We start from the raw sequence: 144,179 nt of genomic DNA on the forward strand, positions 1-144,179 counted from the left end.
TGTCATGCTCTGATATATTTGTCAAATATTAACAAAAAGGGCTTTTTCTTGGGTTTCCTATAGTAAATTCAAATATAGTCTTCATAAATCCATGTCAGAGCAGGGTCTTATGAAACCATAATTATATCAAGCATGCAAAATCGCAGATATAAAATAAAATGTGTGATTATCAAAAATGCCAGTAATGCTGCAAGCGAAACGCTTAATGTTTGTTGTTTATTTTGTTAGTGCATTTAACAGTAATTTAACATTAATTATTCAGGAAGCAAAACTCATTTGGACAACTTCACGCAAATTGAAAAAAAAAGATTTTAAATAAAAAAGGTGTAAGTGATTTACAGAATAAATGGTTGTAGGTAATGCTTACCCTACAAAGGAGTCTTTGTATCCAATCAAAAGGAATCTACTCCAATGAATTGAAAAGATGCGTGTCTAGCGCGATCAGATTATTCTCTTCTGGTATTCAGTAAAAATCACCAACTGACTTTTATCTCAATATTTCTTGTATTTTTAAAGTAATTATAGACAACAAAAGTTGATGCGGAGTTAAATATGAAACCAATATGACACAATCATCTGTTTTCATAGACTTTTGTTTTTATGAAATTTGAACATCGGTTATGATTTTTTTTCTGTTAGACCATAGCATTCAGGAAATCAAATTAATAATTTAATAATCGTACGAAATAGAATACAGGTTTGACTATTAACATTATAACTGCATAGACATACAGATATATAGAAACAAATACATTTTCTGTTTGAAACTAATAACAAGAGAAAAAAAATGTAGCTCCCCGAAAAGTTATATACAGTCAGTAGATAATTCTATTATTGATTTAATGTATATGTTATATTAAAAAAAATGTCTATGTATCATAAGCACCAAAAGGTAATTTGATAAAAAATGCATGTCATTATGTTTATACACATCGTTATAACGAGAATGTGAATGTGAATATGTCAAAGAAACAAGAAGTTGTATGCATACGTGTATTTCAAGTGATATATTTTCTAAGATGCAATTCAAATATACAATATCTATAAATATTATTTTAAAAAGAAATAAAATACTTGTTCCCACATTGTTAATTTGACCTCAGTCTTAAGAACTTCCTGTTTCAGATCAAACCAAAATAACAATATATTCATGCATATACAAGCCACTTTCTTGTTAGTTTGACTAATCACTGTTTTTTTTTCGGTAAGATATATTACATCCAATGTTTATTATCGTAATTAACGTAGAAAGTAATAGCAGTAATAAGATTGCATCACACAATCCAAAAAGAGATAGTCGAAAACCATAATTCCGTTCTGTCATGTTTTGGTCTCTCTACTAAAGACGATAAATGTGACCTTCCGTACAAAATTGGATTCTAAAACACTATAAGAATTTATTTAAACAACGATTCAAAGCTGGACCTGCAAAATGTACTACCAAACCTCTTTCTAAACTATTAACTCCCATACTTAGAGCTGTCAAATAGAGTATTCAGCTTTATCACGGCACTTGTTACTCCGTAGTGGTATCGTTTAAATTTGTATCCTGAAAAAAAAAATCAAAAGATCTGGAAACCTTTTATGTAGTGAATGCAAGATTATTATCGGAATATAATAGCATCAAGACCTATGATGTTTCAACCCTTTATACTGGTATTCCCCATACTGAGTTGAATTTAAGACAAAAAACATTAAAGAACGTTATTATTAATAAAAAAACCGGAACACCTAAATACAAATACGTAGTACTTGGTAGAGAGTTTCCATGGTAAAAAAAAGAAATTTTCCGAAGATGATGTTGTCAAAGAGTAATCAAGGGAACCAATATTCGATTTGAAATCAAAGGAATTTAATCCAGAGACAACCACTAGACCGGAAAAAACAGACACACATAAAAAAGAACAGAAATTAACCAAAATAATACGTGCAAAGAAACTAAACGAAATGAGCAACTTGGACCATGGACCGGGTGTGCCGATATGATAAACGTCCTTATACTGGAATGTTTTGTCGACAACCTTATTGTCCAGTGTGGTTGACGCGTTTTTCAAAAACAATTTGAGCTCCCCTACTCGCTGACCTATTATTACATTCTAATTAGACCGACTTATTAGCTAATCTGATCCAAAAGAAGGACCATCGTTTACGTAGATTATGCGATCTCAGTTTCCGCTATATAGATAATGTATTGTCTCTTAACAATCTTAGTTTTAGAGATTTTATACATCTCATTATTCCAAATAAACTTTCTGGTAATTTTGACATTTGAGAATAATAAAATTTATTTCCTGTGATGTTGAAATAAATATTTTGTTACCTTTGAGAAATCGTTAAACTAGTGACTCTTTGGAGGAGTGTGATGAACATCTTTAACCCAGGATTGCATTACCGTGCCATAGGTTCCTTTCCTCTGATGTCTAACCCGAACATTTTAAGAGCAACTCGACTCGACTGGTGTTTCTAGGAAAGCAAAGGACACTTACCCTATCGTTGCACCTGGTCCATGCTCCCAGATTTTAATGAATCTCATTTACTTTTGTTTCTTTGTACGTGTTTCTTTGGTTATTTCATATTCCTTGATGTGTGTGTACATTTCCCTGTCAAGTGTTTATCACTCGATTGCATTCTTTTTATTTCCGCTTTAATCATAGTTCACTTGATTACTCTTGCTACCAATAGCCATTATATCAATGGTTTTCCTCCTTTGCTTACTGGCCTGATCCGTCACTCGTAAGTGGTGTGGCTTATCGATTGCAGATCTGGTTCAAACAAAAGAACAAAATGTTACAATGATCTTCAACATGAATTTGCGATAATTCACGATGTTCTTTCATTTTATGGTCTACTGGTCCTTATTTGTTTGCTTCAAATGCTACTTGAAATTAATGTTTCTTCCGATACTAAAAGGTCTGCTTTATATCTTGATTTTCATTAGATATCGACGAATGAGGAAAACTCATTACATAACTATTAATAACACAATGACTTGTCTATACCAAAATATTATACGTTTTGATGGATCCTTTCGAAGCCATTTAGATTTTGTTACCTCAAGACTCAAGATTTGATATTAAAGGAGAAGACTATGCTATTGTGCAAGTCATAAATATCGAAACTAATATTTTAAATGTTCATGAAAATTAAATTGAAACGAAATAATTTCGTAACAAATTAACCGCGATTTATAAGGGAATTTGAATTTCCCGTGCCTATTGGCGCCACCATAATCGGTTGAACTGTGACGTCACGAAGTCGGTTTGTAAAGTGAACGTAAATTTATAAGTAATTGATTACGATGTCCGAAGAAATCGCAAATCTGGGACTTTTCACCTATAATTTAAACCCAAAATAAACAGAAGAAGAGATTGAGGCACAAACATGTAAGCAAATGTCTGGCAACATTGACGAACAACGGGATTTTCAGCCAGAAGACTAGTATGTCAGAGGAAAATCTAATGGCTACTTGTAATGAATGTTTGCGTTGCCGGTCAAAAAACGTTTTTAATATTTCTCTTTTATCATTCGTGCAATCGTAAGCTTGACAAGACAACACGTTTTGGTGATTATATAAACAGGATCGTAGAAATATTTACGGAATATTCTATGTTTACATATTATTTACAGTACTTGTATCAGTACCAAACAGACTTAGTGACGTCACGAGCCAATCGGAAGATATCGGTAAAAATCAATAAAGTATACTAATGTTCTTCCTTAGGAGGGTTCTGCAAGATGGCTATCTGTATATATTTCAAAGATTTCGAACTTTGATTAGCCTTTAGCATTTTACAAAAGCGCATTTTGCATTAAAGGTTTTTTATTTTTGTTAACGTGGATATGATTTATCATAATAGCATGACTTAATGCAAAGGTGGTCTTTCCCTTTAACTTAGTAACTTGATTTGTGTTTTAATAATAAAATTATGGTTCGTTCACCCTACTGGTTCGCCTGGTCCATACTTTCACTTTTAAGTGAAATACCGTACGCTTATTCATCCCTTAGTTTCTGTGTTTATTCTTTTAGTTTTTTTGTGCACCTCACAGTGCTTTTCCCGAAATATAAACATCCCGTTTCTTGTTCTGATCATCTCCTTATTTTTACTTATAAGGATTCTCTTTAACGCAAATTAAATGTTTTCCTCTCTGTCTAGAATTATAATACCAAGTACGGTTTCTTAATGCAGAATGAACTGGCCTTCTTCAGTATTATTTGATTTTGTTCAGGTCTTTTTCGGGTTCAACCTACCACAATCCCGACTCAAAAGAAACCTGAACAAGTTACTAAGATTTTCATGGGAATATGTTTCGTTATGGTGGTTATATTGGTTACAGTGCTGATTTCTGCATAAATTTTAGTTTAGAAACAATCCACTGGATCTCTGATCTAATCTTAAACTTTGACAAACCGGGAACCTTTTGAACATTGATGTCCACAGATCGGTTGTCTGGTTTACCAAATATAAATGCCACATATATCGAAATTAAAACATTGCTTGATAGTCTTCTTTAAGTAATTTTGATAAAATGCCACACCATAACCAACAGCAACATTAAATCTAAACAGCCGAACTGAGTTTTGTCAGCAATTTACTTATATGCACATGTACTTTCAGGTACAATTTGCACATATCACAAAAAAAATGCCTTCCCTTGGTGTTAAAAAACCAGATATGCAAGTATGAGATATTTGACTATAAAGATATTAAAGTGTGAAATTAAAAATTGAAGAAAAAAACATTCCATTATTCGGACAACTGACTTTTCTTTAACATTGTACTTTAATGGTACGAACAAAACTTTGAGCACTAAAAGTATTGATGACTTAAGTTACGAACTTAGTTTTTATATAATCTTTATATAACTAATGGGTCTATGTCGGTAAAACTCAACAAAGATCAAACAAACAAAGTTGTGTACATCGTTTGGGAATTAACATAAAAAAATTCAGCAGTTTAATCTACAAGATCATGAAAACTTCTCTATGAAAGTTCGCATTCTTGAAAAAAATATAGCATTTAACAAACAGTTCCATGCTACGTAAAAGCTTTTGTAGAGAAAGAGAGGAATACTGGATACGCAAACTAAGTACTGCAATACCTTATGAATGAGCAAACACCATCAACCTATAGGCAATTTGTCAAGTCAATATAACAATAAAGTAAATGTGATAGATTTATTCGGAAATAATCCAAGACAAATAAGGAAGCAAGGGCACTGCCACTATACATCACCTGAAATGCATGATGTCTCCATAGATTATTTTCTTCCTTTCTTACAAAAAAACTGTTAAAGTTCATTACATCAAAGCTTAATCTACCCTATGCCTCCCACTCTTCTGCTTCCTATTTCGATAATTTTGGTTTTAAGTACTTCTAACATAAAATGTATTTTGGATTAAGATCTTCCTATATATTTGATTCTAATTCTGGTGATGAGAAATACGTGTACAGTTTATCGAACTTTGCAACATATATAATTGGTATTATTTGTATTTTATCCCAGTCTCTTTGAATGATTTTGTGTTGAAGGTCAAGATGAAGAAAAACGTTCATTTCTTCCACTACATTGTACCTTCATCAACAAAGATATTATACAATCAATCAGTTACCTCCATCATAATAACGTCACAAACAAAATATCGCCTTATTTCAAAGACAAATCCAATACCGATTACATGTATATAATATTATCATACTTCCAATATAATATCCAAAATTTTCACATACAACAGGATTTTGCACGACCTCAAGATTAAGGATATCAAGGGTAAACCACATGACTGTTCTTGCAAGAACTTTTCAATCAAATATGGTAACTCCGGTCACGTCATTACAGATTTGAAAATAATAGAAAACCACTTTCCCCGTAAAAAAGTCCTTGTCAATGTTCTAAGTACCATGTTTATAGATGTTGTGTTTGCAAGCAAAACACAAAAGTCGCCAAAACCGGCAAATGGTCGAATTTAGTCGAATTCTGAAATGGCCATTGAATTTAAAATGCAATGTTTACTCTAGAAATCAATTTTCATTGAAATCCAACAGTGTTGACATTTCGCCTATTTTGGCGGCCATTCTGAAAACAATTGGCGGTTTTTAGACAGAATCTGAAGCCGTCATTGAATTAAGAATGTCATGTTTACCCTAGATATAAATTTTCATTGAAATCGAACAATGTTGAAATTTTGCCGATTTTTGCCGATGATGTCAGCAAGTCTAGAACAGCGTTCTGACTTATTTTTATACATCTAATGAGTTCCACTAATTTTATAGAATTATAGAATTTTTTCTATTTTTCCGGGTGTTGTTTTGGCGGCCATTTTGAAATCGGCAGCCATTGTGAAATTTCGGAAGTGGCTTGCACACCTCCTGAGCATGCTTGATTTTTGAGCCAAGTTTGGTATGAATCGAATAGACGGTCTCGGAGTAATCGTCCCGAAATTTTTACGTTCAAAAGAAGTATAATAATAATAATAATAAGAAGAAGAAGAAGAAGAAGAAACGGAGCAAAAACAATAAGTCACAAAACTTCGTTTGGGCGACTTAATTTATAACAAAGACATACTTCATTTCAAAAATGAATGAATGATTTCAAAAATCCATTTATTCTTTAGGAACTGTTTACAAAAATATAGAAAAGCAAACGAAATTAAATATGTTTTCAAGATTGATTTTATAAAATCGTGATACAAAACTTTGATGTTTTCTTCTAAAAAACGAGTATTAATCTTATATATTTATAATTTTTCGTTACATAAATTATAAAGTTTCGTTACATATATTATAAAGTTTCGTTACATATATTATATTTCCCGTTCTGTATTACAATAGCATATTCTTTCTAATTTGAATATTTGAACATTTCTTTTGCTGTATTACATACTTTTGAATCGTACATTTCATTTCTCCTAATGACATGTTTATCATACCTTGAAAATTATGATTTTTTCTTTTTTGATTTTTAAAAAAAAGTACACGATTTTCCTTTTTATAATACAATTATTTATGTAAATTTGTCCGCGTGTACTTATTCTCATAATGCATAATTTTTGCCATAGCAAGTTACGTAAAACCTGGATAAGTGAATAGATAGTTGTCGAATATTATGGATTTATTTATACTCTTTATACTTTTACATTTATAAATGTAAAGCTAAAGTATAATACGCCAAACGCAGCTTTTTCATTTTTTAACTTTGTGAAAAAGTCAGAAAAAATAGTCCCATTAGTCCATAAGGCTCAAATGGTTATATTTTGGTAAGGAATATATATTTTGAAGTCCATTTTCATTCATGGTGTAGAATAAAGAAGAAAAAAAAACTTTTTTTGTTAAGACGTCGTTGTGCTGTTAGACAAGATGTAGATGTCATTGTTATTCTAAAAAAATCGGGGTTATGCCCGGCAAGTTAATATATTAGTCTACGGGACTTATCTCCAGATGGACATACAAAATGGACAAAAGATGATAATAGTTATCGGCGGAGGGAGGGTGTGTTAACAAAATTAAAACTGTACATTTTATTAGCCCCACACTTGGTATATAGCACAGTACATTATTTTATTTCAAAAAAGAATTTAATTAAAAAGACCATGGAGTTGATGTTAACACGATTTAAATGTAGCGATGAACATATCGATTTTTGTTCTCTCCACAATTTTAGAAAACAATAAAAAAAGCCTCCATAACTGCTAACATAATGTTAGATCTAAATAGAGATCACAACTCAAACGTGAGGAATTAACGTTTCTAAGTAAATCATTGTAGGCAATACCATTTCAAAACAGATAAAAGAATGTAACAGATGATCATTATTTCTCTACGCTATATAAATTTGTATCCAAAATCGTTTTGAAACTAGTGCTAGTTAATAATTTTAGGTACTAATCTTGATTGAAACATGCATTTATTGATACATTTATTGTTTGTCATATTCCCTAATGTGAGAGAAACAACAATTACCGTTGAATTACTCCGAGGTAAAGCGATGGACAGAAGAATTATTTTCATAAACCAGTTGCCAAGTGTTTATCAATGCGTTCAAATGTGTTTAAATGTGGATATATGCAAATGTTTGGCGTTTAATACACAGAGTCGTATCTGCAACTTGTCTGATAGGACATTCCTTATTAGTGAACTGATAAGTGAGGAATTTTCAATTTTTGCCCAGAAACAATCTATTACATCGGTAAGTTGTTTAAATATTTGCCTTCGTCACATCATTAGAAGAGTAATAGCGTCCTGCATCAGAAAAAAATACAGATATAATGGTATTGTTTATGGTAATTTTGCTCATCAAATAACTTTGTTTTTGGTAATTTTGTTTAAAAAACTGGTATTTAGAAATATTGCATAAATATTAACATTTTTTTTCTGAAGAAAGTTTTCGCGAAAAAATGACTAAAAATAGAATCAATGCACACCCAAATAAGTAGATGTTTAACGTGACTTGTAAAATTAATTCGGTATGCTTAGTATTGTAAATAATAAGTAGACCCATTGGACCTATGCATAATATCTGCTTAACTGCGTTATTAACGTTTGCACAAACTGTATACCAGTTTGTATTTCTTTGTACATGTTTTGTCTTCGACATGTATGCAGGACCAGAAAACCGTGTGAAAGTGCATTTTATGCTATTAACCCGTTTCCGTTAATAAGGTCTAGTGTCAACAAATCTCATTTGATATTCATGGAAAGGGACATATCTGAAAAAAAAAAAACATATATTAATGATAGTTTTTAACATGAAATTGTGCTGTAGTAATTTAATTAACTGCATGAAATAAGAAATAAAAACACACTAAATCCCAATAGAATAAGCATTCAAAATTGAATAAAATTATAAAATTAAATTGAAATAGTTCTCTTGTTTTGAAGCCTTGATGCAATCAGACTTGGAAATATCTCACGCCTCAAGTCCCATACAAAAGAAACTCCTATATATTTTAAGAATAAAAATATGACTTTTAACTTCTAATTCTTACATTTCTAACACTACAATTACATCTAAAATATTCGATCCTTTTAACACGTATGGCATATTGTCAGCACTGAAGAATAAAAATCAAAACCTTCTGATTGCACTTATTTTTTTTCATCTATAAAAATCTTTGACGGTAACATTAATGGTGACCGATTATTTGAATATTATTGAAATATTCGTTATATATAGCTAAAGGACCTAAATTCCGTGAATAAAATCAACTAGTTGTAATTTCAAATTTTGTCGGAATTTTTGATGCACGCAATATATTTCTTTGCTAAGAAATTGGTTTATTGTCTCTCGCTTTGATTGATTTTCTAGAAATTACCATAAATACGTCGGTCTACTTGAACCATCTTTGGCCGTCACCAAGGCTGACCTGACTGACAATTGTATAGTGTGTGTACCCAGTTATGATCAGAGATCTCCAATTACCATGATATGATACAATATAGCATAACATTTGAAATTCTATTAAAAGTTTTTTAAATGGACCAAAAATAATTTTTGTGGGGATGTGACCACTTTGACCCCCGATGACTCGAAAACCTTAAATAATATCTGAAATCTGATTGAAAAACGCAAGCATGAATTTCTATAAGGAATCCAATATAAAATATTTTCAAATCGGACCAAAACAAAAAAGTCGATTTTTTTTACTCAAAAACCGTAAGGGATATTTGACATCTGATTGAAAAACACGAATTTTCATAAGAAATTATAATGATAATGATAATAATTAGAAAAAAAACATACAAGAAAAAAACACACACAAAAAAAAACAGAAACAAAAACAAGCCAAGAACGCACACACACACACACACACACACACACACACACACACACACACACACACAATAAAAACAACAAAACAAAACAAAGCAAACAAACACAATTGGACAAAATTAAAACATTTTGGGGAGCGGGAAAATTTTGTACCCATTTGACTCCAAAATTGTTAAAGATAACCATACTCTGTAAAGGTTTTTAAAACAGATTTTCAAAAGAAACAAATGAACTATTCCTATAAATTCAAATAATAACACACGTTTTCACATTTTGAATCTTTTAACCCCTTACTTTCAAATGAGGAAGTGTGAAAATCTCCAAAAACTGTAGGATCTTCCGCAATGTCCTAAGTAACGTGTTAAATTTTCAAAAAGTTCTGATAGTTTTTATTCATATTATTGTAAATAAACTATTGAAAGTTAACGGGCAACAAGGACAACGACGACGACAACAGGGTAATACCAATATACGATTGTTTTGCCACATATTAAATGGAATCAATGAAATCTGAATTTGAAAAAGTAGATATGCATTTGCATTTGTCAAGTTCACATTGATAGGTGAAGCAATATCATTAAAATTGCTACTGTTTCCGGGACTACTTGGATATGTAAATATGGCGTATAGTCTAAAGTGGACATTCAAATTTCAACCGTCGCCACCATGACCTGAATGACTGACTCTCCTATACAAACTGTATTATTATTTTTTGAAATATGATCAGCAAACGTGAACTGCAATAGATGGGTTATATTAAACGATGGACTTAAGTAGAAAAAACATTTATAGTTTTCCTTTCCTCTTTCTTCCGCTGGCTTAACTTTTTATGAGCAATTCGGTTGGTGTTTCTAGAAAAGCAGAGGATCTATTTTAGCCATGCATACCTTACTATTTCAAGCTACGAATATGTGTTTAAAGTTTCTTTTTTAACAATTCTTTCCGCTACAATGAGCTGCAAACAAAATTTGAGTGAACGAACAGAATCAAGAGATAAAATAATTGTTTGTTAGAAAATCTGTTTCAGCCATGCATATTTGACTATCTCAAGCTACGAATATAAGTTTTAGGTTTTTTTATTACAATTTTTTCCGTCAGAATGTTGGTTCTCTTGACTACTAATTCACACAACACAACAATCAGTCACATACACAATATGTTATAAAAATGAAGCGACAAAGTGCATATTTTGTAATAAATTACATTATTCATTGCCAAGGTCTTAAGCACTGAATTACTGGATAGTTTGGGGATATACTGTGTATATAAGAATTATTTGGCGAAATTCGAAAAAAAAAACAAAACCAAAAACAAAAGAAAAAAAAACCTACACTGTCCATACGTGTTGCACAGTCAAATAAATGGTATAATTTACAATTTCATTTAGTGAATTTATTAATACTATCATCTGTCTTCTACATTAGTCTAGTTTTGTATTTTTCTTTTAACTTGAATATAACCGATTTTAAACTTACTGTCGGTTATATAGTTACTTAAGAAAGGATGATATCTTTGATGTATATAAACTTTTTTTTGTTTCCTGAAACCATAAACTAAGATTGATAGCATATGCTTGCATATTGGGGCATGTTTGATTTGTTTTTGTTTTTTACATCTTACATATTTCGAATGAATGCACCAATAAACTATGGCCAAATCCTGTTTTTTTTTAAAGAAAATACAAACGCAGTACATAACATCAAGTCTTAAAAATCAGAATCGGAAGAATTCATCCTTTTACAATCACTGATCAATGCACCAGGCCAAAGTGCCACAAAACTTGAAAAAAATAAAGTCTGAGAAAATTCGTAACTGTTTATGACGTGCTTACAATTTAATTTTGGAAGTATATCTCTTTTTGTAGTTGTATCTAATGCATCTGATGACGGGTCACTTCACAAAATGTTCGTACAGCATTTTAGTGGTATTTTGATAGAGATGGCAATTGTTAGTCTCGAGAAATATATCTGCCCTCCGTTGAAAGTCATGTAAGCAGAAATCAATGATTAACTTTTAAGAGACAGCCTAACAACGATGTGCATTGTGTGGTAATTCAAAAGAAAACTCATAAAACAAAGCTATGTTGTTCTGAACTGTAAATAAAGATTTACTTGTTTCATTAAGGATTTTAGAGTAATTTAAGAAGCAAGGGTATGTAGAATTGTGTATCATAATGTAAAACAATATGCTTTTTTATTACAGGATGTTCCACTTTTCAATAATGAAAATTCATGTTCAGGTTATCAATACTATTTAGCTAGTCGCAGTGGTGGAAAATGTATACCATGTAAGTATGATGCAAACATTCATACAGTTGTGTATGAAAATTGATAGAAAAAAATAAACAAATGCAATTGACGATATCAATTTGTTCAATGTAAATGATATATAAATAATTCCAATCATAAATATTGCAAATGAGGTATTAAAAGAATGCATTATTTGTAGATAACAACCTTTACACCATTTACTTATAAATATACAAAATGATAGAAGAAAAGGAAACAAGAAAAAGAACGAATTATACAGTTTTCAAAAGAAATCCATGCCATGTTGAATAAAATGTAAAAAGAAAAAACTTCTTCAGACACCCTTCAATTGAAATCATGCACGTATTATAATTATTTTACAATAGATTTCCAATGTGTTGACGGAACCACATACTGGAATTGCACACGTCTTGCAGCTGAAGGTGCTTGCGAGGAAAGTTTTATTGGGAAACAAGTAAATAGTAACTGGACATTTACCAGGGGCAATTGGAACTGGCTGACAATAAACTGCAAGCGAAGTTGTAAGCTTTGTCCCGATGTGTTTTAACAGAACCTGAATTTGTTTTATCAATTGATTTTTTTATATTCCATCAAAATAAACCTTATAAATCTCAAGTTATGTAATGCAAAACTTCTTTCATCAAGAGATACTTTTGCCGGAATATATCAAAAGTAGTTTATAGTAATTTACAAAACATATTCAATCATGTTTCACTTTTGAAATGTTTAAAGTCAATAGTTGTAAAAAGGTCTGATACTTTAAATATTAAATTTCAACATTTTATCTGTAATCACAAAAGTTTTCGGAGAAAAGATGCTGAAAAGATATGTTTAACTTTTTATTTATTTCAAGTTTTTTAATGTGGACAATGATTCCTAACGCCAGTTATATAGAATATCTGTATTTTTTGTGAAGTTCTCTTTTTAATTTATATTCAATTTAATATCAAAATTGCAGCTTTCTATGTCATATTTAAAAAAAACAAAAAACAAAAAAAAAAAAAAAAAACAGTGTACTAAAATATTGCTTGTCATTCAAGTGTTCATTGCTTTAGTTTAATTCCATCTAACTAGATGGACGTCATACTATTTGTACGTGAATAAATAAAATTAAATTAATTCTTAATAGAGTCATTAGAATCTGTAGACATGACAAACACAATGTGAAAACACTTTTAGGATTTTTTGAGAAAAAAAACAATGTATTAAAATATTGATGATGTTTTTCATGTATTAATTGCTTTTAATTATTTTAATCAGCGATACATTTGACCTTATGAAAGTCACACTATTCATATGAAAACAAAACAAAACAAAACAAAAACAAAAACAAAAACAAAACAAACAAACACACAAAATAAATGAAGTTAAGAGCAATGCTTTGTTTTGGTTGATCGCAAATTTTTTTAAAGATAAATTAACAAAATCCATACACTGGACCAAAACATGAAAACAGCTTGTATTACGCCTTAAATCAGATTACTTGTTTTACATTGAGTAATTAATGGAGTAAACATTTTTAAAATAACAAAAAGCAAAGAAATTAGCACATATTGCAACAGACTACACTATTCAATATGGCAGGAATTCAGAGAAATTTGTTGTTTACAAAGAAAAAGGTGATCAAGGCACAAAGCGGGTGAGTCCAATTGTACAAAATTCCATAGTGAAGATTTGGTGAAGATTTGGTAATGACTCTTTAAAAGCAGTCGCAAATGTAATGATAATTGTTCAAAATATGGGACAAGATTATGTTTTTTTTCAGTAGCATAAATGGACGTCGTTAACCTAGGAAACAGAAATGAAAACACAAATCAATAAACAAGATGTGACATAATTATGCAAAAGACATTTTTTCCTTTTTTTTAATTTTTCACAAATTTTATCCCGAAAATTATTTTATCGCCCCTAACCTGAAATCCTGGACCTGCATCTAAATACCCAATGATATATATATTTATATTTCACTTGTAATTGGTCCAAGGACAGCCAATACAGCAACCTTCTGACTAATATCCTGGAAATAATATAGAATAAAATCAGATGCATGCATCTTTTAAAATAAAAAGTAAAATCTAAAAAAAAATATAACAAAATCCATATCTTACGATTCAGTTTCATTTAAGATTTAGAAAGAAATTCAGATTTTGCTTATCCACAGGTATTATTTTTCACAAAAAAAAAAAAAAAAAAAAATGAAGCCGTAACGAAAAAAAAATGATGCAACATATGTCTTTTTTTTCATGAAACCGCAAACATGTATTTTAAAGCAGTTTCTCATAACCGATACTTTAGAAAATGACAAGAATTTAACTTGATTTTGATTCTTTGTATAAAATTTCTTGTTACCACGACAGGAATATCTATATCTAAGTTTCAAGCATTTGGATATTTTATAATTTGAAATTATAATTGTATTAGAAAAAATTACATTATATTATAGTTATTATATATATCGATGCGATTGAATCGCAGTCAACTACGAAAATATTTGCATGACATTCTAAATACATAATAAAATATAACAACTGACATTGTGGTAAGAGAGATAATTACAATATTAACAATAGAAACTAATAAAAACCACTGAAACACAATAGTTCACAAAACGTCATAAATAGTTACACAAAATCGTTATGTCCAGGATATAAATACATTTACTAATTTGGGCGTTGGATGCCATGATAATAACAGGCAACAGTTCCACTCTCCAGATTTGGCGGACAAAGTCTTGACTTTAAAGCAAAGGTCTTTAAAAAACTAAACAATACACAGAGAAATCAAATAATAAATGAACAACTTAAGCAAAGAAGATATGTGTGAAAAATGTGCACAATTCGTTCCCCGTCTATATGTGGATGGAAAAACAAGAGGGAAGTTTTGTATTATATAGGGGTTATGGGTTAAGTAGGGCATTAAATCTTCAGTGCAATTCACAGACAGACAGTAGACATCAAACTCTAAAACAAATTGAAAGTAACACAATAAACAAGTTGAATTTCATAGCGTCAATCCGGATAAACAGCCCTAATTTATCAACATTTTCTTTTTCAAGGAAAGATAATATATAGGTATATCAATTAATACTTGTATATTCTATTGTTTTGGAAAACATTTAATATATATATAACATCATCCTATTTTCCGGTTCCTTTAACAAATGAAATTTTTTCAGCGTGTTTTAATCGAATTATGAATTATACATAATCACAGAAATAAATGTTATATAACCAATTTAACAGATGAAAAGAAATATTCTTCAACTCCAATTATCACAACTTTTCATCATCCTTTAAAACTTTCCTTTTTAACTTTTTTTTTATATTTTTTACAACCTTTGTTTGTAAATTTTAAAAAAAATAAACCTTTGAAAAACTGTATTAATGGCGGAAGCAAGTAATTCATTTATTATTGTTAAAGTTTTTTCTGTTTCAGAATATAGTATGCCGTCTTGTTTCGCAAAAATATATAATCAAGGTCTAAAAATTATCTGGTATTGAAGGAGAAGATCAATATTTTGATATGAATATTTAATTAGATCTCCATAAAACGCATACATTTTACTGCTTTATTAATATCAAATGTAGAAAGTAAAGTGACTTAGTATTTTTATTGACTAACAAATTGATACTTAGATTTAATGAAAGCCATCAACTCAATAAATAAGTCGGCCAATATGACAAATACCTGCCAATATCCTTATTGGCAAAGTTCTATTCTGTTTGGTCAACTGTGTGTATGTTACGATAAATTGTGAGACTTTCCGAATTAACGTTTTCGTCGTCGACGAAGAATAAATGAGTTATTTCTGGAAAAACTTGTACAACACACCAAATATTTGAATATTTGATTGTTATTTTTGATTTTTTAAGTTAATTTTTGGTTGGACAATATGCCACAATACATCTAGCATTTTGAAACTGTTGAATTGTATGTGAAATACTTAATTTGATGCTTGAAACAAAACATAATACATGTATTTAAAGTGAACCTTACAGTTTTATATTTATAGAAGATAGATTTTCCTAGTTTGTCTGGAAGACGACCTCGATTGAATATGCTTCAAAACATAGGTCACCATATATATCAAAACGATAAGTGTTTCGATCGCACAAATTACCGGTAAATACATTCCAAAAAGATTTTACACGAAATAAAAAAAAATTAAAAATACCACAAAAGGAAAACCATAAAAAAAAGAAAAAAAAAAAAAAAAAAAAAAAAAAAAACCAAAAAACAAAAAAAATAAAAAAAAAATGAAAAAAAAAAAAAACAAAACAAAAACAACTCACGACAAAACATATGTATGAAAAAGAAAAAAAAACAACACAAAACAAGAAACAAGTAGTTATATTTACGTTTGTCCAAATTCTTAAATCAAAACCAAGTGTCTGGTTTCTTAAATTAATTCTTACATTGAGATTTACCTCAAATGCTCCCCAAAATCAGATTGCTTGAAATGGAGACTTGACGATATTTTAAAGGATTGTTTTTTGTTCAGAAGCAAAAAAAAAAAAAAAAAAACCAAACAAACAAACAAACAAACAAACAAAAAACTTGATTATTACTTGCATTTTAACTTATTTAATATTTTGCACGTAATTACAATATCAAATTAGACGTCAACCAATACTGTTTGTGTTCATGAAAACAATATAGTTAACCTTACACACAACATTCTATCAAATTGTATTAAAATATGATATTAAAGTGGAATTATCAAAAGAATGTTATCCAGGGACAAAGACCAGACATGGAAAACAGACATACACAACAAAGAACATAAAGTAACTAAAATCATACATATAAGTAACAAAAGCAAATGATCAACTCGGACTCCACTAAAAACCGGGAGCATGGACCAGGTGCATCGGTAGGGTTAGCGTCCACTACTTTCCTAGAAACACCCACCTCATAAAAAGTCAAGTCCGGGGTAGACGAAAGAGGAAAGGAAAATTATGACACGTTGAATAAATCAGTTTTCATGGCGCAGATGGATACACCGTGGCGATCCAAGAGTTCATGAAGACGACATGAACTTCTGTAGTGATGACTTAAATCTTGTAGTAATATAAACCTGTTCCAGAAGTCTATTTGTTAGAATTCTGACATAACATATAAGCTCTGATGTGAACACTCCATACGCAGGTGCTGAAGGGATGGTGCCATAGATGAAAGGAAAGTTTTGACAATTCTGAATGAAAAGTCAGCACGTTTGTCGTAAAGTTTGGTCAATAGTTTTCTTTACCATCGATTTTTAAGTGTAGTTCAAGATACGAGGCTGACCTCACTGTGTCTGCAGTATCCTTTATCTCAAGTTCTTTGGGGTAGATGCGATGTATCAAATCAGGGAAATTAGGATTATTTAAAGATAATACGTCATCTATATAACGGAAACTGAGATTAAAGGACCTAGCTAAACGATATTCTTTCTTTCGGAAAGTACAATTATAATAAATCAGTATTAACCTTTTAAAGGGACAGTTAGTACTGTATTTATCTCATTTATCAAATGTTAAATTTGTATATATTAGTTACCAACATGAAGCTTACATAGACGGAAACATACTCAATGGAGTTTATTTGCTGAGTGGTATGGATAGTTGAATGAAAGTTAAAAGAGGAATTCTGCAAGGCAACATAGAAACAAGATAATAATGAGTGCAGGATTAGAAACAATAGCTTTTGCAACCATTCAACTAAATTTTCTTCTAGATCATCTGTTTTAAATAGGGTCAAATATTCAGGGTAAGTGAACGTGTGTTCAAATGTTCCTTAAGGCCGAAGAAAATTTGATGCCTTGGAAACATACATTCAGCAACAAATACTTAACATTGCAAGGAACAGATGAAAAGAGTAATTCAAATATAAAAAAAACCCACGTATTTTAAACAATTTCGTCCAAAACAATCTACCCTGTCGTTATCGTTATTTACATTCTCAATTTAAAGATTCTTTAGAACCATTGACTGTTTCAAATGCTATAAACCATAACAAGAGTTCTGCACTAAAGGATATAATGTCATATGATATAAAGCAATGGCGAATATAAATTGTCATAACCGAATTGTCAAATTGATAAACTCTAGGCATTATTCAAAAAGTGTAGTCAAAACAGAAAGTTCGTATTACAATTAGCAAAAAATGAAAAGTTCTTGAGATGGTTGATGTTTGGCTTCTTCGTATTTAATTGAAATTAATCTGTCTGATATCTAGTAGACACTAACAATAAAACGTCTAATACAATGTTACATTAAGTTTAATTCGTATGTTAGAATAAACTATTATTAATTTTGTTGGACACCAACACAGATGTGTGTTGGTGGCTTAATAACCACAGGGTAGTGATATGCGTCTAGTGCAGTAGTGATCGAACGTCTCTAGATCGCTACTGACACTGACTACGTGTAGACGAAAAGGGGAGCAGCGTAAGCAGAAGCCTTCCTCTGCCAGTACATAGCCTCTACACTACCAAGACTCCTTCAATTTGCCTCCCCGAGGTAACACACGGTAACTTGGGTCTAGTCCTCAAGGCTAACATGAAGGGGATCTCGGAGTAACAAGGACCCTAGAGGTGTAGAGTGCAGGCCCACCGGCGCGTGGAACACGCCCTGGCTCTCACCAACCTTGCCCCACCTATGGGTTAAATAGATCGCTGCCTTGTGATGGACTGTTGAGTCAAAGGCTACGGGAGACAACCCAGACAGAAAACGATGGTCAGACTGGGATCAAACCTTTGAAAGGGAACCTGTCTAGGAGAGGAAACTCTGATGTAAAAACCCGGCTAGAAAGGAGTCGTCACCCATGGTAGGGAACCTATCTAGGAGAGCTAACTCTGATACAAAAGCATGTGAGGGACTTGCTGACCACCACATTAAAATAAAGCTGAAGCTAGAGGGCCAACCCCCCACTAGTGGATACAAATGGTTACAGAAACGATTACAGTAAAAGTCATTCCTCGGACTCGTCAACGACTAGAGAAAGAGGACCAAACCAAACATCGAGGACAGCAAATGACGCGAAAACTGATGAAGTTGTTCTCACCAAAACAACCAACAACCATAGGCACTTGGAATGTTAGAACAATGTATCAAAGTGACAAAAGCTTGCAAATTGCGAACGAAATGGATAGATACAATATCGAAATTCTAGGACTCAGCGAAGTAAGATGGAATACAGCTGGAATGACAACACTATCTTCAAGTCATACGGTCATATTCTCAGGAAATCCAAATGAAGACGACATACATGACAAAGGCGTGGGATTCATGCTTACAAAGAAAGCCAAGAAATTGCTTTTGGAGTGGAATCCAATATCTGCAAGAGTGATATCAGCTAGATTTGACACTCGATTCCAGAAAACAACATTTATACAGGTGTATGCACCAACAAACACCGCAGACGAAGATGATAAAAATGATTTCTACAACTTATTACAATCAGTTGTTGATGCCGTTCCAAAAAGAGACATCCTTATCATCTTAGGAGATCTGAATGCCAAAGTAGGTGATGACAGAGGAGGTAGAGAAAGGGAGATAGGACCACATGGAATAGGGCAAATGAATGAGAACGGAGAGATGTTTGCTGACTTTTGCGCTATTAACAGTCTAGTAATTGGCGGTACTTGGTTTCCACATAAATCTTGTCATAAAACCACCTGGATTTCACCATCTGGAGACACTGAAAACCAAATAGACCACATAACAATAAGCCGTCGATGGAGATCTTCATTACAAGATGTACGAACAAAACGTGGAGCAGACGCAGCATCAGATCACCACCTTGTAATTGGAAAAATTAAACTCAAGCTTTTAACAACAAAGAAAAGAGAGACTACAAAAAGGAAGTTTAATGTTGAGAAGTTTAAAGATCGGAAAGTGAAAGAAAACTACCAAATTACACTCAGGAACAGATTTAGTACTTTATTAGATCTTGACAACGAAGAAATGAACAATGATATTGATGACATCTGGAACTCAACAAAGACAGCCATTCTGGAAGCATGCGAAGAAACAGTTGGTTTCATTCAAGTGAAAAGAAAGAAATGGATGTCAGATCAAACATGGGATACAATATCTGAAAGAAGGGAAATAAAAGAAAAGTTGATGAGTGCCAAAACCAAACAGCAAAAGAAACACCTGCAAGACCTTTACAGCGCAAAAGACAGAGAAGTGAAGAAAAGCTGTAAAAGAGATAAAAGAAACCATGCTGAAAAGTTAGCAGTAGAAGCTGAAAACGCCTGCTTAAAAGGAGACATCAAAACATTGTATAACATCACAAGACAACTCAGTGGAAAGATCTCTCAAAATGAAAATTTACCAGTCAAAGATAAAAACAACAATACCCTCACAAAGCTAGAAGATCAGCTTGACAGATGGAAAGAACACTTTAGTGAGGTATTGAACAGACCACCACCAACAAATCCACAATACTTGAAGAAGGTCCAACACTTAACATAGAGACTGACAAAATTACCGAAAATGAAGTAAGAAAAGCCCTAAAACATCTTAAGAATGGGAAAGAAGCGGGAATCGATGGCATACCACCAGAAGCCCTCAAGTTCATGAATGACACTACCATTCAATATCTTCTTGGGCTATTAAACCAGATATGGGAAAAAGAAAAAATTCCAAAAGACTGGCAAAAGGGACCCTTGGTAAAACTACCTAAAAAGGGGGACAAATCCAATTGCAACAACTGGAGAGGAATAACTCTTTTGTCCATTCCTAGTAAAATCCTATGCAGTATAATCTTACAAAGAATGAAAGAAGAGATTGATAGCAAGCTGAGAGATGAACAAGCTGGATTTAGACAAGAACGATTATTTCGTCGACCAGATTGCAACACTCAGAATAATTATTGAGCAAACGATCGAATGGCAGTCATCCCTATATCTAAACTTTATTGACTTCCAGAAAGCATTTGACAGCATAGATCATCAGGTCTTGTGGAACATTCTAGGACACTATGGGATTCCTCCAAAGATTATTTCCATGATTAAGTTACTGTATGAAGAATTCTCTTGTCAGGTCATACATGCTGGTACATTGACGGATCCTTTCCCTGTAACAACTGGCGTAAGGCAAGGATGCATTCTCTCTCCCCTTCTCTTTCTCATAGTCATCGACTGGATAGCAACAACAGCTTACAACGACCCTCATGGTATACAATGGACACTAACATCTCGTCTAGAAGACCTCGAATTTGCAGACGACATATGCACACTATCGCATCGTCTTCAAGATTCCCAACACCAGGTCAACCATCTCGAAGAAACAGCTAAAAGAACAGGATTGTATATCAACACAGCCAAAACCAAAGCCATGAGAATCCAACAAAACCAGATGGATCCAATATTGGTAAATAACCAACAGATAGAGAATGTAGATAAATTTACGTACCTTGGAAGTGTCATGAGTACAACTGGAGGCACTGACGAAGATGTACAAGCCAGAAAGATGAAAGCATTACAGGCTTTTTCCATTCTAAAGCCAGTATGGAAAAGTAGAACACTGAGAACGACTACTAAGATCAAAATTTTCAACAGCAATGTTAAGTCTGTCCTGTTATATGGTTGCAAGACCTGGAGAGAAACAGAAAACACCATGAAATCTATACAAGTCTTTGTTAACAAGTGCCTAAAAAATATACTGAATATCAGATGGCCAGAAAAAATAACAAACAAGAAACTCTGGCAAAGAACAAAACAACAACCAATAGAAAACACCATTCGAACCCGAAAATGGAAATGGATTGGTCATACTTTAAGGAAGAACAATAAAAACACTACAAAGCAAGCTTTAGATTGGAATCCCCAAGGGCAAAGAAAAAGAGGAAGACCAAAGAACACCTGGAGGAGGGGTTTGAACTCTGAACTGAAGAGAGTAAGACTAACGTGGAAGAATTGTAACACCATCGCCCAAAACCGAAGCGAATGGAGAGAAACTGTAGTCGTCCTATGTCCACCCATGGACGAAATGGAATAAATCAAATAAATCAATCAACACAGATGTACAGTCAAACACTCCAAATGTCGCAGGAGCTCCCAAAATCAGTTTTTACGGATCTGTGAATTTTTTTCGAAGTTTTATTCAATTTTTCAAAAAAAAAATTTAACGGCGGCCACCTTGAAATGGCGATATTTTTTTATAGATGTAATATAGTCAACCGATAGCCCTTGTGATGACCTATGTTAAAATATCAAGTCTCTCAATTCATTCCCTATCATGAAAAAAAAATATCTTAGTATTGAATTGTATAAGTTTAAGTATAAGTTGTTTCCCTTCAAATAGCACTGATGCACGGCTCCTGTAGATGGTGCGGCATAGTATAAAATAATCCTTTCTTGTGGGTCCTGCCTTTCCAACTGCGTGTGCGTGTAACAACAAACAAAATACTTACACAGAACCCCTTCACCATCATGTCCGTTGACCAGACCACTAAACATATTGGATATCCCAACACCCACCAGAAGAATCCGACAGCTCCTGGTCCGAATCAGGTGACCCGTTAGATTCCCCCCTTTTAAATCGAATTCCCTGCATTTGACCAGGATTCTAAGGAAATTAACTTTTTACACCGTGTTGATCTAGAGAAACAAGCTCCACTACAAAATCCTTGTTCCCTAGATAATGAGGGTGCAAATGTCAGCTCAAGTTAATAACAGACTTTTTAAAAACCAGAAAGACAAGCCATGAATGTCCTTAAATCGGCCAACATCAAGAATGGAGACAAAATATGGTATTTGAGCCTCGTAAGTAATGACCCTTTTTGGACGTTTAAGAGTGCACTTCAGCTATAATGATTTTCATGAGAAGAATGCTCAAAAAGTTTCGAACCAGGGCAGAAGAATTGATTGCTCAAATATAAGAGGTTAACAGTTTTGTTTGGTAGATGTATGACCAACAACATCGCTCGAGAAAAGGAAGGGACCCGAATTCCTCCTGGGGCACAATTAATCAGGAGTTCTGGCTCCTCCTTGTTTGACAAACACACTTTCAATTATAATTCACAATCATACAAAAGTCGTCATTATTCAAACCAAATGTTGGGCGTGAGCAACACCCAAACACAAAATCCATATACAAACAAATGAACGAAAAGAGGTTCGATTATTTCTTTACAATGCCCCAGGAACAAAGTCAACAAAGTAATGTATGTAGATTTTACATTGAAGGCATTAATTGCCACTTTTATCCTTGTTGCAGCTACATGCATCAATGCAGATCTGGTGGTGGATAACACCATAGAGTGCATTGTAGGTAGAGCCAACAAGACCGCTAGTCGCTACTAGGTAGGTTTTACTCCAATTAAACATTCAACTCTTAAAGAATTCTTATCTTCGTACCCCGACACTGCCATGAGATCCTTTTTACATAATGGATACCCTCCGTTTTTGTTACCTAAATATTCTGGTCCTGACCAATCTAGGCTCTCAAAATATCTTCGCAATGTCCAGGACAACCAATAAATTCTTACGAACAAACTTAATAAAAACATTATTGCTAGTTGAGTGGTTGGGCCTTACATTACCTTCACTTTCCTACTCTACACGTGCTGCCCCTAAGACTTGTAACTAAAAAGGACTGTGGTTTTAGAATAATTCATCATTTATCTTTTATCATTTATCAATGACGTCTTCGACAAAACATTTTGCACTGTTCAGTACTGTGTCATCTATTGGGTCACGGTACAAAACTTAACTCTAATTATATTAAACCACTTTTAGGCTTCTTACTATTGAACCTTGCAAATTTTCTATCTAAGGCAAGACATTCCAGGGTAAGTAGTTTCTCGATGAAATGTTATCTTTCATGGCCTCCATTATTTGTTCTTTATTTGACAAATTTTCAACACTTTTGAACTGGATAGCACAACAGAGAACGCTAATGCATTTTTTCTTCAATATTTAGATGACTTTCTCTTTATAGAGTTTCAAGATGGCAGAAATCAGGTAATACATTTTTTGTACCCTTTCATGTTTTTCATCGAGTATTTAAGCAACTGGACGTTCCCCTATGAGAAGAACAAAAACATACATACCTACTTCCAAGTTTTCATGCATGGGCATTGAATATGACACACAAAAAATGATTATAATATTGCTTGATAACAAATTTAAGACCTTAAACTTAAGGCTACAATACTCACGCATAGAAAACAAGGAACTGTAGTTGAAATGCAAATCTTATTTGGCCTGAAGAATTTTGCTCCTGGAAGGACTTTTTGTCGTTGGTTGATAAATGCTACAATAAGGGTAAAGAAGCCACACTACAAAATTCGTGTCTCCAAATCCATGAAGTATCATCTAGAAATTTGGCTACCCTTCTTGCTTTCCTACAACAATGTCATCTCTGCCCCCCCTCCCCCCCAAAAAACAAAACAAAACAAAACAAAACAAAACAAAGAACTTTTGAGTAATTGATAACGTCCTTGAGCTTTATACAGACAATTCCAATGGTAAGGGGGCTTTCGGTGTCTGTTTGTGAGACAAGTATGCCAAAGGCCTCTTGCCACATTATGTGGTGAAATCCGGTATTACAAGGATCTTACTTTTAATGCACTTTTCCAAGTCGTTGCGGCTTTGTTGAATTGGAACTCATATTCATGTGACTGTGCTTCTCTCTTTAATTACAGTCCTTCTGGTCATGTCATCACTGGTGATTTGTATATTATTAAGAAGTAACTCTTTATTAAGTAGTTTCTCGTTGTTCAAAATTCAGAAACCCTCAGCGCCTCAATTTGAAACTTAATTTCAAAACCATATTTAATTTTGTGGAAATTATTCCAGATCATGTATAACAAGAGAAAAGGACCAAGAACCATAAATCGAGTCTTTGTCAGATTGGATACGTACTATCCGATCGTTGGTTAGGAATTGTCTTAACAATCTCGAGAAATGTGTCAATAAAAGTCCGTATTCAAACTATCGTGAGGGACTTGAATGTCTTCCCTCACTTCATGGGAAATATGTTATCGTCCCTGCGGACAAAAGTTCAAACAAAATTGTTTTTGTTTGCAAAGCCCATTACTTCAATTGCCTTATTAAGGGATTGGGCATTGATAGGAACATTCCAGGAAATGCCACATACAAACATTCTACTTTTGACAAAGACGAAATCATAAAAAATCACAAGTCCTTGGTGACTTCTATTAAACAAAATGTAAGAACTTACTTTACTTTTATAGGATTCCCCAAACTTCATAAGAATCCATAAAAAGAATGAATACAGTTTGATCTTCATCTTCCTCCACAAAGAAATGTCAATTCACCTTTCAAAGGTATTGTCGGCATTGAAGGATGGATAGCAAGCTAGTTGAATTCCACTTACTCTCGTAGTGTCATCAATCATATGCAGATACATACAAATTCTAAAATAATACTTCAATACCTAAAATGCCACAGCTTTTCCAAAATTAGTTCTCTTCAAACTTCTGATTTTTCAGCTCTTTACACTACGTTGCCATATGATAAATTGACATCTTGTTTGAAAGGACTTACTTGTAAATTTTTTGCTGTTTCGAAAAATTATGTTGTCCTTTATTACAAATCTAATATTTTCTAATACATCGAAATATAACAAAGTGTGTTACGCAGAAAACAAGTTAGCGATATGCATGTTTCCTCATTGATATCATAATTGTCACATTGGGAGGAGCTATTTTTCAACAACAAGTTGGAATTCCAATGGGCACTACACTTAACTGTGCTAATCTTTTAGCCGAATTGATTTTGTATTCATACGAGACTAAATGTCTTCAGAATCTCTCAAGGAATAAAAATATAAAAGATGCTAAATTTTTGCGTACAGATATATTGATGATGTATTGTCTATCAACAACCCTTCTTTTGGTATAAGGTTACCTTTAATATATTCCACAGAGCGCGAGATAAAGGAAACAGAAACAGCTTGTTATGCTTCTTTTTCGAACCAACATATCGAATTTCACGAAGATTTATGATACAAAAGACATCTTTATATCAAATATCATAAATTTTTCTTACCTGTACAGCAATAAAGCTTCATCTCCTGTATATGGAGTTTATATTTCTCAATTGATTCCCTACTGATTTCACTGAACGCCATAAATATCTGCGTAACAGACTCCTGAAGCAGGATTAGAGGAAATACATCTCAAAAGGTATCTTACTTAATTATTTTTTAAGATATCAGTCCTTGGTTGAAAAATACTCAGTTTCTTCTAAAATAATGAGTTATGATTGTTTTTTTGTAAATTGTTCTTTGTGTTGATGTGACCGCTGATTTACCGATAATGACACAATCTATGCAAATGCTATTTAATCACCACTGGTACATTTATACCGCAATGGAAGAGGAAGATTTAGCGCACTGTAAAACCTACCTTGACCTTCCATTTCGTTTGAAATACCTGCACCAAGTCCGGACCATTGCAGTACCAGCTACTCCGGTGTTGTAATATCTATTTTGCCAGATTATTTTTGGACTTTACTTAATGATGGATCGATTTATTGTTCGGTAATTTTGATTTTACCCTTATTCAAAAACAAGAAACTGCTTTTCCACATTGACAATCCGGTAGTAGTCTAGACAGTTAAAACAAAACAGTTATGCATGTGGTCAGAAAAATGGTACCGATGAATTTAACCAACAATACACATACACACATCAAAGCATACTACATACCATCTAAATGCAACAAAAAAGCTGACTGTCCCTCTTGTTAGCAGTGGGCAAAATTCAGAGAAGAAGCTCCACATGCTATTTAGAGGCCAACCAAAATCAATCCCACAATTTGGGAGGTCTGGAAGACATAGCAGCTCATTTTGTGCTGTGCAGCGTGGTTTCAAATGACCAGAAAAGCTACACTTTAGCAATACAGATATTGTCAAATTTCAGGCAAAAAATATCGTCATCAGATTTTGCCTGTCCTTGATTATGACCTATAAAGCTTTATTGCTTTCCTAACCACAGACAATTTTTAACCAGCCAAGTCACTACATACTTGTCTCGATCCATTCTTCCTTAACAACTTACCAATTCAATAAGATATCTAAAACAACTTTGGAATTTTAGGCATCCAGTCATGTCATATCCGTTCACATAGTACGATATGCCGGTGCAACATACTAAAGAAAAAAAAAACTGGTGTCAGAAAAACAAATAATGAAACTAGGGAGGTGGAAATCTCATGCATATGAACGTTGCATAAGGACAAGGCTTTTTGACACTAACAATCCACTACTTATCTCAGGGCAGAAGGCATTTGGATTGCTGGGTCTTCAATTTTACACTTGGCAGAGCTTGAAGCCAGGAGCCAAAATGAAAGAAGATCTTTGGGATTCAAAAAGAAAGGGATAAATACCTTCTGGATGGATAAACCAGGCTGCTTTTGAATGGTTTGGACAGTTCATTGGCTCTAAGAGCCTCGCCTAGATCACATTGTTATACATTGTAGCACCAACGATCTAACAGAAGCAATGACAGGCTTACAGTTGGTTGACAGTATAAAAACTTCCGTCCTTCGCCATAGTGTACTATTCAAAAACATTCATTTTATCTGATCATCTATGCTTCAACAAAGATATTGGTATTTTGCCTCTAATGTAAAACAATGAGAAACGGAAAGGAAATAGCCAAAATTAGCCAACCAAGTTCTTACAAACAACTTGAAAGTTGGTATCGAGTCAATTTTCAAAAATGGCAGTACAGTACTATACCCTTGTCCCATTAATTGGCTTCTCCTTATTGTCCTGCGGCGTCGGGGAAGACTAATTGTGATTGAGAGGCAGTTCATTGGCCATATCTGTGGGCCTTACAAGTTCTATAAATTACAGGTTTCAGGTTAAACGTGTTAAATTGTTTGGTTTACAGATCGGTAATGCTGAAACTCCCTCCACATCCTAATACAGAGGGGAGCTTAATAAAAGAGGGGCACTCCGTTCTGGACAAATGACATCGATAAGGGTGGACCCCGTATTCCTATCCTTTGATTATCTATGGATCTGACACATGTCTTTATATGTCATTTGTAGCACAACAGTAACACGTTCGAACAAGGATAGGAACATCAGTACAATGAAATCTGATGTCTTTTTAATTCATTAATTCATACACAAAATTAGTAGTGCATTACATGGTAAGCAAACAACACGATAAGGGCCAAACAAATAAGTTGCACTCTGTCTGTCTACCCGTATGAGCAACTTATAGCAGCTGATGTCTTATTGAGTAAAGCAAAAGTGTTGTAATTATTTGATAGATTGAAATGTGGTTCCCAAACCATTATTTTATACAACAGGAATAATCATTTATATAGTATAAAATTTAAAGACACTCTCTTCAAGCTTTTGAATGTAATAACAACAGTAAAAGCTGCACTTTTGTAAAATGCTTAACAAAAAGATGTTGTAAGACAAGGTCTAGTTTGTCTAGACGACCAAAACTGTAGGAATCAATTTTTGATAAAAACTTACATCGTATTAAATGACCTGCAAGAAACTGAACAAATAACCAACAAAAGTGTATGTTACTACATAAGTAAAGACAACAGAAAAGAAAGACATGCAAATATTTGATAGCAAATAATCGCTTATACAAAAGTACTCTCTGATTTATGTCTAAAACTAAACCAAATGTATATGTATATAACAAACGATTGTATCACATTCAAAATAGTATTACCATGTCCATATATACTTGATCATTGAACCGTCCCACCACTTTGTTCTTTCTGTCAATGACAAGCGGATCATAACCATATCCTATAAACGTTATCGAACGGACGCAGTGATACATAAAAACCGTTTACAATATATTTTACTTGGAAGACTGCTTTTTTAATGATATTGTAAAACAGTTAGTGTAGCTTCGGTATGCCACAATCTCAAGCAGATATTAAGAACAGAAAATCTTTGTGTAGATAGATATATTTATTTTATTAGTTGATCAGTTCAATATACAGTAAGTAGTCCCTACTAACAGAAAGATTATGTAGCTCGGACAAATTTAAATGTTGATATCAATTGCTAAAGTATAAAAAGTTTTTAAAAGATAGATAGAAATACAACATTAAAGCATATTAGCACACGTAATGTTTGACAGAGTATTATGAGTCAGGAAAAAAAATAAGTTGCTCCATTTTTTAGTATATTTTGCAATACATTTTTTCTATTGCGTTTGTATACCGAACGTTGTTCAGTCAAAAGGATGTAAGAAAAACACGAAAACAAAACTACTGCACACATTTGCTATGATTGCTTTAATAAAATATTTCAGTCCATTTTTTTTTCACTTTGTGATTTAACTGTTCATCAAGTAATGCCAATGAGCTTTTAAATATTTTTAAATCTAAAATTACAAAATAAGACCATGTTGGTTTAATTGATTACAAAAGAGACTATAGCAAAATCACACATTCACAATGGATTTACTGGGCTTTTTGTTTCATTAAAACACCGTTTGAAAAATACACTTGTTTGCATTCTCATGAATGTAATGAGATACTTAAGTCGTTGAATAAACATAATTCACAGTCATACTGTGAAATGAACAACAAAGAAAAGTCTTTAAACAATAATTATGAATTTGGTAAATAGTTTTAAACAATAACAAACGGACTTGAATGTGCCAAATAAAAAGATAAAAAGTTAACTTTTCCTAACTTCGGATGACTTGTGTGTGAAATACGTTTTTTTTTATTATATCAGTGAAATAAAATAAGGATGTTCAATATTTGATAATTGTAAACAGGTTTTAAAAGGCACGCGTTGATATTTAATAAAGACAATGTGTATACCAGGATTTCTCATATATTCAGACGTACACTTGTTGTAACAAAACAGTATTATACATCTAGGCAGTCAATGGTCAATAATTGAAGGTCTCTAAGACTGTGGAATACCATTAAATACTACCGAAATGTCATACCATTTACCAGCTATTTTGCTACTGTGTTTATGTTGTTATTCAAAAGGTAAGATGAAACATGTATAATCAATCTTATGAAATACAATGTATCACACGTATATATGTTTAGATAATTAATGATTAGATAATACTTGTGCTTCTGTGCAGATTAAACATAGTTTTTTTCTGTATATCTAAATAAAAACGCAATAATTCCTAACTTTCTGTTTATAACAGGAATTCAACAAGCAAAACCTTTAAAAATAATCCTTAAAATTTTTCAACATTTTTGTTTTTTTGTCGAGATTAATTGCTAAGTAATATTTGTTATTATAGTTACTTCTGTAATTAACAATCATCTTGATAAGTAAGCAAACTGTTTGTAGCAAAGGTGCATAAGGAACTACCACATTTATTTCAAGGACAATACGACATGTGTTTTCATTAGGGTAGATTACTAACAATTAAAAAAATATGTTTCGAACCGATAATATGTAGATATAGATGTTAAGGTTTTAAAAAGTAATCAAGTGAACCAAGGTACTACCGAAAATCAAGCGAATATAATCCAGGGACAAAGACCAGACATAAAAAAATAATGTTGACAGACACGCAACAAAGAACATAAAATAACTAAAGTGATACGTACACAGCAACAACAGTAAATGAGCAAAAAATACGAATAGCATAAAATTATATATTGCAAGGGTCTTCATGTTAAAAACTATACAATTGAAGCAATTGAAGTCTATATCAGTAGCTGTAGTAAGCCGTTTCTCTGTGATATAGCGACTGATTTTTTTCCAGTTTATTGCAGTCCTGTTTGTGGCAATGTTAAAGAAGGGTTTGACTGTAGAATCCCCAAAATGGAAGTAAAAGGTTTGATAATATTTCTTGCTTCCGATTACTTTATTTTGTGTTGATTGTGATACTAAAGGTGACATGTTACTAACGTTAATTTCAAAATATCCGGTCGTGATTTGGCCGAGCTAATACTTTAAGAATCTGCAGACTGTGTTAAACAAGTCAAGAAACTTAAAGTACAAATTTGAACTAATGGATGCCCTTTCCTGCCATTACCAGTCTTTTGTAACGTTGAAGTTTCATTAAAGCTGCATTAGCTGTCAAATTCTTTCTGCAGAAATATACCTTAACTTTGAATTATTTCTACTAATTTTTACTTTTCCTGTAAAATTTCATTTGATATCCACACATAAAATGCATTTAATAAATGCAATATGTGTCTATATATTTATTGTCTTGCAAGACAAAAAATCGACCTAGATAAATTCGTATGCATGCGACTTCTGGTGACCTTAATCCGCGCATGTGATGTAAGGGTCGCTTCTAAAATAACAAATCTGATTGCAAAGCGAAAGTATTATTCAACGGCAAGACAGACCAGCGGATTCATTTGGAAACTAATCAAGAAATAGATGAAATGAAATGAAAACAAAACACGTGCTTACCTGTGTGTCCGTTATTGTTATTTTTTTTTTACCAAGGTTAAAGTATTTTTAGCCTACGTGTATGTCCTCTAGGTAATCTTCGGAAGTAGTGATTGCTTCAATTTCAATACTACAAACTTATTTCATTGAATCAGCAAAATTCAGTAGAATCAAAACTGAACAAATTTGACAGCTAATGCACTTTAACACATAAACAACAAACGATAAATTTAGGAGACTGGAAGCTCGTCCAAATAAAACCGGTGCAAAAACAGAAGGAAGAGTAATCAAGTGCACCAATGTTATAGCGGAAATCATAAGAATGTATCCAGGGACAAAGGCTAGACAGGGAAAAAAGACATTCACAGCAAATAGCATAAACACTCCAAAATAATATATACAAAACAACAATTCTACTATTTGATATACGACTTAAAAAACTTTCGATCGCTATCCTTACCTGGTTAGATAATTTATTGAAACATTAAATTCAACATTGCGTCGTTTGCTGATAAAGAAATTGTCTTTGCTTTTTTGCATTTATATCTTTTAATTTTGTCGAAACTAAATAAGTATAAAGTTATTATATTTCACAGAATGTCTCTGTAGATGTCTCGATGCAAAGCTTACAAGAGAATATATAAACATAAGTTTCACCCCATGTGCTAAGTTGGTGCAGAACTGTTCGTATCACATGTGGTTTGATGTAATTGTCCACAACGATAAAAACGAACTAATATTTAGTAAACGAAACATCAGGATTGGCAGCGAAAATAAATATTCACAGGTTAGTTTTCTTTTAAGGGTAATCAAGGGAATCAAGGTTATAGCGGTAATCAAAGAATGTAATCCACGGACAAAGATCAGATAGAAAAACAGACATACACAACAAAAAAACATTTAGTAAATAGAATCATGCATACAAAGTAACAAAATCAAATGATAAAGTTCATCTTTGTCGTTTTCAGGTTAGATTTCTTTCTATTTTACAATTCTATATCCATAATGAGAAGCAATCAAGTACATAACATTGATATGGTGTAAAATTGAATTAGGAATCAAAGTAAAGGTAAGATTCACATTATCAAAAATTGCACTGCTGTTTATTGTAGGGTCATTCTGGATGGGTATCGGCATTAAAGTGCAAACACCAGTCATATGTTCCAAATATTTGTTCTTGTAACAAAATTGGGATTTACGTTTTTTCGAAAGTCTCTTTTATTATGTTTCAGGATTTTCCTCTATATAAACTAACAGATGATTTTAAACTTGAGCCAGAGACACGGTACAAGGTGTATGTAAGTAATAACATGCCTCAATATGTTTCTTTATTTTAGATTTTATAATTCAATTTGCTAAAGAAGTAGTAAAAGTGTAGAGTAGTTTTCTGTAGAAACCGATATTAATACCATTCCAAGCATTTTTAAATTTACATTCTGGTCTGGAGAATAAATTTTTAGTGAGAATTTATATTTAAATTTAAATGAAAACATTGATTAAATATTCAAATAACTTTTTAATGATATCACACATCGATTTATAATTTACTGGAAAGTATATAAATATAACCAGTAATTTGTTTATTTCACCGAGACCTCCTATGATAAAAAAGGCATGTTGTTTTGAATTATTCGTGTTATTCGTGTGCGTTATTTTTTTGTTTATACATTTCGAATCCATCCTTAAACCCTTGATTAACGCCTGCACCCCCTCTGGTCCCGCCAATGTATCCAAATATTTTTGTCATCTCTCTAACGATGCTTTCCTTTTAGATAAAACCAAAGACCACAGTAACAACTGATTCATGCAAATACAAGTCGTTAGTGTGTGGTTAGTAAATTATATAACATAATTTTTGTTATTTTAATTTTTTTTGAGCTTCGAATATTTCGAATAAATAGACGTTCATGTACGTATCTCGCATAAGTTGTGGGACTGACGCATTAAATGGTTGTGGAAGTCTGACTGCACATTTGAAAACAGGGTACTTGATCATCATTACGAGTTTTTGTTTTTACTTTCTATCAACGAGTTTTTTCCAATCCGATTTTATGATGATATTTTTCTAGTGGTGTTAATTTCATGCCACCAGTTACGATGCGCACGTTTCTATCGGGACTCCTCTTCGATCTTGTTAGTTAAAATATGAAGCCAAATGTCCTATACGCCCCGTATTCAAAAATGGTCTAATATACAAAATATACATTTTCTGGAGTGTAAACCGACCGAGAATCAATCGGACACGCCGTAGAACTTTGATCCTAGTGTAAGCTTTCTTTAATGATTTACTCAATATGGTAATATCAGGAACCATCATCATAGTAATGAACATCCAGGTGTTTGTGATTAAACACTTCATAGCGATCAAAACTGATCATCTGTAGGGGGGGTGAACCTGTGGTTTTTGCGATATCAGCACATCTGCATCGCCGCTGGTTTTTTTTTTAATAAATCGAACAAGCCATCACGTAGCCCATTGACTGATTATGAATTGAATATCTTTGAGAATGAATTCCTGTGTACAGTAGTTTCTCATGGTCCAAAATTCAGAGAACCACAATTGGAAACATGTCAAAACCATAATGGATAGTGTTGAAGATTATGCCAGATCATGGATAAAGAGAGAAAATGACAATTGTATTTGTCCATTACCTAAAATGCCTTATTAAGGAATTAGGCATATGTTGTAATACCCTAAGAAAAGGCCACATACAAACGTACTACTTTTGACAAAGATGAAATCATGAACAACCATAAGTCCTTCATGTCTTCTCTAAATATCGGTACCTGTGCAGAAGTATACCTTTATCTCTTGCATATGGTGTTTATATTTCACAATTGAGCTAGAGTAATTACTTACTACTCAGATTTCTTTGCACGGCATAAATATCTGCGTAACAAACTCATGAATCAGAGGTATGAAAGAGTAATCAAGGGAACCAAGGTTATAGCGGTAATCAAAAGAATGTAATCCAGGGACAAAAACCAGACATGGAAAACATACAAAACAAAGAACATAAAGTAACTAAAATCATACATACAAAGTATCAAAAGCAAATGAGCAACTCGGACTCCACTAAAAACTGGGAGCATGGACCAGGTGCACCGGTAGGGTAAGCAGCGTCCTCTGCTTTTCTACAAACACCCGCCGAGTTGCTCATAAAAAGTCAAGTCTGGGGTAGACAAACGAGGAAAGGAAAACTATGACCCGTTGAATAAATCAGTTTTCATGGTGCAGATGGATTCACCATAGCGATCCACGAGTTCATGATGACGACCATAAAACTTCTGTAGTGATGACTTCAATCTTATAGCAACATAACCCTGATCCAGAAGCCTATTTGTTAGAGTTCTAGCGCGATACAAAAAGTCTGCGTAGTTTGGCCAAGCCCTGGCATAACGTACGAGTTGTGAAAGAACACTCCATACGCAGGTGATGAAGGGATGTTGCCACAGATGAAAGGAAAGTTGACAATTCTGAATGAAAAGTCATCACGTTTGTCGTAAAGTTTCATCAATAGTTTTCCTTTACCATCGATTTCTAAGTGTAGGTCAAGATATGAGGCTGACTTCACAGTGTCTGTAAAGACATACGTGTCGATAGGTCTTACTAAATTCTTTCTTTTAATACCAGTCCTTGGTTGAAAATAAATCAATTTCTTAAAAAAAAAACCAATGAATTATGACTGGCTTTCGTAAAATATTCTCTATGCTGATAAGTCACCTGATTTACCTATTATGACACTAAAGTATTCAAATGTTATTTAATCACCACCGGTATATTCACGCTGCATATAAAAAAGGAGGTTTGGCGAACTGTACAACCTAGATTTAAACAACCATTTCGCTTAAAATACAGGTACAAAGTTAGGACCATTGTGGTACCAGCTCCTCCGCGGGTGTCATATCTTTTCAGATTTACATGTAATTTGGATTTGACTTGATTATGGATCGGTGAAGAGTTTGCTTATTTCTTCTTTAGCTTTTGTTTGATTTCTTTTAAATATTTTGTGATATTCATGACTTTTTGTTTAGTTTTGTCTGTGTGTTTTTGTCTAGCCTCTGTCTACGAAACATTCAAATCCCTTTATTTGTTCTTATTATTGTGTTCCTGTTTTATATACACAAATTATGAAAAAGAAATAATCTTTCACGCAAATTAAGTGCTTTGTCTGTATCTCTATAGAATATAATGACAATTGAGGTTTCTAAATATATAACGAATAAACAACCTTGATCCAATGTTATTTTAATTCATTTTCAGATCCTCTTCTACCCCAACCCACGACAACAACTCCACCAGAACAGAAATCTGAATTAGTAATTGCGTGTTTCGTTATGGGGATTATAATAATTGCAGTGCTGACAACTGCATTCATTTTTATTAAAAAAAGACAACAACATTTATTTTGGACTTGACTTGAATAGGATAAGTGTTCGGTAATGTTGATGTTACTTTATTGACATCAATCTCCTTAGAAATTATAAGTAGAGCACTTTTATGCATATTACAGATTTTTGTTTTAATTAATTAAACAAAACTTTTAATGAAATAATCACGTATTTATGCTACATCAGACAATCGTTCCAACTGTATAATCTGTGAATCGCATGTTACGGTATGTAAATTGTATTTTGGAACAGCTTTATATTTTCAAAAACAAAACTTGAACGGTAACTCTCAGTTATATCCTTTTTATGATTATACAACTATAAGTCTTGTTGACTCAATTTTTTTTTTACGTCTACGTTCATTTTGTTTGTTTGTTTGTTTGTTGGGGTTTAACGTCCGAGCAGCAATATTTCAGCTATATTCAGACGACGAACATGAAATTGATGATAAAATGAACATGAAATGATGAAAGAAAAAGGGATGGGACAGAAGGACAATGAGGTCGACAAATTTTGATTGCCACTGGAAATAGGGAGAGGTGGTAGGGTCGGGCAATTTAGCCTCCTGTGGCGGAGCCCTATGGTTCCTACTCCGGGAAAATACCACAGTAGGGTTCTTTAACATGTGAGGAACGTGGCATCTTTCCCTACACGGTGCACCACTATGGTTTGCGGTCAGGTTTTCCGTATTATAGCCTGACAACCCCAGCACGTAATACGACAGGGGTATCCCATTCAACCACCTGGGGCACACATCCCAGTTGCTCTGTGGGCAAAGCGTCCTAGCCCCCGGCTAGGGTTCTGAGCACTATTTAGTCGCCTTTTACGACAAGCTTAGCGCTGCTGCAGGCCTATTCTTTTAACACCCGGACCTGCACGGGGCACGTTCATTTTGTAAAAAAAAAGTGAAAACAAGTATCACTCAAGTATCACTCAAATAATAATGCAACAACAGTGCAATAAACAATAGAGCAAAGTTAAAAGAAAATGGGGAAATCAAATAAAAACAAAAGGGAAAATACAATTGGCATTCAACTTAAGGTATGTTGTTTATTTAATGATATTACAATCAACGGTTATACAATAGTAAAAATAAAGTGAACCAAACACATGCTATGAAAGAAAGCAATCGTATGAAAGTGTAATCAATGTATTAAAGCAATATTCAAATGTAAACCAAAAGAGAATAATAAAAGATAAAAAATTATACTGGGAAAACACACACACACACACACACACACACACACACACACACACACACACACACACACACACATATAAAATAACCAAAATAATACGTTCAAAAAATATACTTAAATGAGAAATCCTGACTCCACTATAGGATACTACAGAAACTTTGATGACAGACTCATACCTTGACCTTTATTTATAGGTCGATGAAAAAGAAAACCCATTGACCAAACTGTACGACAAACGCGATGACTTTTCATTCCGTAGTGTCAACTTTGCTTTCATCTGTGGAAGCATCACCTGTGTATTGAGTTTTTATATCACAACTCGAACTTTATACCAGAGCTTGTATTACCAACGCTGAAATTTTGTACCGCGCTAGATATCTTACAATTCTGCTTCGGAAACAGGGCTAGGTCGTAAAAATATTGAAATCATCACTGCAGAAGTTTTATGGTCGGCATCATAAACTCGTGGTTCGTAAAAGTGTATGCATCTGCATTGTTTGTTCACCTGTCATAGTTTTTTTCTTTTCCGAGTTGCTCATAAAATGTCATTCCCCGGGTAAATAAAATGGAGCAGATGCATATATATCATAACGATCCACGAGTTCATGATGACGACCATAATTTTTTTCAAGTGGTGACTTACATCTGTGGCAGAAAATAGGGAATAGTTTTATAAGGACTTGAAAGATCATAACTCTTCCATCTAAACGCATTACACAACGTCTAATCTACATATAAATATGTTATCAAAAGGGAAGACTTTCGGGAAAAGTAAAGAAGACACATCTAGGTCTTTATGAATTTTCAAAACTCAGTAAAGTGTATATTTAAACAGTAGAGCAAACTAAGAGGTAAGTGGAAGTTATTTCATGTTTAAATATTTTATATTTCAATTTTCAAATAAAGAAATGTAAGTCTAAAATGAAAAACGGATTTCCTAACTGTAACTACGATATCAATATTTAATACGAATTTATTTATAAACATTTGTATCCTCACCTTAAATCAAATATTTTTTATATCTATTTCGACAAATTTTTGACAACGTTTGTTTACACTGATACAGATGTAATTTGCTTTGTAGTTAATATGTTAGCTACTTTTTATTCATTCGTGAAAGATGAATTTTTATTGTTATTTACATCGTGGACTGTAAAACTACAACATTTTGCATTAATCTAAACCATTCAATAATTGAAATTAGGCTATATTTTATTCAGAAAACGATATGAATATAAAAAAAATGTTTTTAAAACACTCTTCACTAGTACTTTATTTTCGTTTCTTTTTTACGCTACTTTTATATTTAACTTTTTTTTTCAAATAGAAATTGGTTTATATCAGTTTGATCTTGGGGAACGATTTTATAATCAACTGCAAATAAAATGATTATTTCCTTGTTAATATGTGCTTTTTTGAAATAAGAAAATGAACAAGCTTTTTATGGTATTGTGTAGCAATATAAAAAAAATCTGTATAACCTCTTTTGATCAAATAATTGCACCTTCAGTTTATTTAATTAATCCACTTAAAACAGATCAATTGAACAAACTTATTAATTGCTTATTTCTATTGTATTGCTTTATTCTATTTTGAGTAATAGTTTCCTCATGCTGCGATTAGTCTTTTTTTCGAAATCCAACGTAGTGTAAAACAGAACGTTACAGAATTACACAACGACATGCAATTCTAATCGGTATAACAGTACCAAACATAGTTTGTGGGCAGAACAAAGTACCATTTTACGAAAAATATAATTAAAAAACGCGAGAAATTTGTTTAGAAGCACGAGAGGTCGAGTAAAACAAGTTTAAAAGTTAAACTTAAGTGTCGCAACTATTATATTTGATATGGTTAAAATCTAAACATACAATACATGCAATAATATGGGTAAATATTACTGATAATCATCGTTTAAACTTACCCCATCAGTAGTCAAAGGTTAACATTAACAAGTACTATCTTTAAAAAGATAGCCGACGCAGTGAATTTATTTCTTTTTACTTATAACTTCATACATTTCATATAGGAAATAACACGTTTTTTTCGAACGCCATTAAAATTTCAGTATTTGACCAATCGGGAAACAGAATTGCGATCAGGTGACTTGCGTTTCCATGGAAGGGCGTCTTTAATGTCAAATGGTAAAAAAACAAAACTATACCGACTGCGTAGGAAAAAAAATATTATTTGAAGTACAAATGTACTTTGTTTTGTTCATACAAAATACTGATAACACATTTTTAAAGTTATAATTCAACCCTTTAGACGGTACAACTATTAATTTCAGTTTGCACTAAATAGATAATTTACTGACTCCCATTTTCTCACAACCGTGACGTATTCTAAACGTTTTTATCACTTAAACAGATCCAATAACAATGAAATATTATTTCAATGTTGTGGTGTGTAGTAACTCATTTTCAATAGATTTTCTTCTGCCAAATACTGAAACACATCGATATGCTTTATACTCATGATAATATGCATCAATGGACCTCTAGACCTCTGAAGACTTTAATTAATAGATTTTAGTATTAACTGGTTTCAAGGGTTTGCCACTTTTCTTAGACTCTCATAAGGACCGATTTTCTCTTGGTGTTTTATCATGTATTGATAGCTAGGTCACAAATGATACATGTACAGGTAATTATAATATCTGATGAGGGTATTTTAATGTAATTTTCATTTCATTATTTAACCAGAAGGAATGAGGGGGTAAAGATTCCTTAAATTTGCTTTTATAGGCTTGAAACCTCAAACATAACAATTTACATACATGTAAATCAATACAAACTTAAAAGAAAACATAAGCATAGACAATGTATAAACAATGACCATGTGTACAAAAATGAGTAGGGTTTCGGAACATAGGATTACAATGATACTTGTCCATTATCATTGAAAATTGTACCTTCTCATCTCATATAAAATATTCGATAATGACTGAAAAGTTTCCTAATTCCTGTATGTAATAGTACATTCTACTAATATTTTAGGAGCCATTCCAAACAGAAATCAGGCATTACTATGGAATGAGCTGCACATCAAAAAATGTTCCAAATTAATTTTTTGTTTGAATGTTTTATGTATCTCATAAAAATGTCAGAAATCACAATGATTTGTCATATTTAAAGGATGGCAATAACAAGGCTTGGAAATTCCCTATCAAAGCAACCAAATTTTGTACAAATTAAAATTAAAAGAGGTATCTCCCTTTTTATGCGATTTTTCAATGATTTCTATGTAGTTTATTTCTCGTTTATCATTGCAGTAACATGAAACTTTTCTTGTGGAAAGTACATTATTTGAATGTGAAAATTATTATTTTATTTCACAAAACAAAATTTATCATGTGCCAGCTACTACCTGGTTTTTGCTTTGACCCCTCTTAAAATAACTGAAACTTTTGCACATTTAAAATGCCTTCCTTGAAACCATGTTGTAATATTGACAGTAACTTAATATGTAAGACTGCCTAAGCATTAATCATAAATAATGTTTTTCAAATCTAATCTACGTGCATGAAGACAAGCAAATTTTTCGACAACTTCTGCTGTACTAAGTTCTGTATCACAGAGAATATGAAACAAAGCCAATGATGATATATTGTCATGGTTCATACTGGCACACAAATGTAGTTATTAAGCCTTCTCATGACGCTGAAGTTTCTCCTTTGCACAAAGTTTAATTGCATTTCTACATGTTGATGGTCTTTCACCAGGTTGCATTTATTGAGATTTTAGTTTCCAAGCAAAACAGTCTTCTTCAATTAATTTCTTGTGATGGCAAGTCATTTTCATATAAGGACAACAACTTTATGTAGATCAGATACCTTCATGTTCTTTTCACGTATAATTAATGGCTTTAAAGCAAAGAGCTTCATGCATTTTATTGACAATTTCCATATTGACATTATCAAGGAATGGAATGGCCAAATTCTTTAAATAATATTCTTCAGGTGTTGCAGCTGTGTCATTTGATTTGTGACTTTGTTTTCGAACAATGCTTGGCATATAAGGGATTTGTCCAACAGCTTCAGACAGTTTCTACTATATAAGAAGACTCCATTAAAATATTCTTCTACACCTTTTCTCATTTCTTGATATACTAGTTTTATTTCATCAATGACATTAAATATGTCTTGCATTTTTTCTGCAACTGTACAGTTACACCTTCCAGTCTTGACAACACTTTGTAAACGGTAAGAAAAGAAAATGATAATGAAATCATATTATGTCAAAACATTGAGAAGGACAGTGGCTCTTACTGTGTTCTCCCGATTCCAACAATTTGTCAGTTCATCGTTATATCCCTCGTATTTATGTAGTTCATATGCCATTACTTTACATATTTGATAATGTAGCAGTATGACTGGTAAAAGTAATTGTATGCTTCATGTCGTGCAGACCATGTAGTCTTACATAGGTCGAGTAGTTGTTTCCTATTACCAGCATCAGGAACATTAACCTCATTGATGTTATCAACAAACTGTCTCTTAGGGGACTTACGCGAAAGAATATACAAGTTTCTTTTAGTTTGTCCATCATATTTCTTACACATGTGAAGCCACTGGCATGAGAGATAACGAAGTTCAACTTATGACTACTGCAGCACTAGTGGGAGTATACTGCCAAAGGCGATTCTCTCCTTATTCTTCCCTGAACTCCTACTCTTTCACTTGACATTGAGGCTGCACCATCATAGCCCTGGCCATGTAAATCCTGTATGACGAGGTTAAATTTTGTGAAAGTTTGCATAATTGCGTTTGCTATGTGTTCATCATTAATGCGTACTAGTGATATTAAATCAAGAAATCGTTTTGGCGCATAAGCTTTAAAAAGGCAAAGAAATTTCCAAGGTTTACTGGGGTTGACAAGTCTTCTTTGTTTCCCCTCACTGTCTTGCAGAGTATTATATTGCCTTAATTATAGATGAAAGTATTATCCAATTCTATGCACACTTTTAGCCTTCTTTGAATTAAGTTTGAATTGCAATGTTTTGGATTTTCAAATCGTTTCAAAAGACCATTGTCTTCTGCAGCAGCTTTTTTATGGGAATCTTTTTTGAAGTGCCCAGATTTTTTTCTCTTACCTCCTTTCATAACCTCGCTTATCTTAGTTGATTTATTTAAAGGCTTGTTCATCAAATTTTGATCCATGATATTTAGCAAACAAAGCGCAGGCAATGCAAAACCCACCATGTGCACGACTATAAACAAATCAAGGTGTGTATTGTTCAGGCTATTTGTACTGGAAAGAAATTCAGGAATTAATATAGTACCCATGTTGTGGAATCAAATATAAAGATATGCAAACATAAAAAATGGATGAGATAAATGTACAATATTAACAAATGATGAATATAATAATACAGTACTATGGTTTAATTTAAAATATTTATACATGTATACATGTATACTACTCAATATCATCGGCTTATTATGCCATTATGTATACTAGGTCATATACTACATAACTGTTTATTGCATTCCTAGATGGAAACGGGTTATACTGATACATTTTAGACCTGTCCAATTTCTTATATTTATCAAAATCAGGAATGAGAAAAAAAAACAAGAAGCTCAAGAGAGCCTGAATTACTCATTTAGTTTACCATACACTTATTTGAGTAAGCAAGTTAAGGGAAGAAATAGGAGGCTGATTAAAGTAACTGAGTTTATTAAGAAATGTAAATTCTAGAACTGCGACTCTGTTGAAGAGTAATCAATGGAACCAAGGTTATGGCCGTTATCAAAAGATTTTGGTGTGACATCCGGATGATATTTACTGTTTGAATGGATAATTGTCGTTGTGTTTGTAGCGTTTCCCCATATCCATTCTTACTTCTAATTAATATATTTTTAGAACCCCTACAAAATTTTGCCTGTTTATTACCAGTGTCTGAGGGCAAAAGTCTAGCATTTTGATCATAACAATTCAACTCAAAATACCATATTTACCATATAATCATATTTTGTGAAATCTGAGTAAATAAGCAAACAACAGGAATTTTACCTCTATATTCTATTTAAAAAAAATGACAGCCATATTTCTTTAAGGATGAAGGAGACCATGTTAGCTTATAAAATATGTCATACTTCTCACCTGTTTGTCTTGTAGAATTCTCCTTTTGTGTTCTACGTACTTGTCCAGTATCCTGATAACATTTGTTTGACTTCGTTGGACTTCATATCATTCGAAATAAACTCTATTCTATACCTCTCACTCTACTACACTCCCTTCACAAACCAAGTCCTGACACTCCTGTTTCTGACCCTATCACATCATTATAGACTTGTTGCCATCATTTTGAATATTGGTTTCCACAGACTCTTTAAACCAGTTTGTGTGAAAAGTCAAGATTTCTTCCACTACCATTTGTCAAGATTTCTTCCATTACCATTTGTCAACAAAGGTATAGATGCAATTAATTTGGCTAACATTCTCCATCACAAAAACGTTACCAACAAATTTCCCCATATTTCAAAGACAAATCAATACGGATTACTTTATATTCCTATACTTCATCCATTGCATCCAAAATGTTCAATTATAAAAGGCTATTGTAGAACCTCGAGATTGAGGACTTCAAGGCTAAACCGCCTGACTGTTCTTGCAAAACCTCTCCATTCATACATGGCCCTTCCGGTCACGTCGTTACGGGTGATTAACCATCATCGAAAAAAATTTCTGCGTAATATCCTTTCCAAAGGTCCAAAGTACCGTGAACCACGCACCATCAATTGGAATTATTACTTTAAAGTTCTTATGGATGCCGTTGGATGACTACGCAAGTATATGAATAAAACGAGAACAAGAAGACATTGATTCTCTCTCAGAGTGGTTAAAGGCCGTGAGGTTTTTAATTTTGAAACAAATGAAAGTTTTAAGTAGGTCAATAAGTGCCAATATGTCAGTTTTCAAAGCCCGATGTAGCAAAAACATTCTATACTATACATGGCAATTATGTTGTCGTACCAGCAGACGAAGCCCAAAACAACAATGTTATTGTCTGCAAAACGTTTTACATCCAATGTTTATTATCAGAGGTAGACGTTGAAAATAATGGCAGTGATAAGACCTATACTGCTACCACACTGTCCAAAGAAGAGATTGTGGAAAAACCATAAATCTCTGCCATACTCCGCAAAAATCCATACAAACAACGTTACATAGCTGGATCTGCAAAATATACCACCAAACCTCTTTCAAAACTTTTAACTTCTATACTCACAGCTATCAAAGAAGGTCTACAGTCCTACCACAACACTTGTTACTCCCGTAGTGGTATTAAATCAATGTGGCTCCTGAGAAATTTGAAAGATCGTCTGGAGACATTCAGTTCAAGAATATTATCAGAAGATAAAAGCATTAAAACCTATAATATTTCAACACTGTATACCTCTTTTCCCCATACTCAGTCAAAATCCCGACTTAAAATTATCATACATCGTTGTGTTTCCCAAAAAGATGGTATACCTAGATACAAATATATAGTTCTTGGTAGAGATTCCTCATACTTTGTAAGAAATAATTCCAAATCATCTTCCAAATATATAGAGGAAGATGTTTACAAAAGGCTGGAATTTTTAATAACATTTGTCGAGTGTGGTGGACGTGTTTTTCAACAAACGGTCGGCATTACAATAGGTACAAATTGTGCTCCTATACTTGCTGACCTTTTCCTTCACTAAATGAGGCTGACTTTATAGTTGATCTGATCCGAAAGAAATAATATCGTTTGGCTATATCCTTTGATCTCAGTTTCCGCTATATAGATGACGTATTATCTTTAAACAATCCAATTTCGGGATTTGATACATCACATCTACCCCAAAAAACTTGAGATGAAGGATACTACAGACACTGTGGAGTCAGCCTCATATTTTGACCTACACTTAGAACTCGATGGTAAAGGAAAACTATTGACCAAACTTTACGACAATGAGTAATCAAGGGAACCAAGGTTATAGCGGTAATAAAAAACGTGATGACACTTCATTCAGAATTGTCAACTTTCCTTTCATCTGTGGCAACATTCCTTCAGCACCTGCGTATGGAGTGTTCATATCAGAACTCAAACTACGCAGACTTTTTGTATCGCGCTTGAACTCTAACAAATAGGCTTCTGGAACAGGTTTATGTTGCTACAAGATTGAAGTCATCACTACAGAAGTTTTATGGTCGTCATCATGAACTCGTGGATCGTTATGGTGTATCCATCTGCACCATGAAAACTGATTTATTCAACGGGTCATAGTTTTACTTTCCTCGTTTGTCTACACGGACTTGACTTTTTATGAGCAACTCGACGGGTGTTCCTAGAAAACCAGAGGACACTTACCCTCCCAGTGCACCTGGTCCATGCTCCCAGTTTTTAGTGGAGTACGAATTGCTCATTTGCTTTTGTTACTTTGTTACTCTGTTACAAAACAGAGACTTAAACCATCTCATCACAGTCTTAACAACATTTTCGGCGCAAATCTGACATAGTCTGAAAGTGACTTAAATCGGTACTGGATACGAAAGACTGAATCGACTTAAATAGACTATGCCTATGATAAACGAAGCTCTTTTTTAATGCAAATTAACTTCTTGACGTTTATTTGCATTAACTGCGAATATGGCACCAAAATCATTCAAAAGAAACGTCTTTAATTCCCGTATTTTCAATACGGTAGATCCCTACACTTTTTTCCAAATAACTTATTTTTTTTTCAAATTTACAACAATATCAAAATAATATCAAGGAAAATAATTGCTGGGGTGAGTAGATATAAAAAAATCAATAAAAGATATTAAAACGTACATACTTCTTGTCCTTTCTGGTCTTTTCTGGGCTGTGTATCTACCTAGTGCTATGGGTGAAGTCTCTTTCGTTGAGGAGAATGAAAGAGACTTTCTTCTGGGAAAGCTTAATTCACCTTAACACAGCCAATAATTTTCAGATATTATTATATTAATAAATAAATATAAAATCGTATCCATGTATTAAATGACAAAACAGCGCCTCCGCACTTGTGCAACTGTTTCAACCTCCGTCATAAGATTATTTAGCAACTCGTAGTTCTGGTCTTACATTCTACATATATTAAAATTTATTAGCGAAGCAATTCTTTACTTAGAAATATTGCAAAAGGGATTTTTTATGGTTCAAATGATTTCATATTTGTATTTCTTTTATGTTGTTAAGAACGCTTTTGAATATTGAAATCCGAACGATGTAACATGCAAAATTTGATCAAGAAGTGTGAAAAATCGATAGAATGCTGGTTTATTTAATTGTATTTTAAAAGGAGATAATTTGCGAAAACATTCTTATTTATGCCGAGTATCTTTAATGTTTTTACATACACAAACATACATACACACACATACACACAAAGAAAGAAAAAAAATCACATGTGATTTTGAAGTCGAATAACTTTCAAATTTTCCTTCAAGTTAACATTTCGCTTGCAATCATGAAGGCATGAAAATATTTTTTTTATTCCCACTTTAAAACAGTAGGGGTAATTGATGTGTATTATTCAATTTCAGATACGATGGAGGATTTTTAAAAAAAAATTGATCCCACTGAAATTCCAGCATGGAGAGGGAGAAATTCATGTTTTTCTAAAATCCCAAACATCAGCGAAATGCTTCAGGATATAGTATCATACAATCGAGTATGGCGAGATAAAGAGAAGGAATATATAAACAATAGACAGGAGTTATCTCAGCTGAAGCGGGAAATGGCATTAGAGTATTTCTTTAAACTTCAAGAAGTTGAAAATATTGGCGTGAAAAACTTTTTGATGAATCTAAAATGAGTGAAAACCCAGATAAATTTACACACACAAAAAAACGTCCTAGGATAGAAAATAATTCTGCAGAATCTCATAAGAGGTCAAAAGATCTAATGACACTGAACAAAATAAGAACGTAGAAGAGGAACACATTGACGTAATTGAGAGTTTTCCCAGTTCTTTAGAGTATGAGGAATATTTGGATGCTAACTCTGAAAGCACTGACACCACAACAAACTTGAAGGAAACTAAAAATTTGTTAAAAGCCTATTGGCATCTGAAGACAGAAGTTAGCAAGTTACCGTCCGCAAAAAAGCTATAATATATGAGTGAAATTGAAGTCACAACTTGCATACAAGAATCTCATGGAATTTTAATGAAAGGTCTTATGGATAAGAGTCAAATCCCACCTGGACAATTTAGCACAAAGCCACGAAAAACAATTTTTGATAATAAAGCATTTATATATCCACATTTCCTATTGGAAGAAATTGTATTCGAAGCTGTCTTAACTGTGATTACACAATACAACGAAATAATGATGTTCGAAATTCCAAAATTACAACACGACGAACCAAAAATTGAAATGACATTGAATAGTGCAACATTACTTCTGTTTGGATTCTTAACACTCCATCTATTTGCCGATGGTAATGGTCGTTTGGCGCGTCTTCTGTATAGTCATTGTTTATCCAACTTTTGCCAATTTCAAACATCAATTTACAATGTATTTTCTCCCTCCACAAGAGATGATTATCTGAGAGCTTTGGATCTAAGACGAAAAAGCCTTATATTACAACAGGAACCACATAGTTATGCAGAATCCGCAAAGCAAGAAGTAATCAAAATATAAAAACAAGGCCTGTCAGAGTTATATTTCCTCCTCATTGAGTGCAACTGGTTGTCATGGAGACGCTTTCTGAAGCGATTGGGAGTAGAAATACAATTGTTCGAGTTTGAAAGCAAAAGTAGGTCTGAAAATTAACAAAAAGAAAATTAGTGTAGGATGACTGCATACACTGCATAATCTTGAAAATGCTAATGCAAAAAGGTATTATAAAATAAAAAGAAATGCCATTTCATGAAAGAGTAATCAAGGGAACCAAGGTTATAGTGGTAATCAAAGAATATAATCCAGGGACAAATACCAGACATGGAAAACAGACATACACAAAAAAGAACATAGAGTAACTAAAATCATACATACTAAGTAACAAAAGCAAATGAGCAACTCGGACTCCACTAAAATGAAAAATCAACATTTCAGTTTTTGAAATTTGATTTTATGTGGTAATATAAAGCAATTTTGTAATTTCCTGCTCGCGTTTGTAATTCAAAAATTTAAAACAAATTTTGCTCTTTCTAATTCTATTGAATAGGGTTATTTTTGAATAACTTAATGAAAGGATAAAATGTTTTCTTAATGATATATGATAACGATATATCTTTAGGGATTGTGATAGAACATAAAGCAACTGAAGCAATACATACAAAGTAACAAAAGTAAATGAGCAACGCGGACTCCACTAAAAACTGGGAACATGGACGAGGTGCACCGGTAGGGTAAGCGTCATTTTGGTCTATTGAAGGCTTTGACATGTCCCTGTGAGGTTAAATAAACAAAGTCATCGAATAGGATAGTGATGTTGGTAATTCCACGATATGGCGGATTTGCAAAAATGTCAAGCCCAATCCCCTGTGCTGAGAAAGTTGAAGAGCACATTGTGACACTGGTATTTGTGGGTGCACAATGAATGAATGGAACCATAAAGTTAAACAAATATTATCCTTTGGAGTCGGCGACTGGAAACGGAAAAACACAAAACAACATCTTTTTTTTATTTAATTTAAAAATATATTTCACAATACAATTATCATGGTATGATATTTTTAAACACTATCTTTAGGGTCAACACAGCATTTTAGTTCACCGATTGAACAACATTTCATCTTTCCTGTACATTGACTGTCGAGTGAGCATTCAGATGAAGTTCCTATACACTTCCTCAGACCAGTTGTTGGACATTTTCCTCTCTTTGGATCTAATTAAATACAGTAAGACTTTTAGCCAGACTATGCTGAAACAACCCTTTTTATAAGTGTATCAGAAAGATTATCATATGATCAGCACATAAAAAAATTAGAAGTCTGTATTTTTTACTGTAAATCCTTATCAGTTTATCAAGTATGATGGTGCAACTTTTGATAAAAAAATATTGAGATGTAAGAATATTAAAGTAAAACCTTTTGAGTGCTTACTATCACCAATTCTTTTGTATTGTAGTGAAATTTGGGGAATATTTTGTCACTTAAATGACAGTGACCCATTTGAAAATCTACATCTGGAATTCACTAAAGAAATTTTGGGAGTTAATTGCGAGGCATCAAATGATGCCTTCCGGGCAGAACTTGCCCAGCTCCCTCTTAAAACTCTAATTCATATTTTAGTTCTAAATTATTTAGATCACATCTATTCTTCTGAAGGTACATTGCTATATCAAATTTTCAATGCAACTAAAAAGTCACAATCCTTCGGTAAAAACACTAATGAATTACTAAATAGACTTGGATATTTATATATTTCCAATAAGAACATGACTCTCAAAAAAGAAATTAAAAGTCTAAAACAAAGAATAATAGATCCAAATTTGGAGGTACAAAACTCCAACATACTCCCATCTTCAAAGTTTATAAATACTTTTTCAGAACCACATATATAATGGGATATAGACCAACATATGTAGATATTGTTGTAAATGTTTCACAACATACGGCTTTTTCAAAAATGCGGAGAAGCTCCCATATTTTATAATAGAAAATGGTCGACATAGTAACGTACCTGTTTCAGAACGTTTGTGTAGGGTATTAGGGTATGCAATTTAAGTAATGTTGAAAATGAAGAACATTTCTTACTTCATTGGCCTCATTATGAACAAGAAAGGGAGAAATTAATCGATAAAGTAAACACTTTGATTCCTGGTTTTACAGATTACAATACTAGATCCAAAATCAATATTCGTTTAAATAATAAATCACAAAATATTTTGAGAATGTCCACATTTATCCTGAATTTGTTTAAAATTAGAGATGTAAATCTCCAAGAATATTGAATATGACAGAAAAGTTAAGCAATTATAATGTTACATCTTAAATTTGTCTGTTTCACTGTAATGTACATTTATTGATGTAATATGCCATAACCATGCACTGTAATTGAGTTTGTGCCAATAAAGTATTTGTATTTGTATATGTAGTCAAGCTTTCGAAAGAGTAAATAAGGGAAACAAGATTTGATTGGTATTCAAAGACCAGAAAAAGAGATACACACAATAAAAAAAACATGAAATACCCAAAAAGAAAACGAAACACCTACAGGGAAACAAAAATATATGAGACTTAAAAAACATAAAAAACGGGACACATGTAGCAAGGACCAGGTGCACCGGTCCAGTAAACTTCCCTGGCTAATCTCGCCTACTTGTTCTTAAAATGTCACGATGAACAAATGGGTTCTCATGGCGCAGACGGATAAACCATAGCGATATATAAATCTTTTGTTTTTGGTGATGACTTCTAAGAACGGAACTCTGTTCCAGAAGCCTAATTGTAAGAAGAACTCTTGCACATTTCAAAAAGTCTGCATAATTTCAATAAGATCTGGTATAACTAATGAGTTTGTGTGGAAAGGATGTTGACGATAAGGATCTTAAGAAGTATCGCGTTTGTCGTATTGTGTGGTGATGAGTCCGTCTCTTCCATCGATCTCTAAGAATAGGTAAAAATGATATATGGCTGACTTTATAAGGTCTATAGTATCCTTTATAGAAAGTTTTTTGAGTAGATGCGATGTATAAAATCCCTGAAACTTACTGATCTAATTATAATCACCATACACAACATTTACTTCTTTGTGTGTGATATTTATGGTCGTCATCATGGCCTCGCGGATCGTTACGGTGTATCCATCTGCGCTATGAAAACTGATTTGTCTAAAGTGTCATAGTTTTCCTTTCCTCTTTCGATGGATGTTTCTACAAAAGCAGACGATGCTTACCCTACCGGTGCACCTGTCAATGCTCCCAGTTTTAGGTGGAGTCCGAGTTGCTCATTTGCTTTTGTTACTTTGTATGTATGATTTTAGTTACTTTATGTTCTTTTTTGTGTATGTCTGGTCTTTGTCCCTGGAGTACATTCTTTAGATTACAGCTATAACCTTGGTTTCCTTTATTACTCTTTCTATGAATAAGATGAAACCTTAGATGTTGTAAATACAATAAAACATGAAAATTGGAATGAAAAAAAAATCAAATTGTTCCCAAGAGATGGTCTTTATTGCGTTATATTTTTGTCATCCTATTAAGGATGCAGAATAAAAAATTAGATTTTAAAATTGAAGTTAAAAGAGCGTGGCTTTCATTCATGCATTAAAAAATATACAACTATTTATATAGAAAAAAGCAATAACATAACATATATAAATAACATCAAAAATACACATATGTATTAACCAACGTTATAAACTATTCCACTATTCTGCATTGCTGAACAATAAGGAGTAATCCTAACCAGTGGACTTTATTTTAAAATTAAGTAAATCCTCATATCTTTATTTCCATGATGTGTCCACTTTAATTCCTTTAGATAGATTAAATACACTGTTGTACAAACAGATATGTTACACTAAACTGGGAAGTTCTCGTAATTCAGAAAATACAATGTTACCAATTTGTTGCAGAAAATTTGAGGTTCAGTAATTGGTTAACTTAATACTTTACACAAATACGATTCTTTCAATGACATATCGATATTATACATTAATTCATATAACTGATTAAAACACGAAGTGTTTAACTGAAGGGCCTACGATTCGTAGGCGTATAAAGTTATTTTTTTTTTATAAAAAGTGTCGCTATTCAACTGTGTTATTTATTTGTCCTTTTGTAATTCATAGAAATTTAGCATTAACAAAATAATTAAGAGTGAAAAAAAAAGATTTATTTTGAGATTAAGGGGTTGAATTATGAAAATTTTTCAGTTAGGAGTGAACATACGTTAGTAAACACCCTTTGGAATATTTTAACTAATATCAAACCTATAACTGGAATTCTGCAACAGCCCTCACAACAGATTTGACTTCCATCGCAGTCTCGGTTAAGTTCACACACTATGCAGCTCGAAGCAGGTTGTCCACCCGGACAATTACCCTTGGAAAGACGTAAAGTGGAATTGGACAGTTTTATATTTTGGTACGTGTATATTTGTTTTGCAACTTTGTAATATAATGTTATGTCAAAATGAACTTTGACTAAGTCTAAAAACAAAAAAAAAAAACAAAAAAAAAAAAAAAAAAAAAAAAAAAAAAAAAAAAAAAAAAAACAAAATAGTTCAAGAATATAAGTGTCATTATTTTCTCAAAGGGAATTGCATCTGAGATCTTAAAATTTTTAAATGCTCAGCAACTAGATGTATAAAATATATTAAAAAGTGAACCAAGTAGTATTTTTTATGACTTGTTTAGTGTTTCAAAGGGTATATAATTACTACCTTGAAGTTTATAGACTAGCAAAAATCAAATCACACTTGGTACCTTGATATTTTATATATAGTTTCCCTGTCGAACTGAAGAAATCAATATTATTTTTCCTTATACTTTATAAAAAAATTGCCAGTTCTGTACCGAAAGGCAGCATTCAAGATTGTTTTTGCCTTGACTTTTATATAGAATAAAGTTATATGGTAATTGATAATTCAAAGACATCAATATCATCAATGTGTTCGTACCAACCTTTACAAACTAAAAAAAATAATTTGTACTTACAGGTTTGCACGGTGGATAGATACAGCCAAAGGCGCATCTTACACCATTTTTGAATATGTATGCTAGGCCAGCACATTCATCAGGTTGGGGTCTGCGGCATGGTGTTTGAGGGGGGCAAGCGTCTTTAACTTTGTACAAATAAATACATGAATAAAATTCTATTTTGAACATTCAATAATAGACCAAATAAATTTGTATAAATATTATGATAAAGTGTTAAAAATGTATCTTGGACGTCAAAACAGTCGAAAAAAAATGTTAGTAAATTCAGTAAAAAACATGGGATTTTCGTTGTTTAATCATGATAAGCAAGCCTCATTTGTTAAAAAAATGTAATATCGTCGATAGATTGAATACTTCAATTAAAACAAATATCATTATACAAAGTTTAAAGACACAATCTTCTCACGTGAATCATAATAATTAAACGCATTAGAAGCTCCTACCTTTTTTTAATTTTAGTCGTAGAATTCTCTTGACAATGACAATCAAAAGAAATTGAAATATTTAGGGGTGTTTTTGGTGTCCTACTCGACTGGAATTCTAAACATGGTAAAAAATGTTACCAATCACCATTTTCATAAAAAACCTAATGTAGTACAACGACATTACCTTATTAGAACTTCTAAGATAGTTTTTTGTTGAGTTATGACAAGTTAAAAACTCATTTGGTTTGCAAAAAAAAAGCTAAAATCTGGTTCGAAATTTGTGATGAGTGCGCCAACGAAGACCCACCAAATATTTGGAAATTCTGATAAAAACACAAATATATGTAAGAGTATCAAGATATGGGACTACATTGGCGCAAAAACTCGTATTTCATTTGAATGGGAAATGTAGTTCCTGGTTTTGTAAGGTTTAAGTTAGAAAACCGGTTATTTTGACCTGTGATTATAACGTAAATTTGCGACACAGATAAGTTATAAATATAGGCAATTAAACTTTAGGTTTCACCCTTTTGTACATAGAGTAAAAGTTTGCTGAGACCCAAACATCAATTTGCATGAAACAAGGGGGCCAATTTCACCCATAAACGTACCTCAACTTTTAGGACTTTTACCACTATTTGTGAATTTATTCCCTGATGTTCCATAGATAAAAATATGCTAATTGAGCCTTTAAGTTACAAACACATAATGAAAATTACTTATGCCTCATTATTTGTAAACACAGTAAGTTTTGCATCATTCTTTGGAGTTTTAATGCAGTACGTACCGACTTTATTGCAACGTCTGCGACATTTGTTCAATGAACCGAACCTATTTCTGTTTCCTCTACAACCAGTGTAGGTGAACTGTTTACACTCCATATCATTAATATCGTAATACCACTTCAGTCTTGAGGCACTACACTGGCCCTCATTTTTTGGTAATCTACAAACTTAATCAAAAGTGTATACCTAGTCGTCATGGTTGATATTGGGCATGCCGGTTGTCAGTAAGATATTGTTTTATCGAGTATAAATACAAAACATGTAGCTGTCAAATTTCATGGACATTACAAAACATTTCATAAATTAAGTTCGGCAAATAATAAATACTTCATTTTCTGACGTGTTTATTTGCATTTATGGATAACCCTACCGGTGCACTCGGTGCAAGCATCCGCTTTTACGTGGAGTTCAGGTTGCTCATTTTTTTCTGTGTACCTGGTACTTGGATTATTTCATGGTTTTTATTTTGTGTCTTCTTTTTCCTTTTTAGTAGTCATCCTTGGAATATATTCGTTTGATTTCAGATTGAATCTTAGTTGCTTTCATGACATTTTCTTGGTTGCCTTGATTACTTTTCAAACAAAAAGAAAGATTTAATTTGAATACCTCGAGCATTACAGGCCGTATTACAATCTTCCTTCGTCAAAAAATTATTAGGATTTCCATTACAACCACTATAAATAAACTTTCTACATTTTCCAATTCTGATATTGAAAAACCATCGTTCAATACGGGCATTGCACGTTCCTCGTTTTTTCGGTAATTCGCAACTATTTTCTTGACCGACAACAAATAGCTAAAATTATAAAGTTACACAAACTGAGTTGTTTCGTACTGGAGGTTTCAAAGAAAAAATATCTTGAATCAAAGGAAATTGAAACAAGAAACGAAATACACATATTCGTTAAAATTTCTCTTTTTGGAAATTTACCTATGTAACTGACGGCAAGACAACCCAATACCCCTTAAGCTTTGTTACTTAGGGCAACTCAATAGCTTAATTGAGCATAATATGAAGATTTGATATTACCGATGGTGAATCAAGATTATTTCTATCAGAGTGTGTCAAAAGAGCTTTAAATATTTTTCAGGAAAATAGCAGACTTTTTTATGTTTTTTTTTTGCCAGTCAACTTTACGATGAACGTAAAATGGAAAATATTATAGAGATATTAAAGGAGGGCATACAAAAGTAAAGATTCAGTTCAATCAGATATGTTATTCTTGTTAGACTAAATAAAATAAATAAGTAGATTTGCACCCCCCTGTAAAAAAGAAAATCCTTTTTTAAAAATGGGACAGGAATTTCAAAATCAGGATTTTTGTTCACGTCAGTTTCTTGTATTTAGGCCTTATGACATACAAATCTTTCAATTCTTGTTGACCAAAATAATGTATTTTCTCTGAAACTGATGTGGTTATAGATTTAGAACATGTCTATATATCAAATAGCTAAAATAAAGCTAGCAACCGATAGCACAAGAAAAAAGACTCGTGCAGGGAAGCAGCCCACGTCACAATCAATTATGCATAGCCAATCTACACAAGTCATCCCTTCTTCTGCCTTGCGGATTCCACTCTCGAGAGTGTGTGGTAATGTTTCTACCCGTGCGGTTTAGTATGTGACCTATCCATCTCCATTTACCCCTCTTGATGGGGTCAGTAATGGGTATTTTGTTGGTACGTTCCCATAGCTCTGGTAATTTATCCGGCTATCTGATTCACAGAATCTGTCTGAGGCATTTGTTTACGAAGACCTATGGTCATGTTCAGTTTTCTTCATCTGTTTCTAAGTCCCCGATCAACACAAAAGAACTGACGTGACATTTGTCTCGTATATTCTATGTTTTGTTTTGAGGATGATGTTCTGCTGCTCCAGATTGGTCTTACGTTTACAAAAGCTTGTCTGACCTTGATGTCCTCATCGGCGCCTCCATTCTTTGAAACGACACTACCAAGGTAGATGAAGTTGCTAACGTCTTCAATGGAATCACCATTGAGCATGGTGGATACTGTGTTATGTATGTTAAGTCTGAGTGACTTGGTTTTATTGGTGTTTCTCTCTAGACCAGTTGATTTGGTTGTTCCGTACAAGGCCGATGTCTTCAGTTGTATGTGCTGGAATTGGTGGGATAGAAGCCTCATATCATTTGAGTCAAGGTCTATTAGCTTTTTTTGTGAGTGACCATTGGGTTCCTCTAGGTAGTGACAGCAGTGTTCTCATAATCCAGTTTATGGCTACCGAGAAGATAAGGGGTGACAGGAGACAACCTTGGCGTACATTGTACTCCTGTATGTACATTCAAGGATGGTGAGAGTGTGGAATTGTGGATGACTGGGAATTTGGTGTTTTTGTAGAGTACTTGGATAATTTTTACTATTAGACAGGGATTCCATAGTGTCTTAGTATATATAAAGTGTATTTCTGTCAACTATGTCGAAGGCCGTTTTGAAGTCCACGAAGTTGATGTAGAAGGATGATTACTATTCTATGGACTGCTCGATGATGATACGTAACGTGGCAATTTGGTCAGAATATGATCAACCGCATCGTAATTCTGCTTGCTCATCACGGAGATTTATTTCTATTGCTGCCTTGATTCTTTCTAGAATGACTCTTGCTAGGACTTTACTTGGAAGTATAGCTGAATTCCTCCCCCATTTTGTGTGTTGCTCAGGACGCCCTTTTTTGGAAGCTTAATGATGTAACCAAAACTCCACTCCTCTGGGATTTCCACTGTTTTCCAGATGTTGTCAAACAGCTGATACAAGATAGGGCCCCAGGGCGTGTGTCAAAAGAATGGACACATAGCAGCACTAAGCTTGTCGTAAAAGGCAACTAAATAGTGCTCAGAGAACTCTGACAGGGGGCTAAGGGCGTTCTGCCCACAAGCAACTGGGTCGTGTGCCCCAGGTGATGGAATTGGGTAACCCTGGCATTTAACAGGCTGGGGTTATTAGGCCATACTACGGAAAATCATAGTGATGCAACGTGTTGGGAAAGATGCTAAGATGAAAGATCCCTTCTTTGGTATTCCATTGGAGTAGGAACCATTTTACTCCTCCACAGACGTCTAAATTGCCCAACACTTCCCATCTCTCCGAATTTCAAGGGGCAATAAGAATTTGCCAACCCCATTATCCTTGTGTCCCGTTCCATTTTTCATTTCATCATTTCATGTTCATTTTCCATCTATTTCATATTCATCGCCTGGATATAGCTGAAATATTGCTGCTCGGGCTTTATACCCAACAATAGATCAATCAATCAAGCGGCTGTAGGTGAATTCTGGGTTGATCTTCAAGAACTCAGGTGCAGTTTGGTCTGGTCCTGGGGCTTTTCCTGTCCTGATTTTCCATAGTGCTTTATGATTTCATCCTTCGTGATTGGGCCAGTATCAACATCAAGGTCTTCTCCAGGAGGTAGATCAGGAGTATCTGGTATATCTTTCCCATTTAAATGTGGTCTATCTAGGTTTCTTAGCACATTGCCATCGATCAATGTCCATCACTGGTTTTGGATGCTTAGTCTTTCTACCTGGCATGTGATATTGTACGCAGTCTTGGTGTCATTTCTGGCCATTGCATTCTTTGTTTTTGAAGCGAGCTCGTTGATATAGGTTCGTTCTTTTATCCTGTTTGGTCTTCACTTTTTCCCTGATGCGTCTATGTTACCTCGTCAACTATTTTTTCTTCAATCCTGTCTTGACTTGGTCAAGTTGTATTTTAAAAGACCTACGCTTCTTAGTTGTCTCGATTGTATCGTCAGTTACCATATCTTGTATTCCTTCTTTGAAAATCCTATTTCTTACTGGCATGTGGTGTTATATGTGGATTTTACTCTTTCCCATTGTTTGTTTACTGCGCCTCTTCCTTATGCTGTACTTTCTGCTTCTTCTCTGATATTTTCTATTTGCCCTGGCTATCATGATCTTAAATTTAGCCACCACAAGTTGATAATCGGATGCTATATCAGCACCTCGATAAGCTCTAACGTATGCCATGATCTCTCCATCTCCTGGCGAATGCAATATGCTCTATCGGGTTTCTAGTTTTCATGTTTGGAGATACCCAGGTTGTTTATATACTTGTGAGAGAATGTTGTACTTCCTATGACAAGATCGTTGTGAGAGCATAAATCATGATGAGTTCTCTCCCTGTGTTATCTGTCCCGACTTTGGCATTCATGTCACCCATTACAATCAAAAAGTCCGTGGTGTTCTATCTAGGGTAACTTGGAGCTTGTTGTAAAACTCCTCTTTATCTTCTGTCTCTGCTACGTCGGTAGAAGTGTAGCATTGAATGACTGATACTTTATATATCTTTGACATAAATCTTGCCACAACAATTCTTTCACTCACAGGATTTCATTCGATGAGTGATGATTTGGCCTTCTCGTTGAGTAAGATTTCTACTCCATATCGATGGTTACCATCCTCGTATGGTGGTCTACAGTACAGTAGAGTTTGTCCTGAAGATAGTATGACCGCTTCAGATGATTCCATCTAACTAAGGTTGTAGTGATCCATTTCTCTTACAGCGTGGACAGCTTTTCCGGTTTGGTATAATGTCCGCACGTTCCAGCAGCTCGCAATCATTGACGCGATCTTAATGGAGAAAAGTTTCATCGGCGGATGAAAAATTATAGTTAAGTTAAATCGAATGTATTTTGTAATGCATATACACATATCACCAGTATATTTCATGAATGTTGCTTTGGCTTCCGATCATATAATGAAAATATTAATTAGTTTCCTAATTAAGTGTGTTTTGTAAAAGATGCTCATTTAAAAAAAACGGTATATACGGATAATTATTTTATCTAAAAACAGATACAAAGTGTTATGGAGTAAAATTTATAGTTTAACTGTTCATGAAAGACGTGCTCTATTAAGGTTTGACCAGAGTCTGTTTAGTGGTCCTTCAAATCATTCAGTGTCACTAATTATAAAAGACCAGTGCTTTCGTAATAAATACGAGATCGTGTGTAATGTTGGATAGAATTTTGTTACAAATGTTAATAACTTTTTTATTGACTTTAAGTCTAGTGGGCAGAACAATCTGTATATTTTGCAGTCAAGTAGCTTTTTAATTAATGTTGAGATTATGTATTAGGCACATTGGACTCCTATTAAGTCTTAAGTGCTGTAAGGTTTCAACTCTGTTCCATTTGGATTCGCACTTTCCCTAAGAAATTTACTGAGGACTTAAAGAACATATAATTAAATTTGAGTAGTTCAGGTTCCTATAACAATGTTAAATAGCATTTGAAGCTGATCAAAAGACCCATTAAAGACAATAAAGCTATCATCTTGGAACTAATTATATTGTCAATGTGCTTGTTTGGGAACTTTTCAACCATTAAGTTCTTGGGCTTGTGAGTCGCATATGTCAGGGCTACAAACTGACCCATTGCACATCATATTAGAACTAATTCTAATATTACAAATAAGTTCTCATTGTTCAAAAGTATAGCATAGTCTTTTTTCCATTCAAAGTAGACATTTTCAGCCGCCTTAATTAGTTCATTACTAAATATGCTAATTTCCATGATTGTCATGTCGTAAATACATAGGAAATTTGTTGTTATTTTGAAACTATACACGTTCCGAATTGTCTCGTACATAAGTTCCTTGGTTTTTAACTAAAGGTAGCAAAAATTAGTCAAGAAGTCTACACAAGTAACGCGTTGGGGAACCACAATGGGAAATAATCGGACAGCCTGGTATTATTATCTTTTCTCTGTTGGAGATAAAATCTAAATTGGTTATAATGTTTAGCTGTAGTTTTTATTTTTTGTGCTTCCTTCTTAATAGTTTAACATACTGGATTAATATAAAACAAAAGTATCTGGATATTAATATCAATTTAGCTGCTCATTATAACATGAATTTTGCGACTATAAACCGTAAAATGTTGATATTAAAGCCATTTGATACATACTTCTTCGTACAAAATTTAACAAGTTGACTGGCAGTTTATGATACATTCACTGTATGTATATGAGATTCCTCTCCTCTCTTTTTCTTTAATCCTCCATCACTTTTTTATATGAAGAACAGGATAAAACATTATTTTTTACCATTGTGGAACTTCATTTATTTTTTTCTTGCCACAGAATTTTTTTTTCTTCGAAGTCAAATTAGTATTTTTTTTTAAAAATAACCCAGCCCCCCCCCACCCGTCAATATAAAAATGGTCGGTGCCTTATGCAAGAAAATCGCACAATAATTAATATACTTTTTTACATTCAAGAATGTAGTGCATTATTTAAAAGAAAATGATTAATGACTTTAATCTTGCAGCAACAGTCCAGAAGCCTGATTTAAATAAAACAAATCAGCACAGCTCAAACCTTCCGCTCAGTTTTGGCCAGCTCTTGCATTACTTATCACGCGCAATTGAAAATTCCTCACGCATGTACTGCCACAAAAGTAAAATACGAAAGGAGTAGTATTTATGTTTATCATATAGTTTAGTCACGAGTTTTTTCCTTCCATATCTCCTTAAGACATTTCGTAAGTGTATCATACAATATCATTTTGATGTTGTTGATGATAATTTTCTGTCATTAAAATAATAGTATTGAATCAGGTCGATAAATATATCCAGAACTATATTTTATATATTATATATGCCAAATTATACAAAGCAATACAAATCCAATGCTATATTGAAAGGTCTATTTCATGTCTTAGGATGTGCTGTGCATTGAAAACATTTGCTTGCAGATCCAAAGGCCAAATACATTGTTATCAACTTAACGAGAAAGGGGCAAAAGATAATGATAAGAATAGTTATCATTATTGATTATTGAATGTCAGTGCACTTACCAAATTCTCATGGATGAAGAACACCACCACCAATTTAAGTCCGTAACCAACCATTCCGATCATCATTCTTGGTTTGATCAACAAAGCCGCCGTTTCACAACTGAGTAGACATTTTACACTTATTTAGACAACCTGAATGAAAAATGCATCGGCTTAGTAGTTATATGGTGTTATATTTTTATATGCTTTTTTTATAATGGATGAAAGCAACATATGTCTAGCGGTTTAGTTGTAAACAGAAATAAATGACGTTTAAAATAATCGGCTTTTCACAATATAATTTCGTAACTCGCCAATAGTGCAAAAACGACATTAAGAGATCTAGTCCGAACTAGACAAGACAAATACTGGATTGCTTCCATAAAAATTTGCACAGCCATTTAAGATAAAAAAAGATAAACCTATAAAATGATGAGGTAATAGACACGGTTGTAGCTTAAACTTTCCAATTTCTTTTAATCTCGAATAGTATTGTGTGTCTCATGGCATTCTACGGTAAAGTTTATAATTATAATTTTTGCAATAAAAGTATTCTTGTATTTCCTATTTCCAACTAACTGAAATGAAAATTGCATTGCTGAAACAAAAACATTCCAGGAACCAAAACAGAAATGTCCCAAAATCTATTTAGAGTATATTGTCATTGTAAAAAAATATCAGTAGTAAGGTTTTCGGTTTTTACTTCAATATTACCCTTTAACTTTTATTTGTATTCATGATATGTAACACATCTTTAATTTGTAAACACTCATTAGAGTTCGACTTTAATTAGCTATATAAAGTACATTAGTAGTAACACGGCTTTTTAGTACATGTAGACAAGCACGCTGTTTGAAAGGTTTGTGTGATGATGCCGACAAAATAATACCATCTGTTTGAATTTTTCAACCAAACTAAAATGTTATAAATTCTAAAGGAATTATTGGAATCAAATATTTTATAGATCTGTTAAGTCTATGTTATATTTTGTATTGAAAAACACAGATCGTTTTATCATAAAACTTGTATTCTTTTAGTTAAGCGATTTTCATATTATTCTTTTTGTTAAATCTCTTATCAGTTTTAACTCATTTATTGTTTTCATTACAAACTTAATTTCGTATAACGACGACAGAATAAACTAATATTTTATTTGTTTTCTAGTTTTTCTTAAAGATGACCCTGAATAAACATACTTTAGAATCTTGATGTAAAGAACACTTACCTGACATTCTTTCATTTTTCAACACGAAAAGTGGGGGTTACCAAACTTATTTTCTTGCAGTATTAAAATAAACCTAAAATTCCCTATACATTTCAATAGAACGTTTTCCCGCCAATAACGTCCCCTTTGAAAATATTTTCCCGCCAATTACCCTCCTTAATGTAAAAAAAAACATTTGAAATAATTTAAACATATTATGTTTGCGTTATTTATTACATTCTTTTGATTACCGCTAGAACCTTGATTCCCTTGATTACTCTTTCAAACACTATTTGTTAATAGAGACTATATATATGTCTATGATTTTACAAGATGTCAGATATGTACGCGTTGTGTAAAAGGTATGAGCAACCTAAAAACTAATTCCTTAAGAGCGAATACAGTTTTATTAAAACGAATGAATCATTACCTACACGGTAAGCCATTGTTTTACCATCAAATTTCGTCATCTGAGTTTGTTGATATCGTGACCCAAAAGTTACTTGAATTGTAAAATATGACCTAATATGTCAAAAGTTCAACGGCCGTAATCATTATCTTGTCTATTCTTATCATTTATTATTTTATATCAGAATAAGAAAGGAACATATCGCTTACTCTATGGATATATCTGTTTTAATAAGGGTCCATTTTGCATTCATTTTCCTTTACGTCTATTTGTATTGTAAATTGTATTTTATCGTTACTGATTGGTTATACCATATCGACCTTAGTCAACCGATGCCATTCCGTGCTCTAAAATTGTATGTAATAAAAAATTGTTCAAAATATCAGGAAATATTCCATTATAACAAAGAGGATCATTTGTTTTAGTATTATGTCTGATTACTTTGTTTCTGGTTATTTTGTAAATAGTCAATACAGTATGATAGATTTTCATCGTCAAAATTTCAAAATGTCAGCGCCTATATCTTTCAGGACCGAATTTGATTTTAACCAAACATAGCTCTTTCATTATCATTATGTTAATTTAAATTAGCCTTTTTCTACTATGTTGCTGATTTTATTTTAAATTAAGTTAATCTTTGGATTCTTATTATTGTTGATTCTCTGGAAAGCCCGATTTTTAGCCTTCTTGCTGAACCCAGGGAGTTCAAACTTGTCGAATTTTACCCATGATATTACAATTTTAAGCAGACTGAGTCTGTAATTGTTCTATGATATTTGATGTTGTAGGTATTTTTAAGCAGTTGTTCCTGTTTTTTTCAATGCTTGACTTTTTTTCCCAAGCTCTTTGTTTTTTTGTCACATATGAAAGGTTTTTAATGATTAGTTTTCTCGTATTGCATATTTTAATTGAGAGGTTGAGTGTTTTCAAGAAAAGTGAGCACATATGAACGAATGCATATTTTCGGATATTACAGCAATCAATCCAATCAAACAAACCAATCAAATGGCAGGATTCTCATCAAATTAATATATTATAAAATATGCCTATTTCAAAGAATGAATTTATCAATTTTATCTTTTCAATTTGAGCTTTTTAAATTATGTCCTTTGTCCTGTTCTGATACTAGTAATGGATGAAGAAATTAAGAAAAGAAATCCATGACCGGTGTACGCCGTTTTAATCTCATTTTTGGAATAGAATTATCAGGTTATAAACAAAAACATATATATAAACGTCTCAGAATGTGACGCTACACTCGCCATAGACCTCTATCCTACATAATAACATCTAAATGAACTGTCCCGTACTACCATACATCGTGTACTAAATTACAGCCCTAGATTAATTCTACGAGAAGGAATGACCCGGCCAGCGAAAGCTATATTTTTATATAGCCTAGCTTAATACCACTGTTATTAGGGTTATCTTGTATGGATGATAAACTTAAGATCTTAGTGTTCCACGCAAGTGGCATTATGAAAATAGCCATTCAGTTAAACTCAACAGTTGTCACTTTTTCATTAATATTATGTGTATCATTCTGCCTAGAAGAAAAACTAGATAATTGTTCTTCTGTTTGACTGAATTTTAGATTTCATGGAATATTTTATAACGTTTAAGACTGTTGAATGTCCAACGTGAGAAAAAGAAATTCTGAATTTAAAAATGTGCCTTGTATCAGTGAAATGCAAAAGGACATTACAGTTTACAATAAAATATGGAGGGTAAAGAAAAGGAATATTAAAATAGGAAAATTGAATTATTATATCTAAAGCGGAAAACGGCACTGGATTATTTCCTTAAACTACAAGAAGGTGGAGACATTGGTGTAAAGGTCTCAAAAATATTTGCAAATCCTAAACTTCTAAAAAAAAAAGAATGACTCGCAAAGGAGAAGACGTACACTGCAACACTTTCGAACTCCAGAGTCTTTTTGATATAATAAACTCAAAAAGGGACAAAAGTAAAAAAAACGGCAATGTACGATTAACTTGAGTCGATCAGGTAGACACAGAGAAAACTATCTGAAACATTATTTTTGCAACTATACCTTAAGAAGCAATGCTACAAAATAAACAATACGAAATATGTTGCTTACCTGTCACTTAACGCTTTTGAAAGGTTCATTATTGAAAAAAATGATTTAATTATTTAATTGAACATCTACTTTTCATTTGTCAATCGTGGTGATTATAAACAGGAAATATGTGGAAGCAATTAATTTTAAATATTAGCATTATGCCAAATTTCGAAACTACAATGCACTTGATTTTAGCATTTATGGTTGAAAATAACACAAAATGGACTCCAATGTAGCCACAGACTTACAATTCTCACAAACATGTTTAGAGGAGTTCAGTATTCAGGACGACGAATTCTTTGTAATATCATTCGCAATCAAATAGGTACAATACTTACGTATTAATAGTAGTTACTGGTTTCTAGTTATTACTGTAAAGTACATTACGTTTTACAAAAAAGGAGACAATGCAATACAATCTTTATAAAAAGAAATCTTCTCTGAGACACATCTGAGGAGAATGTGTGGAGAAACAGTTGAGATCTCGGAGTAGCAATTTATACACATTGTTCCAATCCGATCAATTTCACTTTTCTGGCGACCTTGCACTTACAGATGTGACATTAATTTGCAATTCCTAATAAATGGTGATAGCGAAATGACTAAACTTATAATCTCTTTGTAAAAGTCAAAAGGAATATTCAAAAAGAAATTTCGTATAATAAGAACATTATGAAATAGTGAAGGCTTCCACAGGTAAACATGTCACATATAATAATCATATGGCTATCATGTGGTAATCTTTAATATTTTTAATACAATATACTTATTTTGATAGATTGACCGTATTTGAATCCATTATGATACTTCTTAATTGCTTAATAAAACCGTGGATATACACTAGAGTTCAAACTAAAGAATGTAAAAGTACACTATTGGGTGAACTCGAATAGAACAATTAATTATTGTATTTAAACAGGAGTCCGAAGATATATTTGTGTTTACTCAGTTTGATTGTTAAGAGGCTGTCCATGAGAAAGCGTAATCTAGGGACTCAAGGTTATAGCGGTAACCAAATGAATGTAATCCAGGGACAAATACCAGACATGGAAAACAGACATACACAACAAAGAACATAAAGTAACTTAAATCATACATACAAAGTAACAAAAGCAAATGAGCATCTCGGACTCAACTAAAAACTGGGAACATGGACCAGGTGTACCGGTAGGGTAAGCGTCCTCTGCTTTTCTAAAAACACCCGCCGAGTTGCTCATAAAAAGTCAAGTCCGGAGTAGACAAAAGAGGAAAGGAAAACTATGACCCGTTGAACAAATCAGTTTTCAAGGCGCAGATGGATACGCCGTAACGATCCACGAGTTCATGATGACGACCATAAGACTTCTGTAGTAATGACTTCAATCTTGTAACAACATAACCCATTTCGAGAAGCCTATTTGTTAGAATTCTAGCGCGAAACAAAAAGTCTGCGTAGTTTCGGCAAGCTTTGGAGTAACGTATAAATTGTGATATGAACACTCCATACGCAGATGCTGAAAGGATGTTGCCACAGATGAAAGGAAAGATGACAATTATGAATGAAATGTCATCACGTTTGTCGTAAAGTTTGGTCAAAAGTTTTTCTTTACCATCGATTTCTAAGTGTAGGTCAAGATATGAGGTGGGCTACACAGTGTCTGTAGTATCCTTTATCTCAAGTTATTTGGGGTAGATGCGACGTATCAAATCCCCGAAATTTGGATTGTTTACAGATAATACGTCATCTATACAGCGGAAACTGAAATTAAAGGATCTAGCTAAATGTAATTCTTTCTTTCGGATCAGATCAGCTATAAAATCAGCCTCATAAGAGTGAAGAAATAGGTCAGGAGTAGAGGAGCACAATTTTTTTCCAATTTGAATCCCGTTAGTTTGTTGAAAAACGCGTCCACCACACTGGACAAATATGTTGTCGATTAAAATTTCAGCCTATTGTAAGCATCTTCTTCTGTATATCTGTACATGTACATGTATTTATATAAGCATTTATATATATCACAAGCATGCACATTGTTTATTGTGGAGACTGGATTCCTATGCATGTATATCAGAATTTATTGATATACATGTAGGCTGATTCATGTAGACCCCATATGGCCCATTCCCCTGATAAAATTCTAACTTTAAAAAAATGTTATATTTTGTATGTTAAGACACTTAAAATATTTTAAAAGAATTCAAATAAATAATCAAGCATATCTGTTATTAACATTGCAGTGAATGTACATATGTACATGTACTGGTTATTTTTATCCACAATTTTATTTGAGGAAAAAAATTGGGTAAGGGTCTTTTTCTTTTTGCAAACCACTTGATCTGCTAAAATTAAGCATAACAATATAAACAAAAAATAAAATATTCCATTGCTGCTAAACATGCCTATAGATGTCAAACCCTAAACAGATGGGGCAAACTGAGTTGTGTTACCAGCAACCACATATACATGTCGCCATATGTGTGGAGGTCCAAACGGTTTGAAACATTATGATGTTTCCTCCTAATTTACAGTTATATAGAGTTTTGCAGAGCAGAGTATAACACAACTACAGCATGTTAAACTCTCCTCACTTTGGGCAAGTGTAGACACAATGTTAGTTTTTTAACAAAGCTACTTACAGCTTAACTATGGCAAGCCAAAGCGGACAAAAATGCCTACTTATAAATAGTTATAAATAATTATAAATATTTATAATTGAATTATAAATATTTATAATTAATTTATTAATATTTATAATTCATTTATAAATATTTATAAAGATGACTTTATTTATAAATATTTATAATGCAATTATAAATATTTATAATTTATTTATTAATATTTACAATTGCAATAATTATAAATATTTATAATTCATTTATTAATATTTATAATCATTTATAAATATTTATAAATAGGCATTTTTGTCCACTTAGGCTTGCCATAGAGTATGCTTGTTTCAACCATTGCCTATTTGGGTATGTGTTATGACCATTTCCTGCAATTGTGATTGTACAAACTATTTGTATTTGTACAATATAACTAAAAATACCTAACCTAATAATCAGCAATATGCCTTTTATCGTTCCATTTTCATTCCATTAGTTCATCTTTTATACACAAACAGTGTGTCCTTGTCCCAGCTTATATGTCCAATGATGGTTGTGCAAATATACTTGCTTGTATGAAATGCAAAATAATGTAATGATTTATAGTTAAATATGAGACTATCTTAGACATTCCTTCATAAACTAATTGTAATCCAGTGAAGCCATAAACAGTTTAAGTATGATGTCCAATTGTACATGCATGAAAGAACCTACATATGATATACTATTACTGAATATCGAAAATATGTGAATAACACTTTCTCCTTGACTGAAAGGTACATATAAAATGATCGGTCCTTTGTATACTTAGGAACGTACTTCCCCACGAACAATTTGCGATAACATTCATTTTCTGGAATTCGGAATATAAGAACACATTTCAACTCATGTCAGTAGGTACTTATGAATAAGTCTTTTTCAAACTAAAAAAAGGCATTTTTAGTGGGGAATACATTAACAGGGGAAGGAAACGTCTCCAGTACACTGGACTACGTCGTATCAAGACTTACTCGTTCCATACATGTGGGTTCTAAGAAAATAGTTTGCAATGACTTTTATACGTCATGCTGTGTTTAATTGATTCGAATTCAATTATTTCTGTACTTCTGATATAAAATTTGAATGGGTATATTTATATATCTTGCATTAAAAAATATATGAAAATATTAAATGGCCAGGAAGAAACTTTATAGCATAAATTTATATACATGTAATACAGTTTCTACATTTCGATTACAAGAATGATAATTTTTAAGCGTCTTCTTCTTTCGAAAACTTGACACACAGCCAATTTTCACATAAGGCTAAATGAATGACTATGAATATAAATTTAACAAATTCACATAAAATGTTGTCACTTCACACAACAAAGAAAACATTAATAACTGACGAATGTGGTCGAAATTTGACCATGAAATCCGGAACATCATCAAAGAAATACCCCTAATACCTAAAAAACAACTGTTACTAAAATAGAACAAAGTCTGGTCATTATCATATGCCTTTTGGGGAATCTCTTATGACCTTTATTTCTTAAATAAAATTTTCGGCAATTCCAAAATGACTTTCGGACGCTTTTTTCAGTTTTGCATGGTTTTTTCATAGACAGGCTCTTAACGTTTCATACATGTAACTGCGATGTATGAACTGAGGGTACTTTTCTATAACTGTTGTAATATTCTTTTTTTCCTGTGTCCTCATTATTAGGTAATAGACTTGGAGGTGCTTCTAGGCAACCCCTTGTCATCAATGGCGTTTTTTTGTCAATACACGTGTACTTTGTTTACAAATATTGAACAATACGTTTTCCGTAACGTTAAGATAATAGCAGTAATGCGGTCCAAAGAAGCTCGCGTAGAGATCTGAATGTTGTCGCAATTACGTCATCCAATATGGCGGCGCCCATGAACGACAACATTGTAACTGGTATGTTAAACTCTATGCAGACGATGCAACAAAGTATGCTAGGTCTTCAACAGACAGTGATGAAATTAATTCATAATGATAAGAACTCTCAAATCAGTGGAGACCAGAACAATTTGTCCACGGCGTTGGCAGCTTTTAGGAATGGAAATTCCACTGAAACGACAAACAGTCAGCAGCCTTTCACACATGGTGGGTATCGCTTTCCAAACTCTGAATTTGGAGTCCCATCTGAATGTATTCCCCACTTAGATGTGGTGCCTGAAATCCTTAAAAAGCGTATTTGGGAAGGCAAAAACATTAATCTTGCAAGTTTGTTAATTCCCCGTATTGAACAGGATAAAACTTATGTACAGGAACAGGAGTCAATCACACTCAATATGTCAGGTCATGAGGATACAAGATTACATAAAGTGCTTACAATTAGTGAGTTTATCACCGCCTTTGGCAAATTTAAAAGGGTAATGTGCATCAAATTTCCTCAAAGGCGCATAGAATTAGACAGGTATGAAGCCAACATAATCGATATTTTCAATGTGTATGGTCCCAAATTTTATGATTACCATTGTCAGTTTTCAGCCCGCGCAGGGGCAGCTTTGAAAGATTTTAACATCAAGGTAGATTGGTCCATTAAGGACACATCACTATTGAGTATGGTAACATGCAATGCAAGGGTTAACACATGCTCTTATTGTTCATCTACTATGCATCTTACATCTTTCTGTCCTAAGCTAGGGACACAAAATCCAACTAATTTCCCTCCTAAATTAAAGGCAAATGTGAGTGTGAAGGATAGTGACCGTTATGGCCGGAAAAGGATAATGTTTAACGATCAAGAAATTTGTAACAATTTCAATGACAATAAATGTAACAGGCAACAGTGTTCATATTCACATTTATGTTCTGTGTGCTTCTCGAACAATCACGGTTCTTCTTCTTGTACCAAGAGAAAATCACAAAAACAAAACCATACAGAATTTGCCACCACCAGCAAGTGACTAGCTACATGTACTTCACATACCAAAGTTGACACCCCTGTTCATGTTAGTGTTTTGCAACAGGAACTGCTAAAACATCCAGATAGGGACTTTGTTAACTACTTATGTAATGGCCTTGTTTATGGCTTTGACACCTTAATATCGGATGTAGATGTACCTAGTAAAGAATGTAAAAATCTACGTTCAGCAATTACACAACCAGAAATAGTAGATAAACTCATAGAAAGTGAAGTAAACAAAGGTTTTTTACAAGGTCCATTTGTTTCTTTGCCTTTTGCAAAATACAGAGTAAGTCCTATTGGTGTGGCTAAAGGGAAATATTCAGGGAAACATAGACTTATAGTAGACTTATCTTCTCCTCATGAGGACGACACACATCAGAGTGTAAATGACATGATTGATAAGGAACAATGCTCTTTGTCTTATGTTCGTATAGATGATGCTATTAAAATAATACAAAACTTAGGTAGAAATACATCAATGTGTAAAACGGACGTTTCTGATGTGTTTAAACTTATTCCGATTGTTCCTTCTCAGTGGCATATGTTTTGTCTTAAATGGAGAGATAGTTATTATTACTATACTAAACTTGCCTTTGGCTGTCGCTCATCACCAAAAATTTTTGACATGCTTTCATAAGCAATTTGTTGGATAGCTGAGAACAAATATGATATTCAGTTTATTTTACATCTTCTTGACGATTTTATTACTTTTGAGCATCCTAAAAAATGTAGTCAAAGAAACATGGACCTTTTGTATACAATATTTGGTAGACTTAATGTTCCTATGGCTAAGCATAAGACAACTGGCCCAGATACTGTTATGGAATATTTAGGCATTATCTTGGATTCTAGTTTAATGCAGGCTAGGCTACCACGTGAGAAACTACTACGTATTACTGCCTTTTTAATCGAATTTTCGTCCAAGAAATCCTGCACAAAACGGGAACTCTTACAACTGCTTGGTCATCTTAATTTTGCATCCCGTGTTGTAATTCTTGGCAGAGCTTTTGTGTCACATTTAATTAAATATTCAACTACTGTTCGAGCTTTACATCATTATGTTAAGATAAATTTAAGAGAAGACATTAGAATGTGGCGTTATTTTTATGTAATTGGAATGGTGTCAGCATGTTTTATAATGTGGAAAGTATTTCATCTGATGAATTGTGTCTAAATACAGATGCTTCAGGAACTATAAGTTTTGGAGGATATTACAAAGGGTTGTGGTTTTCTGAAGCATGGCCATCAATGTTTTAGATGTATTAGCGGAGGACAGTACCTTCTCAATAGCTTTCAAGGAACTGTACCCCATAGTAGTGGCTGCCATCTTGTGGGGGCATTTGTGGCAAACACAAAGAATAGTGTTTATGTGTGATAATGAGGCTACAGTAGCTATCCTAAAGAAAGACAGATCAAAATCACAACATATTATGCCCTTAATGAGACGACTCACTTTAGTTGCCGCTCAATATAACTTTACTTTCATGTCTAAACATGTGCCAGGTAAATACAATTCAATAGCAGATGCTTTGTCTCGTTTGCAGATGTACAGATTCCGCCAACTTGCGCCAGAGGCTCAGAGCCTATCATGCACAGTGCTTCCACCTCAACATGTGCTTTTGAACTCTACAATGTAATGGATCAATTGTGGTATACATCTATATCAAGTAAAACTAGACAAGTGTATCAAGCTGGCTTTAAGGCTTATGTGAATTTTTTGCTATTAACGGGGATTGTAGCTTTTATAGTACCAGAGTATTCTAAAATAAAAGTTGATGAAGAAACCCTACTACTTTTCGTAGCTTATTGTACTAGTAAACTACTGATAAGTTATAGCACTATAAAGTCTTATTTATGTGGCATTAGGTTTAAGTGTTTAGAATTAAATATTGGTTATCCTCATGTTCTTGAACTCAGACGCCTTAAGACAATTATCAATGGTGTCGAACGGACTCAATCAATTACTTCTAAGCCTAGATATCCTATCACTTTTGATATTTTAGAAAAAGTTTGTCTATGGCTGCGTCAAGGAAGTAGCTATTAAAATTTATTGCTTGAAGCCATGTGTACAATAGCATTTTTTGTGTTTTTAAGATGTGGCCAGTTTACAGTAGATAGTGCTGAGAATTTTGATCCAGCATTTCATTTATGTGTTTCAGATTTGATAATTCTGACTGATTGTGTACATCTGAAACTCAAAATTTCCAAAACAGATCCTTTTAGACAAGGTGTGACAATAAAATTGTTCGAGACAGGCAAGGATATATGTCCTCATAAAATATGTTGTATGTATATGAAGAAAAGGCTACAAAATAATCCATCTCTAGACACTCCATTGTTTGTAAATATATATGGAAATGCTATTTCAAGATCTTACTTTTTAAATATGTTTAAACATACCATGGACATTTTAGGCTATGATTCTACATGTTATAATGGTCATTCTTTCCGCATTGGGGCCGCATCAACTGCAGGCAGGGTCTGTGTTGAGGACCATCTAATTAAGCTTTTGGGTCGATGGTCTTCAGATACTTATTGTAGATATATCAAAACTTCAGATTCTGTGATCAAAAATGCACAAAAAACTTTAGCTACTTATAATCCTCATGAGTGAGTTTATTTACTGCATCATATATACACAAGTGTGTAACAACATCTTCAAATTTTAAGTATGAATTAAGTATTTACTGGGTTAATTTTAAGTTAGTACTATTTAAGTTGCTGTACCTATAGTTAATTAGTTTTATCTGGATCACCCTTATATCTAATTTTGGGGCACTCAGATGGCATAATTACAATGTATACAATCTGATTTTTGGCCGTTTTAATTAATTTTTAGAGTAAGGGATTACCTAATTAATTAATCCCAAAAATTTTTCATGCTTCATTTAATTTTAGTGTAAAATTACATGCTTTAGGGTTCATACTACATGTATTTTAGGCATTATCTTGAGGTTATGCTCTTTCTGCTATGGTCTTGTATAACACACCTGCTTGTCTTCCGGCTCTTGTAGTTCCAGTTACACCGAGTAGCATTTGGCCACGCTTCCGGCTCTTGTAGCTAACTGCACCGAGTTGACAAGTAATCAATTAGTTAGAGCATCACTTCAAGCTGCATTACTAACAATGTTTTTCCGGCTCTTGTAACCTATGCTGCACCGATACATCTATTCATCGGATCTTGTAGCATGTTCAGCTGTTACACCGAGTTAAGCATTGTTAGTAAGACTTTCAATACTGAGTCTGCTCCAAAGCCAAACTTGATTATAAAAATTACTGTTTTCTAATGGTAAGATTATTATTTTGTGTAACGATATTGTTAAACTTTGTATATATGTTTTGTTTTGAACTAGTAATAGACTTGTTAACCTTTAAATTAAGTCTGGTTTTAATTATTTTGACACGAGGTAGTGAATACATGTATATGATAACAGATTTCCTACAACAGATCACCTTTTCATTTCAAAAGGTATAGTCTGATAATACAGATCAGACTATTCATATGAACAACACAACAACTAAAATACTATAAGACGGTGATATTCTTAAAGTCATGGCCTAACTGAGGTAGGGGAAACAATGCAGTCAAGCTATTCGCAGAGGGCCTGCAAGTATTTGTGCAGCTATTCATTTAGTTCATTACGAGTCGTCATATAGAGGGTCAAGGTAATTAGGTCGAGGAATGTGGATGTAGGACAGGGCTATACAATTCATCGGATTAAATACATTAAAATAACTAGGATGATACTTCAGTCTAAGTCACAAGTCATACATTGTACATGTAGGTGTCCTGTAGTTATCAGGAGAACTCCCTTCCCTTTTCATATCATAGATGGCACGTTAATAACTTAAGGTTACATCTAATTCTGATTTTAACGACATAAAGTCAGATATTTGAATTTTGACTAATGTATTTTGATAAGTGGTGGTGTATTTAAGTGTATTTGTATATTGACTTGACTTTTTTGACACTTATTGTGATCCTAGTTGTGTTACTTTTAAGTGTGGATTGGTTGATAGTGTTGCTTAAGTACTAACTTGCGACTAATTTTGGCTTGCACTGAAGCTAATTATCAGGGCGTTTTCAATTGATTTTTTTTTCATAGCATTCCTGGAATTTTGAGACTTTGTTGGCCTAGTTGAAGTTTGATGGATTGGTAGTGTTCATTGGACGTAATGGTCGATAGTTTGAGTTGTTTCCTTAAGTTCATGGTTTACATCTTGAGTTATTGAATTGACTAGTTAGTTGTTTGTCAGCTTTAGCTATGCTCATTGTTCTGTTTTCGGGGTTCAGTACTTGCATGATTTGGTTTTCACATCCAGTTGCAGTACATACCACTACTGAGTTGATCGCATTTGATTGATTTATTAATTTGGTTTTGTTCGAGAGAGAAATCATTTATATTACTAAAGGAAGAAACCGATTTCTTTGAGCCGCAACTCCTCTGAAACCATACAAGGTCGATTATATTTGTGATATGAGGTATAAATTTAGTGTTAAGTACTTCCTAAATTTGTCTTCGTTTTTTCTACGGAAAAAACGATTTTTTGGGGGAAAATATTCCACTTCGGAGACCGTTATTGGTCCGTGTGTTATAATACACTTTCACACTGATGCTCAATCGACTTACTGTCAGGATCATGTGTACAATTGTTACACGAGTATTGTACGTGTAGAAATAAATCTCCCCCTTCTATATGTAAACATCTGCGACCGAAGTCCTGACCCCTCCCCTTTTTTATGTGTTAACTGGCATGACTGGTAAACCCCCTTCCCATTGTTTTAAGTAAAATGTTGAATTATTTGAAATTTAAGAATTTATTATTTAAATTTTAAAAAATTAATTATACACCTTTTAATTGGGTGGAGCAGAACTTTCAGTATTAAAGGGTGCTCAACCTAGCTCCATCTTCCCTCCCACCCAGCCCTAAAAGTACAATCCAAAAACAAACACACAAACAAAAGCGACTGGACCATCAATCACAAACAAACAGGAAATTACATTTTCACACATTTAGAATGACTTAAAAATGTAGTACGAAGTTTGAAAAGCTTATAGTATACATGTCTTTCTTTTATTACATTGTATGATAAAAGTTCTGTTCGAGCAAAATGCACAGTTTGGATAAAATGTGAATGAAGCCTAAACTTTACATCAAAATTAACGATATCATTCAAGGAACAGGGCTTTAATGCTTTGTCTTCAACAGCGAAAAACACGTTAACACACAGACCAAGAAGGCCCCCTACAACGTGCACATAAACAGAATTCTTGATAAAATAAAAATCAAGGTTACTCTCTTGCTGCCAACTGGCCATGGATTGAAAACTTGGGCGAAGCCTCAGGATAATCAGCGTATAGCACCAGGGTTACAGGTAAAGACTGATAATCTTGAATTAATCCATCGCTGCAAAAATACGTCATTGACGCAACGCATGTCTGGAGCAGTCGGATTGTTTATTGCAAGTGTATTGTAATGGAGTTTGTTTTTCCTTAACGGACCATATCAACTTTTGGTCTTTACTTTACGTTTTTCGGTTTGGCCATCAGCTCTTCCTTTACCCTGGGTAAAATTAAACCTGGGACCAGACTAAACCTATTTTTCCAGGAAAGTGCATTGACATGAAGATATGAATCTTTGTTTAGTGACGCACCATTTAACTTCCGGGGGTCGTTTTTTTTGGTTGTTTTACAACTTTTCTATCTTGACTTTGGAGAAAAGATAATTTGGTAAGGTAAGGGATAGTTAAAAATTAAGTAGTGTGAATAAAAAAGAAAAAAAATTTCGCTAACATGCTAGATAGTAAATATTTTTGCTCGTTGCGCGCGCCCAATAAAACAATCTAAGACAAATAAAAACCCAATCTCCCTGAAAGTTTAATGTTCAAGTCCTCTTAGCTTTGACTCATTGTGTTTTGATTTGTTCATTATATCAAAATACTTCGTCTTTTTACATATTGTGCATGTTTAGTTTCAGGACTCGTGTTTCAGTAATTGGGGTTAGTCAGAGGATATGGGAAAGTAGGCACAGCAGTAGAGTTGCATACCCATTGATACTTTATAGTGGTTGTGTCATACATTGAAGGGGTTAAAATTGCTGAGTATGCAATTAGTTAAGTTCAGTATTTCAGTAGAGCATGATTAAGTAATATACGATTGTAATTACCAAGTCTAGTTGGATTATAGGTAAGGTACAATGTATATAGATTAAATACAAGAAAGTAAATGGTGTCATTACACACAAGTAAGTGAGTGATAGTTGACGTTTGTTTAAGTTTTCCAAGTAAAAATAATCGAAAACGTCAATCAGTCTATCAGGAAGCATGCCCTGTTTCGACACCGTAACCAGAGCCGTCAGCTATTATATATTTGCGTCCTGGTAGGCCTAACAACATAGCAGTTGGATGTAGAGTAATATTAGACCATTCAAGACAAGTGTATGTGTATCAGCAAATTAACATGGAAGACTGGTCTTGTTCTTTTGTGTTGCAAGACAGATGGCTAATTTGAATTGTGCATTGACAACAGATCACACAGTAGTCGCACCATCCGAGATTCTTATGCATAATCACACAGTGAAGAGACACTTGACGCTCTAGATGGAAACACTTATTTCTTCATTCTTTATACATGTATGTAAAGCAGGTACAACCCGGTTGAGGTAGAAGAAACCCGTAACGAAAGAACAACATTTACGGTAGGCCAGTCATGATTTTTTAGTTCAGCAGATTACCATTTGGTTAAGTCGACAGCCCATATCAAAGGATAATGGAGGAAATCCTTGTCGACTTACACCCAGGCAACTGCTTCATCTGTTTAAAATAGACGATCTGATTATATGTATCTTTCCATACAACTTCGAGGTACATCTAGAGAGAATTGAGCGAGTACTACAATGACTTAAGGAGAGTGGATTGAAATTATCACCAAAGAAGTGCTCCTTTTTTTTGCCATATTGTGTCCAAGAATTGATTAGAAATGAATTAAGCTAAGCTAAGAGAAGTTCAGAGATTGGCCACCTCCAACAACAGTGGATGAAGTACGATCATTTCTTAGATTTTGTAGATACGACAGGAAGTGTGTAAAGGAATTTGCTAGGATTGTTAGGCCACTAACAGTATTAAAGCCAGTACAAAAGAAGTCCAAAAGGAAGAAGAAAACTCTTCTAACATCGAAGTAGATTTTGGGTGATCAAAAAGAGAATGCATTCCAGAACTTGAAATCCCAACTGAAACAACCACCAATCCTTGGATTTCCACAGTACAAAAACAAGGTTTGGTGGCTGCTACAATTGGGATTTCAAGTACCATTAAAGTCGATAATGACATCCTTGGCAGGGTCATCTGCTTATATTACATGTTGACCACTGAAAGTGACCTTAGAACGTGTAATTGACTGAACTCAGACTCATATTTGTGAGGTCAAAGGATTAATTCGTATGAAACATATTTTTCCTCGTTTTCAAACCAAACAAAAGTAAAGTTGATTACTATTTCTACATTTACCAGATGCTAAATTGCAGATTTTTACCATACAGGTTTTATTCCTGCATATAGATTAATGAACATATGTGTGAAAGGCAACAAATGCACCGTCAAATAACCCTTTAGACAATAATAAATACTTACAGAGACCACCAATAAGTGCGTAACAGGGGGTTGGTTAGGTGCTAACAAGTGTAATGCCCTCTTTAAACATTTTCTTTTTGTTGTTCATATCTTCAAAGATATTACAGACACAATGAATCTGAAAACTGTAGGTTATATAGACAAGATGACGTTATAAATAAACTTAAACATGTAAATTTTATGGAAATTTAATATCCTTAATTATAATTTTACTTTGTTTGGAAAATTCATATTACGAGAATTGGGCGTAGTAAAGACATTGGAAGAGTAATCAAGGGAACCAATGTTATAGCGGTAATCAAAAGAATGTAATCCAGGGACAAAGATCCGACATGGAAAACAGACATACATAACAAACAACATAAAGTAACTAAAATCATACATACAAAGTAACAAAAGCAAATAAGCAACTTGGACTCCACTAAAAACTGGGAGCATGGACCAGGTGCACCGGTAGAGTAAGCGTCCTCTGCTTTTCCAGAAACACCCGCCGAGTTGCTCATAAAAAGTCAAGTCCGGGGTTGACAAACGAGGAAAGGAAAACTATGACCCGTTGAATAAATCAGTTTTCATGGGGCAGATGGGTACACGATCTTTGAACGGTCAAGTAGTTCTGATGATGTTTAGAATGGTCTTGTGACACTACGAGTTCTGCTTCTCAATAGTAATAAAGGGAACCAAGATTCTAGCGGAAATCAAAAGAATGTAATCCAGAGACAAAGACCAGACCGGAAAACCAACACACTCAACAAAGAACATTAACAAAACCAAAATAATACGTACAGCATGAGCAACTCCGACTCCACAAAAAACTGGGAGAATGAACAAGGTTCACTTTTAGGTCAAACATTCTGTGTTTTTCTTGAAACATCCGCTGAGGTTCTCATAAAAAGTCAAGTCCCGGGTACACGAAAGAGGAAAGGAAAAATATGACACGTTGAACAAATCAGTTTTCATGGCGCAGCAGAATACATCGTAACGATCCATGAGTTCATAAAGACAACTATAAAACTTGTGCAGATGACTTCAATCTTGTAACGACATAACCCTGTTCCAGAAGCCTCTTTGTTAGGTGTTGAATCATATATTCAATTATAAATTGTTCATTGAGCTCTAAAACATCTGGATTTTCGTGGCGTACATGTTCTGTATATTATCATACCATTTCAATATTTGAAATACATTTTGTCAAGTTTAATTTATTATGATTTCAGTTTTTAAGAGCGAGGGGATATATTTCCTATTATTTCGTATTACCAACATATACCAACATGATCTAGATCTAATCATGTATTTGATATATAAACAAAAGCCGATATTTAAAAAAAAACAATGGAAATACAAAAGCTAGAAATTTTTAATATAGCAATATTAAAAATTGCAAAACAGGCAACATTCTTATGACCGACACTTACTTCTCCAGTTCCCTTACAAACAAAACCTTCCATACAAGAAGTCACGATGACTTCAGTTGCAAATCAACAAATTTAATATATGGATTAGAATGCAAATTATGTGGTTTGGTATATGTCGGAGAAACGCAAGAACGATTAAACAAAAGTGTTCGAGAATTAACACAACCTAATTTCTGACAGTTTTTCAACTTTTTAAGCAACAAGATCATTCAATCCCCTCTATGAAAGTTCGTATTTTAGAAAAAAAATACCATCCTACGAACAGTCCCGTTTTAAGTGAGAATTATCGTAGGGGAGGAGAGGAGCACTGGATACGCAGACTAATCACTGCAATACCTTACGGATGCAATGACGACATCAAAAATATAGGAAACCTTTCAAGCCAATATAGCAATAGCATAAATGTGATGAATTTATTTGACAAAAATCCAAGACGGGAAAGGAGTCATGGCCATCGCCACTATACGTCACCTAAGTTACATGATGTCTCCATTGATGGTCGTCTTCCTTTCATACAAAAACCTCTTGGACTTTATCACATTAGAACCAAACTTTATTCTATACCTCTCACTCTACTACACTTCCTTTACAAGACAAGTCTTGACACTCCTGTTTTTGACCCCACCTCATCATTACACAGACTTGTTGCCATCATTTTGGATATTGGTTTCCACAGACTCTTTAAACTAGTTTGTGTGAAAAGTCAAGATGAACAAAAACGATAATTTCTTCCACTACCGTTTGTCAACAAAGGTATAGATGCACTTAATTTGGCTAGCAATTATTTCATATTCCTACACTTCACCCATTGCATCCAAAATTTTCAATTATAAAAGGCTATTGCAGAACCTCGAGATTGAGGACTTCAAGGCTAAACCACTTGACTGTTCTTGTAAAAACTCTCCATTCAAATATGGTCTTCTGGCCAAGTTGTTACGGGAGATTTAACCATCATCGAAAACGAATCTCTGCGTAATATCCTTTCTAAAGGTCCCAAGTACCGTGAACCACGCTCCATAAATTGAAATTATAACTTTTAAGTTCTTATGCATGCCATCGAGGGCTATGCAAGAAAATTGATAAAACGAGAACAAGAAGACATTGAAGGCCTTGGGGTGTTTAATTTTGAAACAAATGAAAACAAGTAGGTCAATGAGTGCCAAGGCTACATCAGTTTTCAAAGACCCCGATGTAGCAAAAGCATTGTCTACTACACATGACAAATATGTTGTCACACCAGCAGACAAATCCCAAAACAACATTGTTTTTGTCTGCAAAACGTTTTACATCCAATGTTTATTATCAGAGGTAGACGTAGAAAATAATAGCAGTGATAAGACCTATACTGCTACCACACTCTCCAAAAAAGAGATTGTGGAAAACCATAAATCTGTGCTATTCTCTTTTGGTCTCTCTACCGGGGACGATGATTGTGATTTACTGTCTATGTACTGGATTCCCAACTTTCCATAGCTGGATCTGCAAAATGTACCACCAAACTTCTTTAAAAACTTTTAACTTCTATACTCACAACTGTCAAAGAGGGTCTGCATTCTTACCACAACACTTATTACTCCCACAATAGTATTAATTCAGTGTGGATCCAGAAAAGTTCGAAAGATCTTTTGGAGACAATCAGTTCAAGACTATTATCTAAATATAATAGCATTAAAACCTATGATTTTTCAACATTGTATACTTCTATTTCCCATACTCAGTTAAAATATTATACATCGTTGTCTTTCCTCCAAATATACAGAGAAAGATGTTTACAAAATGCTGGAATTTTTAATCGACAACATGTTTGTTCAATATGGTGGACGTGTTTTTCAACAAACGGTTGGCATTCCAATGGGAACAAATTGTGCTCCTTTACTTGCTGGCCTATTCTTTCACTCTTATGAGGCTGACCTTACAGTTGATCTGATCCGGAAGAAAGAATATCATTTAGCTAGATCCTTTAATCTCAGTTTCCGCTATCTAGATGACGTATTATCTTTAATTAATCCTAATTCGGGGATTTGATACATCGCATCTACATCAATGAACTTGAAATATAGAATACTACAGACACTGTGAAGTCAGCCTCATATCTTGACCTACACTTAGAAATCGATGGTAAAGGAAAACTATCTACCAAAACCTACGACAAACGTGATGACTTTTCATTCAGAATTGTCATCTTTCCTTTCATCTGTGGCAATATTCCTTCAACACCTGCGTGTGAAGTGTTCATATCACAACTCATACGTTACGCCAGAGCTTGCCGAAACTACGCGCTAGAATTCTAACAAATAGGCTTCTGGAACAGGGTTATGTTGCTACAAGATTGAAGTCATCACTACAGAAGTCTTATGGTCGTCATCATGTACTCGTGGATCGTTACGGCGTATCCATCTGCTCCATGAAAACTGATTTGTTCAACGGGTCATAGTTTTCCTTTCCTCTTTTGTCTACTCTGGACTTGACTTTTTTTTTGAGCAACTCGGCGGGTGTTTTTAGAAAAGCAGAGGACGCTTACCTTACCGGTACACCTGGTCAATGTTCCCAGTTTTTAGTTGAGTCCGAGTTGCTCATTTGCTTTTCGTTACTTTGTTTGTATGATTTTAGCTACTTTATGTTTTTTGTTGTGTATGTCTGTTTTCCATGTCTGGTCTTTGTCCCTGGACTACAGTCTTTTGATTTCCCTTGATTACATTTTGAACAAATATTTAAAGATCGTGTTGTCTCTAAAAATAACTTTCAATTCCTTTGTTTCGTGTTTCAAAGGTTCCATGTGTCAGTTTCGTTTTCAATTATTTCCATTTTTCTAAGAAACTTAGCGGTATTTCAATGATTTCATGAAAATAAAGTATGACAAGTAACATGTTATGAGGCATTAGTCTCATTTGATCATCGTCATGCTCTTGACATGTTGTTGCACGAAAATGTTCAAAAAAATGTAGTGTCTGTTCATATAGAAAGATTTTCGTGTAACTGTGTAATTCTATTATTTAAGATTTATTTTTATAAGAATGTTTATGATACTACATTTTTACAATAATATAAGAAACGTAGAAATCGATAACAAAATGATGTATATAATATATATAATGATTAAAATCAGATCGAAAAAACATCGACAAATCGTCGATAATTTGAAACATCCACATCATGAAATCTCATAAAAGAAAAAGTACCCCCCCAAGGGAGGTCGCTTCAACTGCAGAACCACAACAGAAGGCCCGTAAACGGCAAACGACAGCTTTATCAAATTCGAAGTCACAGAATACTCAGCAACGCTCCAAAGCAGACAAAACAGTTGCCCCACAGAGGTCACTTCCCATTATTGGACAAACTACGAACAAGGATGTAAATGCTGACAGCTCTACACTACCGGCACCATGCAGGACAGGATCTTTGGCGACTGCACATGATGTTGGTCACAGCCCGCCACCGACGAACCGCCAGTACCCCACGTCCAGCTCTAGTTTTCCCATCAAAACAATGGTACGTTTACCCTTAATTTCGACACATACAAGACTACCGAATCAAATTACACGGTGGTCATACTCAAAATATTAACACGAGTTTCAATTCAAATCATACGCAATTCCGATTACAGGTCAGATCTCATCTCATATCCCATTGAAAATAAACGAAAAGGCTTAGAGCGGAGCCAATTTGATTCAAGTCTTGTCCTTAAGTCCAACAAAGAGCTCAGAAGCGGGGACAATTTCGATGGTGATATTTCAATCCGGGGCGGTATGTTGTCCGTGACTAAAAAGACATCTCAGCCCATTAAAAATATCCATGTCTGGTCTTCAGCATTCATGATATATGCAAGTATTATACTAAAAAAATGGCCTAATAAAAGATCAGAGTTCTTTAAATACATGGACACAGTGAGACTAGCAGCAGCTAGGGGTGCTAATTTAGGGTGGGTCCAATATGAACGCAATCTGTCTTCTTTATGGGGTGTGGTCGATATGGAGTTGTGGATGCTGTGTGTATGTACATCAAATGTTACATCTACTCAAAACTTTGGGCACCAATTCAAACTCAAACTCATTTATTCACACACTTCATTCACGCATCGATGGCCAGTTGAACGATCGCCAATCGCGAAACAGGAACATTCGAATTATTCCTGTCGGTCCTAGACCAGAAAGTCATGTCAATAGAATAAGTTTGAACTAATAAACAATATATCGCAAGTTCAACAGGAACTGACAACAAAATGACAAGGCGTCATAATGTTAGAACTCAAAAACAAAAGCAATTGCACTACTTGAGATATATAAAATGTATGTTATCTTTGCATTAAAATATATAATCATAGCAACAGTATATTGATATGTCTGTAATAAATAAAATGTTCGTGGACATACACGGGGGAGAATATGGCAGGGTGTGTATAGACACAAGGTATAGGGTCATGATTTTCAGAATTGTACGTCGGATCAAATCAATTTTTTTACTTTCTTGCGTTACCGCAAGAAGTCGAGGTAGACCATGTCATGCCAACCATGAGTGCTCGGTTCTTTTCTGTTACCAGTTTGGACTTCCCTAAATATTTATATATAAATAGCTACTACCCTATAAAAAATTGCTATCAATTTGCTAACATTAAATTTGCTGCACTCCTTTGATTACTGCACCAGAGGGTGATGGGATGCGACCTGGCGTAGGTGAATCTCGTGACCTTTATTTCTCTCTTACCGTTTTGCCTATCAATAGGAAACATAGCATCCTTTGATACCAAAGGTGCTTAGACTTGCCGTACGTTGCATCAGTATTTCTGAATATTTTGACAGGTTCCCTCAAATCAACATTATACTGCGACCATTTCATCCATCATTCAGCCTCTATTAGTTGCCCATATTGAACGAGGTCTTAATTTAATCAAGTAAAAAACATCAAAACTATGAGTCTTGTTATTTATTATTTTTTAACTTTGTAAATAAACAGAAAAGAGAGAAGAAGGTGGACGGAAATGTAATTTATTTGAAAAATAAATGACTAATTCCAAACAAGAAGTTAAAACAAAAGTTCAACTTTGGTTCCCTTGATTACTCTTTCAAGTACGAGAAATATAAGTTTGAATGTCATTGTTGTAACAAGTATGGAATTTTATTACATATTTACAAGTACAAGGAAGTATGTGTAGAAAAAAATGGCTGCAGAAGTGTATTGATAATAAAATTTTCAAATGTTTAAATTTACACTGTTTTCCGTTTGCTCATCCCGTCTCACATGCAAAAACATTATCATTCTAACGGTCAGCATAATATTTAAGAAATAAATCACGGAAACTCCATTTTATCATTGTTTACCACAGGCTGGCCATTATGTCGCATTGTTTTACTCCGAACGAAAGTGATATTTCGATTCCAATAGGACTATACTCGGCGTCTCATAAATAACATACTGTTAAAATTTGAATAAAAATATTTTCTACGACTTTATTGACACCTACCGTCGTTTAAATTGTCTTAAATGACTTGCTCATTCGTTTAGCCAAACGGCTTCTCCCTAAACAAGTCGCTTATTAGCTTAATCATGCGTAACAAATCCTTACGGGAAAATCCCATACTAATACCTGCCATGTTGGTTTCTACGGGACGATTTGTTTACAACGGAAGTTCGTAAGTTCCCGTAGATATCCGGTGACAATCGTATTATTTCCCGCCATTTTGTATGTAAACAAAAGCTGATATGCTGGACACTTTTACACAATGCTGTTCAGCATAGGAGGTTTTAGACCAGAATATTTATTTTCATCTAAGTAAGGGCCATAATTTTCATTTTCAAAAACTGCACCCCCCCCAACTCAGAATAAAATAGTTTTCTCCTTACTGTACTAGAAGTTGTACTTTATAGATTTAGTGACATGATACATATATGATAATGAAATATCATTATCAGACTATACAATGTGTTGACTTTTGTAACTTGTTTGAAAAGGTTTTATACAGGTCTGTCTTTTAAAATATGACAAGTTCTGCAATGTATGTACTTGTATTATCAATATTTAACACAGTCTTATTTACAAAGGGGGAATTTGCATATTGATTTGATATTAATGCCTGCGATTCTTAAGACCAAGTTGTCTGATAAGGCTCTCTGTTTTGATTCATTGTTTTGATTTGTGCTTGATTTGGAAACGCTGTATTGCCAGTCACTCTGTTACCGGAATATCATCAATATTGTATTAATTTGGAGATTCTCTACCTCAAAATTTCTCCTCCTATTAACCATTTTCTCACACTATGATATTCTTCTCAGTTTGGATAATCAAAACTGGAGTTCGTCTGCTTGATCAACTTCTCGGCATTGTACGTTGTTTGCGTAGACTAAATCCGAAATTTCCGAACTAACGCCGAAATGTATTCTGGGTTCTTCGGTTTTTGGACAAATCATTTAAACGTAAACAACATCTCCTAGCAACCCGATCACTGTAAACATGGCCGACTTTTTACAATGTAAATATTGGCACTGAAAATTAAAATCGGACAGGAATTAACGATTCAATGTTTAGGGAGAAGCCGTTTGGCTAAACGAATGAGCAAGTCATTTAAGACAATTTAAACGACGGTAGGTGTCAATAAAGTCGTAGAAAATATTTTTATTACAAATTTTAACTGTATGTTATTTATGTAACGCCGAGTATAGTTTCTTCATATTGTTTAATAGACACATCCTATGAGTTGCACGAAATGTTGATCATATGTAATAGAAATACCAATTTGAACGAATTAATTGATCAATATATCTTTATTTTTAATTAACCACAAAAAACACTGTGAGCTATTTAAATCATATCACATTCCCAATCTAATAGCCAATCAATAGATACAAAAGAGGACAATTAACCGGCATACCAAGTTCTAATATATGTGAAGAAGAATTATCAGGTCATAAACACAAAACATATTTTTTTATAATATTTGAACCGCAAACGTTTAGACACAACGTTTGGCTTGTTTTTAACGATACCATGTCTTTAAGATTTCAAGTGGTAATTAAACAAAAACTTTTGAACATAGTGTTCCACGCATGCACTTCTAAAAAATGACAATAGGTAATCAATCGAAGTAAAAAAATGGCGTATTATTCCTTTTAAAAAGTTTCATGAATATGATTTGTATCATTCTTTCTAAAGGAAAACTATGTAGATAATCGTTTTTTCTGTATGATTCAAATTTAGAAACCATGGACATATTCTTAAAGTTTGAACTAGTTGAAAAGCCAGAATGGAGAAAAAGAAATTCTGAATTTGAAAAAGTCCCTGGTATTAGTGAAATGCTTAAGGACATTACAATCTTCTATCAAAAATGGAAGAGTAAGGAAAAAGAATATGAATATAGAAAATTTGAACTATCACAACTAAAGCGGAAAATGGCACTGGAATATTTCCTTAAACTACAGGAAGGTGAAAATTTTGGTGTAAAGGATGCAAAGACATTTGAAAAAATTTTCGATGACGTTAAAGAGAGTGAAAAATTAGGTAAGACAGTCGGAAAACGGCGAAGGGATGAGTATGAGCATTTAAATACCAATAAGCACAAGAGGAATTCTGAAAATTCACAAAATATAAACAATGAATATGGATCTGCGGACATTCTACCAACCTCTTTAGAGTTAGAGGAATACTTACATGATAACTCTAACAAGAAAGAAATTGAAAAAGATATGAAGGAATCAAGGAATTTATTAAGAGGCTATTGGCATTTAAGGAACGAAGTGAACAACTTATCACCAACACATAGACAAGCGTATAAGGGTGAAATCGAAATAGAAACTTGTATACAAAGCTGTCATAAAATTTTAATGGAGGGCCTTATGGATGACTGTAAAACACAGCCTGGCAAATTCAGTACACTCCAGCGATCAGCATATTTTGATAATGTTTTTTTTCTGTACCCATCGTTTGCATCGGAAGAAATAGCCTTTGATGCTGTAGATACTTTAATAATACAATATAATTCGATGGTAGACAAAATTTCAAAACTAAAGGAAAAACAAGAAAAAGTTGAGATGACCTTGAAATGTGCATCATTACTGCTGTTTGGATTTTTGACACTCCATCTATTTGCTGATGGTAATGGCCGTCTAGCGCGACTTCTATGTAGTCATTGTTTATCCAACTTTTGTCCTTTTCAAACCGCTATTTTCAATGTTTTTTCGCCCTCATCACGTGATGATTACGTAAGAGCTTTAGTAAATGGAAGACAAAATCTTCCACTACAACAGGAAGCACATACCTCCTCGGCTAGTGCAAAGGAAGAAGTAATCAAAATTCTAAAGCAAGGCCCTTCAGAGGTTTGTTCTCTCTTAATTGAGTGCAATTGGTTTTCGTGGAGATATTTTTTGAGAAGTTTGGGAGAGAATATAGAATTTTTCGATTTTGAAAATGTTAATCGTCATAACCAACAGGAGATTTGTGTCGATAAACTGCAAACCTCGTCGTTGAAATAACTTTATAAGTTGGACATGTAAAGAAACTACTTACACTTGTTTCTTTTAAAATAGACAGTTTCCTTTTCCCTGGGACTTTGTCAAGCAGTTAATTACAATAAAAACGTCATAGGTGAATCAGGAATGAATGTTGTTTGCTCATATGTACATTTATCGACAGTTCAGTTTTGGACGACCTCTGCTGTCTTATGAACTTTTGACCTCATTAAGTTCTTACATGATAGCACAAATACTGGGGGTCACTTTTGATATATATCCACTCGGTTTTATCAATCGTTAACTAATGCAACCTAAGTTCAGAATAATAGTTGACAATCAAGCAATAAAGTGTCATCTTAGACAATTACGGAAAACTTGTAATATAAAGTATTATTTAGAAAAACTATTCTACATGTGACTATTTACATATAAATAGTTTCGACTGATGTTGATTTGAATAGGACAAGATTTCAGAACAGGAAAGTTCTATAACTCCTTACAATTCTAGCATTGTCTTTACTGAAAAAAGTAGAGATTACAATTAATTATCGACTAAAAATGCCAAAGCGTCAAATACATTTAATTCCAAAGACCTGAACGTGAACATATGAAATAAAGAATATTTAATCGCCAACACATACAAGAGCAGGATTCTCAGCTTTACTCTTAAACCAAAGAATATAAAAATACAACGGTTATTTAAAAAAAAAACACGAAAATTAATAATATTGCATTGAGATACTTAAGTATTTTTTGCCCTTAATTACCTACTAGGGATAAAAACAAAGTAAAAATGGGACGCTCATTCAATCGCTGATTTTACGATGTCGCCAATACTTTTGGAAATCCTTAACTTCTGAAAAAAAGATACAATGACACGCAACAGAGAAGGCGTAAATTGTAACACTTTAAAACTCTTAGAGTTTTTTAATAGTGGTGATAAATTCAAATAGGACAAAAGGAGGAAAACGGCAATGTACAATTCAACATGAGTCGATCAGGTAAACACAGAGAACACTATCAATAATATTTTTGCAACTATACCTTAAAAAGCAATGCTACAAAATTAATGTTTATTGTAAGTATATTTAATAACATATCAAAATCTCTAAAAATATATTCAAAGTAATTGTCCCTAGATAACATTCTTTGATTTCCTCTAGAATCTCGGTTTCGTTGTTTACTCTAATCTTCTGCTACATTTTTATATAGTGAGACAAAAATGCAATACTCTTAATTGGTTTTGCTTGCCATGTTGTCGACATTCGACAAATTTAAACAAACATAGAGACCTGGCGAATAAAGATTTACAGAACATTTGAAGGTAAATAATGACATGCCAAATTTTTTTGCGCCTGTTCCGAGTCAGGAATTTCTGGCCTCTCATTATTTTCATTCTCGTTATATTCATTAAGTTCAGTTCACGGAAAAGAGAAAAAAAGCATTCACCATGTTCATCGAATGTTGTATTGTTCCGCAAGAAAGATGGTTACTTTGAATTGTTCATTGACAACAGGACACTCAATTGTTGCATCATCCGAGATTCTTATGCACAATCACGCAGTGAACAGATACTTGAGGCTCTAGTCGGAAACACTTATTTCTCCTTTTTTGATATGAAAACGGGTACTACCCGGTTGAGGTAAAAGAAACTTGTAATGAAAGGACAGCGTTTACAGTAGGCCTGTTATGATTTTTTTTAGTTTAGCAGATTACCATTTTGACAAGTCGACTGCCCAGCGACCTACAAAAAGGAGGAAATCCTTTGCTACGTACACCTAGACGTCTGATTCATCTACTTAGAATAAACGATCTGATTATCTTGGCATACAGCTTCGAGGTACATCTAGAGAGAATTGAGCAAGTACAACAATGATTTAGGGGGAGTGGATTGAAGTTATCACCAAAGAAGTGCTCCTTTTTTCACGAAAAAGGTGAACTATATTGGCCATATTGTGTCCAAGAATTGATTAGAAACGTATCAAGCTAAGCAAAGCTAAGAGAAATTCAGATATTAGCCACCTCCAACAACACCGGATGAAGTACGATCATTTCTTAGATTTGGTAAATACTACTATGCGTATAATTGGCAGCACAAAAGAGGTCCAAAAGGAAGAAGACAACTTCTTTAATATCGAAGTGGTTTTTGGATAATCGTAACATGAGAATGCATTCCAGAACTTGAAATCCCAATTGAAGCAACCACCAATCCTTGGATTTCCACAGTACAAAAAGCCAAGGATTGGTGGCTGCTGCAATTGGGATTCCAAGTACTCTAAAAGTAGATAATGACATCCTTGGCAGAGTTATCTGCTTATATTACATGTTGACCACCGTAAGTTACCCAAGTACGTGTAACTGACTGAGCTCTGACTCGCTCACTTGTTAGGTCAAATGATTAATTCGTATGAAACATACTTTTCCTCGTTTTTAAACCAAACAAAAGAAAAGTTGATTACTATTTCTATATTTACCAGATGCTATTGCAGACTTTTACCATACAGGTTTTATTCCTGCATATAGATAAATGAACGTATGTTTGAAACGCAACAAATGCGCCGTCATAAAACCCTTGAGACAATGGTAAATACTTACTGAGATCACCAAATGGTCTTCAGTAAGTGTGTGGCAAGGGGTTTGTAAGGTGCTGGCAAGAGTAATGCACTCTTTAAACATTTTCATTTTGTTGCTCATATCTTAAAAGACATTATGGACAGAATAAATCTGAAAACTGTAGGTTTTTAAATCAAGATGACGCTATGAATAAACCAAAACATGGAAACTTTAAGGGAATTTTATATCTTGAATTATCACTTTTTTTGGAAAATTATGAAATATTACGAAAATTGGGCGTCGAAAAGACATTGGACATTCGCCAATTAACTTTGGGCCGTGTGAACTTTCATTTGTATAAGGTCACATACTACAAATCAATTCTCACAAAAACTTCAGTCCGTGATATATAGTAGACGGTAAGAGATAAGTGAATAGATGCAGCATATGAAATATTTCTTTCCAAACAAAATGGGACACCTAGATACAAATATATAGTTCTTGGTAGAGATTCCTCATACTTTGTAAGAAATAATCCCAAATCATCCTCAAAATATACAGAGAAAGATGTTTACAAAATGCTGGAATTTTTAATCGACAACATGTTTGTTCAATATGGTGGACGTGTTTTTCAACAAACGGTTGGCATTCCAATGGGAACAAATTGTGCTCCTTTACTTGCTGGCCTATTCTTTCACTCTTATGAGGCTGACCTTATAGTTGATCTGATCCGGAAGAAAGAATATCATTTAGCTAGATCCTTTAATCTCAGTTTCCGCTATCTAGATGACGTATTATCTTTAATTAATCCTAATTCGGGGATTTGATACATCGCATCTACATCAATGAACTTGAATATAGAATACTACAGACACTGTGAAGTCAGCCTCATATCTTGACCTACACTTAGAAATCGATGGTAAAGGAAAACTATCGACCAAAACCTACGACAAACGTGATGACTTTTCATTCAGAATTGTCATCTTTCTTTTCATCTGTGGCAACATTCCTTCAGCACCTGCGTATGAAGTGTTCATATCACAACTCATACGTTACGCCAGAGCTTGCCGAAACTACGCGCTAGAATTCTAACAAATAGGCTTCTGGAACAGGGTTATGTTGCTACAAGATTGAAGTCATCACTACAGAAGTCTTATGGTCGTCATCATGTACTCGTGGATCGTTACGGCGTATCCATCTGCTCCATGAAAACTAATTTGTTCAACGGGTCATACTTTTCCTTTCCTCTTTTGTCTACTCTGGACTTGACTTTTTATGAGCAACTCGGCGGGTGTTTTTAGAAAAGCAGAGGACGCTTACCTTACCGGTACACCTGGTCAATGTTCCCAGTTTTTAGTTGAGTCCGAGTTGCTCATTTGCTTTTCGTTACTTTGTATGATTTTGGCTACTTTATGTTTTTTGTTGTGTATGTCTGTTTTCCATGCCTTGTCTTTGTCCCTAGACTACATTCTTTTGATTTCCGCTATAACCTTGGTTCCCTTGATTACTTTTTGAAGAAATATTTAAAGATCGTGTTGTCTCAAAAAATAACTTTCAATGCCTTTGTTTCGTGTTTCAAAGGTTCCATGTGTCAGTTTCGTTTTCAATTATTTCCATTTTTCTAAGAAACTAAGCGGTATTTCATTGATTTCATGAAAATAAAGTATGACAAGTAACATGTTATGAGGCATTAGTCTCATTTGATCATCGTCATGATCTTGACATGTTGTTGCACGAAAATGTTCAAAAAAATGTAGTGTCTGTTCATATAGAAAGACTTTCGTGTAACTGTGTAATTCTTTTTTAACCAATATTATTTAAGATTTATTTTTATAAGAATGTTTATGATACTACATTTTTACAATAATATAAGAAACGTAGAAATCGATAACAAAATGATGTATATAATATATATAATGATTAAAATCAGATCGAAAAAACATCGACAAATCGTCGATAATCTGAAACATCCACATCATGAAATCTCATAAAAGAAAAAGTACCCCCCCCCCAAGGGAGGTCGCTTCAACTGCAGAAGCACAACAGTAGGCCCGTAAACAGCAAACGACAGCTTTATCAAATTCGAAGTCACAGAAGATTCAGCAACGCTCCAAAGCAGACAAAACAGTTGCCCCACAGAGGTCACTTCCCATTATTGGACAAACTACGAACAAGGATGTAAATGCTGACAGCTCTACACTCCCGGCACTATGCAGGACAGGATCTTTGGCGACAGCGGAACCAGCCCCTGCACATGATGTTGGTCACAGCCCGCCACCAACGAACCACCAGTACCCCACGTCCAGCTCTAGTTTTCCCATCAAAACAATGGTACGTTTACCCTTAATTTCGACACATACAAGACTCCCGAATCAAATTACACGGTGGTCATACTCAAAATATTAACACGAGTTTCAATTCAAATCATACGCAATTCCGATTACAGGTCAGATCTCATCTCATATCCCATTGAAAATAAACGAAAAGGCTTAGAGCGGAGCCAATTTGATTCAAGTCTTGTCCTTAAGTCCAACAAAGAGCTCAGAAGCGGGGACAATTTCGATGGTGATATTTCAATCCGGGGCGGTATGTTGTCCGTGACTAAAAAGACATCTCAGCCCATTAAAAATATCCATGTCTGGTCTTCAGCATTCATGATATATGCAAGTATTATGCTAAAAAAATGGCCTAATAAAAGATCAGAGTTCTTTAAATACATGGACACAGTGAGACTAGCAGCAGCTAGGGGTGCTAATTTAGGGTGGGTCCAATATGAACGCAATCTGTCTTCTTTATGGGGTGTGGTCGATATGGAGTTGTGGATGCTGTGTGTATGTACACCAAATGTTACATCTACTCAAAACTTTGGGCACCAATTCAAACTCAAACTCATTTATTCACACACTTCATTCACGCATCGATGGCCAGTTGAACGATCGCCAATCGCGAAACAGGAACATTCGAATTATTCCTGTCGGTCCTAGACCAGAAAGTCATGCTAATAGAATAAGTTTGAACTAATAAACAATATATCGCAAGTTCAACAGGAACTGACAACAAAATGACAAGGCGTCATAATGTTAGAACTCAAAAACAAAAGCAATTGCACTACTTGAGATATATAAAATGTATGTTATCTTTGCATTAAAATATATAATCATAGCAACAGTATATTGATATGTCTGTAATAAATAAAATGTTCGTGGACATACACGGGGGAGAATATGGCAGGGTGTGTATAGACACAAGGTATAGGGTCATGATTTTCAGAATTGTACGTCGGATCAAATCAATTTTTTTACTTTCTTGCGTTACCGCAAGAAGTCGAGGTAGACCATGTCATGCCAACCATGAGTGCTCGGTTCTTTTCTGTTACCAGTTTGGACTTCCCGAAATATTTATATATAAATAGCTACTACCCTATAAAAAATTGCTATCAATTTGCTAACATTAAATTTGCTGCACTCCTTTGATTACTGCACCAGAGGGTGATGAGATGCGACCTGGCGTAAGTGAATCTCGTGACCTTTATTTCTCTCTTACCGTTTAGCCTATCAATAGGAAACATAGCATCCTTTGATACCAAAGGTGCTTAGACTTGCCGTACATTGCATCGGTATTTCTGAATATTTTGACAGGTTCCCTCAAATCAACATTATACTGCGACAATTTCATCCATCATTCAGTCTCTATTAGTTGCCCATATTGAACGAGGTCTTAATTTAATAAAGTAAAAAAACATCAAAACTATGAGTCTTGTTATTTATTATTTTTTAACTTTGTAAATAAACAGAAAAGAGAGAAGAAGGTGGACGGAAATGTAATTTATTTGAAAAATAAATGACTAATTCCAAACAAGAAGTTAAAACAAAAGTTCAACTTTGGTTCCCTTGATTACTCTTTCAAGTACGAGAAATATAAGTTTGAATGTCATTGTTGTAACAAGTATGGAATTTTATTACATATTTACAATTACAAGGAAGTATGTGTAGAAAAAAATGGCTGTAGAAGTGTATTGATAATAAAATTTTCAAATGTTTAAATTTACACTGTTTTCCGTTTGCTCATCCCGTCCCACATGCAAAAACATTATCATTCTAACAGTCAGCATAATATTTAAGAAATAAATCACGGAAACTCCATTTTATCATTGTTTACCACGGGCTGGCCATTATGTCGCATTGTTTTACTCCGAACGAAAGTGATATTTCGATTCCAATAGGACTATACTCGGCGTCACATAAATAACATACTGTTAAAATTTGAATAAAAATATTTTCTACGACTTTATTGACACCTACCGTCGTTTAAATTGTCTTAAATGACTTGCTCATTCGTTTAGCCAAACGGCTTCTCCCTAAACAAGTCGCTTATTAGCTTAATCATGCGTAACAAATCCTTACGGGAAAATCCCATACTAATACCTGCAATGTTGGTTTCTGGTGACAATCGTATTATTTCCCGCCATTTTGTATGTAAACAAAAGCTGATATGCTGGACACTTTTACACAATGCTGTTCAGCATAGGAGGTTTTAGGCCAGAATATTTATTTTCATGTAAGTAAGGGCCATAATTTTCATTTTCAAAAACTGCACCCCCCCCCAACTCAGAATAAAATAGTTTTCCCCTTACTGTACTAGAAGTTGTACTTTATAGATTTAGTGACATGATACATATATGATAATGAAATATCATTATCAGACTATACAATGTGTTGACTGTTGTAACTTGTTTGAAAAGGTTTTATACAGGTCTGTCTTTTAAAATATGACAAGTTCTGCAATGTATGTACTTGTATTATCAATATTTAACACAGTCTTATTTAAAAAGGGGGAATTTGCATATTGATTTGATATTAATGCCTGCGATTCTTAAGACCAAGTTGTCTGATAAGGCTCTCTGTTTTGATTTATTGTTTTGATTTGTGCTTGATTTGGAAACGCTGTATTGCCAGTCACTCTGTTACCGGAATATCATCAATATTGTATTAATTTGGAGATTCTCTACCTCAAAATTTCTCCTCCTACTAACCATTTTCTCACACTATGATATTCTTCTCAGTTTGGATAATCAAAACTGGAGTTCGTCTGCTTGATCAACTTCTCGGCATTGTACGTTGTTTGCGTAGACTAAATCCGAAATTTCCGAACTAACGCCGAAATGTATTCTGGGTTCTTCGGTTTTTGGACAAATCATTTAAACGTAAACAACATCTCCTAGCAACCCAATCACTGTAAACATGGCCGACTTTTTACAATGTAAATATTGGCACTGAAAATTAAAATCGGACAGGAATTTAACGATTCAATGTTTAGGGAGAAGCCGTTTGGCTAAACGAATGAGCAAGTCATTTAAGACAATTTAAACGACGGTAGGTGTCAATAAAGTCGTAGAAAATATTTTTATTACAAATTTTAACTGTATGTTATTTATGTGACGCCGAGTATAGTTTCTTCATATTGTTTAATAGACACAACCTATGAGTTGGACGAAATGTTGATCATATGTAATAGAAATACCCATTTGAACGAATTAATTGATCAATATATCTTTATTTTTAATTAACCACCAATAAACACTGTGAGCTATTTAAATCATATCATATTCCCAATCTAATAGCCAATCAATAGATACAAAAGAGGACAATTAACCGGCATACCAAGTTCTAATATATGTGAATAAGAATTATCAGGTCATAAACACAAAACATATTTTTTTTATAATATTTGAACCGCAAACGTTTAGACACAACGTTTGGCTTGTTTTTAACGATACCATGTCTTTAAGATTTCAAGTGGTAATTAAACAAAAACTTTTGAACATAGTGTTCCACGCATGTACTTCTAAAAAATGACAATAGGTAATCAATCGAAGTAAAAAAATGGCGTGTTATTCCTTTTGAAAAGTTTCATGAATATGATTTGTATCATTCTTTCTAAAGGAAAACTATGTAGATAATCGTTTTTTCTGTATGATTCAAATTTAGAAACCATGGACACATTCTTAAAGTTTGAACTAGTTGAAAAGCCAGAATGGAGAAAAAGAAATTCTGAATTTGAAAAAGTCCCTGGTATTAGTGAAATGCTTAAGGACATTACAATCTTCTATCAAAAATGGAAGAGTAAGGAAAAAGAATATGAAGATAGAAAATTTGAACTATCACAACTAAAGCGGGAAATGGCACTGGAATATTTCCTTAAACTACAGGAAGGTGAAAATTTTGGTGCAAAGGATGCAAAGACATTTGAAAAAATTTTCGATGACGTTAAAGAGAGTGAAAAATTAGGTAAGACAGCCGGAAAACGGCGAAGGGATGAGTATGAGCATTTAAATACCAAGAAGCACAAGAAGAATTCTGAAAATTCACAAAATATAAACAATGAATATGGATCTGCGGACAGTCTACCAACCTCTTTAGAGTTAGAGGAATACTTACATGATAACTCTAACAAGAAAGAAATTGAAAAAGATATGAAGGAATCAAGGAATTTATTAAGAGGCTATTGGCATTTAAGGAACGAATTGAAGAAGTTACCACCAAGAGACAGGCAAAAGCATAAGGGTATAATCGATATAGAAACTTGTATACAAAGCTGTCATAAAATTTTAATGGAGGGCCTTATGGATGACTGTAAAACACAGCCTGGCAAATTCAGTACACTCCCGCGATCAGCATATTTTGATAATGTTATTTTTCTGTACCCATCGTTTGCATCGGAAGAAATAGCCTTTGACGCTATAGATACTTTGATAACACAATATCATTGGATGCTAGGCAAAATTTCAGAATCAAAGGAAGAACAAGAAAAAGTTGAGATGACTTTTAAATGTGCATCATTACTGCTGTTTGGATTTTTGACACTCCATCCATTTGCTGATGGTAATGGCCGTCTGGCGCGACTGCTATGTAGTCATTATTTATCCACCTTTTGTCCTTTTGAAACCGCTATTTTCAATGTTTTTTCGCCCTCATCACGTGATGATTACGTAAGAGCTTTAGTAAATGGAAGACAAAATCTTTCACTACAATAGGAAGCACATACCTCCTTGGCTAGTGCAAAGGAAGAAGTAATCAAAATTCTAAAGCAAGGCCCTTCAGAGGTTTGTTCTCTCTTAATTGAGTGCAATTGGTTTTCGTGGAGATATTTTTTGAGAAGTTTGGGAGAGAATAAAGAATTTTTCGATTTTGAAAATGTTAATCGTCATAACCAACAGGAGATTTGTGTCGATGAACTGCAAACCTCGTCGTTGAAATAACTTTATAAGTTGGACATGTAAAGAAACTACTTACACTTGTTTCTTTTAAAATAGATAGTTTCCTTTTCCCTGGGACTTTGTCAAGCAGTTAATTACAATAAAAACGTCATAGGTGAATCAGGAATGAATGTTGTTTGCTCATATGTACATTTATCGACAGTTCAGTTTTGGACGACCTCTGCTGTCTTATGAACTTTTGACCTCATTAAGTTCTTACATGATAGCACAAATACGGTGCACATAATTCCAAATCATCGAACCATCGATTTAAAAATAAAATAATAAATACTTAAATGAAATAATCTCAAGTATGTAGATGTCAGCACATGAACATTTGAAAAAATACAATAACTATACATTTGATGAATCAGTAAAAAAAGTGTTTATTTGGTTTCATATATGTAAAATTGAAATACAAAAGTCAATTTCAACATTATTATGTGCAAATTAAGGTGTTAGAAGGCTCTTTTCTGGAAAGCCCGTCGATAAAGGTCACAAACAAAAAAGTATGAGAAATATAAGTAAAACGATCTTGTCGGTTGTTCAATTTAAACAGCAATATATACTTGGGGTCACTTTTGATATATATCCACTCGGTTTTATCAATCGTTAACTAATGCAACCTAAGTTCAGAATAATAGTTGACAATCAAGCAATAAAGAGTCATCTTAGACAATTACGGAAAACTTGTAATATAAAGTATTATTTAGAAAAACTATTCTACATGTGACTATTTACATATAAATAGTTTCGACTGATGTTGATTTGAATAGGACAAGATTTCAAAACAGGAAAGTTCTATAACTCCTTACAATTCTAGCATTGTCTTTACTGAAAAAAGTAGAGATTACAATTAATTATCGACTAAAAATGCCAAAGCGTCAAATACATTTAATTCCAAAGACCTGAACGTGAACATATGAAATAAAGAATATTTAATCGCCAACACATACAAGAGCAGGATTCTCAGCTTTACTCTTAAACCAAAGAATATAAAAATACAACGGTTATTTTAAAAAAAAACACGAAAATTAATAATATTGCATTGAGATACTTAAGTATTTTTTGCCCTTAATTACCTACTAGGGATAAAAACAAAGTAAAAATGGGACGCTCATTCAATCGCTGATTTTACGATGTCGCCAATACTTTTGGAAATCCTTAACTTCTGAAAAAAAGATACAATGACACGCAACAGAGAAGGCGTAAATTGTAACACTTTAGAACTCTTAGAGTTTTTTAATAGTGGTGATAAATTCAAATAGGACAAAAGGAGGAAAACGGCAATGTACAATTCAACATGAGTCGATCAGGTAAACACAGAGAACACTATCAATAATATTTTTGCAACTATACCTTAAAAAGCAATGCTACAAAATTAATGTTTATTGTAAGTATATTTAATAACATATCAAAATCTCTAAAAATATATTCAAAGTAATTGTCCCTAGATAACATTCTTTGATTTCCTCTAGAATCTCGGTTTCGTTGTTTACTCTAATCTTCTGCTACATTTTTATATAGTGAGACAAAAATGCAATACTCTTAATTGGTTTTGCTTGCCATGTTGTCGACATTCGACAAATTTAAACAAACATAGAGACCTGGCGAATAAAGATTTACAGAACATTTGAAGGTAAATAATGACATGCCAAATTTTTTTGCGCCTGTTCCGAGTCAGGAATTTCTGGCCTCTCATTATTTTCATTCTCGTTATATTCATTAAGTTCAGTTCACGGAAAAGAAAAAAAAAGCATTCACCATGTTCATCGAATGTTGTATTGTTCCGCAAGAAAGATGGTTACTTTGAATTGTTCATTGACAACAGGACACTCAATTGTTGCATCATCCGAGATTCTTATGCACAATCACGCAGTGAACAGATACTTGAGGCTCTAGTCGGAAACACTTATTTCTCCTTTTTTGATATGAAAACGGGTACTACCCGGTTGAGGTAAAAGAAACTTGTAATGAAAGGACAGCGTTTACAGTAGGCCTGTTATGATTTTTTTTAGTTTAGCAGATTACCATTTTGACAAGTCGACTGCCCAGCGACCTACAAAAAGGAGGAAATCCTTTGCTACGTACACCTAGACGTCTGATTCATCTACTTAGAATAAACGATCTGATTATCTTGGCATACAGCTTCGAGGTACATCTAGAGAGAATTGAGCAAGTACAACAATGATTTAGGGGGAGTGGATTGAAGTTATCACCAAAGAAGTGCTCCTTTTTTCACGAAAAAGGTGAACTATATTGGCCATATTGTGTCCAAGAATTGATTAGAAACGTATCAAGCTAAGCAAAGCTAAGAGAAATTCAGATATTAGCCACCTCCAACAACACCGGATGAAGTACGATCATTTCTTAGATTTGGTAAATACTACTATGCGTATAATTGGCAGCACAAAAGAGGTCCAAAAGGAAGAAGACAACTTCTTTAATATCGAAGTGGTTTTTGGATAATCGTAACATGAGAATGCATTCCAGAACTTGAAATCCCAATTGAAGCAACCACCAATCCTTGGATTTCCACAGTACAAAAAGCCAAGGATTGGTGGCTGCTGCAATTGGGATTCCAAGTACTCTAAAAGTAGATAATGACATCCTTGGCAGAGTTATCTGCTTATATTACATGTTGACCACCGTAAGTTACCCAAGTACGTGTAACTGACTGAGCTCTGACTCGCTCACTTGTTAGGTCAAATGATTAATTCGTATGAAACATACTTTTCCTCGTTTTTAAACCAAACAAAAGTAAAGTTGATTACTATTTCTATATTTACCAGATGCTATTGCAGACTTTTACCATACAGGTTTTATTCCTGCATATAGATAAATGAACGTATGTTTGAAACGCAACAAATGCGCCGTCATAAAACCCTTGAGACAATGGTAAATACTTACTGAGATCACCAAATGGTCTTCAATAAGTGTGTGGCAAGGGGTTTGTAAGGTGCTGGCAAGAGTAATGCACTCTTTAAACATTTTCATTTTGTTGCTCATATCTTAAAAGACATTATAGACAGAATAAATCTGAAAACTGTAGGTTTTTAAATCAAGATGACGCTATGAATAAACCAAAACATGGAAACTTTAAGGGAATTTTATATCTTGAATTATCACTTTTTTTGGAAAATTATGAAATATTACGAAAATTGGGCGTCGAAAAGACATTGGACATTCGCCAATTAACTTTGGGCCGTGTGAACTTTCATTTGTATAAGGTCACATACTACAAATCAATTCTCACAAAAACTTCAGTCCGTGATATATAGTAGACGGTAAGAGATAAGTGAATGGATGCAGCATATGAAATATGTCTTTCCAAACAAAATGGGACACCTAGATACAAATATATAGTTCTTGGTAGAGATTCCTCATACTTTGTAAGAAATAATCCCAAATCATCCTCAAAATATACAGAGAAAGATGTTTACAAAATGCTGGAATTTTTAATCGACAACATGTTTGTTCAATATGGTGGACGTGTTTTTCAACAAACGGTTGGCATTCCAATGGGAACAAATTGTGCTCCTTTACTTGCTGGCCTATTCTTTCACTCTTATGAGGCTGACCTTATAGTTGATCTGATCCGGAAGAAAGAATATCATTTAGCTAGATCCTTTAATCTCAGTTTCCGCTATCTAGATGACGTATTATCTTTAATTAATCCTAATTCGGGGATTTGATACATCGCATCTACATCAATGAACTTGAATATAGAATACTACAGACACTGTGAAGTCAGCCTCATATCTTGACCTACACTTAGAAATCGATGGTAAAGGAAAACTATCGACCAAAACCTACGACAAACGTGATGACTTTTCATTCAGAATTGTCATCTTTCTTTTCATCTGTGGCAACATTCCTTCAGCACCTGCGTATGAAGTGTTCATATCACAACTCATACGTTACGCCAGAGCTTGCCGAAACTACGCGCTAGAATTCTAACAAATAGGCTTCAGGAACAGGGTTATGTTGCTACAAGATTGAAGTCATCACTACAGAAGTCTTATGGTCGTCATCATGTACTCGTGGATCGTTACGGCGTATCCATCTGCTCCATGAAAACTGATTTGTTCAACGGGTCATACTTTTCCTTTCCTCTTTTGTCTACTCTGGACTTGACTTTTTATGAGCAACTCGGCGGGTGTTTTTAGAAAAGCAGAGGACGCTTACCTTACCGGTACACCTGGTCAATGTTCCCAGTTTTTAGTTGAGTCCGAGTTGCTCATTTGCTTTTCGTTACTTTGTATGATTTTGGCTACTTTATGTTTTTTGTTGTGTATGTCTGTTTTCCATGCCTTGTCTTTGTCCCTGGACTACATTCTTTTGATTTCCGCTATAACCTTGGTTCCCTTGATTACTTTTTGAAGAAATATTTAAAGATCGTGTTGTCTCAAAAAATAACTTTCAATGCCTTTGTTTCGTGTTTCAAAGGTTCCATGTGTCAGTTTCGTTTTCAATTATTTCCATTTTTCTAAGAAACTAAGCGGTATTTCATTGATTTCATGAAAATAAAGTATGACAAGTAACATGTTATGAGGCATTAGTCTCATTTGATCATCGTCATGATCTTGACATGTTCTTGCACGAAAATGTTCAAAAAAATGTAGTGTCTGTTCATATAGAAAGACTTTCGTGTAACTGTGTAATTCTTTTTTAACCAATATTATTTAAGATTTATTTTTATAAGAATGTTTATGATACTACATTTTTACAATAATATAAGAAACGTAGAAATCGATAACAAAATGATGTATATAATATATATAATGATTAAAATCAGATCGAAAAAACATCGACAAATCGTCGATAATCTGAAACATCCACATCATGAAATCTCATAAAAGAAAAAGTACCCCCCCCAAGGGAGGTCGCTTCAACTGCAGAAGCACAACAGTAGGCCCGTAAACGGCAAACGACAGCTTTATCAAATTCGAAGTCACAGAAGATTCAGCAACGCTCCAAAGCAGACAAAACAGTTGCCCCACAGAGGTCACTTCACATTATTGGACAAACTACGAACAAGGATGTAAATGCTGACAGCTCTACACTCCCGGCACTATGCAGGACAGGATCTTTGGCGACAGCGGAACCAGCCCCTGCACATGATGTTGGTCACAGCCCGCCACCAACGAACCACCAGTACCCCACGTCCAGCTCTAGTTTTCCCATCAAAACAATGGTACGTTTACCCTTAATTTCGACACATACAAGACTCCCGAATCAAATTACACGGTGGTCATACTCAAAATATTAACACGAGTTTCAATTCAAATCATACGCAATTCCGATTACAGGTCAGATCTCATCTCATATCCCATTGAAAATAAACGAAAAGGCTTAGAGCGGAGCCAATTTGATTCAAGTCTTGTCCTTAAGTCCAACAAAGAGCTCAGAAGCGGGGACAATTTCGATGGTGATATTTCAATCCGGGGCGGTATGTTGTCCGTGACTAAAAAGACATCTCAGCCCATTAAAAATATCCATGTCTGGTCTTCAGCATTCATGATATATGCAAGTATTATGCTAAAAAAAATGGCCTAATACAAGATCAGAGTTCTTTAAATACATGGACACAGTGAGACTAGCAGCAGCTAGGGGTGCTAATTTAGGGTGGGTCCAATATGAACGCAATCTGTCTTCTTTATGGGGTGTGGTCGATATGGAGTTGTGGATGCTGTGTGTATGTACACCAAATGTTACATCTACTCAAAACTTTGGGCACCAATTCAAACTCAAACTCATTTATTCACACACTTCATTCACGCATCGATGGCCAGTTGAACGATCGCCAATCGCGCAACAGGAACATTCGAATTATTCCTGTCGGTCCTAGACCAGAAAGTCATGCCAATAGAATAAGTTTGAACTAATATACAATATATCGCAAGTTCAACAGGAACTGACAACAAAATGACAAGGCGTCATAATGTTAGAACTCAAAAACAAAAGCAATTGCACTACTTGAGATATATAAAATGTATGTTATCTTTGCATTAAAATATATAATCATAGCAACAGTATATTGATATGTCTGTAATAAATAAAATGTTCGTGGACATACACGGGGGAGAATATGGCAGGGTGTGTATAGACACAAGGTATAGGGTCATGATTTTCAGAATTGTACGTCGGATCAAATCAATTTTTTTACTTTCTTGCGTTACCGCAAGAAGTCGAGGTAGACCATGTCATGCCAACCATGAGTGCTCGGTTCTTTTCTGTTACCAGTTTGGACTTCCCTAAATATTTATATATAAATAGCTACTACCCTATAAAAAATTGCTATCAATTTGCTAACATTAAATTTGCTGCACTCCTTTGATTACTGCACCAGAGGTGATGGGATGCGACCTGGCGTAGGTGAATCTCGTGACCTTCATTTCTCTCTTACCGTTTTGCCTATCAATAGGAAACATAGCATCCTTTGATACCAAAGGTGCTTAGACTTGCCGTACGTTGCATCGGTATTTCTGAATATTTTGACAGGTTCCCTCAAATTAACATTATACTGCGACCATTTCATCCATCATTCAGCCTCTATTAGTTGTCCATATTGAACGAGGTCTTAATTTAATCAAGTAAAAAACATCAAAACTATGAGTCTTGTTATTTATTATTTTTTAACTTTGTAAATAAACAGAAAAGAGAGAAGAACGTGGACGGAAATGTAATTTATTTGAAAAATAAATGACTAATTCCAAACAAAAAGTTAAAACAAAAGTTCAACTTTGGTTCCCTTGATTACTCTTTCAAGTACGAGAAATATACGTTTGAATGTCATTGTTGTAACAAGTATGGAATTTTATTACATATTTACAAGTACAAGGAAGTATGCGTAGAAAAAAATGGCTGCAGAAGTGTATTGATAATAAAATTTTCAAATGTTTAAATTTACACTGTTTTCCGTTTGCTCATCCCGTCCCACATGCAAAAACATTATCATTCTAACGGTCAGCATAATATTTAAGAAATAAATCACGGAAACTCCATTTTATCATTGTTTACCACAGGCTGGCCATTATGTCGCATTGTTTTACTCCGAACGAAAGTGATATTTCGATTCCAATAGGACTATACTCGGCGTCTCATAAATAACATACTGTTAAAATTTGAATAAAAATATTTTCTACGACTTTATTGACACCTACCGTCGTTTAAATTGTCTTAAATGACTTGCTCATTCGTTTAGCCAAACGGCTTCTCCCTAAACAAGTCGCTTATTAGCTTAATCATGCGTAACAAATCCTTACGGGAAAATCCCATACTAATACCTGCAATGTTGGTTTCTACGGGACGATTTGTTTACAACGGAAGTTCGTAAGTTCCCGTAGATATCCGGTGACAATCGTATTATTTCCCGCCATTTTGTATGTAAACAAAGGCTGATATGCTGGACACTTTTACACAATGCTGTTCAGCATAGGAGGTTTTAGACCAGAATATTTATTTTCATCTAAGTAAGGGCCATAATTTTCATTTTCAAAAACTGCACCCCCCCCCAACTCAGAATAAAATAGTTTTCTCCTTACTGTACTAGAAGTTGTACTTTATAGATTTAGTGATATGATTCATATATGATAATGAAATATCATTATCAGACTATACAATGTGTTGACTTTTGTAACTTGTTTGAAAAGGTTTTATACAGGACTGTCTTTTAAAATATGACAAGTTCTGCAATGTATGTACTTGTATTATCAATATTTAACACAGTCTTATTTACAAAGGGGGAATTTGCATATTGATTTGATATTAATGCCTGCGATTCTTAAGACCAAGTTGTCTGATAAGGCTCTCTGTTTTGATTCATTGTTTTGATTTGTGCTTGATTTGGAAACGCTGTATTGCCAGTCACTCTGTTACCGGAATATCATCAATATTGTATTAATTTGGAGATTCTCTACCTCAAAATTTCTCCTCCTATTAACCATTTTCTCACACTATGATATTCTTCTCAGTTTGGATAATCAAAACTGGAGTTCGTCTGCTTGATCAACTTCTCGGCATTGTACGTTGTTTGCGTAGACTAAATCCGAAATTTCCGAACTAACGCCGAAATGTATTCTGGGTTCTTCGGTTTTTGGACAAATCATTTAAACGTAAACAACATCTCCTAGCAACCCGATCACTGTAAACATGGCCGACTTTTTACAATGTAAATATTGGCACTGAGAATTAAAATCGGACAGGAATTTAACGATTCAATGTTTAGGGAGAAGCCGTTTGGCTAAACGAATGAGCAAGTCATTTAAGACAATTTAAACGACGGTAGGTGTCAATAAAGTCGTAGAAAATATTTTTATTACAAATTTTAACTGTATGTTATTTATGTGACGCCGAGTATAGTTTCTTCATATTGTTTAATAGACACATCCTATGAGTTGCACGAAATGTTGATCATATGTAATAGAAATACCAATTTGAACGAATTAATTGATCAATATATCTTTATTTTTAATTAACCACTAATAAACACTGTGAGCTATTTAAATCATATCACATTCCCAATCTAATAGCCAATCAATAGATACAAAAGAGGACAATTAACCGGCATACCAAGTTCTAATATATGTGAAGAAGAATTATCAGGTCATAAACACAAAACATATTTTTTTATAATATTTGAACCGCAAACGTTTAGACACAACGTTTGGCTTGTTTTTAACGATACCATGTCTTTAAGATTTCAAGTGGTAATTAAACAAAAACTTTTGAACATAGTGTTCCACGCATGTACTTCTAAAAAATTGACAATAGGTAATCAATCGAAGTAAAAAAATGGCGTGTTATTCCTTTTAAAAAGTTTCATGAATATGATTTGTATCATTCTTTCTAAAGGAAAACTATGTAGATAATCGTTTTTTCTGTATGATTCAAATTTAGAAACCATGGACATATTCTTAAAGTTTGAACTAGTTGAAAAGCCAGAATGAAGAAAAAGAAATTCTGAATTTGAAAAAGTCCCTGGTATTAGTGAAATGCTTAAGGACATTACAATCTTCTATCAAAAATGGAAGAGTAAGGAAAAAGAATATGAAGATAGAAAATTTGAACTATCACAACTAAAGCGGAAAATGGCACTGGAATATTTCCTTAAACTACAGGAAGGTGAACATTTTGGTGTAAAGGATGCAAAGACATTTGAAAAAATTTTCGATGACGTTAAAGAGAGTGAAAAATTAGGTAAGACAGCCGGAAAACGGCGAAGGGATGAGTATGAGCATTTAAATACCAATAAGCACAAGAGGAATTCTGAAAATTCACAAAATATAAACAATGAATATGGATCTGCGGACAGTCTACCAACCTCTTTAGAGTTAGAGGAATACTTACATGATAACTCTAACAAGAAAGAAATTGAAAAAGATATGAAGGAATCAAGGAATTTATTAAGAGGCTATTGGCATTTAAGGAACGAAGTGAACAAGTTATCACCAAGACATAGACAAGCGTATAAGGGTGAAATCGAAATAGAAACTTGTATACAAAGCTGTCATAAAATTTTAATGGAGGGCCTTATGGATGACTGTAAAACACAGCCTGGCAAATTCAGTACACTCCAGCGATCAGCATATTTTGATAATGTTTTTTTTCTGTACCCATCGTTTGCATCGGAAGAAATAGCCTTTGATGCTCTAGATACTTTAATAACAGAATATAATTCGATGGCAGACAAAATTTCAAAACTAAAGGAAAAACAAGAAAAAGTTGAGATGACCTTGAAATGTGCATCATTACTGCTGTTTGGATTTTTGACACTCCATCTATTTGCTGATGGTAATGGCCGTCTAGCGCGACTTCTATGTAGTCATTGTTTATCCAACTTTTGTCCTTTTCAAACCGCTATTTTCAATGTTTTTTCGCCCTCATCACGTGATGATTACGTAAGAGCTTTAGTAAATGGAAGACAAAATCTTTCACTACAACAGGAAGCACATACCTCCTTGGCTAGTGCAAAGGAAGAAGTAATCAAAATTCTAAAGCAAGGCCCTTCACAGGTTTGTTCTCTCTTAATTGAGTGCAATTGGTTTTCGTGGAGATATTTTTTTAGAAGTTTGGGAGAGAATATAGAATTTTTCGATTTTGAAAATGTTAATCGTCATAACCAACAGGAGATTTGTGTCGATGAACTGCAAACCTCGTCGTTGAAATAACTTTATAAGTTGGACATGTAAAGAAACTACTTACACTTGTTTCTTTTAAAATAGACAGTTTCCTTTTCCCTGGGACTTTGTCAAGCAGTTAATTACAATAAAAACGTCATAGGTGAATCAGGAATGAATGTTGTTTGCTCATATGTACATTTATCGACAATTCAGTTTTGGACGACCTCTGCTGTCTTATGAACTTTTGACCTCATTAAGTTCTTACATGATAGCACAAATACGGTGCACACAATTCCAAATCATCGAACCATCGATTTAAAAATAAAATAATAAATTCTTAAATGAAATAATCTCAAGTATGTAGATGTCAGCACATGAACATTTGAAAAAATACAATAACTATACATTTGATGAATCAGTAAAAAGTGTTTATTTGGTTTCATTCATGTAAAATTGAAATACAAAAGTCAATTTCAACATTATTATGTGCAAATTAAGGTGTTAGAAGGCTCTTTTCTGGGAAGCCCGTCGATAAAGGTCACAAACAAAAAAGTATGAGAAATATAAGTAAAACGATCTTGTCGGTTGTTCAATTTAAACAGCAATATATACTGGGGGTCACTTTTGATATATATCCACTCGGTTTTATCAATCGTTAACTAATGCAACCTAAGTTCAGAATAATAGTTGACAATCAAGCAATAAAGTGTCATCTTAGACAATTACGGAAAACTTGTAATATAAAGTATTATTTAGAAAAACTATTCTACATGTGACTATTTACATATAAATAGTTTCGACTAATGTTGATTTGAATAGGACAAGATTTCAGAACAGGAAAGTTCTATAACTCCTTACAATTCTAGCATTGTCTTTACTGAAAAAAGTAGAGATTACAATTAATTATCGACTAAAAATGCCAAAGCGTCAAATACATTTAATTCCAAAGACCTGAACGTGAACATATGAAATAAAGAATATGTAATCGCTAACACATACAAGAGCAGGATTCTCAGCTTTACTCTTAAACCAAAGAATATAAAAATACAATGGTTATTTAAAAAAAAACACGAAAATTAATAATATTGCATTGAGATACTTAAGTATTTTTTGCCCTTAATTACCTACTAGGGATAAAAACAAAGTAAAAATGGGACGCTCATTCAATCGCTGATTTTACGATGTCGCCAATACTTTTGGAAATCCTTAAGTTCTGAAAAAAAAGATACAATGACACGCAACAGAGAAGGCGTAAATTGTAACACTTTAGAACTCTTAGAGTTTTTCAATAGTGGTGATAAATTCAAATAGGACAAAAGGAGGAAAACGGCAATGTACAATTCAACATGAGTCGATCAGGTAAACACAGAGAACACTATCAATAACATTTTTGCAACTATACCTTAAAAAGCAATGCTACAAAATTAATGTTTATTGTAAGTATATTTAATAACATATCAAAATCTCTAAAAATATATTCAAAGTAATTGTCCCTAGATAACATTCTTTGATTTCCTCTAGAATCTCGGTTTCGTTGTTTACTCTAATCTTCTGCTACATTTTTATATAGTGAGACAAAAATGCAATACTCTTAATTGGTTTTGCTTGCCATGTTGTCGACATTCGACAAATTTAAACAAACATAGAGACCTGGCGAATAAAGATTTACAGAACATTTGAAGGTAAATAATGACATGCCAAATTTTTTTGCGCCTGTTCCGAGTCAGGAATTTCTGGCCTCTCATTATTTTCATTCTCGTTATATTCATTAAGTTTAGTTCACGGAAAAGAGAAAAAAAGCATTCACCATGTTCATCGAATGTTGTATTGTTCCGCAAGAAAGATGGTTACTTTGAATTGTTCATTGACAACAGGACACTCAATTGTTGCACCATCCGAGATTCTTATGCACAATCACGCAGTGAACAGATACTTGAGGCTCTAGTCGGAAACACTTATTTCTCCTTTTTTGATATGAAAACGGGTACTACACGGTTGAGGTAGAAGAAACTTGTAATGAAAGGACAGCGTTTACAGTAGGCCTGTTATGATTTTTTTTAGTTTAGCAGATTACCATTTTGACAAGTCGACTGCCCAGCGACCTACAAAAAGGAGGAAATCCTTTGCTACGTACACCTAGACGTCTGATTCTTCTACTTAGAATAAACGATCTGATTATCTTGGCATACAGCTTCGAGGTACATCTAGAGAGAATTGAGCAAGTACAACAATGATTTAGGGAGAGTGGATTGAAGTTATCACCAAAGAAGTGCTCCTTTTTTCACGAAAAAGGTGAACTATATTGGCCATATTGTGTCCAAGAATTGATTAGAAACGTATCAAGCTAAGCAAAGCTAAGAGAAATTCAGATATTAGCCACCTCCAACAACACCGGATGAAGTACGATCATTTCTTAGATTTGGTAAATACTACTATGCGTATAATAGGCAGCACAAAAGAGGTCCAAAAGGAAGAAGACAACTTCTTTAATATCGAAGTGGTTTTGGGATAATCGTAACATGAGAATGCATTCCAGAACTTGAAATCCCAATTGAAGCAACCACCAATCCTTGGATTTCCACAGTACAAAAAGCCAAGGATTGGTGGCTGCTGCAATTGGGATTCCAAGTACTCTAAAAGTAGATAATGACATCCTTGGCAGAGTTATCTGCTTATATTACATGTTGACCACCGTAAGTTACCCAAGTACGTGTAACTGACTGAGCTCTGACTCGCTTACTTGTTAGGTCAAATGATTAATTCGTATGAAACATACTCTTCCTCGTTTTTAAACCAAACAAAAGTAAAGTTGATTACTATTTCTATATTTACCAGATGATATTGCACACTTTTACCATACAGGTTTTATTCCTGCATATAGATAAATGAACGTGTGTTTGAAATGCAACAAATGCGCCGTCATAAAACCCTTGAGACAATGGTAAATACTTACTGAGATCACCAAATGGTCTTCTATAAGTGTGTGGCAAGGGGTTTGTAAGGTGCTGGCAAGATTAATGCACTCTTTAAACATTTTCTTTTTGTTGCTCATATCTTAAAAGACATTATAGACAGAATAAATCTGAAAACTGTAGGTTTTTAAATCAAGATGACGTTATGAATAAACCAAAACATGGAAACTTTAAGGGAATTTTATATCTTGAATTATCACTTTTTTTGGAAAATTATGAAATATTACGAAAATTGGGCGTCGAAAAGACATTGGACATTCGCCAATTAACTTTGGGCCGTGTGAACTTTCATTTGCATAAGGTCACAAACTACAAATCAATTCTCACTAAAACTTCAGTCCGTGATATATAGTAGACGGTAAGAGATAAGTGAATGGATGCAGCATATGAAATAACCGTCTTGAAGAGCTATTAATTTTTGCCAGACTTATTGTCTTTCAAATCGTTATAAAGATTAAATCATTTGAAAAAATATGTTTTATATAATTGCATGACCTTGGGACATTTTGAAAGAGTAATAAACGGATTCTTGTGGAAATCAAAATAATGTAATCCTGGGACAAATCCAGACATTGAATACAGACACACATAACAAAGACCATACAATAAACAAAATAATACATAAAAATGAATAAAAGTAAATGAGTAACTCGGACTCAACTAAAACTGGGAGCGTGAAACGGGTCCACCGGTAGGGTAAGCGTACTCTGCTTTTCTAAAAACATCTGCCGAGTTGCTCATAAAAAGTAAAGTCCAGGGTAGACAAAAAAGGAGAGGAAAACTATGACACGTTGAGCAAATCAGTTTTCATGGTGCAGATGGATAAACTTTAACTTTAACAGGTAAAGTAGTCCTGGTGATGAGTAAAAAGGTCTCATGACACTACGACTTCCGGTTCTCTATAGAAATAAAGGAAACAAGACTCTAGCGGAAATCGAAAGAATGTAATCAGAGAAAAAGACGAGACAGGGAAAACAGACACACTCAACAAAGAACATAAAATAACCAAAATAATACGTACTAAAGACACACATGTAAATTAGAAACTTCGACTCCACAAAAAACTGGCTAGAATGGACAAGGTGCACCGGTAGTGTAAGCATCCTGTGCTTTTCTTGAAACACCTGTCGAGTTTCTTATAAAAAAGTTAAGTCCGGGGTTAGGTTATGCATCATGTTTTCAATTATTCATTGTTCATTGAGCTCTAAAATGTCTGGATTTTCGTGTCATTCATGTTCTGCAGATTATCATCTTTGAAAAAATTTTGCTGTATTAAAAATTTCAAGCTGTTGTATTATTATTGTTTTTTTTTTTTTTTTTTTTTTTTTAAATTGTGTTGTCTCTAAAGCTAACTTTCATTTTCTTTGTTCCGTATTTCAAAGGTTTCATGTGACAGTTCTGTTTCCACTTATTTCCATTTTACTGTCCACATGAAAACCTAAGCGGTATTTCATTGACTACATGGAAATAAAATATGAAAAATAACATTTTATGAGGCTTAGTCTCATCGTCATGCTTCTGACATTTTGTTGCACGAAAATGTTCAAACACATATCTGTAGTGTCTGTTCATATCGAAAGACAGGCTTTCGTGCAGCCGTGTTTTTTTTTTACCTCAAATTAATATTTTGTCAGAGTTATCTTGTTAGGAAGGTTTATGTTATGTTGTACATTTTTCACAATAGTATAAGAAACGTAGAAATCGATCAAAACATTTGATATATATATATATATATATATATATATATATATAGAAAGGTGTGAAAAATTCCCAATGATCTCAGAACAATTTGCGATGCAAATTTATGGTCGTTCCCAATGCGGGACTCGAACTCGTACCGCTGTGACATCTATGGCAACACGGACCAGCGCCCTAGACCACTCGGCCAGCTAGGCTATATAAAAATAAAGCTTTCGCTGGCCGGGTCATTCCTCCTCGGAGGATTAATCTAGGGCTGTAACTTAGTACACGATGTATGGTAGTACGGGACAGTTCATTTTAGATGTTATTATGTTGGATAGAGGATCAAATTAATGTTGCATGTCACAACAAATCAATATTATACAAACGACTCAGAATGTGACGACTCTATTCGCTACACTGCTCCATCAGATCAAATTGATACAGGGAAGATATGCAAACGTACAGAAAGGTCTGAAAAGGTTTGGTTCGAACATAAGTCATTCCAAACAGGTAACCATCCTTTTGCTATAAGGAATTTATCGGACCTTTTCATAATTGAGGATAATTAAGACCCGAGACGATTTGAATGTGTAATGGCAGTACAGGCAGGTAATCAAGTCAAGTAAACCTTATTTAAAGTCGATAAATCAAACAGGAAATATAAGCTCTGTACAACTTTTGAAATCGCCATAGTGTAATTTTTGCTGACTTACAAAATGTACACTGCTCTCGCAGATTCATCAGCGGTAAGACATCACTAACCTACATTCAAAACAAGGACGTCCATTTTAAAAACATTTCAGGTCATTTTGTATTGGTCCGAATTTCCTCTGACACTGCTACCCTCTTCTTTTTATTTGGATATTGATATGTCGGGTTGGGGTCAGAATGATGTGCCATACAAAAAGTTGGAGATTCAGCGGTACCGCGGAGTACCGCCTTTCAACTGTTGTATTTGTAACAACTTTCAAGAATCAAGTTGAAATTGTGCATGTCACATCTAGTTTGCTACAAAAATTACCTTTTTTTATTGAAGTTTTGATCATTTTCCATGAGAGACCCTGTTTTGTTGACATTTAAAATGTTTTAAATTTTTGAACGGTAATAGAGAGCATGTTACTTTTGGAACGGAAGAGTAGTACACACGTGATTTTTCTGTGGAATTTTGAAATATTCTGTTAGATTCCAGTTTTAAAAATCGTTTCTGCTCTGTTCCTTCCATAATGTAATTTTTGTAGTTAATTTGGTATTAGCATACAGGAAAATGATTCCAGAATCGAAGAGAAATCAAGGGAACCAAGGTTATATTGGTAATCAAAAGAATGTAATCTAGGGACAAAGACTAGATATGGAAAACAGACATTCACAACAAAGAACATAGAGCAGTGTGGAAAACAACCGCTCGCCAAATACGAGTAGATGTGTATTTTGGCGAGTTCTCATTTGCTTATACTCGTCAATTTGGCGACCATCAATTGATTGGCAAGGTCGACGGAAAGTTAACCAGCCAACAGGTTATTTGGTAAAACATCCCTTAATATCATACATTATAAATATGTTCCCTTCATTTTAAGAAGTTAAGCTTGAATATTTCAAGTGAATTTTGGCATGATATGCACAATTTTATTGACTTGTAAAGCATTGTTTACGATCTGCCATTTTAATTTCTGGTAAATGGGATGCGCCAAAACCTGGGCGACGGTCCTGATCTCGTATTAGTATTTAAACGAAATTATCTTGGTAATTTAAGATTTGTTACCTTGCAAATTAGTTGTTTATTGTCAAAATAAAAATGAACAAGAAGCAAATGAGTTATAATATAATTTTATTTTTTAAATGTGAATTCAGAAATGAAGTACTTGAAAAACTTAAATGGGAGGGTATATTCGAAAATGGAAAAGTTTTTGAAAATTTAAAAACAAATGAAAAGATAGTTGCAGAAAGACAGGAGATAGTCAAATCCAAGAGAAAACAGATGATAGTACAGAAAAAAAAATGTGGGTAGTTGAATATATATTTGGCTAGCAAGATCAAAATTCCACTAGCCAGAATGGCAAGTTGGGGAAAAATGGTTTCTCACACTGATAGAGTAACTAAAATCATACATACTAAGTAACAAAAGCAAGTGAAAAACTCGGACTCCACTAATAGTAAAAACTGGGAGCATGGACCAGGTGCTCTGGTAGGGTAAGCGTCCTCTGCTTTTCTAGAAACACCTGCCGAGTTGCTCATAAAAAGTCAAGTCTGGGTAGACAAAAGAGGAAAGGAAAACTATGACCCGTTGAATAAATCAGTTTTCATGGTGCAGATGGATATACCATAACGATCCATGAACTAGGTAGGTGTGACATGCACAATTTCAACTTGAAAGTCATTACAAGCGGTTGAAGGGCTGTACTCTGTGGTACCGCTGAATCTCCAATTTTTTGTATAACACATCGTTCTGACCCAACCCTACATATCAATATCCAAATGAAAAAGAGGAGAGTTGCAGGGTCAGAGGAAATATGGACTAATTTTGTATGTGGACCATATTAGCTAAAGGATTGATTTAGAGATAAGCCCCTTGGTGACCTGAGGCCAAGCCCTCCAATATGGATTATGGTTATCCATATCTTTTCTCTAGGCAACGTTAAAATGCAAGGGTGTTAAGATACTGATAGTGATAGGGATTTTTTGCTAAGGATAAGAACGCTTCATTGATTTTCCAGATGTCAGAATGACAGGACAGTATTAAAGGGATGGCATTTTTTTTACAAGAAAACAATCGAATGCCATCATACTTGCATTGCATAAATGATATGTTGTGATTCATTCACTACGGTCAACTAAAATTTTAATTTCTCCACTTTTCATAGTGGAGTCACTCATGTCCTCCACTGTGACTCCACCAAAGTGAAAACTGGGATAAGAGTGCTCCATTTCAATAGTTTTCAATAGTTATTTCTGTCAATTACTGAGATGTTAAACATTAAACTGCTAGAACTATTCAAAATACCTTGGTATACCAACAGGAGAAGTTAGTTACAGACAATTTTTGAAATGGTGAGAGTGGAGAAATTAAAATTTGTGTTGACAGCAGTGTATGAAACATATTATTGTTTCCTTCCACAAACAATTCTTATTTTTTGGGTTCAACCCTTTGACTGCCAGAGTTTTCACTAAGAGAGTGCCAGATGTATTTTCAAAAATGTTTTCCTAGCTGTTGTTCTGTGACATTCGTTTTGCAACAATTGTATGACATGACAATGACGACTCCAATAAGAGGCATCAAGAGGATGGAATGAATACCACACACTTGTTTCCCATTGCTATTTTTAAGAAATTAAGAAAGCTTTTGACAGATTTTAAAATTCACATAATATTACAAGTGATTAACTTTCCGATCCATTTGATATATGGACAAAGACAATGCTGATTGCCTTTTTTTGGGAGGGGAACACTTAACCTTTTGTTTTGCCAAAAGTGTGATTGTTGTCATAGAGGTGTTTAAGTTTGACAAAACTAAATGAACAGTGGTTAAAAAACTTTATTATTATTTCTGTTGCTATCACTTTATACATGTATGTGTCATTTTTTAAGAATATAAATATATGGAATTTACAGTGTTAATCTTATTGACTTATGTGGAGTAAATTATGCCCTGTGTATGGAAATGAATTTCAAGGAACGCTTAGATTTAATGAGTGTGAGGAACTTGATAATCCCGGCTCCAAATGGATGAGTGTGTCAAACTTTGGTGTGGGTTTATAAAGATGGGGCATAAGTTGTAAGTGGTTTTGGTTGATCTCAACTATCAGCTTCCTGTACGAGTTTTGCATGCCTAGAGCAAAACAATGCCTGCAGCTTGTTTTGGGAGGACCAGACGTGTGGCCTTCGGTTCTGTAGAAGAAGTAATAATACAAAAATAGGACAAAAATTAAAAATGAAACATTTATTTCTATCAACTGATATAAATCATATAACGGCTCAATTGCAATCTTAAAAGAAAAACAATTAATCGGGAAAATGAGGTTCATATCAGCAAAGGCTCATATATTTAAATGAATGTGTGTACACTGTTTATCGAATACATATAACTTCTTGTCTAGCACTAAAGGGTATATCAGCTTTTCATTAAGATAATATGTAACTGTCAGTGTTTTAATTGTTATGATGACCATTACATGTAACAGCATAAGAGAAAAAACTTGTTGACACTAGGCCTGCCAGTCATCCAGCCAAGTAAATTAAAAAAAAAATTGATATTGATTGATAAATGACTGAACTACCAAAACTTTCTTTTGTGGACCTGCCCCTTTTTTGCCTTTAAATGGCACGTTTTGTCTTCACAAAGGCCTTGCTACTTTGACACCTGGAAAACAAGTTCTTGACATGCCCGATGCATCAGCCTTCTGGCACCGAAAGGAGTACTACTTTGGGCCGATGATCAACCCAGTGTAGCACAGAACTCTTTAAACTTGATTGGAAGAAAATGTATTTCAAAATATAAATTTCTACTCCACAATTAATTTGACAAAACTGTCATTTTAACAGGTCTCAAATTTGTAGTGTGTATACCAATTTTAAAATTATCATTGTTTATACAAAATGAGTTACCTCCCCAGCAGTCTTCACATTTCCTGTAATTTCAACAGTACATTATTTTTTACACAAGTTTTGTTTGCAAAATCCCAATCCCATACCCCCCTTTCCCCTTGCTTTCATAATGGTCTATAACTTTATAGTACTTCACAAGGCTTCACATTTATAACCTTAAGATCATCTCTAGCAAAATCTTTTTCAGTTTTGGCCGGTTAGATTAATGTGTACAGATACTGGAAATATTGGATACAAATGCGCAATTATTTGTTTACATTCTACCGGGAACTTTTTTACTCCAACATGGTACTGAGTACTGAATACAAGGTGGTACCTGATTGGTTGGATATGGCTTGAAATTTATTTTCATTTCAAAACTTACCCATTTATGATTGATTTTATTTTGGTAATAATTAATAATTTGTTATAGGGTTGAAATGATTTCTCATAAATGAAATCTAGGTGCTTCATTTTTTTTCCAGTGTATTTTGTGCTGAATTTTCAAGAGTCCATAACAACTGAAATTTCGGTCAACTTTTGCCGCATGACCATATACTTTTTTTTTGTGCAAATAAAAAGTATGCTTTTCTAGTTTTAGGAACTGAAACCCATTTTCTGCTAATTTGTGTGGTTTTCTTGAAATTAATTTTCAAACTACATAGGTACCCTATGGAAAATGCATTACTAATAATTGCGCTTCTTGTATCCTATAGAGAATGTGTACTTTCACATTCACTTTTTTTCTTCATCACTGTTTTTTGGTGCTTAGCTTTCCTGCAAACTCTGTGGTGACTTTGATCATTCTTTTTTTCAAAATTGATGCTTTTTGGGCTGATATTGAGAAAAAGTTTTTCACAAAGGCTATTTTAATGGGCAATGAGAAGGGATGCATTGAATGGATAGGGGAACGGAAGTCCAAGTCAGGTTATGGGGTCCTAGTAGTGAAATGGCCTGATGGAGAGGGCAAAAGGGAGACTGCACACAGGCTTTCCTACATGATAAGGCATAGGATCACGAGGGATGATTTTCAACAATCTTTTAATGACAAAGAGTACAGCCATATCTGCCATGAGAAACTGTGTGTCAATCCAGACCACATAGCCATAGAACAACATGAGTTTAACCAGGAGAGAATTCACTGCAAAAGTCAAGGCCTCTGCTCAAAATCACACAAACCATATTGTTTAATATTTAATTTTATTAATATAAAAACTATTTTCTAACAGAAATTCTCCTTTTCTTTTTTTTTACACTGTAGGAATGGTCTGTGTGTTTGTTTCGAGAAGAAGGTTTCTGTTCGTTTTCACTTTTCAGTAGCGAGTTTTTCTCGCAATTTCACTTAATTTTTCATACAGTTTGTACAGTTTTTCACGTTTTTCACCTCTATATTTCTTGTATTCCATTGTTTGCTTATGCTGCTTTTGTAAAATGTCTAATTTCTGCACACTTTTCAGAGCCTGGTAAGCTGTACTCCCAACTGGAATGTCACAGTATAAGGCACTGCACAACTCAAGGATGGATTCACCTGGACCAAGATTTACACTATGGATGGCTGAGTGTGCCCTTCCAGAATAGTTCTTTTTGTACATTACATTTGAAGGTAAGGAACGCCTTATGCTACGATTCACACCCTCGACAAAGTTAGTGTTCATATTAAGCCTGGTCTTCTCAAGTGCTTTTGGTCCGAGGCCTTTATTTACTGCGATACAAATAAAATCCATGTTTTCATGGGTATGCATGATTTTGAATGTCTTTGGTAGTAGACTTCTCTTCTTGAGCCACATACAAAAGAATGTTTCTTGCATAAGTCATGTTTTCCCATGTAGCACCGTATAACTGCATCAACTGTATGAGACATCTTTGATTTAACTCTTTTAAAATTTCCTCCAAATTGCTTAGTACATACAGCAACTTCAGAATTGCACCTTTCAGTTAAGTCTGTTGCAAAGTTATTCAGTAGCTTTTGGCGTTGCTTTTGTGTCCGTGCTGGCATGATTTTTAGGAGACTTTTGTCTTTTTCCACACTTTTCCGCATATTTTCCGACAAATGCCTGGTATCAATGAAATGCTGAGGCTCAGTTTTTGATTTTCCCTCCTCATACAAATCAACTGCAGCTCTGTAAGCTGAACTGTCTGGGTCAGTAACTAAATAGTCTACTTCTATGTTGTCTTTTAAAAGGTCTTCAAGGCACTCCCTGGCCCATGCATATTCATCACCAATGCTCTTCACCATTGGAATATTAGCACTGCATTCATCAGTACATTCAGACTGGAGTTGGCCTGAGTCAAAATCAATATCTAGGGAAGAATGCTCTGAACAGAGCTTATTTTTGTCAACCAAATTAACAATTTTATGTTTTTTTGTTACATTTTCAGCTGATTAGCTTGTTGGAACGGTGCGCGTCCAATTCCTGAGTTGGGTCTGTTGCTGTACATGCCATCCATTTGAACACTAATACATCTTGGATTTTTCTTTCCTCGGAGGTGGTTTATTTCAACTAATTCTTCCCTTCTTCTTTTCATGTCTTTTTTTACAACTTGTACAATGTTTTTATATACTTTATTTGTCCTTCTTTGCAGGCTAGAGGCTGCTGGAGTTGAGATATTGCCACTTAGAAAGATTTTGCACAAGCTTGTAGGACCAATTGGAGTCTGACTCAGGCCAACTAGTACACCAGTTGTTAGTTTTGAGGGTTTTCTACCCGGTCTGCTGGTTTCAAGTTCCTTATACTGTGTATACATCTTCGAAAAGTATTTACACGATGCGCAAGTAAGTCGAAATCTTGATGAGAAACCTCTTTTTTCTTCTTTGTCCAAATCGTATAGTAAAATACCATCACAGTCTGGACTTTTTATCATATGCTCTCTAAATGCGCAATTCCACATGTTTTCTGACTTGTAAAGGCACAGCACTCTGTGGGAATCAGAATTCAACCTGAAAATAAGAGAAGAAACCATATTTAATGTCCTACTAACACTAAAGTTATTTCTATATTCAAATGCAATTTACAGTTATCTCCCCCTTAATTTTAATATTTTTTTTTAATGGAGCATTTATGTACATTTGGCTGATATCTAGTTGATTTTTTCCTACTTTATAACTTAAATAAAGGTTAATTACTATACAAAGTGCAAGAATTTGTGTTCTTGGAAATAAATTTGCAAGTTTAAAGGAAAAACATCCTAAATAGTTTGAAAATTGTGAACATATGGCATATATTGTTTATTTTTTTTTTTTAAATCTACATTAATAAACTGTTTGATTGTAAGTTAATTACGTTATTTATTATTACATGTCCTACCTTTTTTTCTTTTTTAGCTCCTTTCTTAGATTTCCTAGCAACAGGAACAGATTTAGATTTTGGTCGCAGTAACTTGGCCACACAACTGGACCGCTCTGCCTTCTCCTCAGGATCAGTGTATGGATCATTAACAACCAGTTCATGAGTTTTCCTTGTAAGTCCAATGTATTTAGGTGTTTCTAAGTCACTTTTCACTGTTGAAAGTTTAGTCCTTGCTTTTTTGTGAGGTAAATTCCCAGATTTAAATGTGTATTTATTTCCTTTTTTGAATCCTGACATTTTATAAATTTGAAATGTTGACTCTGTTAATTTAGCATTGATAAGTGTTGATGTGCTCTGATGCAAGTTTATTTTATACACTTGTTTTGCAGTACAGGTTGATGTGAAAAGTTCAGTCTTTGCACTATTTACAGGATAAACAACAGGTGCCCCCCATTCTAACATATAAAATTTTCAAAGATGCCATTTGATGATCTCATGGCTCTTCTATAGTTATTATGATGACAAGCAAAATCTGTTGCTCTCATTCTGGTACCTCTTATCACCAACAATTAAAAATTACATGATAAAGTTAGAAAATGGATCTTCATTTCACTTAATTTAGAAAGTTTTGAAACTTTTTCCCATTTTTTTGTATTTTTACTATTAAAAGGGTAGATTCTACCCTTAATAAATTTAGATTTCAACTTGTACATGCATAAAAGGAGTATTGCTTAATGTATTGGAAAACATAAGTCAGAATAATTTCTAAGATATTTTAACAAGAAATTTTTCCATTCTTAATTTTTAATTTTTGCTTTCTGTGGAAATTTTTCGGCACTGGCCGCAAACTCGCACTCCAACCTAAAAAGGGAATATCTCGACTAAACTTTAACGGATTTTCACCTAACTTGGTTTCTGTACTTGTGTTAAGATGTGCTTTATAAATGCGAACTTGAGTACTGATTCTTAACCGCTTCATGTTTTCTATAGGATACAAATGTGCAATTATTTGTTTACATTCTACCGGGAACTTTTTTACTCCAACATGGTACTGAGTACTGAATACAAGGTGGTACCTGATTGGTTGGATATGGCTTGAAATTTATTTTCATTTCAAAACTTACCCATTTATCCATTTTATTTTGGTAATAATTAATAATTTGTTATAGGGTTGAAATGATTTCTCATAAATGAAATCTAGGTGCTTCATTTTTTTTCCAGTGTATTTTGTGCTGAATTTTCAAGAGTCCATAACAACTGAAATTTCGGTCAACTTTTGCCGCATGACCATATACTTTTTTTTGTGCAAATAAAAAGTATGCTTTTCTAGTTTTAGGAACTGAAACCCATTTTCTGCTAATTTGTGTGGTTTTCTTGAAATTAATTTTCAAACTACATAGGTACCCTATGGAAAATGCATTACTAATAATTGCGCTTCTTGTATCCTATAGAGAATGTGTACTTTCACATTCACTTTTTTTCTTCATCACTGTTTTTTGGTGCTTAGCTTTCCTGCAAACTCTGTGGTGACTTTGATCATTCTTTTTTTTCAAAATTGATGCTTTTTGGGCTGATATTGAGAAAAAGTTTTTCAAAAAGGCTATTTTAATGGACAGTGAGAAGGGATGCATTGAATGGATAGGGGAACGGAAGTCCAAGTCAGGTTATGGGGTCCTAGTAGTGAAATGGCCTGATGGAGAGGGCAAAAGGGAGACTGCACACAGGCTTTCCTACATGATAAGGCATAGGATCACGAGGGATGATTTTCAACAATCTTTTAATGACAAAGAGTACAGCCATATCTGCCATGAGAAACTGTGTGTCAATCCAGACCACATAGCCATAGAACAACATGAGTTTAACCAGGAGAGAATTCACTGCAAAAGTCAAGGCCTCTGCTCAAAATCACACAAACCATATTGTTTAATATTTAATTTTATTAATATAAAAACTATTTTCTAACAGAAATTCTCCTTTTCTTTTTTTTTACACTGTAGGAATGGTCTGTGTGTTTGTTTCGAGAAGAAGGTTTCTGTTCTTTTTCACTTTTCAGTAGCGAGTTTTTCTCATACGCAATTTCACTTAATTTTTCATACAGTTTGTACAGTTTTTCACGTTTTTCACCTCTATATTTCTTGTATTCCATTGTTTGCTTATGCTGCTTTTGTAAAATGTCTAATTTCTGCACACTTTTCAGAGCCTGGTAAGCTGTACTCCCAACTGGAATGTCACAGTATAAGGCACTGCACAACTCAAGGATGGATTCACCTGGACCAAGATTTACACTATGGATGGCTGAGTGTGCCCTTCCAGAATAGTTCTTTTTGTACATTACATTTGAAGGTAAGGAACGCCTTATGCTACGATTCACACCCTCGACAAAGTTAGTGTTCATATTAAGCCTGGTCTTCTCAAGTGCTTTTGGTCCGAGGCCTTTATTTACTGCGATACAAATAAAATCCATGTTTTCATGGGTATGCATGATTTTGAATGTCTTTGGTAGTAGACTTCTCTTCTTGAGCCACATACAAAAGAATGTTTCTTGCATAAGTCATGTTTTCCCATGTAGCACCGTATAACTGCATCAACTGTATGAGACATCTTTGATTTAACTCTTTTAAAATTTCCTCCAAATTGCTTAGTACATACAGCAACTTCAGAATTGCACCTTTCAGTTAAGTCTGTTGCAAAGTTATTCAGTAGCTTTTGGCGTTGCTTTTGTGTCCGTGCTGGCATGATTTTTAGGAGACTTTTGTCTTTTTCCACACTTTTCCGCATATTTTCCGACAAATGCCTGGTAGCAATGAAATGCTGAGGCTCAGTTTTTGATTTTCCCTCCTCATACAAATCAACTGCAGCTCTGTAAGCTGAACTGTCTGGGTCAGTAACTAAATAGTCTACTTCTATGTTGTCTTTTAAAAGGTCTTCAAGGCACTCCCTGGCCCATGCATATTCATCACCAATGCTCTTCACCATTGGAATATTAGCACTGCATTCATCAGTACATTCAGACTGGAGTTGGCCTGAGTCAAAATCAATATCTAGGGAAGAATGCTCTGAACAGAGCTTATTTTTGTCAACCAAATTAACAATTTTATGTTTTTTTGTTACATTTTCAGCTGATTAGCTTGTTGGAACGGTGCGCGTCCAATTCCTGAGTTGGGTCTGTTGCTGTACATGCCATCCATTTGAACACTAATACATCTTGGATTTTTCTTTCCTCGGAGGTGGTTTATTTCAACTAATTCTTCCCTTCTTCTTTTCATGTCTTTTTTTACAACTTGTACAATGTTTTTATATACTTTATTTGTCCTTCTTTGCAGGCTAGAGGCTGCTGGAGTTGAGATATTGCCACTTAGAAAGATTTTGCACAAGCTTGTAGGACCAATTGGAGTCTGACTCAGGCCAACTAGTACACCAGTTGTTAGTTTTGAGGGTTTTCTACCCGGTCTGCTGGTTTCAAGTTCCTTATACTGTGTATACATCTTCGAAAAGTATTTACACGATGCGCAAGTAAGTCGAAATCTTGATGAGAAACCTCTTTTTTCTTCTTTGTCCAAATCGTATAGTAAAATACCATCACAGTCTGGACTTTTTATCATATGCTCTCTAAATGCGCAATTCCACATGTTTTCTGACTTGTAAAGGCACAGCACTCTGTGGGAATCAGAATTCAACCTGAAAATAAGAGAAGAAACCATATTTAATGTCCTACTAACACTAAAGTTATTTCTATATTCAAATGCAATTTACAGTTATCTCCCCCTTAATTTTAATATATTTTTTAATGGAGCATTTATGTACATTTGGCTGATATCTAGTTGATTTTTTCCTACTTTATAACTTAAATAAAGGTTAATTACTATACAAAGTGCAAGAATTTGTGTTCTTGGAAATAAATTTGCAAGTTTAAAGGAAAAAACATCCTAAATAGTTTGAAAATTGTGCACATATGGCATATATTGTTTATTTTTTTTGTTTTAAATCTACATTAATAAACTGTTTGATTGTAAGTTAATTACGTTATTTATTATTACATGTCCTACCTTTTTTCTTTTTTAGCTCCTTTCTTAGATTTCCTAGCAACAGGAACAGATTTAGATTTTGGTCGCAGTAACTTGGCCACACAACTGGACCGCTCTGCCTTCTCCTCAGGATCAGTGTATGGATCATTAACAACCAGTTCATGAGTTTTCCTTGTAAGTCCAATGTATTTAGGTGTTTCTAAGTCACTTTTCACTGTTGAAAGTTTAGTCCTTGCTTTTTTGTGAGGTAAATTCCCAGATTTAAATGTGTATTTATTTCCTTTTTTGAATCCTGACATTTTATAAATTTGAAATGTTGACTCTGTTAATTTAGCATTGATAAGTGTTGATGTGCTCTGATGCAAGTTTATTTTATACACTTGTTTTGCAGTACAGGTTGATGTGAAAAGTTCAGTCTTTGCACTATTTACAGGATAAACAACAGGTGCCCCCCATTCTAACATATAAAATTCTTCAAAGATGCCATTTGATGATCTCATGGCTCTTCTATAGTTATTATGATGACAAGCAAAATTTGTTGCTGTCATTCTGGTACCTCTTATCACCAACAATTAGAAATTACATGATAAAGTTAGAAAGTGGATCATTCATTTCACTTAATTTAGAAAGTTTTGAAACTTTTTCCCATTTTTTTGTATTTTTACTATTAAAAGGGTAGATTCTACCCTTAATAAATTTAGATTTCAACTTGTACATGCATAAAAGGAGTATTGCTTAATGTATTGGAAAACATAAGTCAGAATAATTTCTAAGATATTTTAACAAGAAATTTTTCCATTTTTAATTTTTAATTTTTGCTTTCTGTGGAAATTTTTCGGCACTGGCCGCAAACTCGCACTCCAACCTAAAAAGGGAATATCTCGACTAAACTTTAACGGATTTTCACCTAACTTGGTTTCTGTACTTGTGTTAAGATGTGCTTTATAAATGCGAACTTGAGTACTGATTCTTAACCGCTTCATGTTTTCTATAGGATACAAATGTGCAATTATTTGTTTACATTCTACCGGGAACTTTTTTACTCCAACATGGTACTGAGTACTGAATACAAGGTGGTACCTGATTGGTTGGATATGGCTTGAAATTTATTTTCATTTCAAAACTTACCCATTTATGATTGATTTTATTTTTGTAATAATTAATAATTTGTTATAGGGTTGAAATGATTTCTCATAAATGAAATCTAGGTGCTTCATTTTTTTCCAGTGTATTTTGTGCTGAATTTTCAAGAGTCCATAACAACTGAAATTTCGGTCAACTTTTGCCGCATGACCATATACTTTTTTTTGTGCAAATAAAAAGTATGCTTTTCTAGTTTTAGGAACTGAAACCCATTTTCTGCTAATTTGTGTGGTTTTCTTGAAATTAATTTTCAAACTACATAGGTACCCTATGGAAAATGCATTACGAATAATTGTGCTCTTGTATCCTATTACAGTTCTCGATGGATGATGGGAATATTTTACACATATCATGTGACATAAACGAAATTCAGACACAGCTGACAGCTGCAAATAAGACAATGATTGCCTTTCCTATCTTGGAAAAGCTATGCTTTGATGTGGATAATACATTTGGAGTTATATTTTTTTCCCAGGCGAGGTAGGTTCTTGACAACAGCAACAGTGGAACAACGGAAATACACGTACCTGTACATACATCTATGTGTTTCCTGAAGTTTTTAAAAATATCACATTCACTGTTTGAAATAAATGTAAGTAAAAAAAATAGGAAAAGGCTTGAAAACTATCAGAAAAGATGAATTTATTTTTACAAAACGTAATCTTAACCTTATTATATATATATTCATCCAATGACAGTAGAGGCTAAAAACCACGAATTCCACTTCCCATAGGCTTCTATGCTAATTTCACAATATTCAATGGCTTCTCTGGACTTTACCTTAACTTTAACCTGCAGAGGACTATATATCAGCATGATTCTACATATGTCAGCTCACAATCCTCAGAATGGCATGTGGGGTTAGCAGACTTGCAGTGCAGTACTGGTCACCGGAAGTGAAGTGTCTATAAATAGCATGGGAAATCCCAGTGTTTTCAAAAGATAGGGGTATATTTAGAAATCATTATGGAGATTAGGCTTCACATCACAAGAAGCAAAATTCACCTATAAAATGTACAGAAATGTTTTTCCTTTCAGAAACTGTTTAAATTTTTTAAATTGGTTGAATTGGTGTTCTGTAACCTAAATAGAGCAGTCTACATATGAAGATGCATGTATATATATTAAATTAAACCTTGTTCAGACACATATTATGTGACAGGATAAATAGTAGTTATGCAAGGGAGAGTGTACATTTGTATTACTTGTACAGGGCACAATGACCAGTTTAGTTTATTTACATATATGTACAAATGTGTATTAATTCCTACATATTTAAATCTACATGTATCAATGAAAATTCATGTGGAGTAGATGTAAGATAGAAATAATGTCAATTGTTAATAAATAGACCAAGAATTAGTTTGCAATTCTAACTATTGCTTGTCTTCTCTGTTTGTCCAAACTTTAAAAGTTTTAGAGAATTTTATTATCCAACATAAAATGTATAGAAATCTTGAAATAATATTCAATTTCTTATTTTATGTAATATGAAGAGTAAATATTTGATACAAAATGCCTTGCTTAATGACTTAGACTGTTTTTGTTTGAAGGTTGTAGCTTATGACTATTCCTCAAATTCAAATCACTGTTTAAATCTAAGTGACACGTAATGTCAAATATAGTTCACTTAACCTAGAAAACCTGGGAGGGAAAATGTTGTATACTAATCTAGCCATTCAAATATTGTGTAATTGTTTAAATCAGAAGGATACATCATGCGTCTGTTCTTAAGAAAGCGTTTTTTTTTTTGGTTGTTTTTTTTTTAAAGGCATATACCTAGAAAGTTGTGATATGTAATTAAAGCGGTGAAAAATTGAACAATATCAAGGATCTTGAATGGATACAAATGTTACCTTTCTATACATCCATTAAATCATTAATTTCCCTCACACCTTTTTCGAAACCTACACTTCACATGGTCATATTACTTGGAATCATACTTCCCTTACCAAAATATGCACATCACATCTGATGCAAACTGCACTCTTTGCTTTGTTATAGTCCGTGAAATAACACTTTCCGGTCAAAACCCATTCATGCTCATAAAATCTGATGCGGACCCTGCGCTTAAAATGGCCGTTTGTCCGAAAAACTACCCAAAACCAAAATATAGCCTGGTTATCTAATCTGATGCGAATTGTATGCTTGACATGACCAAGCTCTTTCAAACAGATGATTCGAAGCCTACTCTTCACATAGCCAATACTACTAACATTGCACTTTCCTTACCAAAGTATGCTCATCATATCAGATCCCAACTGTACCTTTAACATTGCCATAGTCCGTGAAATAGCACTTTCGAGCCCAAACTCATTCATGCTCATTACATCTGATGCGGACTGTAGTCTTAACATGGCCGTATGACAGAAACACTACCCAAACAATTGCATGCTTATCACATCATATAATAATTTTACATGGCCAAACTGTTTCAAAAAACTTATTCTTGCTAAAATCATACATGCTCATCACTAAAAATGCCAACCGTTTTCTTAATAAGGCCAAAGGACTTAAAATATAATTTTCCTAAAAATTACGTACACGATCATCACATCTGACGGAAACCGTACCCCTGACATGCCCGTATGACAGAAAATCTACCCATAAATGCATGCATATCACATTATATAAGAATTAAACGCCTAACATGGCCAAACTTTCAAATAACTTATTCCTGCAAAAATCATATATGCACACAACTTTAGATGTCGACCGTTTTCTTAATATGGCCAAAGTACTTGAAATATCATTTTCCTACCCTAAATCATTAATGCTCATGACAATTGATGCGTACAGTTCTCCTTTAAATAGCCATTATACAATTCCAAAGATAACAATACTGTGTGAAATATCCCTTTCGTACCTTAATTCTCCATACCAATCTCATATGATGCGAACTGAACTCTTAACATACTATTTGAAAAAGCACATTCTTACTAGAATCATACATGCTCATCACATCTGATTTGATATGTAACCTAAGTATGACCATGCTACTTCAAATAGCATTTTCCTACTTGGATCATACATGTTCATCACATCTGATTCGTAATGTATCTGTAATATAATTTTACGACTCGATATAACATTTTCCTGCCAATAACGTACAGGATCATCACATCTGACGCAAACCGTACCCCTGACATGCACGTTAGACAGATAAAACTACCAAAAAATGCATGCTTATCACATCATATAAAAATTGTACGCCTGACATCGCCAAACTGTTTCAAATAATTATTCCTGCTTGAATCATATATGCCCATAACGTAAGATGCCAACATTTTCTTAATATGGCCAAAGTACTTGAAATATCATTTTCCTACCCTAAATCATTAATGCTCATGACAATTGATTCGTACTGTCCTCACTTAAATAGCCATTATACAATTCCAAAGACAGCAATACTCTGTGAAATACCATTTTCGTACCTTAATTCTCCATACCAATCACATATGATGCGAACTGAACTTTTAACATCTGATTCCTACTGTACTGTTCATATGACCTCACGACTTGAAATAACACTTTCCTACAAACAATTTACATGATCATTACATCTGACGGAAACGGTACCCCTGACATGTCTGTATGACAGACAAAGATAGCAATACTCTGTGAAATACCATTTTCGTACCTTAATTCTCCATACCAATAACATATGATGCGAACTGTACTCTTAACATGATCATACTACTTGAAATAGCACATTCGTACCAGAATCATACATGCTCGTCAAATCTGATTTGATATGTATCCTAAATTTGACCATGCTACTTCAAATAGCACTTTCCTACCTAGATCATACATGCTCATCATATCTAATTCATCATACTCTTCTCACTTAAATAGCCATTATACAATTCCAAAGATACCAATACTGTGGGAAATACCATTTTCGTACCTTAATTCTCCATACCAATAACATATGATGCGAACTGTACTCTTAACATGATCATACTACTTGAAATAGCACATTCGTACCAGAATCATACATGCTCATCAAATCTGATTTGATATGTATCCTAAATTGGACCATACTAATTCAAATAGCATTTTCCTACCTAAATCATACATGCTCATCATATCTAATTCGTACTGTATTCTTAATATTCTTAATATGACCTTACGACTCGAAATAACAATTTCCTACCAATAACATACATGATCATCACATCTGACAGAAGCGGTACCCCTGATATGCCCGTATGACAGAAAAACTACCCAAAAATGCATGCTTATCACATCATAAAAGAATTGTACGGCTATCATGGCCAAACTGTTTCAAATAAATCATTCCTGCTAAAATCATTCGTGCCCATAATTTAAGACGCCAACCGTTTTCTTAACATGGTCAAAGTACTTGAAATATTATTTTCCTTACCAAAATCAATAATTCTCATGACAATTGATGCGTAGAGATCTCACTAAAATAGCCATTATACAATTCCAAAGATAGCAATACTGTGTGAAATACCATTTTGTAAATTAATTCTCCATACCAATCACATATGATGCGAACTGTACTCTTAACATGATCAAACTATATCAAATGGCATATTCTTACCAGAATAAAAAAGGCCTGTCACATCAGATTTGATATGTACCCTAAATATGACGATACTACTTGAAATAGCACTTTCCTACCTAAATCATAAAGTGTCATCTTATCTGATTCGTACTATATTCTTAATATGACCTTACGACTCGAAATAACATTTTCCTGCCAATAACGTACAGGATCATCACATCTGACGCAAATCGTACCCCTGACATGCACGTATGACAGAAACACTACCCACAAATGCATGCTTATCACATATAAGAAGTGTATGCCTAACATGGCCAAACTGTTTCAAATAACTTATTCCTACTAAAATCATATAAGCCGATAACTTAAGATGCCAAACGTTTTCTTAATACGGCCAAAGTACTTGAAATATCATTTTCCTACCCAAAATCAATAATGCTCATCACAATTGATGCATACTGTTCTCACTTAAATAGCCATTATACAATTCCAAAGATACCAATACTGTGGGAAATACCAATTTCGTACCTTAATTCTCCATACCAATCACATATGATGCGAACTGAACTCTTAACATGATCATACTACTTCAAATAGCACATTCTTAACAGAATCATATATGCTGTTCACATCAGATTTGATATGTACCCTAAATATGACCATACTACTTCAAATAGCACTTTCCTACCTAAATGATACTTGCTTATTACATCTGATTCGTACTGTATTCTTAATATGACCTTACGACTCGATATAACATTTTCCTACCAATAACATACATGATCATCACATCCGAAGGAAAGCGTACCCCTGACATGCCCGTATGACAGAAAAACTACCCAAAAATGCATGCTCATCACATCATATAGGAATTGTACGCCTAACATGGCCAAGCGGTTTTAAATAACTTATTCTTGCTAAAATTATACATGCCCATAACTTAAAATGCCAACTGTTTTTTAACATGGCCAAAGTACTTGAAAAATCATTTTCCTACCCAAAGTCATTAATGATCATGACAATTAATGGGTACTGTTCACCCTTCAATAGCCAATATACAATTTCAAAAATAATAATACTGTGTGAAATACCCCTTCCGTATCTTAATTTTCCATACCAATCATATATGATGCGAACAGAACTCTTAACATGATCATACTACTTGAAAAATCAAGTTCTTACTGGAATCGTACATGCACATCTCATATGATTTGATATGAAGCGTAAGTATGACAATATTACTTGAAATACCACTTTCCTACCTAAATCATACATGCTCATCACGTATGATTCGTACTTAAGTTTTGATATGACCTTATGACTCGAAATAACATTTACCTACCAATACCGTATATGATCATCATATCTGACGCAAACCGTACCCCTGACATGCATGTATGACGGAGATCTACCCAAAAATGGATGTTTATCACATCATCTGAGTATTTTAAGCCTAACATGGCCAAACTGTTTCAAATTAGGTATTCCCGCTAAAATCATCCATGCCCATAACTTAAGACGCCGACCGTTTTCTTAATATGAACTTAAGTACTTGAAATATGATTTTCCTTCCCAAATTCATTAATGCTAATGACAATTGATGCGTACAGTCCTCCTTTAAATAGCCATTATACAATTCCGAAGATAACAATACTCTGTGAAATACCATTTTCTTACCTTAATTCTCCACATCAGTCACATATGATGCGAACTGAACTCTTAACATGATCATACTACTTGAAATAGCTTATCTTACCTGAAAAATTACTTGTAATATATTCATCAGATTTGAAGGATATATAAAACCATCTAAGTGTGAATGAGTTTCATATTTTGGATTATTGTAGATGGCTGCCATTTAAAATGGCCGCCATCTAAAATAATTTGCCCCACTGGAAAACAGTGTAAATTTCATCTAAATTTTATAAAACGTGGTATATAGGCTTGACATTGTACATTGAATTTAAAGTTTTTGATTCTGTGAAGCGTGAGGGGACTTGTATGTGACTTGCTTTTAAGCACAACTTAAAACTTGTTTTATTTTATTTTTAGGGGGTTTTTGCTTCTTCTTTTTTTATTTTTATTTTGTTTTGTCTTTTGTTTGGATTTTTTGTGAGAAAATTGTGTGTGGGTCCTGGCTTTAATATCTATGTACCATTAGGTAAAATCCGTGGTAATGTAAATTTAACGCTCGATCTGCAAACTCCAGTAGATGTTTTTGAATGGCACCTTGAGGTACAATGTCAAAGAAATATATACACTTTTAATAAAATTATTGATTGGATGTCTTGAAAATGCTTGTTTTGGTCCCTTATTCCTTACAGTTAAGTAACAACCAAAACCAAAACTTATCCCAGCTTTCCTTTTGTTTTAAACTTGTACATTGTAGAACAAATTTATCGTCCAGAAAACATGTTTCTACCGACACATACTGAATGATTAAACGACACATCATTTTCAATTTCATAAAGATCTTTATTTTTTTAAGTGATTTCTTCTGTGTGTAACTTTCTATTTCTTTACGTTTGTGTATTGTAAATTTTAGTGTTCCTGATGCTATCTTGTAAAAGGATTTCCCACCATTTCTACATTTGGTATCAATATTTATATCAGAAAATACTAGCTGTTTCCATTGCAAGTCATTTATAGGAAAACAATACAGAAACCCACGCTACAAAACTGTAAGTGAAATATCTTTTGTCTTTCTTTATGTATGGATTTTTTGTGAAAACATGTCTATTGCAGACCTATTCAATTTTTTTTTATTAAATATGGTTTAGGTCTCAGTATCGTATTAATTTTCCCATAGACTTCTATAGTGAAGTGCATATTTTTAGGATTTTTAAAAAAATATGTAAATTGATTCAATAAAACTTTCACTTATGTAGCATTTCTAAGGACATGTGAAAAAATAATTTCCCGCAAAGAAAATAGGGTGAGTCCACGAAGATCGGATAGAAAAGTAGTCTCAAACTATAAATAGCCATTTTCCCTACTTTCACTTTCGTTTTGCACTCACCAAACCAACCTTTTCAGTGGAACATTTTTATGATATTATGTTAGATTTTCTTTTAAAAAAGTTCTTCATCTTACAGTGTGATGTTTGCTCTATCTTATAAGTCATTGTTCATATCTTTTGACAAAATATTAGTTTGTAGAGAGGCAAAAAGAAAATGCACTATATTTTTATAGCATCCATGTTTTGACGTACACCTGCTCAGGGATATGCAATACGATACTGGTACCTTTAGGTATATTATGCCATTTGGTGTATTGATTTCAACACGTCTGAGTACTAGATATCAACTTATATGACTTAATCTATTAGACTCGCCGAGATGTAAAAGGAGGAAGATTTAATTAAGGTATGGATGATAACAAACGAGTCCTTCCATAAGTTAAGATATGAAACTACCTTACTCTACATTCAGTTTGTTTTTTTCTTTCAGAACTATTTGGTTATTTGGCCAGTATTTAATCCATAAATTGTGGACAGTTACACTGGATATTACTCCCTGTAAGACTGAAATCAGGGTTTCAGTACTTCTTATGTTATATTTTAGATTTGTGGTATATACCGTACACGGACTTCGTCCCCTATCGATTGATATCTCTGATACATAACACGTAACCTACCACAACATGGGCTTTAAGTGGATTTTCATATAAAGGCGACGTAAGCAGGATAATCTTAAACAAATCAGAGTGATCAATTTTTTTTATTCTAAGAACAAAATACACATATCAACTGAAGTGCGAATATTATGAAGAAGGCGAAAGTACATTATGAACAGTTAACAATTCAAAAACCATATTACATGTAGTAGCATATACTTCATTACATGTACATGTAATCTCTTATTACATTCCCGAAGTGGTTTTCAAATAACATTTCCATATAAACTCAACATAATGAAAATGTTCACATGCTTTCATGACTAGTTAACATTTGCTTATGGAAATAAGACCTGCTATTAAACATGACTGCAGAAAAGATTTACAATATAGTCGTTCTATCCTTAGAACTTCGAGACAAGTCAGGCTTCGTCAGAAATCGTACGGAACAAAATATATATGAGTTTAAGATATAAAACATTATCATTATGATACTACAGTTGAAATTGAACAATTGTGTAACTCATTTATTTTGTATATAAAAGTCTATATTTAGCTTTTAAGATATCCTTATATACTTGAACTAAGAATGATCTAGATCGTTTAGTTATTTTAAAAACTATTACTATGGACACTTTACCAGTACTAAAGGAAGACTTTGGTACCCCTTATCAGTTAACATTATTCTACAGTTACCCAGTTCCACGTGGAGTTTTAACCAATATCAGTATGAAACATTACTGGGTTGGAGCCACATGTATAAGTGACAGTAACTGGAGTATTATAACTTCATTTGCAATTTTTATCGTACATGTACAACAGATCTGTTAAAAATGACAGGGTGTCAATAATTCTAGTGATTATTATTTATAAATGCAAATACAGGAAGATATTTTCAGATGTTAACATTTCCAACAATTTATATTTTCCTATTTCCAATTTCAGGAGCTTGACACTGAGTCCTTCAAAATGAAGTGCAGTATTTTATGGCACTGAATGAGATTTAAGAATACATGGTAGTTTGGATGCTACTGAAACGCCCTTTGACTAAAAATAACATATCACAAAATAAAAGTGTCATTTGGTCTTACTGTAAAAAATAGTACATATACATTAGGATCGCGTCTTTTTTATTGTGCAGATGTACACTTCTGTCAAACAGAAGACGAAGAAAAGAGAGGCTGCGATTCATCAGTTGGAAAGAAAAAAACTGATCACAGATTTATTTAAAGACAAAACAACTTGAATATTTTCATTCTTCTTGTAAGAGTCAACTGTCAAATAATGGGAAAGTTGGTAAAACATATGAAGATGATAAGACTAGAATATTATTCTCTATATGAAAGGGAGATGGCAAGTAGGATCAGCAGCTAAATGATCTTTGTGGATTTTTTTTATAACTTTTTGAAAAAAAAATTGTAAATATTCAAAATCATTAAAACATCTGAGTTTATGATAACAAATCAAATATAAAACCAGTATAATTCCATATATCTAGTAAGTTGATAGAAGTAATGAAACTCTTATTTTCATCAGTAACAATACTTCATAAAAATGTTGCAGTAGCGCTACAACCAAAATGAACTTAGTTTTTTCACGGAAAACTTGTTTTAGTTTAAATTATGAATTACTCCATCTTGAAAGCATGACAATTTACTCGTCGTTTGACTAATTATTTGTTGCATAATAGTTTCTTCGACAATAAGAGAAATTTGCTGTTTCAGAACTTAATTGCGGTGAAACAATGGCGTCTAGGCAAAGCAGGTCTCAAGTTTCACAGTGTTCATTAGATGATTGGAGAAATGCACAGTTACAAAAGACTTAAATGGACTTAAGATGACATGTTCCACTTGAACTGTACTGCTTACAATAACAATCATAAATGAACATCCCAATTTTAACAGTACTATAATATTATTTACATTATATTCACCACATAATAGTTCATGTATTACAAAAATAAATAAATAAATGAAAAATGCAAGTTCTGTAAAGCACAGCAGTTACTATAATGTATGTGATGGTAGTACACGGGCTAAAAAGTTAACTCACAGCTATTTTTACATTAAAATTCTACATTTGTATACACATTGTGATTGAAATAATGTATACAAATGCATTAATTTCAGAATTACTGAAGAAAAAAAACTGTTCATATAATAATCATGGCATCAGAATAGGTAGGCAGAATGTATATTTTGTATATAAAATATAAAGTAATGTTATCAATACTAATATAAAATCAAATACAATTTATTGCATCATAAACTGAATAACGTATTAAATCCATTTATCCACAATTATTATTAACAATATTACAATAATTACATATAGAGTTCTTGAAGTTCATGACTTTTCCAATATCATATACTTTGAGCAGTAAATCAAAGACTACAACGATCAAATTTCTGTTTAGTCCAAATATCCTTTTTTATTATTTCAAAACATCTTTCAACACTTATTTCTTTGTAAAGCAATCCAAAATGTTCAAAAGAAAATACATATCAACCAATATTCCATCAAAGAAACTTTTTCTGTTATAAATCAAATATAATACATGTATATAAAACAATTAACAAGTAAATTACTCCACTGGTTTCTCTTAAATACTTTTATTAGAAATCACAACCCAGGCTTCATGCACATTCACAAACAGAAATTTCATAAAGGGACATATATCAATTGTATTCAATTATTAACTGTTCATTTCATCTTGTTTGTGGATTGAAGAAAAGATGGTCCTAATCAAGTACAAAATCTCTCAGAACCTGGCTTTGTGCACATTCATAAACAGAAAAAAAAATAATACAAAATTCACAAAAGAACATACATCAATTGCATTGAATTAAAAACTGTTCCTTTCATCTTTTTTGTAGTTTGAAAAAAAAAGATGATTCTGAATCACAGAACACAAACTTTCTCAGAACTTGGCGACAAGTCCGGCTTCGTGCATTCATAAATCTTCAATTATATTAGAAATTGTAGTTTACAATTATTGAGCATATTACCTGATAAAGCAATATCAATTTTTACTATCAAGCTGTTTACTTATAGTAGATTAAAGATAAACCCCCTTAAAGAATCCTAAGCATGTTCGCCTCTATTTGGATTTTATAATCAAGTCAGTCAGATGGATTTTCGGAACTGTGGTGCTACAGTGCCATCGTACGCTAACCAGGCAATTGACATTAATGTTGTGTCACAGACTAATCAACATGGCGTTCATTCCACAGCTACTGATGTTTCTAACACTAGAAAAGAAGTTTCTGTCAATGTGTCGACCTCAAGCTCTATGACAAACATAACAAGAGGCTCCCAGGAGCTTGCATCTCTCACCTGGTTAAATTTTGTCTTTCAATGGCAATACATTTATCAAGAAGTTTACTAATAATTTTGGCCTACGATGACTTTGATGGAACTGATCATAAGGATCAGTACAAGGCTTAACATATGAAAATAACGAAATGACCACAGGTAGATCTCATCATGCTGAACAGTTTTACCCGGTTATAATTTGGATTATAATTTAAATTAACAGAAGGAAGCAATTTTTGTTAACAATTTTGATTTCATATAAATATATATTAATGAATAAATGTAACAATAAAATTTATGTCGTATTATAGCAGATTCATTTAGCTTTCAATGTTCATTTTGAGTAAATTAAGTACATGTACATACAGATAAATGCAAGATGAAAAACTGCAAGAATATACAGATATCAAGGTATCACAAGTGTTTATGACAATCAACAGATTTTAATGTTTTGATGATGTTCATCTCAATCACTTTGGTATAATATGATATTTTAACACAGTAAGGAGTGCCAAGTTGTATATGAAAGCCAGTAAAACTAACATGTATACCATTTATCAATATTTCCAACATCCAGATCTAATGACAAAAATCTTACTAACTTAAAAAATATGACGGATTGAACTACAAGAGTCAAATGTTGATAATCACTCAAAATATTCATACATAAGTAACCTGACAAAATAGAATATATTAAATATAACAAGTTAGAAGACCATAACAAAATACGTATGAACTATAAGTCTTTATGGTACAGAATATAATCATTTTCTTCCGAGTTGCTCATTTACTTTTGTTACTTTGTATGTATGATTTTAGTTACTTTATATTCTTTGTTGTGTATGTCTGTTTTCCATGTCTGGTCTTTGTCCCTGGATTACGTTCTTTTGATTACCGCTATAACCTTGGTTCCCTTGATTACTCTTTATAAGTTAAGTTGTATAACTTAAAGAGTAAAAAAATTACAAGTTACAAGCAAGTTAGAGCAATAAAGGATTCTTCAATAATATTTGTTTTTATTAATATACGGTGTATAAAAATCAATTGCACTTGGAGATAAGTACCTACATTGAATCATAATGCTAAGAAAACAATATAATAAATTGTGAATTAACACATCATATGACATGACATAGCATTATAAAGATGTTCACTGCTCATGTCCAGCAATTTTTTTGTCAGATTGTTGTACTCCTCTACCCATTTCATTGCATTGATATTTTTTACTTAGTGATCCCCACTTTTATTTTCATAATTTGATCTTAACATAATATTTCGACATTTTTTTTTATGAAATTCTTGTTATTTCTTCTGCGTATAAAGCCTTTTAAGACAAAACCTATGGAAAATCATGTGAAATTTTCCAAGGCTTATGTTTCAAAAAGAAGCACACTGACCCATCATTTTTTTTTACATTCTAGCCTAAAAAGATCTTAACAGATTTTACAATCCTCTAAAATCCTTATAATCTTTAAACAAAGCAGTGAGTATCCTTAAGGAAAACAAAACAAATAGAATTTTTTTCTCAGATTAGCTCTAATGTTGTATGTAAGCTTTAGGTTCATGACCTTGTAAAAGGGATTACTGATAGTAATTTCTTATTAACGCATTAGGTTAACCATATGGCAATTTTCCAAGTATTAAACAGGATCCAGCTTTTCAGAAGTACAAATACTCTTTCTGCAGTTAAATTGTTGTAGACAAGCGATAAACTTATATTTTAAAAGTTTTCAGATTATCAAGTAAATGGAGCATTTTGGCACTTTTCAAGCTTTAAGACAAAGGAGGCACAACAGGAGAAGTTTTGTGCAGATGGGCTTCATTTAAACAGCCAGCTGTTATTACTCAGTACTCTTTCGATTTTTTACCTTGGTAAACTATGCAAGACATATTAATAGTTTATTATAGAAAGACTTATTTGCCTAGCCAATTTCAATTTTAAGTGCAATCACTTTACTTTTGTTTTTATAACAAGTTTAAAATTAAAAGTTGTTTTGGTTTTTTTTTTTAAGTAAAAGTATATGATACTCCAATTATTAGTTAAGTAGGACAAATTGGTATAATGTAAAACAGATTTCTACCAAGAGAGCTATATAAATCACTCACTAAGCTAGCTAGATTTGTGTTGAAATTGGAACTGGTCTATTAAGAATCAGTTACAGATTACACAGCCAGCCTAAGATTTTTATTTCCATTTTGAGATAAAGTACATGAAGTTAAAACTCTGCAAGAGTTATCGTTCTTTATTTGCTTTGATAAAGTTGGTATTAGTGTGAGATTAATGTATTAAAAACACAGATTGCAAACTTTGAAATAAAATAAAACAAAATATCCCTACCCGTCTCTTTGAAATATATTTGTAGTTATTGATATATTAACTCAATCTAAAAAAAGAGCCATTAAGCAAACAAAGACCATCCAGCTCTTGAATGGTATAAACTTGTCATTTACACCATTTACAATCTTCCCATTCCCAATTGTCCTTAAACCCACCCCGCCCCCATAGAAACCCCCCACCCTCATGAAATCCCCATTGCATATTTTTTATCAGTTATTTTATATTTCAACGTTTAAATTATCATTTGTAATTTCATATTAATGAATACTTTCCCATTCAATTTCTCTTCCTTTCCATTCAAATTCTCCACCTCCCTATACACAATACCCATCCCCAATCCGCATTCTCCATTCATCCATATACCATTAAATGGGAAATTTTCTGTATTCTTTCAATATTTGAAATCACAAATCGATAGATTTCCAATGTACGCATACAATTACTGAAATTCTGTACACTTTGTACATTTACAAAATGGCTGACGGTAAGCTACATACCTATTGTGAAATCTTGCAGCTCGATTATTATTATTTAAAAAAAGAATTTCTAATTATTATAGCTTCTATCAAATTTGTCAATAAAAAACGCTGGAATTCTACATTCTTTATACTTTAGACTGGGTACAAATATATAGTTCTTGGTAGAGATTTCTAATACTTTGGAGGCAATAATTCCAAATAATTTTCCGAATATACAGAAAAAGATGTTTACAAAATGCTGGCATTTTTTATCGTCAACATATTTGTCCAGTGTGGTGGAGGCGTTTTTCAACAAACGGCCGGCATTCCTATGGGAACAAATTGTGCCCCTCTACTTGCTGACCTATCCCTTCAGTCTTATGAGGCTGACTTTATAGCTGATCCTATCCGAAAGAAAGAATATCCTTTAGCAAGATCCTTTAATCTCATTTTCCGCTATGTAGATGACTTATTATCTTAATTTTGATACATCGCATCAGCCCCAAAGAACTTGAGATAAAGGATACTACAGACACTATGTGGTCAGCCTCATATCTTGACCCACACTTAGAAGTCGATGGTAAGGGAAAACTATTGACCAAACTTTACTACGAACGTGATGGCTTTTCATTCAGAATTGTCAACTTTTTTTTCATATGTGGCAACATCCCTTCAGCACCTGCGTATGGAGTGTTCATATCACAACTCATACGTTACACCAGAGCATGCCCCAGACTTTTTGTATCGCGCTAGACTTCCAAACGTAGGCTTCTGGTACAAGGTTATGTTGCTACTAGATTGAAGTCATCACTACAGAAGTTTTATGGTAGTCATCGTGAACTCGTTGATCATTACGGTGTATCCATCTGCGCCATAAAAACTGATTTGTTCAACGTGTTATAGTTTTCCTTTGCTCTTTCGACTACCCCGGGCTAGATTTTTTATGAGCAACTCCGCGGATGTTTCTAGAAAACCGAGGACGCTTACTCTACCGGTGCACCTGGTCCATGCTCCCAGTTTTTAGTGGAGTCCGAGTTGTTTATTTCCTTTTGTTACTTTGTATGTATAATTTTAATTATTTAATTACACTTCTAATACGCATCTGTTATGCATTGAAACCCAACAAATGTCCTAACTATTCTATTGGCCAAGATTAAACGTGTCTGTCGTCAAGGAGAAACATATATTATAATCAGTATGAAAAAGACGCAGGTAGTCCTACAACAAATAAAATTAGAGAAACTTATGTAAATATGTATTTATTGCTCGTGTAGTTTACGATAAGGTACGAGAAGGGCCGTTTTGGTCCCCTCTTCAAATAACTATATTTTCCATGTTAAAAGGCAAGGTATAGTAGCCTTCCAAAATAACTATTTTGTCTTGTTTATGAAAATATTTGGTTGCCTAGCAACGGATTTTAATGATACTTGGGGAAAACCCTTCTTAATTTCAGATATTGGCTAGTATCAAAGGATTACGTCCTGCTATCAGAATATATGGCAACTATCTTTATGTGTAGTAATTGATTGAATTTTGTAAACGACAGAATCATCTGGTATTTTTAGTTTGTAGGTTACCAAATATAAGGTCGAGTGTAGTGCCTCAAGGTCGAAGTGGTATTACAAATTCGTTAGAATTCGTTAAAATGAAATGTACACAGTTAACCTACACTGATTGTAAAGGCAATAAAACAGATTCGGCTAAAAAAATGTCTTAAACGCTGCGATGGTGTAAGTACTAGAAAATTAATTTCATCAATTGTTGCCATTTTAATACGATGTTTTGTACGAATATATTCTTTTAAGAATATAGTTTACCTCAACAGCATGTACAGTCTAGAGAATATGTGACCATTAATCAGTTTCTACCATAAATTAATCAATTGTTAAAATTAAATTCTATCCAATTTAAGTTAATAACCGTTTCATCCTTCAATGAACTGAACAAAATGAATATAACGAGAATCAAAATGGTAAGAGGCTATACATTCCTGACTTGAGATAGGTGCAGTATATTGCGGTATGTCATTACCTAGCTTAAACTTTTCTGTAAATCTTTATTTGTCAGGTCTCTATGTCTCTTTAAATTTGTCGAATGTCGACAACATGGCAAGCAAAACCAGTTTTGATTACCGCTCAAACCTTGGTTCCCTTGAATACTCTTTGATTTAAGTTGTAAAGCTGAGAACCCTGCCTTTGTATGTGTTAGCGATTAAATGTTCTTTATTGCATATGTTCACGTTGGTGTCTTTGGAATTTAAGCTATTTGACGCTTTGGCATTTTTGGTTGATATTTTGTAATCTCTACTCTTTTCAGTCAAGACAATGCTAGAATTGTAAAGAATTATAGAACTTTCTTGTTCTGAAATCTTGTTGTCCTATTCAAATGAACATCAGTCGAAACTATTTATTTCTGAACCTAGGCAGCATTAGTTTACGATTGATAAAACCGAGTGGATATACATCATAAGTGACCCCCAGTATGGCCTGTATGTATTGCTGCTTCAATTGAATAACCGACAAAAAATAGATAAACTTATATTTCTCATCCTTTTTAGTTTGTGACCTTTATCGACCTTTTTGGAATTGTATGCACCACATTTGTGCTATCAATTAAGAACTTGAAGAGGTCAAAGTTCATAAGACGGCAGAGGTCCAAAACTGAACTGTCGATAAATATACATATAAGCAAACAACATTCATTCCTGATTCAGCTATGTGGTTTCTATTGTAAATAAATGCTTGAAACAGTCCCGGGGGGAGGAAACTATCTATTTTAAAAGAAACAAGTGAAAGTAGATTCTTTAATAACATTCATTTATATGTTTAACTTATAAAGTTATTTCAACGACGAGGTTTGCAGTTCATCAACACAAATTTCCTGTTGGTTATGACGGTTAACATTTTCAAAATCAAACAATTCTATATTTTTCACTCCCAAACTTGTCAAAAAAAATCTCCACGAAAACCAATTGCACTAAATTAAGAGAGAACAAACCTCTGAAGGGCCTTGCTTTAGAATTTTGATTACTTCTTCCTTTGCACTAGCCGAGGAAGTATGTGCTTCCAGTTGTAGTGAAAGATTTTGTCTTCCATTTACTAAAGCTCTTACGTAATCATCACGTGATGAGGGCGAAAAAACATTGAAAATAGCGGTTTGAAAAGGACAAAAGTTGGATAAACAATGACTACATAGAAGTCGCGCTAGACGGCCATTACCATCAGCAAATAGATGGAGTGTCAAAAATCCAAACAGCAGTAATGATGCACATTTCAAGGTCATCTCAACTTTTTCTTGTTTTTCCTTTAGTTTTGAAATTTTGTCTACCATCGAATTATATTGTATTATTAAAGTATCTACAGCATCAAAGGCTATTTCTTCCGATGCAAACGATGGGTACAGAAAAAAAACATTATCAAAATATGCTGATCGCGGGAGTGTACTGAATTTGCTAAGCTGTGTTTTACAGTCATCCATAAGGCCCTCCATTAAAATTTTATGACAGCTTTGTATACAAGTTTCTATATCGATTTCACCCTTATACTCTTGCCTCTCTCTTGGTGAAAACTTGTTCAATTCGTTCCTTAAATGCCAATACCCTCTTAATAAATTCCTTGATTCCTTCATATCTATTTCACTTTCTTTATTTTGAGAGTTATCAAGTAAATATTCTTCTAACTCTATTGTTTGCTTATATGTATATTTATCGACAGTTCAGTTTTGGACCTCTGCCGTCTTATGAACTTTGACCCCTTCAAGTTCTTAATTGATAGCACAAATGTGGTGCATACAATTCCAAAAAGGTCGATAAAGGTCACAAACTAAAAAGGATGAGAAATATAAGTTTATCTATTTTTTGTCGGTTATTCAATTGAAGCAGCAATACATACAGGCCATACTGGGGGTCACTTATGATGTATATCCACTCGGTTTTATCAATCGTAAACTAATGCTGCCTAGGTTCAGAAATAAATAGTTTCGACTGATGTTCATTTGAATAGGACAACAAGATTTCAGAACAAGAAAGTTCTATAATTCTTTACAATTCTAGCATTGTCTTGACTGAAAAGAGTAGAGATTACAAAATATCAACCAAAAATGCCAAAGCGTCAAATAGCTTAAATTCCAAAGACACCAACGTGAACATATGCAATAAAGAACATTTAATCTCTAACACATACAAAGGCAGGGTTCTCAGCTTTACAACTTAAATCAAAGAGTATTCAAGGGAACCAAGGTTTGAGCGGTAATCAAAACTGGTTTTGCTTGCCATGTTGTCGACATTCGACAAATTTAAAGAGACATAGAGACCTGACAAATAAAGATTTACAGAAAAGTTTAAGCTAGGTAATGACATACCGCAATATACTGCACCTATCTCAAGTCAGGAATGTATAGCCTCTTACCATTTTGATTCTCGTTATATTCATTTTGTTCAGTTCATTGAAGGATGAAACGGTTATTAACTTAAATTGGATAGAATTTAATTTTAACAATTGATTAATTTATGGTAGAAACTGATTAATGGTCACATATTCTCTAGACTGTACATGCTGTTGAGGTAAACTATATTCTTAAAAGAATATATTCGTACAAAACATCGTATTAAAATGGCAACAATTGATGAAATTAATTTTCTAGTACTTACACCATCGCAGCGTTTAAGACATTTTTTTAGCCGAATCTGTTTTATTGCCTTTACAATCAGTGTAGGTTAACTGTGTACATTTCATTTTAACGAATTCTAACGAATTTGTAATACCACTTCGACCTTGAGGCACTACACTCGACCTTATATTTGGTAACCTACAAACTAAAAATACCAGATGATTCTGTCGTTTACAAAATTCAATCAATTACTACACATAAAGATAGTTGCCATATATTCTGATAGCAGGACGTAATCCTTTGATACTAGCCAATATCTGAAATTAAGAAGGGTTTTCCCCAAGTATCATTAAAATCCGTTGCTAGGCAACCAAATATTTTCATAAACAAGACAAAATAGTTATT

The 144,179-nt window shown here is 33.6% G+C and overlaps 6 protein-coding genes, 2 long non-coding RNA genes and 4 pseudogenes across 11 annotated transcripts; 8 read left to right on the top strand and 4 right to left on the bottom strand.

Moving 5' to 3' along the window:
- Positions 1-19,162: 19,162 nt before the first annotated feature.
- On the top strand, positions 19,163-20,497 carry LOC148627335 (protein CFDP2-like). The gene is made up of 2 exons (XM_088564830.1): positions 19,163-20,053; positions 20,393-20,497. The coding sequence occupies exons 1-2, from the start codon at positions 19,163-19,165 to the stop codon at positions 20,495-20,497; spliced, it is 996 nt and encodes a 331-aa protein (XP_088420956.1).
- A 9,072-nt stretch (positions 20,498-29,569) lies between these two features.
- Positions 29,570-36,094, top strand: LOC148627336 (uncharacterized). Its single transcript, XM_088571464.1, has 6 exons — positions 29,570-29,993; positions 30,734-30,805; positions 31,971-32,161; positions 32,607-32,672; positions 33,147-33,204; positions 35,639-36,094. The coding sequence occupies exons 1-6, from the start codon at positions 29,939-29,941 to the stop codon at positions 35,791-35,793; spliced, it is 597 nt and encodes a 198-aa protein (XP_088427590.1). The 5' UTR covers positions 29,570-29,938; the 3' UTR covers positions 35,794-36,094.
- Positions 36,095-48,580: 12,486 nt separating this feature from the next.
- LOC148627337 (carboxypeptidase inhibitor SmCI-like) lies at positions 48,581-60,744 on the bottom strand. The gene is made up of 6 exons (XM_088571478.1): positions 60,619-60,744; positions 54,393-54,582; positions 53,789-53,953; positions 52,574-52,701; positions 51,848-51,959; positions 48,581-48,797 (listed from the first exon to the last, which is right to left on the bottom strand). Exons 1-6 carry the CDS (start codon positions 60,682-60,684, stop codon positions 48,646-48,648), a joined length of 813 nt encoding a protein of 270 aa, XP_088427604.1. The 5' UTR covers positions 60,685-60,744; the 3' UTR covers positions 48,581-48,645.
- An 8,118-nt stretch (positions 60,745-68,862) lies between these two features.
- On the top strand, positions 68,863-72,416 carry LOC148627338 (uncharacterized; annotated as a pseudogene). The gene is made up of 2 exons (XR_015919378.1): positions 68,863-68,994; positions 71,347-72,416. The product of XR_015919378.1 is annotated as an uncharacterized LOC148627338 (transcript).
- Positions 72,417-84,990: 12,574 nt separating this feature from the next.
- Positions 84,991-87,431, top strand: LOC148627339 (uncharacterized). The gene is made up of 2 exons (XM_088571490.1): positions 84,991-85,423; positions 86,037-87,431. Exon 2 carries the CDS (start codon positions 86,042-86,044, stop codon positions 87,305-87,307), a length of 1,266 nt encoding a protein of 421 aa, XP_088427616.1. The 5' UTR covers positions 84,991-85,423; positions 86,037-86,041; the 3' UTR covers positions 87,308-87,431.
- A 7,601-nt stretch (positions 87,432-95,032) lies between these two features.
- On the top strand, positions 95,033-97,221 carry LOC148627340 (uncharacterized). Its single transcript, XM_088571503.1, has 2 exons — positions 95,033-95,211; positions 95,827-97,221. Exon 2 carries the CDS (start codon positions 95,832-95,834, stop codon positions 96,870-96,872), a length of 1,041 nt encoding a protein of 346 aa, XP_088427629.1. The 5' UTR covers positions 95,033-95,211; positions 95,827-95,831; the 3' UTR covers positions 96,873-97,221.
- Positions 97,222-104,947: 7,726 nt separating this feature from the next.
- Positions 104,948-107,390, top strand: LOC148627341 (uncharacterized). The gene is made up of 2 exons (XM_088571514.1): positions 104,948-105,380; positions 105,996-107,390. Exon 2 carries the CDS (start codon positions 106,091-106,093, stop codon positions 107,264-107,266), a length of 1,176 nt encoding a protein of 391 aa, XP_088427640.1. The 5' UTR covers positions 104,948-105,380; positions 105,996-106,090; the 3' UTR covers positions 107,267-107,390.
- A 4,958-nt stretch (positions 107,391-112,348) lies between these two features.
- LOC148627342 (uncharacterized) lies at positions 112,349-125,511 on the top strand. Of its 3 annotated transcripts, none has more exons than XR_015920543.1 (8): positions 112,349-112,619; positions 117,909-118,054; positions 119,035-119,134; positions 119,774-119,910; positions 121,936-122,081; positions 123,062-123,161; positions 123,801-123,937; positions 125,382-125,511. It is a non-coding gene; the product is annotated as an uncharacterized LOC148627342 (long non-coding RNA). The 3 variants fall into 3 exon arrangements; XR_015920544.1 differs by having other exon boundaries at positions 112,350-112,482; positions 123,062-123,251; XR_015920545.1 differs by lacking the exon at positions 125,382-125,511 and adding an exon at positions 125,223-125,349 and having other exon boundaries at positions 112,350-112,482.
- Positions 117,658-120,184, bottom strand: LOC148627343 (uncharacterized; annotated as a pseudogene).
- Positions 121,681-125,229, bottom strand: LOC148627344 (uncharacterized; annotated as a pseudogene).
- Positions 125,512-131,435: 5,924 nt separating the features above from the next.
- LOC148627345 (uncharacterized) lies at positions 131,436-135,164 on the top strand. Its single transcript, XR_015920548.1, has 3 exons — positions 131,436-132,121; positions 133,004-133,116; positions 134,001-135,164. It is a non-coding gene; the product is annotated as an uncharacterized LOC148627345 (long non-coding RNA).
- A 6,807-nt stretch (positions 135,165-141,971) lies between these two features.
- LOC148627346 (uncharacterized) lies at positions 141,972-143,596 on the bottom strand (annotated as a pseudogene).
- Positions 143,597-144,179: the final 583 nt, after the last annotated feature.

This window comes from Perna viridis, chromosome 1 (assembly GCF_037379345.1).
Source record: "Perna viridis isolate PV_CMFRI_1.1 ecotype Kerala chromosome 1, ASM3737934v1, whole genome shotgun sequence".
NCBI lineage: Eukaryota > Metazoa > Mollusca > Bivalvia > Mytilida > Mytilidae > Perna > Perna viridis.

Bases quoted from the DNA above. Each gene is read 5' to 3' on its own strand.
- LOC148627335 (XM_088564830.1), top strand. From the start codon at position 19,163: ATGGATAGATACAATATCGAAATTCTAGGACTCAGCGAAGTAAGATGG. The intron at 20,054-20,392 runs GTTGGTTTCATT...ACCCTCACAAAG, and splicing joins TGGAAGCATGCGAAGAAACA to CTAGAAGATCAGCTTGACAG.
- LOC148627336 (XM_088571464.1), top strand. From the start codon at position 29,939: ATGTCATACCATTTACCAGCTATTTTGCTACTGTGTTTATGTTGTTAT. The intron at 32,162-32,606 runs GTTAGTTTTCTT...ATTATGTTTCAG, and splicing joins GCGAAAATAAATATTCACAG to GATTTTCCTCTATATAAACT. The intron at 33,205-35,638 runs GTTAGTAAATTA...ATTCATTTTCAG, and splicing joins ATACAAGTCGTTAGTGTGTG to ATCCTCTTCTACCCCAACCC.
- LOC148627337 (XM_088571478.1), bottom strand. From the start codon at position 60,684: ATGATGATCGGAATGGTTGGTTACGGACTTAAATTGGTGGTGGTGTTC. The intron at 54,583-60,618 runs GTAAGTGCACTG...TTATAATTTTAG, and splicing joins TCTTCATCCATGAGAATTTG to CTATTTGTTGTCGGTCAAGA. The intron at 51,960-52,573 runs GTAAGTACAAAT...CGTCTTTCCAAG, and splicing joins TCTATCCACCGTGCAAACCT to GGTAATTGTCCGGGTGGACA.
- LOC148627339 (XM_088571490.1), top strand. From the start codon at position 86,042: ATGGACATATTCTTAAAGTTTGAACTAGTTGAAAAGCCAGAATGGAGA.
- LOC148627340 (XM_088571503.1), top strand. From the start codon at position 95,832: ATGGACACATTCTTAAAGTTTGAACTAGTTGAAAAGCCAGAATGGAGA.
- LOC148627341 (XM_088571514.1), top strand. From the start codon at position 106,091: ATGCTTAAGGACATTACAATCTTCTATCAAAAATGGAAGAGTAAGGAA.